Here is a 141,250-nt window from a genome sequence, read left to right as displayed (position 1 = left end):
GATGGTTAGTTTTACGTGTATAGAGCTGGTTAGTTTTACGTGTATATGGCTGGTTAGTTTTACGTGTATAGGGATGGTTAGTTTTACGTGTATAGGTCTGGTTAGTGTTATGTGTATAGGGCTGGTTAGTTTTACGTGTAAAGGGTGGGTTGGTTTGTTGTTTGGTTGGTTTTACGTGTCTAGAGCTGGTTGGTAGGTTAGTTTTACATGTATAGAGCTTGTTAGTTTTACGTGTATAGGGTGGGTTGGTTGGTTGGTTAGTTTTACGTGTATAGAGCTGGTTAGTTTTACGTGTATAGAGCTGGCTGGTTGGTCGGTTGGTTTTACGTTTATAGAGCTGGTTGGTTTTACGTGTATAGAGCTGGTTAGTTTTACGTGTATAGGGCTTGTTTGTTTTACGTGTATAGGGCTGGTTAGTTTTACGTGTATAGGGATGGTTAGTTTTACGTGTATAGGGCTGGTTAGTTTTACGTGTATAGGGTGGGTTGGTTGGTCGGTTGGTTTGTTGGTTTTACGTGTATAGAGCTGGTTGGTTGGTTGGTTAGTTTTACGTGTATAGGGCTGGTTAGTTTTACGTGTATAGGGATGGTTAGTTTTACGTGTATAGGGTGGGTTTGTTGGTTGGTTAGTTTTACGTGTAAAGAGCTGGTTGGTCGGTTGTTTGGTTAGTTTTACGTGTATAGAGCTGGTTAGTTTTCGTGTATAGAGCTGGCTGGTTGGTTGGTTGGTTTTACGTGTATAGAGCTGGTTTGTTTTACGTGTATAGAGCTGGTTGGTTGGTTGGTTAGGTTTACGTGTATAGAGCTGGCTAGTTTTACGTGTATAGGGTGGGTTGGTTGGTTGGTTGGTTGGTAAGTTTTACGTGTATAGAGCTGGTTGGTTGTTTGGTTGGGTAGTTGCTTGGTTGGTATTATGTGTATAGAGCTGGTGAGTTTAAGCGTATAGAGCTGGTTAGTTTTACGTGTATAGGGCTGGTTAGTTTTACGTGTATAGGGCTGGTTAGTTTTACCTGTACAGGGCAGGTTAGTTTTACGTGTACAGGGATGGTTAGTTTTACGTGTATAGGGATGGTTAGTGTTACGTGAATAGGGCTGGTTAGTGTTACGTGTATAGGGCTGGTTAGTTTTATGTGTCTAGAGCTGGTTGTTTGGTTAGTTTAACATGTATAAAGCTGGTTAGTTTTACGTGTAGAGGGTGGGTTGGTTGGTTGGTTAGTTAGTTTTACGTGTATAGAGCTGGCTGGTTGGTTGGTTTTACGTGTATAGAGCTGGTTGGTTTTACGTGTATAGAGCTAGATAGTTTGACGTGTATAGAGCTGGTTAGTTTTACGTGTATAAGGCTTGTTTGTTCTACGTGTATAGGGCTGGTTAGTTTTATGTGTATAGGGCTGGTTAGTTTTACGTGTATAGGGCTGGTTAGTTTTACCTGTACAGGGCTGGTTAGTTTTACGTGTAAAGGGATGGTTAGTTTTACGTATATAGTTCTAGTTAGTGTTATGTGTATAGGGCTGGTTAGTTTTACGTGTAAAGGGTGGTTTGGTTGGTTGTTTGGTTGGTTTTACGTGTCTAGAGCTGGTTGGTTGGTTAGTTTTACATGTATAGAGCTTGTTAGTTTTACGTGTATAGGGTGGGTTGGTTGGTTGGTTAGTTTTACGTGTATAGAGCTGATTAGTTTTACGTGTATAGAGCTGGCTGGTTTGTCGGTTGGTTTTATGTGTATAGAGCTGGTTGGTTTTACGTGTATAGAGCTGGTTAGTTTTACGTGTATAGGGCTGGTTAATTTTACGTGTATAGGGCTGGTTAGTTTTACGTGTAGAGGTTGGGTTGGTTGGTTGGTTGGTTTTACGTGTATAGAACTGGTTGGTTGGTTAGTTTTACGTGTATAGGGCTGGTTACTTTTAAATGTATAGGGATAGGTAATTTTACGTGTATAGAGCAGGTTTTTTTTACGTTTTTAGAGCTGGTTGGTTGGTTAGTTTTACGTGTATAGAGCTGGTTAGTTTTACGTGTATAGAGCTGGTTCGTTTTACGTGTATAGAGCTGGTTGGTTGGTTGGTTGGTTAGTTTTACGTGTATAGAGCTGGTTGGTAGGTTAGTTTTGCGTGTATAGAGCTGGTTAGTTTGTTAGTTTTACATGTATAGAGCTGGTTAGTTTTACGTGTATAGAGCTGGATAGTTTTACGTGTATAGAGCTGGTTAGTTTTAGTTGTATAGAGCTGGTTAGTTTTAGGTTTATAGAGCTGGTTTGTTTTACGTGTATAGGGCTGGTTAGTTTTATGTGTATAGGGATGGTTAATTTTACGTGTATGGGGATGGTTAATTTTACGTGTATAGGGATGCTTAGTTTTACGTGTATAGGGATGCTTAGTTTTACGTGTATAGGGCTGGTTAGTTTTACGTGCATAGGGATGGTTAGTTTTACGTGTATAGGGTGGGTTTGTTGGTTAGTTTTACGTGTATAGAGCTGGTTAGTTTTACATGTAAAGAGCTGGTTAATTGGTTGGTTGGTGTGTTAGTTTTACGTGTATAGAGCTGGTTAGTTTTACGTGTATAGAGCTGGTTGGTTGTTGGTTGGATTTACGTATATAGAGCTGGTTGGTTTTACGTGTATAGAGCTGGTTAGTTTGATGTGTATAGAGCTGGTTAGTTTTACGTGTATAGAGCTGGCTGGTTGGTCGGTTGGTTTTACGTGTATAGAGCTGGTTGGTTTTACGTGTATAGAGCTGGTTAGTTTTACGTGTATAGGGCTTGTTTGTTTTACGTGTAGAGGGCTGGTTAGTTTTACGTGTATAGGGATGGTTAGTTTTACGTGTATAGGGCTGGTTAGTTTTACGTGTATAGGGTGGGTTGGTTGGTCGGTTGGTTTGTTGGTTTTACGTGTATAGAGCTGGTTGGTTGGTTGGTTAGTTTTACGTGTATAGGGCTGGTTAGTTTTACGTGTATAGGGATGGTTAGTTTTACGTGTATAGGGTGGGTTTGTTGGTTGGTTAGCTTTACGTGCAAAGAGCTGGTTGGTTGGTTGGTTAGTTTTACGTGTATAGAGCTGGTTAGTTTTCGTGTATAGAGCTGGCTGGTTGGTTGGTTGGTTTTACGTGTATAGAGCTGGTTGGTTTTGCGTGTATGGAGCTGGTTGGTTGGTTGGTTAGGTTTACGTGTATAGAGCTGGTTAGTTTTACGTGTATAGGGTGGGTTGGTTGGTTGGTTGGTTGGTAAGTTTTACGTGTATAGAGCTGGTTGGTTGTTTGGTTGGGTAGTTGCTTGGTTGGTATTATGTGTATAGAGCTGTTGAGTTTTAGGCATATGGAGCTGGTTAGTTTCACGTGTATAGGGCTGTTTAGTTTTACGTGTATAGGGCTGGTTAGTTTTACCTGTACAGGGCTGGTTAGTTTTACGTGTACAGGGATGGTTAGTTTTACGTGTATAGGGATGGTTAGTGTTACGTGTATAGGGCTGGTTAGTTTTACGTGTCTAGAGCTGGTTGGTTGGTTAGTTTAACATGTATAGAGCTGGTTAGTTTTACGTGTATAGGGTGGGTTGGTTGGTTGGTTAGTTAGTTTTACGTGTATAGAGCTGGCTGGTTGGTTGGTTTTATGTGTATAGAGCTGGTTGGTTTTACGTGTATAGAGCTAGATAGTTTGACGTGTATAGAGCTGGTTAGTTTTACGTGTATAAGGCTTGTTTGTTTTACGTGTATAGGGCTGGTTAGTTTTATGTGTATAGGGCTGGTTAGTTTTACGTGTATAGGGCTGGTTAGTTTTACCTGTACAGGGCTGGTTAGTTTTACGTGTAAAGGGATGGTTAGTTTTACGTATATAGGTCTAGATAGTGTTATGTGTATAGGGCTGGTTAGTTTTACGTGTAAAGGGTGGGTTGGTTGGTTGTTTGGTTGGTTTTACGTGTCTAGAGCTGGTTGGTTGGTTAGTTTTACATGTATAGAGCTTGTTAGTTTTACGTGTATAGGGTGGTTAGTTTTACGTGTATAGAGCTGGCTGGTTGGTCGGTTGGTTTTACGTGTATAGAGCTGGTTGGTTTTACGTGTATAGAGCTGGTTAGTTTTACATGTATAGAGCTTGTTTGTTTTACGTGTATAGAGCTGGTTAGTTTTACGTGTATAGGGCTGGTTAGTTTTACGTGTATAGGGCTGGTTAGTTTTACGTGTATAGGGCTGGTAAGTTTTACGTGTAGAGGTTGGGTTGGTTGGTTGGTTTTACGTGTATAGAACTAGTTGGTTGGTTAGTTTTACGTGTATATGGCTGGTTACTTTTAAATGTATAGGGATGGTTAATTTTACGTGTATAGAGCAGGTTTTTTTTACGTTTATAGAGCTGGGTGGTTGGTTGGTTAGTTTTACGTGTAAAGAGCTGGTTAGTTTTACGTGTATAGAGCTGGTTCGTTTTACGTGTATAGAGCTGGTTGGTTGGGTGGTTGGTTAGTTTTACGTGTATAGAGCTGGTTGGTAGGTTAGTTTTGCGTGTATAGAGCTGGTTAGTCCGTTAGTTTTACATGTATAGAGCTGGTTAGTTTTACGTGTATAGAGCTGGTTAGTTTTATGTGTAAAGAGCTGGTTGGTTGGTTGGTTGGTTAGTTTTACGTGTATAGAGCTGGTTAGTTTTACGTGTATAGAGCTGGTTAAATTTACGTGTATAGGGCTGGTTAGTTTAACGTGTATAGGGCTGATTAGTTTTACGTGTATAGGGCTGGTTAGTTTTACGAGTATAGGGCGGGTTAGATTTACGTGTATAGAGCTGGTTAGTTTTACGTGTATAGGGTGGGTTGGTTGGTTAGTTTCACGTGTATAGAGCTGGTTGGTTGTTTGGTTGGTTGGTTGCTTGGTTGGTTTCACATGTATAGAGCTGGTTGGTTTGTTGATTTGTTAGTTTTATGTGTATAGAGCTGGCTATTTTTACGTGTATAGAGCTGGTTAGTTTTACGTGTATAGAGCTGCTTAGTTTTACGTGTTTAGGGCTGGTTAGTTTTACAAGTATAGGGCTGGTTAGTTTTACGTTTATAGGGCTGGTTAGTTTTACCTGTACAGGGCTGGTTAGTTTTACGTGTAAAGGGATGGTTAGTTTTACGTGTATAGGTCTGGTTAGTGTTATGTGTATAGAGATGGTTAGTTTTATGTGTGAAGAGCTGATTGGTTTGTTGGTTGGTTTGTTAGTTTTACGTGTATAGAGCTGGTTAGTTTTACGTGTATAGAGCTGGTTAAATTTACGTGTATAGGGCTGGTTAGTTTTACGTGTATAGGGCTGATTAGTTTTACGTGTATAGGGCTGGTTAGTTTTACGAGTATAGGGCTGGTTAGTTTTACGTGTATAGAGCTGGTTAGTTTTACGTGTATAGGGATGGTTAGTTTTACGTGTATAGAGCTGTTTAGTTTTACGTGTATATGGCTGGTTAGTTTTACGTGTATAGGGATGGTTAGTTTTACGTGTATAGGTCTGGTTAGTGTTATGTGTATAGGGCTGGTTAGTTTTACGTGTAAAGGGTGGGTTGGTTTGTTGTTTGGTTGGTTTTACGTGTCTAGAGCTGGTTGGTAGGTTAGTTTTACATGTATAGAGCTTGTTAGTTTTACGTGTATAGGGTGGGTTGATTGGTTGGTTAGTTTTACGTGTATAGAGCTGGTTAGTTTTACGTGTATAGAGCTGGCTGGTTGGTCGGTTGGTTTTACGTGTATAGAGCTGGTTGGTTTTACGTGTATAGAGCTGGTTAGTTTTACGTCTATAGGGCTTGTTTGTTTTACGTCTATAGGGCTGGTTAGTTTTACGTGTATAGGGATGGTTAGTTTTACGTGTATAGGGCTGGTTAGTTTTACGTGTATAGGGTGGGTTGGTTGGTCGGTTGGTTTGTTGGTTTTACGTGTATAGAGCTGGTTGGTTGGTTGGTTAGTTTTACGTGTATAGGGCTGGTTAGTTTTACGTGCTTAGGGATGGTTAGTTTTACGTGTATAGGGTGGGTTTGTTGGTTGGTTAGTTTTACGTGTATAGAGCTGGTTAGTTTTACGTGTAAAGAGCTGGTTGGTCGGTTGGTTGGTTAGTTTTACGTGTATAGAGCTGGTTAGTTTTCGTGTATAGAGCTGGTTAGTTTGACGTGTATAGAGCTGGTTTGTTTTACGTGTATAGAGCTGGTTGGTTGGTTGGTTAGGTTTACGTGTATAGAGCTGGTTAGTTTTACGTGTATAGGGTGGGTTGGTTGGTTGGTTGGTTGGTAAGTTTTACGTGTATAGAGCTGGTTGGTAGTTTGGTTGGGTAATTGCTTGGTTGGTATTATGTTTATAGAGCTGGTGAGTTTTTGGCGTATAGAGCTGGTTAGTTTTACGTGTATAGGGCTGGTTAGTTTTACATGTATAGGGCTGGTTAGTTTTACCTGTACAGGGCAGGTTAGTTTTACGTGTACAGGGATGGTTAGTTTTACGTGTATAGGGATGGTTAGTGTTACGTGAATAGGGCTGGTTAGTGTTACGTGTATAGGGCTGGTTAGTTTTACTTGTCTAGAGCTGGTTGGTTGGTTAGTTTAACATGTATAGAGCTGGTTAGTTTTACGTGTATAGGGTGGGTTGGTTGGTTGGTTAGTTAGTTTTACGTGTATAGAGCTGGCTGGTTGGTTGGTTTTACGTGTATAGAGCTGGTTGGTTTTACGTGTATAGAGCTAGATAGTTTGACGTGTATAGAGCTGGTTAGTTTTACGTGTATAAGGCTTGTTTGTTCTGTGTATAGGGCTGGTTAGTTTTATGTGTATAGGGCTGGTTAGTTTTACGTGTATAGGGCTGGTTAGTTTTACCTGTACAGGGCTGGTTAGTTTTACGTGTAAAGGGATGGTTAGTTTTACGTATATAGGTCTAGTTAGTGTTATGTGTATAGGGCTGGTTAGATTTACGTGTAAAGGGTGGGTTGGTTGGTTGTTTGGTTGGTTTTACGTGTCTAGAGCTGGTTGGTTGGTTAGTTTTACAAGTATAGAGCTTGTTAGTTTTACGTGTATAGGGTGGGTTGGTTGGTTGGTTAGTTTTACGTGTATAGAGCTGATTAGTTTTACGTGTATAGAGCTGGCTGGTTGGTCGGTTGGTTTTATGTGTATAGAGCTGGTTGGTTTTACGTGTATAGAGCTGGTTAGTTTGACGTGTATAGAGCTGGTTAGTTTTACGTGTATAGAGCTGGCTGGTTGGTCGGTTGGTTTTACGTGTATAGAGCTGGTTGGTTTTACGTGTATAGAGCTGGTTAGTTTTACGTGTATAGGGCTTGTTTGTTTTACGTGTATAGGGCTGGTTAGTTTTACGTGTATAGGGATGCTTAGTTTTACGTGTATAGGGCTGGTTAGTTTTACGTGCATAGGGATGGTTAGTTTTACGTGTATAGGGTGGGTTTGTTGGTTAGTATTACGTGTATAGAGCTGGTTAGTTTTACATGTAAAGAGCTGGTTAATTGGTTGGTTGGTGTGTTAGTTTTACGTGTATAGAGCTGGTTAGTTTTACGTGTATAGAGCTGGTTGGTTGTTGGTTGGATTTACGTATATAGAGCTGGTTGGTTTTACGTGTATAGAGCTGGTTAGTTTTACGTGTATAGGGCTTGTTTGTTTTACGTGTATAGGGCTGGTTAGTTTTACGTGTATAGGGATGGTTAGTTTTACGTGTATAGGGCTGGTTAGTTTTACGCGTATAGGGTTGGTTGGTTGGTTGGTTGGTTTGTTGGTTTTACGTGTATAGAGCTGGTTGGTTGGTTGGTTAGTTTTACGTGTATAGGGCTGGTTAGTTTTAGGTGTATAGGGATGGTTAGTTTTACGTGTATAGGGTGGGTTTGTTGGTTGGTTAGTTTTACGTGCATAGAGATGGTTAGTTTTACGTGTAAAGAGCTGGTTGGTTGGTTGGTTAGTTTTACGTGTATAGAGCTGTTTAGTTTTCGTGTATAGAGCTGGCTGGTTGGTTGGTTGGTTTTACGTGTATAGAGCTGGTTGGTTTTGCGTGTATAGAGCTGGTTGGTTGGTTGGTTAGGTTTACGTGTATAGAGCTGGTTAGTTTTACGTGTATAGGGTGGGTTGGTTGGTTGGTTGGTTGGTAAGTTTTACGTGTATAGAGCTGGTTGGTTGTTTGGTTGGGTAGTTGCTTGGTTGGTATTATGTGTATAGAGCTGGTGAGTTTTAGGCGTATAGAGCTGGTTAGTTTTACGTGTATAGGGCTGGTTAGTTTTACGTGTATAGGGCTGGTTAGTTTTACCTGTACAGGGCTGGTTAGTTTTACGTGTACAGGGATGGTTAATTTTACGTGTATAGGGATGGTTAGTGTTACGTGTATAGGGCTGGTTAGTGTTACGTGTATAGGGCTGGTTAGTTTTACGTGTCTAGAGCTGGTTGGTTGGTTAGTTTAACATGTATAGAGCTGGTTAGTTTTACGTGTATAGGGTGGGTTGGTTGGTTGGTTAGTTAGTTTTACGTGTATAGAGCTGGCTGGTTGGTTGGTTTTATGTGTATAGAGCTGGTTCGTTTTACGTGTATAGAGCTAGATAGTTTGACGTGTATAGAGCTGGTTAGTTTTACGTGTATAAGGCTTGTTTGTTTTACGTGTATAGGGCTGGTTAGTTTTATGTGTATAGGGCTGGTTAGTTTTACGTGTATAGGGCTGGTTAGTTTTACCTGTACAGGGCTGGTTAGTTTTACGTGTAAAGGGATGGTTAGTTTTACGTATATAGGTCTAGATAGTGTTATGTGTATAGGGCTGGTTAGTTTTACGTGTAAAGGGTGGGTTGGTTGGTTGTTTGGTTGGTTTTACGTGTCTAGAGCTGGTTGGTTGGTTAGTTTTACATGTATAGAGCTTGTTAGTTTTACGTGTATAGGGTGGTTAGTTTTACGTGTATAGAGCTGGCTGGTTGGTCGGTTGGTTTTACGTGTATAGAGCTGGTTGGTTTTACGTGTATAGAGCTGGTTAGTTTTACGTGTATAGAGCTTGTTTGTTTTACGTGTATAGAGCTGGTTAGTTTTACGTGTATAGGGCTGGTTAATTTTACGTGTATAGGGCTGGTTAGTTTTACGTGTATAGGGCTGGTTAGTTTTACGTGTAGAGGTTTGGTTGGTTCGTTGGTTTTACGTGTATAGAACTAGTTGGTTGGTTAGTTTTACGTGTATATGGCTGGTTACTTTTAAATGTATAGGGATGGTTAATTTTACGTGTATAGAGCAGGTTTTTTTTACGTTTATAGAGCTGGGTGGTTGGTTGGTTAGTTTTACGTGTAAAGAGCTGGTTAGTTTTACCTGTATAGAGCTGGTTCGTTTTACATGTATAGAGCTGGTTGGTTGGTTGGTTGGTTAGTTTTACGTGTATAGAGCTGGTAGGTAGGTTAGTTTTGCGTGTATAGAGCTGGTTAGTTTGTTAGTTTTATATGTATAGAGCTGGTTAGTTTTACGTGTATAGAGCTGGTTAGTTTTACGTGTATAGAGCTGGTTAGTTTTATGTGTAAAGAGCTGGTTGGTTGGTTGGTTGGTTAGTTTTACGTGTATAGAGCTGGTTAGTTTTACGTGTATAGAGCTGGTTAAATTTACGTGTATAGGGCTGGTTAGTTTTACGTGTATAGGGCTGATTAGTTTTACGTGTATAGGGCTGGTTAGTTTTACGAGTATAGGGCGGGTTAGATTTACGTGTATAGAGCTGGTTAGTTTTACGTGTATAGGGTGGGTTGGTTGGTTAGTTTTACGTGTATAGAGCTGGTTGGTTGTTTGGTTGGTTGGTTGCTTGGTTGGTTTCACATGTAAAGAGCTGGTTGGTTTGTTGATTTGTTAGTTTTATGTGTATAGAGCTGGCTATTTTTACGTGTATAGAGCTGGTTAGTTTTACGTGTATAGAGCTGCTTAGTTTTACGTGTTTAGGGCTGGTTAGTTTTACAAGTATAGGGCTGGTTAGTTTTACGTGTATAGGGCTGGTTAGTTTTACCTGTACAGGGCTGGTTAGTTTTACGTGTAAAGGGATGGTTAGTTTTACGTGTATAGGTCTGGTTAGTGTTATGTGTATAGAGCTGGTTAGTTTTATGTGTGAAGAGCTGGTTGGTTTGTTGGTTGGTTTGTTAGTTTTACGTGTATAGAGCTGGTTAGTTTTACATGTATAGAGCTGGTTAAATTTACGTGTATAGGGCTGGTTAGTTTTACGTGTATAGGGCTGATTAGTTTTACGTGTATAGGGCTGGTTAGTTTTACGAGTATAGGGCTGGTTAGTTTTACGTGTATAGAGCTGGTAAGTTTTACGTGTATAGGGATGGTTACTTTTACGTGTATAGAGCTGGTTAGTTTTACGTGTATATGGCTGGTTAGTTTTACGTGTATAGGGATGGTTAGTTTTACGTGTATAGGTCTGGTTAGTGTTATGTGTATAGGGCTGGTTAGTTTTACGAGTAAAGGGTGGGTTGGTTGGTTGTTTGGTTGGTTTTACGTGTCTAGAGCTGGTTGGTAGGTTAGTTTTACATGTATAGAGCTTGTTAGTTTTACGTGTATAGGGTGGGTTGGTTGGTTGGTTAGTTTTACGTGTATAGAGCTGGTTAGTTTTACGTGTATAGAGCTGGCTGGTTGGTCGGTTGGTTTTACGTGTATAGAGCTGGTTGGTTTTACGTGTATAGAGCTGGTTAGTTTTACGTGTATAGGGCTTGTTTGTTTTACATGTATAGGGCTGGTTAGTTTTACGTGTATAGGGATGGTTAGTTTTACGTGTATAGGGCTGGATAGTTTTACGTGTATAGGGTGGGTTGGTTGGTCGGTTGGTTTGTTGGTTTTACGTGTATAGAGCTGGTTGGTTGGTTGGTTAGTTTTACGTGTATAGGGCTGGTTAGTTTTACGTGTATAGGGATGGTTAGTTTTATGTGTATAGGGTGGGTTTGTTGGTTGGTTAGTTTTACGTGTATAGAGCTGGTTAGGTTTACGTGTAAAGAGCTGGTTGGTCGGTTGGTTGGTTAGTTTTACGTGTATAGAGCTGGTTAGTTTTCGTGTATAGAGCTGGCTGGTTGGTTGGTTGGTTTTACGTGTATAGAGCTGGTTTGTTTTACGTGTATAGAGCTGGTTGGTTGGTTGGTTAGGTTTACGTGTATAGAGCTGGTTAGTTTTACGTGTATAGGGTGGGTTGGTTGGTTGGTAAGTTTTACGTGTATAGAGCTGGTTGGTTGTTTGGTTGGGTAGTTGCTTGGTTGGTATTATGTGTATAGAGCTGGTGAGTTTTAGGTGTATAGAGCTGGTTAGTTTTACGTGTATAGGGCTGGTTAGTTTTACGTGTATAGGGCTGGTTAGTTTTACCTGTACAGGGCAGGTTAGTTTTACGTGTACAGGGATGGTTAGTTTTACGTGTATAGGGATGGTTAGTGTTACGTGAATAGGGCTGGTTAGTGTTACGTGTATAGGGCTGGTTAGTTTTACGTGTCTAGAGCTGGTTGGTTGGTTAGTTTAACATGTATAGAGCTGGTTAGTTTTACGTGTATAGGGTGGGTTGGTTGGTTGGTTAGTTAGTTTTACGTGTATAGAGCTGGCTGGTTGGTTGGTTTTACGTGTATAGAGCTGGTTGGTTTTACGTGTATAGAGCTAGATAGTTTGACGTGTATAGAGCTGGTTAGTTTTACGTGTATAAGGCTTGTTTGTTCTACGTGTATAGGGCTGGTTAGTTTTATGTGTATAGGGCTGGTTAAATTTACGTGTATAGGGCTGGTTAGTTTTACCTGTACAGGGCTGGTTAGTTTTACGTGTAAAGGGATGGTTAGTTTTACGTATATAGGTCTAGTTAGTGTTATGTGTATAGGGCTGGTTAGATTTACGTGTAAAGGGTGGGTTGGTTGGTTGTTTGGTTGGTTTTACGTGTCTAGAGCTGGTTGGTTGGTTAGTTTTACAAGTATAGAGCTTGTTAGTTTTACGTGTATAGGGTGGGTTGGTTGGTTGGTTAGTTTTACGTGTATAGAGCTGATTAGTTTTACGTGTATAGAGCTGGCTGGTTGGTCGGTTGGTTTTATGTGTATAGAGCTGGTTGGTTTTACGTGTATAGAGCTGGTTAGTTTGACGTGTATAGAGCTGGTTAGTTTTACGTGTATAGAGCTGGCTGGTTGGTCGGTTGGTTTTACGTGTATAGAGCTGGTTGGTTTTACGTGTATAGAGCTGGTTAGTTTTACGTGTATAGGGCTTGTTTGTTTTACGTGTATAGGGCTGGTTAGTTTTACGTGTATAGGGATGCTTAGTTTTACGTGTATAGGGCTGGTTAGTTTTACGTGCATAGGGATGGTTAGTTTTACGTGTATAGGGTGGGTTTGTTGGTTAGTTTTACGTGTATAGAGCTGGTTAGTTTTACATGTAAAGAGCTGGTTAATTGGTTGGTTGGTGTGTTAGTTTTACGTGTATAGAGCTGGTTAGTTTTACGTGTATAGAGCTGGTTGGTTGTTGGTTGGATTTACGTATATAGAGCTGGTTGGTTTTACGTGTATAGAGCTGGTTAGTTTGACGTGTATAGAGCTGGTTAGTTTTACGTGTATAGAGCTGGCTGGTTGGTCGGTTGGTTTTACATGTATAGAGCTGGTTGGTTTTACGTGTATAGAGCTGGTTAGTTTTACGTGTATAGGGCTTGTTTGTTTTACGTGTATAGGGCTGGTTAGTTTTACGTGTATAGGGATGGTTAGTTTTACGTGTATAGGGCTGGTTAGTTTTACGTGTATAGGGTGGGTTGGTTGGTTGGTTGGTTTGTTGGTTTTACGTGTATAGAGCTGGTTGGTTGGTTGGTTAGTTTTACGTGTATAGGGCTGGTTAGTTTTAGGTGTATAGGGATGGTTAGTTTTACGTGTATAGGGTGGGTTTGTTGGTTGGTTAGTTTTACGTGCATAGAGATGGTTAGTTTTACGTGTAAAGAGCTGGTTGGTTGGTTGGTTAGTTTTACGTGTATAGAGCTGTTTAGTTTTCGTGTATAGAGCTGGCTGGTTGGTTGGTTGGTTTTACGTGTATAGAGCTGGTTGGTTTTGCGTGTATAGAGCTGGTTGGTTGGTTGGTTAGGTTTACGTGTATAGAGCTGGTTAGTTTTACGTGTATAGGGTGGGTTGGTTGGTTGGTTGGTAAGTTTTACGTGTATAGAGCTGGTTGGTTGTTTGGTTGGGTAGTTGCTTGGTTGGTATTATGTGTATAGAGCTGGTGAGTTTTAGGCGTATAGAGCTGGTTAGTTTTACGTGTATAGGGCTGGTTAGTTTTACGTGTATAGGGCTGGTTAGTTTTACGTGTATAGGGATGCTTAGTTTTACGTGTATAGGGCTGGTTAGTTTTACGTGCATAGGGATGGTTAGTTTTACGTGTATAGGGTGGGTTTGTTGGTTAGTTTTACGTGTATAGAGCTGGTTAGTTTTACATGTAAAGAGCTGGTTAATTGGTTGGTTGGTGTGTTAGTTTTACGTGTATAGAGCTGGTTAGTTTTACGTGTATAGAGCTGGTTGGTTGTTGGTTGGATTTACGTATATAGAGCTGGTTGGTTTTACGTGTATAGAGCTGGTTAGTTTGACGTGTATAGAGCTGGTTAGTTTTACGTGTATAGAGCTGGCTGGTTGGTCGGTTGGTTTTACATGTATAGAGCTGGTTGGTTTTACGTGTATAGAGCTGGTTAGTTTTACGTGTATAGGGCTTGTTTGTTTTACGTGTATAGGGCTGGTTAGTTTTACGTGTATAGGGATGGTTAGTTTTACGTGTATAGGGCTGGTTAGTTTTACGTGTATAGGGTGGGTTGGTTGGTTGGTTGGTTTGTTGGTTTTACGTGTATAGAGCTGGTTGGTTGGTTGGTTAGTTTTACGTGTATAGGGCTGGTTAGTTTTAGGTGTATAGGGATGGTTAGTTTTACGTGTATAGGGTGGGTTTGTTGGTTGGTTAGTTTTACGTGTATAGAGCTGTTTAGTTTTCGTGTATAGAGCTGGCTGGTTGGTTGGTTGGTTTTACGTGTATAGAGCTGGTTGGTTTTGCGTGTATAGAGCTGGTTGGTTGGTTGGTTAGGTTTACGTGTATAGAGCTGGTTAGTTTTACGTGTATAGGGTGGGTTGGTTGGTTGGTTGGTAAGTTTTACGTGTATAGAGCTGGTTGGTTGTTTGGTTGGGTAGTTGCTTGGTTGGTATTATGTGTATAGAGCTGGTGAGTTTTAGGCGTATAGAGCTGGTTAGTTTTACGTGTATAGGGCTGGTTAGTTTTACGTGTATAGGGCTGGTTAGTTTTACCTGTACAGGGCTGGTTAGTTTTACGTGTACAGGGATGGTTAATTTTACGTGTATAGGGATGGTTAGTGTTACGTGTATAGGGCTGGTTAGTGTTACGTGTATAGGGCTGGTTATTTTTACGTGTCTAGAGCTGGTTGGTTGGTTAGTTTAACATGTATAGAGCTGGTTAGTTTTACGTGTATAGGGTGGGTTGGTTGGTTGGTTAGTTAGTTTTACGTGTATAGAGCTGGCTGGTTGGTTGGTTTTATGTGTATAGAGCTGGTTGGTTTTACGTGTATAGAGCTAGATAGTTTGACGTGTATAGAGCTGGTTAGTTTTACGTGTATAAGGCTTGTTTGTTTTACGTGTATAGGGCTGGTTAGTTTTATGTGTATAGGGCTGGTTAGTTTTACGTGTATAGGGCTGGTTAGTTTTACCTGTACAGGGCTGGTTAGTTTTACGTGTAAAGGGATGGTTAGTTTTACGTATATAGGTCTAGATAGTGTTATGTGTATAGGGCTGGTTAGTTTTACGTGTAAAGGGTGGGTTGGTTGGTTGTTTGGTTGGTTTTACGTGTCTAGAGCTGGTTGGTTGGTTAGTTTTACATGTATAGAGCTTGTTAGTTTTACGTGTATAGGGTGGTTAGTTTTACGTGTATAGAGCTGGCTGGTTGGTCGGTTGGTTTTACGTGTATAGAGCTGGTTGGTTTTACGTGTATAGAGCTGGTTAGTTTTACGTGTATAGAGCTTGTTTGTTTTACGTGTATAGAGCTGGTTAGTTTTACGTGTATAGGGCTGGTTAATTTTACGTGTATATGGCTGGTTAGTTTTACGTGTATAGGGCTGGTTAGTTTTACGTGTAGAGGTTTGGTTGGTTCGTTGGTTTTACGTGTATAGAACTAGTTGGTTGGTTAGTTTTACGTGTATATGGCTGGTTACTTTTAAATGTATAGGGATGGTTAATTTTACGTGTATAGAGCAGGTTTTTTTACGTTTATAGAGCTGGTTGGTTGCTTAGTTTTACGTGTATAGAGCTGGTTAGTTTTACGTGTATAGAGCTGGTTCGTTTTACGTGTATAGAGCTGGTTATTTTTACGTGTATAGAGCTGGTTAGTTTTCATGTACAGAGCTGGTTAGTTTTACGTGTTTAGGGCTGGTTAGTTTTACAAGTATAGGGCTGGTTAGTTTTACGTGTATAGGGCTGGTTAGTTTTACGTGTAAAGGGTGGGTTAGTAGGTTGTTTGGTTGGTTTTACGTGTCTAGAGCTGGTTGGTTGGTTAGTTTTACATGTATAGAGCTGGTTAGTTTTACGTGTATAGGGTGGGTTGGTTGTTTGGTTAGTTATTTTTACGTGTATAGAGCTGGCTGGTTGGTTGGTTTTACGTGTATAGAGCTGGTTGGTTTTACGTGTATAGAGCTAGATTGTTTGACGTGTATAGAGCTGGTTAGTTTTACGTGTATAGAGTTGTTTAGTTTTCTGTGTATAGAGCTAGTTAGTTTTACGTATATTGGGCTGGTTAGTTTTACGCGTATATGGCAGGTTAGTTTTACGCGTATATGGCTGGTTAGTTTTACATGTATAGGGCTGGTTAGTTTTACGTGTATAGGGCTGGTTAGTTTTACGTGTATAGGGATGGTTAGTTTTACATGTATAGGGCTGGTTAGTTTTACGTTTATAGGGCTGGTTAGTATTACGTGTATAGAGCTGGTTAGTATTACGTGTATAGAGCTGGTTAGTTTCACGTGTATAGAGCTGGTTGGTTGGTTGGTTGGTTTTACGTGTATAGAGCTTGTTGGTTTTATGTCTGTAGAGCTGGTTAGTTTGAAGTGTATAGAGCTGGTTAGTTTGAAGTGTATAGAGCTGGTTAGTTGGTTGGTTAGTTTTACGTGTATAGAGCTGGTTGGTTGTTTGCTTGGTTGGTTTTACGTGTATAGAGCTGGTTGGTTTGTTGGTTCGTTATTTTTACGTGTATAGAGCTGGTTAGTTTTAGGTGTATAGAGCTGGTTAGTTTTACGTGTTTAGGGGTGGTTAGTTTTACGTGTATAGGGCTGGTTAGTTTTACGTGTATAGGGTGGGTTGGTTGGTTGGTTGGTTGGTAAGTTTTACGTGTATAGAGCTGGTTGGTTGTTTGGTTGGTTGGTTGCTTGGTTGGTATTACGTGTATGGAGCTGGTGAGTTTTAGGCATATAGAACTGGTTAGTTTTACGTGTTTTGGCTGGTTAGTTTTACGTGTATAGGGCTGGTTAGTTTTACGTGTATAGGGCTGGTTAGTTTTGCCTGTACAGGGCTGGTTAGTTTTACGTGTACAGGGATGGTTAGTTTTACGTGTACAGGGCTGGTTAGTGTTACGTGTATAGGGCTGGTTAGTTTTACGTGTAAAGGGTGGGTTAGTAGGTTGTTTGGTTGGTTTTACGTGTCTAGAGCTGGTCTGTTGGTTAGTTTTACATGTATAGAGCTGGTTAGTTTTACGTGTATAGGGTGGGTTGGTTAGTTAGTTTAACGTGTATAGAGCTGGCTGGTTGGTTGGTTAGATTTACGTGTATAGGGCTGTTTAGTTTTACGTGTATAGGGCTGGTTAGTTTTACGTGTAAATGGCTGGATAGTTTTACATGTATAGGGCTGGTTAGTTTTACGTGTATAGGGCTGGTTAGTTTTACGTGTATAGGAATGGTTAGTTTTACGTGTATAGGGATGGTTAGTTTTATGTGTGTAGGGCTGGTTAGTTTTACGTGTATAGGGCTGGATAGTTTTACGTGTATATGGTGGGTTGGTTGGTTGGTTGGTTGGTTTTACGTGTATAGAGCTGATTGGTTGGTTAGTTTTACGTGTTTAGGGCTGGTTAGTTTTACATGTATAGGGTGGGTTGTTTGGTTGGTTGGTTGGTTTTACGTGTATAGAGCTGGTTTGTTGGTTGGTTAGTTTTACGTGTATAAGGCTGGGTAGTTTTACGTGTATAGGGCTGGTTAGTTTTACGTGTATAGAGCTGGTTAGTTTTACGTGTAAAGGGTGGGTTAGTAGGTTGTTTGGTTGGTTTTACGTGTCTAGAGCTGGTTGGTTGGTTAGTTTTACATGTAAAGAGCTGGTTAGCTTTACGTGTATAGAGCTGGTTAGTTTTACGTGTATAGAGCTGGTTAGTTTCACGTGTTTAGGGCTGGTTAGTTTTACAAGTAAAGGGCTGGTTAGTTTTACGTGTATAGGGCTGGTTAGTTTTACCTGTACAGGGCTGGTTAGTTTTACGTGTAAAGGGATGGTTAGTTTTACGTGTATAGGGCTGGTTAGTGTAATGTGTATAGGGCTGGTTAGTTTTACGTGTAAAGGGTGGGTTGGTTGGTTGTTTGGTTGGTTTTACGTGTCTAGAGCTGGTTGGGTGGTTAGTTTTACATGTATAGAGCTGGTTAGTTTTACGTGTATAGGGTGGGTTGGTTGGTTAGTTTTACGTGTATAGAGCTGGTTAGTTTTACGTGTATAGAGCTGGCTGGTTGGTCGGTTGGTTTTACGTGTATAGAGCTGGTTAGTTTTACGTGTATTGAGCTGGTTAGTTTTACGTGTATAGGGCTGGTTAGCTTTACGTGTATAGGGCTGGTTAGCTTTACGTGTATAGGGCTGGTTTGTTTTATGTGTATAGGGCTGGTTAGTTTTATGTGTATAGGGCTGGGTAGTTTTACGTGTATAGAGTGGGATGGTTGGTCGGTTGGTTGGTATTTTTTTTACGTGTATAGGGCTGGTTAGTTTTATGTGTATAACCCACCATATACACGTAAAACTATCCAGCTGTATACACGTAAAACTAACCAGCCCTATACACGTAAAACTGACCAGCCCTATACACGTAAAACTAACCAGATCTATACACCTAGAACTAACCAGCTCTATACACGTAAAAATAACAAACCAACAAACCAACCAGCTCTATACACGTAACACCAACCAAGCAACCAACCAACTAAACAACCATGTATATGGCTGGTTAGTTTTACGTGTATAGGGCTGGTTAGTTTTACGTGTATAGGGATGGTTAGTTTTATGTGTGTAGGGCTAGTTAGTTTTACGTGTATAGAGCTGGATAGTTGTACGTGTATATGGTGGGTTGGTTGGTTGGTTTGTTTTACGTGTATAGAGCTGGTTGGTTGGTTAGTTTTACGTGTATAGGGCTGGTTAGTTTTACGTGTATAGGGTGGGTTGGTTGGTCAGTTGGTTGGTTAGTTTTACGTGTGTAGGGCTGGTAAGTTTTAAGTGCATAGGGATGGTTAGTTTTACACGTATAGGGTGGGTTTGTTGGTTGGTTAGTTTTACGTGTATAGAGCTGGTTAGTTTTATGTGTAAAGAGCTGGTTGGTTGGTTGGTTGGTTGGTTAGTTTTACGTGTATAGAGCTGGTTAGTTTTACGTGTATAGAGCTGGTTAGTTTTACGTTAATAGGGCTGGTTAGTTTTACGTGTATAGGGCTGGTTAGTTTTACGTGTATAGGGCTGGTTAGTTTTACGTGTATAGAGTGGGTTGGTTGGTTGGTTGGTTAGTTTTACGTGTATAGAGCTGGTTGGTTGGTTGGTTGGTTTTACGTGTATAGAGCTGGTTGGTTTTATGTGTATAGAGGTGGTTAGTTTGACGTGTATAGAGCTGGTTAGTTTTACGTGTATAGAGCTGGTTGGTTGGTTGGTTAGTTTTACGTGTATAGAGCTGGTTAGTTTTACGTGTATAGGGTGGGTTGGTTGGTTGGTTGGTTAGTTTTATGTGTATAGAGCTGGTTGCTTGTTTGGTTGGTTGGTTGCTTGGTTCGTTATTTTTACATGTATAGAGCTGGTTAGTTTTAGGTGTATAGAGCTGGTTAGTTTTACCTGTTTAGGGCTGGTTAGTTTTACAAGTATAGGGCTGGTTAGTTTTACGTGTATAGGGCTGGTTAGTTTTACCTGTGCAGGGCTGGTTAGTGTTACGTGTACAGGGCTGGTTAGTTTTACGTGTAAAGGGTGGGTTATTAGGTCGTTTGGTTGGTTTTACATGTCTAGAGCTGGTTGGTTGGTTAGTTTTACAGGTATAGAGCTGGTTAGTTTTACGTGTATAGGGTGGGTTGGTTAGTTAGTTTTACGTGTATAGAGCTGGCTGGTTGGTTGGTTAGTTTTACGTGTATAGGGCTGGCTAGTTTAACGTGTACAGGGCTGGTTAGTTTTACGTGTATATGGCTGGTTAGTTTTACATGTATAGGGCTGGTTATTTTAACGTGTATAGGGCTGGTTAGTTTTACGTGTATAGGAATGGTTAGTTTTACATGTATAGGGATGGTTAGTTTTATGTGTGTAGGGCTGGTTAGTTTTATGTGTATAGGGCTGGATAATTTTACGTGTAAATGGTGGGTTGGTTGGTTGGTTGGTTTTACGTGTATAGAGCTGGTTGGTTGGTTAGTTTTACGTGTTTAGGGCTGGTTAGTTTTACATGTATAGGGTGGGTTGGTTGGTCGGTTGGTTGGTTGGTTTTACGTGTATAGAGCTGGTTTGTTGGTTGGTTAGTTTTACGTGTATAGCGCTGGGTAGTTTTACGTGTATAGGGCTGGTTAGTTTTACCTGTACAGGGCTGGTTAGCCTTATGTGTAAAGGGATGGTTAGTTTTACGTGTATAGGGCTGGTTAGTGTTACGTGTATAGGGCTGGTTAGTTTTACGTGTAAAGGGTGGGTTGGTTGTTTGTTTGTTTGGATTTACATGTCTAGAGCTGGTTGGTTGGATATATATACATGTATAGAGCTGGTTAGTTTTACGTGTATAGGGTGGGATGGTTAGTTAGTTTTACGTGTATAGAGCTGGTTAGTTTTACGTATATATGGCTGGTTAGTTTTACATGTATAGGGCTGGTTAGTTTTACGTGTATAGGGCCAACCAGCTCTATACACGTAAAACTAACCAGCCCTATACACGTAAAACTAACCAGCTCTATACACCTAAAACTAACCAGCTCTATGCACGTAAAAATAACGAACCAACAAACCAACCAGCTCTATACACGTAACACCAACCAAGCAACCAACCAACTAAACAACCAACCAGCTCTATACTAGAGCTGGTTGGTTTGTTGGTTCGTTAGTTTTATGTGTATAGAGCTGGTTATTTTTACGTGTATAGAGCTGGTTAGTTTTCATGTATAGAGCTGGTTAGTTTTACGTGTTTAGGGCTGGTTAGTTTTACAAGTATAGGGCTGGTTAGTTTTACGTGTATAGGGCTGGTTAGTTTTACGTGTAAAGGGTGGGTTAGTAGGTTGTTTGGTTGGTTTTACGTGTCTAGAGCTGGTTGGTTGGTTAGTTTTACATGTATAGAGCTGGTTAGTTTTACGTGTATAGGGTGGGTTGGTTGTTTGGTTAGTTATTTTTACGTGTATAGAGCTGGCTGGTTGGTTGGTTTTACGTGTATAGAGCTGGTTGGTTTTACGTGTATAGAGCTAGATTGTTTGACGTGTATAGAGCTGGTTAGTTTTACGTGTATAGAGTTGTTTAGTTTTCTGTGTATAGAGCTAGTTAGTTTTACGTATATTGGGCTGGTTAGTTTTACGCGTATATGGCTGGTTAGTTTTACGCGTATATGGCTGGTTAGTTTTACATGTATAGGGCTGGTTAGTTTTACGTGTATAGGGCTGGTTAGTTTTACATGTATAGGGATGGTTAGTTTTACATGTATAGGGCTGGTTAGTTTTACGTTTATAGGGCTGGTTAGTATTACGTGTATAGAGCTGGTTAGTATTACATGTATAGAGCTGGTTAGTTTCACGTGTATAGAGCTGGTTGGTTGGTTGGTTGGTTTTACGTGTATAGAGCTTGTTGGTTTTATGTCTGTAGAGCTGGTTAGTTTGAAGTGTATAGAGCTGGTTAGTTTTACGTGTATAGAGCTGGTTAGTTGGTTGGTTAGTTTTACGTGTATAGAGCTGGTTGGTTGTTTGCTTGGTTGGTTTTACGTGTATAGAGCTGGTTGGTTTGTTGGTTCGTTATTTTTACGTGTATAGAGCTGGTTAGTTTTAGGTGTATAGAGCTGGTTAGTTTTACGTGTTTAGGGGTGGTTAGTTTTACGTGTATAGGGCTGGTTAGTTTTACGTGTATAGGGTGGGTTGGTTGGTTGGTTGGTAAGTTTTACGTGTATAGAGCTGGTTGGTTGTTTGGTTGGTTGGTTGCTTGGTTGGTATTACGTGTATAGAGCTGGTGAGTTTTAGGCATATAGAACTGGTTAGTTTTACGTGTTTTGGCTGGTTAGTTTTACGTGTATATGGCTGGTTAGTTTTACGTGTATAGGGCTGGTTAGTTTTGCCTGTACAGGGCTGGTTAGTTTTACGTGTACAGGGATGGTTAGTTTTACGTGTACAGGGCTGGTTAGTTTTACGTGTAAAGGGTGGGTTAGTAGGTTGTTTGGTTGGTTTTACGTGTCTAGAGCTGGTCTGTTGGTTAGTTTTACATGTATAGAGCTGGTTAGTTTTACGTGTATAGGGTGGGTTGGTTAGTTAGTTTAACGTGTATAGAGCTGGCTGGTTGGTTGGTTAGATTTACGTGTATAGGGCTGTTTAGTTTTACGTGTATAGGGCTGGTTAGTTTTACGTGTAAATGGCTGGATAGTTTTACATGTATAGGGCTGGTTAGTTTTACGTGTATAGGGCTGGTTAGTTTTACGTGTATAGGAATGGTTAGTTTTACGTGTATAGGGATGGTTAGTTTTATGTGTGTAGGGCTGGTTAGTTTTACGTGTATAGGGCTGGATAGTTTTACGTGTATATGGTGGGTTGGTTGGTTGGTTGGTTGGTTTTACGTGTATAGAGCTGATTGGTTGGTTAGTTTTACGTGTTTAGGGCTGGTTAGTTTTACATGTATATGGTGGGTTGGTTGGTTGGTTGGTTGGTTGGTTTTACGTGTATAGAGCTGGTTTGTTGGTTGGTTAGTTTTACGTGTATAAGGCTGGGTAGTTTTACGTGTATAGGGCTGGTTAGTTTTACGTGTATAGAGCTGGTTAGTTTTAGGTGTATAGAGCTGGTTAGTTTTACGTGTTTAGGGCTGGTTAGTTTTACGTGTATAGGGCTGGTTAGTTTACGTGTATAGGGCTGGTTAGTTTTACGTGTATAGGGCTGGTTAGTTTTACCTGTACAGGGCTGGTTAGTTTTACGTGTAAAGGGATGGTTAGTTTTACGTGTATAGGGCTGGTTAGTGTTACGTGTATAGGGCTGGTTAGTTTTACGTGTAAAGAGCTGGTTGGTTGGTTGGTTGGTTGGTTAGTTTTACGTGTATAGAGCTGGTTAGTTTTACGTGTGTAGAGCTGGTTGGTTGGTTGGTTGCTTGGTTTTACGTGTATAGAGCTGGTTGGTTTTACGTGTATAGAGCTTGTTAGTGTGACGTGTTTAGAGCTGGTTAGTTTTACGTGTATAGAGCTGGTTGGTTGGTTGGGTAGGTTTACGTGTATAGAGCTGGTTGGTTGTTTGGTAAGTTTTACGTGTATAGAGCTGGTTGGTTGTTTGGTTGATTGGTTGCTTTGTTGGTTTTACGTGTATAGAGCTGGTTGGATTGTTGGTTCGTTATTTTTACGTATACAGAGCTGGTGAGTTTTAGGCGTATAGAGCTGGTTAGTTTTACGTGTTTAGGGCTGGTTAGTTTTACGTGTATAGGGCTGGTTAGTTTTACCTGTCCAGGGCTGGTTAGTTTTACGTGTACAGGGATGGTTAGTTTTACGTGTATAGGGCTGGTTAGTGTTACGTGTATAGGGCTGGTTAGTGTTACGTGTATAGGGCTGGTTAGTTTTACGTGTAAAGGGTGGGTTAGTAGGTTGTTTGGTTGGTTTTACGTGTCTAGAGCTGGTTGGTTGGTTAGTTTTACATGTAAAGAGCTGGTTAGTTTTACGTGTAAAGGGTGGGTTGGTTGGTTGGTTAGTTAGTTTTACGTGTATAGAGCTGGTTGGTTTGTTGGTTCGTTATTTTTACGTGTATAGAGCTGGTTAGTTTTAGGTGTATAGAGCTGGTTAGTTTTACGTGTTTAGGGGTGGTTAGTTTTACGTGTATAGGGCTGGTTAGTTTTACGTGTATAGGGTGGGTTGGTTGGTTGGTTGGTTGGTTCGTTGGTAAGTTTTACGTGTATAGAGCTGGTTGGTTGTTTGGTTGGTTGGTTGCTTGGTTGGTATTACGTGTATAGAGTTGGTGAGTTTTAGGCATATAGAACTGGTTAGTTTTACGTGTTTTGGCTGGTTAGTTTTACGTGTATAGGGCTGGTTAGTTTTACGTGTATAGGGCTGGTTAGTTTTGCCTGTACAGGGCTGGTTAGTTTTACGTGTACAGGGATGGTTAGTTTTACGTGTACAGGGCTGGTTAGTGTTACGTGTATAGGGCTGGTTAGTTTTACATGTAAAGGGTGGGTTAGTAGGTTGTTTGGTTGGTTTTACGTGTCTAGAGCTGGTTGGTTGGTTAGTTTTACATGTATAGAGCTGGTTAGTTTTACGTGTATAGGGTGGGTTGGTTAGTTAGTTTAACGTGTATAGAGCTGGCTGGTTGGTTGGTTAGATTTACGTGTAAAGGGCTGGTTAGTTTTACGTGTAAATGGCTGGATAGTTTTACATGTATAGGGCTGGTTAGTTTTACGTGTATAGGGCTGGTTAGTTTTACGTGTATAGGAATGGTTAGTTTTACGTGTATAGGGATGGTTAGTTTTATGTGTGTAGGGCTGGTTAGTTTTACGTGTATAGGGCTGGATAGTTTTACGTGTATATGGTGGGTTGGTTGGTTGGTTGGTTGGTTTTACGTGTATAGAGCTGATTGGTTGGTTAGTTTTACGTGTTTAGGGCTGGTTAGTTTTACATGTATAGGGTGGGTTGGTTGGTTGGTTGGTTGGTTGGTTTTACGTGTATAGAGCTGGTTTGTTGGTTGGTTAGTTTTACGTGTATAAGGCTGGGTAGTTTTACGTGTATAGGGCTGGTTAGTTTTACGTGTATAGAGCTGGTTAGTTTTAGGTGTATAGAGCTGGTTAGTTTTACGTGTTTAGGGCTGGTTAGTTTTACGTGTATAGGGCTGGTTAGTTTACGTGTATAGGGCTGGTTAGTTTTACGTGTATAGGGCTGGTTAGTTTTACCTGTACAGGGCTGGTTAGTTTTACGTGTAAAGGGATGGTTAGTTTTACGTGTATAGGGCTGGTTAGTGTTAGGTGTATAGGGCTGGTTAGTTTTACGTGTAAAGAGCTGGTTGGTTGGTTGGTTAGTTTTACGTGTATAGAGCTGGTTAGTTTTACGTGTGTAGAGCTGGTTGGTTGGTTGGTTTTACGTGTATAGAGCTGGTTGGTTTTACGTGTATAGAGCTTGTTAGTGTGACGTGTTTAGAGCTGGTTAGTTTTACGTGTATAGAGCTGGTTGGTTGGTTGGGTAGGTTTACGTGTATAGAGCTGGTTGGTTGGTTGGTAAGTTTTACGTGTATAGAGCTGGTTGGTTGTTTGGTTGATTGGTTGCTTTGTTGGTTTTACGTGTATAGAGCTGGTTGGATTGTTGGTTCGTTATTTTTACGTATACAGAGCTGGTGAGTTTTAGGCGTATAGAGCTGGTTAGTTTTACGTGTTTAGGGCTGGTTAGTTTTACGTGTATAGGGCTGGTTAGTTTTACCTGTCCAGGGCTGGTTAGTTTTACGTGTACAGGGATGGTTAGTTTTACGTGTATAGGGCTGGTTAGTGTTACGTGTATAGGGCTGGTTAGTGTTACGTGTATAGGGCTGGTTAGTTTTACGTGTAAAGGGTGGGTTAGTAGGTTGTTTGGTTGGTTTTACGTGTCTAGAGCTGGTTGGTTGGTTAGTTTTACATGTAAAGAGCTGGTTAGTTTTACGTGTAAAGGGTGGGTTGGTTGGTTGGTTAGTTAGTTTTACGTGTATAGAGCTGGTTGGTTTGTTGGTTCGTTATTTTTACGTGTATAGAGCTGGTTAGTTTTAGGTGTATAGAGCTGGTTAGTTTTACGTGTTTAGGGGTGGTTAGTTTTACGTGTATAGGGCTGGTTAGTTTTACGTGTATAGGGTGGGTTGGTTGGTTGGTTGGTTGGTTCGTTGGTAAGTTTTACGTGTATAGAGCTGGTTGGTTGTTTGGTTGGTTGGTTGCTTGGTTGGTATTACGTGTATAGAGTTGGTGAGTTTTAGGCATATAGAACTGGTTAGTTTTACGTGTTTTGGCTGGTTAGTTTTACGTGTATAGGGCTGGTTAGTTTTACGTGTATAGGGCTGGTTAGTTTTGCCTGTACAGGGCTGGTTAGTTTTACGTGTACAGGGATGGTTAGTTTTACGTGTACAGGGCTGGTTAGTGTTACGTGTATAGGGCTGGTTAGTTTTACATGTAAAGGGTGGGTTAGTAGGTTGTTTGGTTGGTTTTACGTGTCTAGAGCTGGTTGGTTGGTTAGTTTTACATGTATAGAGCTGGTTAGTTTTACGTGTATAGGGTGGGTTGGTTAGTTAGTTTAACGTGTATAGAGCTGGCTGGTTGGTTGGTTAGATTTACGTGTAAAGGGCTGGTTAGTTTTACGTGTAAATGGCTGGATAGTTTTACATGTATAGGGCTGGTTAGTTTTACGTGTATAGGGCTGGTTAGTTTTACGTGTATAGGAATGGTTAGTTTTACGTGTATAGGGATGGTTAGTTTTATGTGTGTAGGGCTGGTTAGTTTTACGTGTATAGGGCTGGATAGTTTTACGTGTATATGGTGGGTTGGTTGGTTGGTTGGTTGGTTTTACGTGTATAGAGCTGATTGGTTGGTTAGTTTTACGTGTTTAGGGCTGGTTAGTTTTACATGTATAGGGTGGGTTGGTTGGTTGGTTGGTTGGTTGGTTTTACGTGTATAGAGCTGGTTTGTTGGTTGGTTAGTTTTACGTGTATAAGGCTGGGTAGTTTTACGTGTATAGGGCTGGTTAGTTTTACGTGTATAGAGCTGGTTAGTTTTAGGTGTATAGAGCTGGTTAGTTTTACGTGTTTAGGGCTGGTTAGTTTTACGTGTATAGGGCTGGTTAGTTTACGTGTATAGGGCTGGTTAGTTTTACGTGTATAGGGCTGGTTAGTTTTACCTGTACAGGGCTGGTTAGTTTTACGTGTAAAGGGATGGTTAGTTTTACGTGTATAGGGCTGGTTAGTGTTAGGTGTATAGGGCTGGTTAGTTTTACGTGTAAAGAGCTGGTTGGTTGGTTGGTTAGTTTTACGTGTATAGAGCTGGTTAGTTTTACGTGTGTAGAGCTGGTTGGTTGGTTGGTTTTACGTGTATAGAGCTGGTTGGTTTTACGTGTATAGAGCTTGTTAGTGTGACGTGTTTAGAGCTGGTTAGTTTTACGTGTATAGAGCTGGTTGGTTGGTTGGGTAGGTTTACGTGTATAGAGCTGGTTGGTTGGTTGGTAAGTTTTACGTGTATAGAGCTGGTTGGTTGTTTAGTTGATTGGTTGCTTTGTTGGTTTTACGTGTATAGAGATGGTTGGATTGTTGGTTCGTTATTTTTACGTATACAGAGCTGGTGAGTTTTAGGCGTATAGAGCTGGTTAGTTTTATGTGTTTAGGGCTGGTTAGTTTTACGTGTATAGGGCTGGTTAGTTTTACCTGTCCAGGGCTGGTTAGTTTTACGTGTACAGGGATGGTTAGTTTTACGTGTATAGGGCTGGTTAGTGTTACGTGTATAGGGCTGGTTAGTGTTACGTGTATAGGGCTGGTTAGTTTTACGTGTAAAGGGTGGGTTAGTAGGTTGTTTGGTTGGTTTTACGTGTCTAGAGCTGGTTGGTTGGTTAGTTTTACATGTAAAGAGCTGGTTAGTTTTACGTGTAAAGGGTGGGTTGGTTGGTTGGTTAGTTAGTTTTACGTGTATAGAGCTGGCTGGTTGGTTGGTTTTACGTGTATAGAGCTGGTTGGTTTTACGTGTATAGAGCTAGATAGTTTGACGTGTATAGAGCTGGTTAGTTTTACGTGGATAGAGCTGGTTAGTTTTACGTGTATAGGGCTGGTTAGTTTTACGTGTATAGTGATGGTTAGTTTTACGTGTATAGGGCTGGGAAGTTTTACGTGTATAGGGCTGGGTAGTTTTACCTGTATAGAGCAGGTTAGTTTTATGTGTATAGAGCTGGTTGGTTGGTTGGTTAGTTTTACGTGTATAGAATTGTTTAGTTTTATGTGTATAGAGCTGGTTAGTTTTACGTGTATAGGGCTGGTTAGTTTTACCTGTACAGGGCTGGTTAGTTTTACGTCTATATGGCTGGTTAGTTTTACATGTATAGGGCTGGTTAGTTTTACGTGTATAGGGATGGTTAGTTTTACGTGTATAGGGATGGTTAGTTTTATGTGTGTAGGGCTGGTTAGTTTTACGTGTATAGGGCTGGATAGTTTTACGTGTATATGGTGGGTTGGTTGGTTGGTTAGGTTTACATGTATAGAGCTGGTATGTTGGTTGGTAAGTTTTACGTGTATAGAGCTGGTTGGATTGTTGGTTCGTTATTTTTACGTATACAGAGCTGGTGAGTTTTAGGCGTATAGAGCTGGTTAGTTTTACCTGTTTAGGGCTGGTTAGTTTTACGTGTATAGGGCTGGTTAGTTTTACCTGTACAGGGCTGGTTAGTTTTACGTGTACAGGGATGGTTAGTTTTACGTGTAAAGGGCTGGTTAGTGTTACGTGTATAGGGCTGGTTAGTGTTACGTGTATAGGGCTGGTTAGTTTTAAGTGTAAAGGGTGGGTTAGTTGGTTGCTTGGTTGGTATTATGTGTATAGAGCTGGTGAGTTTTAGGCGTATAGAGCTGGTTAGTTTTACGTGTTTTGGCTGGTGAGTTTTAAGTGTATAGGGCTGGTTAGTTTTACGTGTATAGGGCTGGTTAGTTTTACCTGTACAGGGCTGGTTAGTTTTACGTGTACAGGGATGGTTAGTTTTACGTGTATAGGGCTGGTTAGTGTTACGTGTATATGTCTGGTTAGTGTTACGTGTATAGGGCTGGTTAGTTTTACGTGTAAAGGGTGGGTTAGTAGGTTGTTTGGCTGGTTTTACGTGTCTAGAGCTGGTTGGTTGGTTAGTTTTACATGTAAAGAGCTGGCTGGTTGGTTGGTTTTACGTGTATAGAGCTGGTTGGTTTTACGTGTATAGAGCTAGATAGTTTAACGTGTATAGAGCTGGTTAGTTTTACGTGGATAGAGCTGGTTAGTTTTACGTGTATAGGGCTGGTTAGTTTTACGTGTATAGGGATGGTTAGTTTTACGTGTATAGGGGTGGGAAGTTTTACGTGTATAGGGCTGGGTAGTTTTACCTGTATAGAGCAGGTTAGTTTTATGTGAATAGAGCTGGTTGGTTGGTTGGTTAGTTTTACGTGTATAGAGTTGTTTAGTTTTATGTGTATAGAGCTGATTAGTTTTACGTGTATAGGGCTGGTTAGTTTTACCTGTACAGGGCTGGTTAGTTTTACGTGTATATGGCTGGTTAGTTTTACATGTATAAGGCTGGTTAGTTTTACGTGTATAGGGATGGTTAGTTTTACGTGTATAGGGATGGTTAGTTTTATGTGTGTAGGGCTGGTTAGTTTTACGTGTATAGGGCTGGATAGTTTTACGTGTATATGGTGGGTTGGTTTGTTTGTTTGTTTTACGTGTATAGAGCTGGTTGGTTGGTTAGTTTTACGTGTATAGGGCTGGTTAGTTTTAAGTGTATAGGGTGGGTTGGTTGGTCGGTTGGTTGGTTGGTTTTACGTGTATAGAAATGGTTAGTTTTCCGTATAAAGAGCTGGTTAGTTTTACGTGTTTAGGGCTGGTTAGTTTTACAAGTATAGGGCTGGTTAGTTTTACCTGTATAGAGCAGGTAAGTTTTATGTGTATAGAGCTGGTTGGTTGGTTGGTTATTTTTACGTGTATAGAGTTGTTTAGTTTTATGTGTATAGAGCTGGTTAGTTTTACGTGTATAGGGCTGGTTAGTTTCACGTGTATAGGGCTGGTTAGTTTTACGTGTATAGGGCTGGTTAGTTTTACAAGTATAGGGCTGGTTAGTTTAACGTGTATAGGGCTGGTTAGTTTTACCTGTACAGGGCTGGTTAGTTTTATGTGTAAAGGGATGGTTAGTTTTATGTGTATAGGGATGGTTAGTTTTACGTGTATAGGGTGGGTTGGTTGGTCAGTTTGTTGGTTGGTTTTACGTGTATAGAGCTGGTTTGTTGGTTGGTTAGTTTTACGTGTATAGGGCTGGTAAGTTTTAAGTGCATAGGGATGGTTAGTTTTACGTGTATAGGGTGAGTTTGTTGGTTGGTTAGTTTTACGTGTATAGGGCTGGTTAGTTTTACGTGTATAGAGTGGGTTGGTTGGTTGGTTGGTTAGTTTTACATGTATAGAGCTGGTTAGTTTTACGTGTATAGAGCTGGCTGGTTGGTTGGTTAGTTTTACGTGTATAGGGCTGGCTAGTTTTACGTGTACAGGGCTGGTTATTTTACGTGTATATGGCTGGTTAGTTTTACATGTATAGGGCTGGTTAGTTTTACGTGTATAGGGCTGGTTAGTTTTACGTGTATAGGAATGGTTAGTTTTACGTGTATAGGGATGGTTAGTATTATGTGTGTAGGGCTGGTTAGTTTTACGTGTATAGGGCTGGATAATTTTACGTGTAAATGGTGGGTTGGTTGGTTGGTTAGTTTTACGTGTATAGGGCTGGTTAGTTTTACGTGTATAGGAATGGTTAGTTTTACGTGTATAGGGATGGTTAGTTTTATGTGTGTAGGGCTGGTTAGTTTTACGTGTATAGGGCTGGATAATTTTACGTGTAAATGGTGGGTTGGTTGGTTGGTTAGTTTTACGTGTATAGGAATGGTTAGTTTTACGTGTATATGGCTGGTTAGTTTTACATGTATAGGGCTGGTTAGTTTTACGTGTATAGGGCTGGTTAGTTTTACGTGTATAGGAATGTTTAGTTTTACGTGTATAGGGATGGTTAGTTTTATGTGTGTAGGGCTGGTTAGTTTTACATGTATAGGGTGGGTTGGTTGGTCGGTTGGTTGGTTGGTTTTACGTGTATAGAGCTGGTTTGTTGGTTGGTTAGTTTTACGTGTATAGCGCTGGGTAGTTTTACGTGTATAGGGCTGGTTAGTTTTACCTGTACAGGGCTGGTTAGCCTTATGTGTAAAGGGATGGTTAGTTTTACGTGTATAGGGCTGGTTAGTTTTACGTGTAAAGGGTGGGTTGGTTCTTTGTTTGTTTGGTTTTACATGTCTAGAGCTGGTTGGTTGGATAGATATACATGTATAGAGCTGGTTAGTTTTACGTGTATACGGTGGGATGGTTAGTTAGTTTTACGTGTATAGAGCTGGTTAGTTTTACGTATATATGGCTGGTTAGTTTTACATGTATAGGGCTGGTTAGTTTTACGTGTATAGGGCCAACCAGCTCTATACAAGTAAAACTAACCAGCCCTATACACGTAAAACTAACCAGCTCTATACACCTAAAACTAACCAGCTCTATGCACGTAAAAATAACGAACCAACAAACCAACCAGCTCTATACACGTAACACCAACAGAGCAACCAACCAACTAAACAACCATGTATATGGCTGGTTAGTTTTACGGTATAGGGCTGGTTAGTTTAACGTGTATAGGGATGGTTAGTTTTATGTGTGTAGGTCTAGTTAGTTTTACGTGTATAGAGCTGGATAGTTTTACGTGTATATGGTGGGTTGGTTGGTTGGTTTGTTTTACGTGTATAGAGCTGGTTGGTAGGTTAGTTTTACGTGTATAGGGCTGGTTAGTTTTACGTGTATAGGGTGGGTTGGTTGGTCGGTTGGTTGGTTAGTTTTACGTGTGTAGGGCTGGTAAGTTTTAAGTGCATAGGGATGGTTAGTTTTAGGTGTATAGGGTGGGTTTGTTGGTTGGTTAGTTTTACGTGTATAGAGCTGGTTAGTTTTATGTGTAAAGAGCTGGTTGGTTGGTTGGTTGGTTGGTTAGTTTTACGTGTATAGAGCTGGTTAGTTTTACGTGTATAGAGCTGGTTAGTTTTACGTTAATAGGGCTGGTTAGTTTTACGTGTATAGGGCTGGTTAGTTTTACGTGTATAGAGTGGGTTGGTTGGTTAGTTTTACGTGTATAGAGCTGGTTGGTTGGTTGGTTGGTTTTACTTGTATAGAGCTGGTTGGTTTTATGTGTATAGAGGTGGTTAGTTTGACGTGTATAGAGCTGGTTAGTTTTACGTGTATAGAGCTGGTTGGTTGGTTGGTTAGTTTTACGTGTATAGAGCTGGTTAGTTTTACGTGTATAGGGTGGGTTGGTTGGTTGGTTGGTTGGTTAGTTTTACGTGTATAGAGCTGGTTGGTTGTTTGGTTGTTTGGTTGCTTGGTTCGTTATTTTTACATGTATAGAGCTGGTTAGTTTTAGGTGTATAGAGCTGGTTAGTTTTACCTGTTTAGGGCTGGTTAATTTTACTTGTATAGGGCTGGTTAGTTTTACGTGTATAGGGCTGGTTAGTTTTACCTGTACAGGGCTGGTTAGTTTTACGTGTGAAGGGATGGGTAGTTTTACGTGTATAGGGCTGGTTAGTGTTACGTGTATAGGGCTGGTTAGTTTTACGTGTATAGGGTGGGTTATTAGGTCGTTTGGTTGGTTTTACGTGTCTAGAGCTGGTTGGTTGGTTAGTTTTACATGTATAGAGCTGTTTAGTTTTACGTGTATAGGGTGGGTTGGTTAGTTAGTTTTACGTGTATAGAGCTGGCTGGTTGGTTGGTTAGTTTTACGTGTATAGGGCTGGTTTGTTTTATGTGTATAGGGCTGGTTAGTTTTATGTGTATAGGGCTGGGTAGTTTCACGTGTATAGAGTGGGATGGTTGGTCGGTTGGTTGGTTGTTTTTTTTTTACGTGTATAGGGCTGGTTAGTTTTATGTGTATAAAACACCATATACACGTAAAACTATCCAGCTGTATACACGTAAAACTAACCAGCCCTATACACGTAAAACTGACCAGCCCTATACACGTAAAACTAACCAGCTCTATACACCTAGAACTAACCAGCTCTATACACATAAAAATAACAAACCAACAAACCAACCAGCTCTATACACGTAACACCAACCAAGCAACCAACCACCCAAACAACCAACCAGCTTTATACTAGAGCTGGTTGGTTTGTTGGTTCGTTAGTTTTATGTGTATAGAGCTGGTTATTTTTACGTGTATAGAGCTGGTTAGTTTTACGTGTATAGAGCTGGTTAGTTTCACGTGTTTAGGGCTGGTTAGTTTTACAAGTATAGGGCTGGTTAGTTTTACGTGTATAGGGCTGGTTAGTTTTACCTGTACAGGGCTGGTTAGTTTTACGTGTAAAGGGATGGTTAGTTTTACGTGTATAGGGCTGGTTAGTGTAATGTGTATAGGGCTGGTTAGTTGTACCTGTATAGGGTGGGTTGGTTGGTTGGTTAGTTGGTTAGTTTTACGTGTATAGACCTGGTTAGTTTTACGTGTATAGAGCTGGTTGGTTGGTTGGTTAATTTTACGTGTATAGAGCTGGTTAGTTTGACGTGTATAGAGCTAGTTAGTTTTACGTGTATAGAGCTGGTTGGTTGGTTAGTTTTACGTGTATAGGGCTGGTTAGTTTTACGTGTATAGAGCTGGTTAGTTTTACGTGTATAGAGCTGGTTAAATTTACGTGTATAGGGCTGGTTAGTTTTACGTGTATAGGGCTGATTAGTTTTACGTATATAGGGCTGGTTAGTTTTACGTGTATAGGGCTGGTTAGTTTTACATGTATAGGGCTGGTTAGTTTTACGTGTATAGGGCTGGTTAGTTTTACGTGTATAGGGTGGGTTGGTTGGTTAGTTTTACGTGTATAGAGCCGGTTGGTTGTTTGGTTGGTTGGTTGCTTGTAAAACTAACCAACCCAATACACGTAAAACTAAACAGCCCTAAACACGTAAAACTAACCAGCTCTATACACCAAAAACTAACCAGCTCTATAAACGTAAAAATAACTAGCTCTATACACGTAAAAATAACGAACCAACAAACCAACCAGCTTTATACACGTAAAATCAACCAAGCAACCAACCACCCAACCAACCAACCAGCTTTATACTAGAGCTGGTTGGTTTGTTGGTTCGTTAGTTTTATGTGTATAGAGCTGGTTATTTTTACGTGTATAGAGCTGGTTAGTTTTACGTGTATAGAGCTGGTTAGTTTCACGTGTTTAGGGCTGGTTAGTTTTACAAGAATAGGGCTGGTTAGTTTTACGTGTATAGGGCTGGTTAGTTTTACCTGTACAGGGCTGGTTAGTTTTACGTGTAAAGGGATGGTTAGTTTTACGTGTATAGGGCTGGTTAGTGTAATGTGTATAGGGCTGGTTAGTTTTACATGTAAAGGGTGGGTTGGTTGGTTGTTTGGTTGGTTTTACGTGTCTAGAGCTGGTTGGGTGGTTAGTTTTACATGTATAGAGCTGGTTAGTTTTACGTGTATAGGGTGGGTTGGTTGGTTGGTTAGTTTTACGTGTATAGAGCTGGTTAGTTTTACGTGTATAGAGCTGGCTGGTTGGTCGGTTGGTTTTACGTGTATAGAGCTGTTTGGTTTTACGTGTATAGAGCTGGTTAGTTTTACGTGTATAGGGCTGGTTAGCTTTACGTGTATAGGGCTGGTTAGCTTTACGTGTATGGGGCTGGTTTGTTTTATGTGTATAGGGCTGGTTAGTTTTATGTGTATAGGGCTGGGTAGTTTCACGTGTATAGAGTGGGATGGTTGGTCGGTTGGTTGGTTGTTTTTTTTTTTTACGTGTATAGGGCTGGTTAGTTTTATGTGTATAAACCACCATATACACGTAAAACTATCCAGCTGTATACACGTAAAACTAACCAGCCCTATACACGTAAAACTGACCAGCCCTATACACGTAAAACTAACCAGATCTATACACCTAGAACTAACCAGCTCTATACACGTAAAAATAACAAACCAACAAACCAACCAGCTCTATACACGTAACACCAACCAAGCAACCAACCACCTAAACAACCATGTATATGGCTGGTTAGTTTTACGTGTATAGGGCTGGTTAGTTTTACGTGTATAGGGATGGTTAGTTTTATGTGTGTAGGGCTAGTTAGTTTTACGTGTATAGAGCTGGATAGTTTTACGTGTATATGGTGGGTTGGTTGGTTGGTTTGTTTTACGTGTATAGAGGTGGTTGGTTGGTTAGTTTTACGTGTATAGGGCTGGTTAGTTTTACGTGTATAGGGTGGGTTGGTTGGTCGGTTGGTTGGTTAGTTTTACGTGTGTAGGGCTGGTAAGTTTTAAGTGCATAGGGATGGTTAGTTTTACGTGTATAGGGTGGGTTTGTTGGTTGGTTAGTTTTACGTGTATAGAGATGGTTAGTTTTATGTGTAAAGAGCTGGTTGGTTGGTTGGTTGGTTGGTTAGTTTTACGTGTATAGAGCTGGTTAATTTTACGTGTATAGAGCTGGTTAGTTTTACGTTAATAGGGCTGGTTAGTTTTACCTGTATAGGGCTGGTTAGTTTTACGTGTATAGGGCTGGTTAGTTTTACGTGTATAGGGCTGGTTAGTTTTACGTGTATAGAGTGGGTTGGTTGGTTGGTTGGTTAGTTTTACATGTATAGAGCTTGTTAGTTTTACGTGTATAGAGCTGGTTGGTTGGTTGGTTGGTTTTACGTGTATAGAGCTGGTTGGTTTTATGTGTATAGAGGTGGTTAGTTTGACGTGTATAGAGCTGGTTGGTTGGTTGGTTAGTTTTACGTGTATAGAGCTGGTTAGTTTTACGTGTATAGGGTGGGTTGGTTGGTTGGTTGGTTAGTTTTACGTGTATAGAGCTGGTTGGTTGTTTGGTTGGTTGGTTGCTTGGTTCATTATTTTTACATGTATAGAGCTGGTTAGTTTTAGGTGTATAGAGCTGGTTAGTTTTACCTGTTTAGGGCTGGTTAGTTTTACGTGTATAGGGCTGGTTAGTTTTACGTGTATAGGGCTGGTTAGTTTTACCTGTACAGGGCTGGTTAGTTTTACGTGTAAAGGGATGGGTAGTTTTACGTGTATAGGGCTGGTTAGTGTTATGTGTATAGGGCTGGTTAGTTTTACGTGTAAAGCGTGGGCTATTAGGTCGTTTGGTTGGTTTTACGTGTCTAGAGCTGGTTGGTTAGTTAGTTTTACATGTATAGAGCTGTTTAGTTTTACGTGTATAGGGTGGGTTGGTTAGTTAGTTTTACGTGTATAGAGCTTGCTGGTTGGTTGGTTAGTTTTACGTGGATAGGGCTGGCTAGTTTTACGTGTACAGGGCTGGTTATTTTACGTGTATATGGCTGGTTAGTTTTACATGTATAGGGCTGGTTAGTTTTACGTGTATAGGGCTGGTTAGTTTTACGTGTATAGGAATGGTTAGTTTTACGTGTATAGGGATGGTTAGTTTTATGTGTGTAGGGCTGGTTAGTTTTACGTGTATAGGGCTGGATAATTTTACGTGTAAATGGTGGGTTGGTTGGTTGGTTAGTTTTACGTGTATAGGAATGGTTAGTTTTACGTGTATATGGCTGGTTAGTTTTACATGTATAGGGCTGGTTAGTTTTACGTGTATAGGGCTGGTTAGTTTTACGTGTATAGGAATGGTTAGTTTTACGTGTATAGGGATGGTTAGTTTTATGTGTGTAGGGCTGGTTAGTTTTACATGTATAGGGTGGGTTGGTTGGTCGGTTGGTTGGTTGGTTTTACGTGTATAGAGCTGGTTTGTTGGTTGCTTAGTTTTACGTGTATAGCGCTGGGTAGTTTTACGTGTATAGGGCTGGTTAGTTTTACCTGTACAGGGCTGGTTAGCCTTATGTGTAAAGGGATGGTTAGTTTTACGTGTATAGGGCTGGTTAGTTTTACGTGTAAAGGGTGGGTTGGTTCTTTGTTTGTTTGGTTTTACATGTCTAGAGCTGGTTGGTTGGATAGATATACATGTATAGAGCTGGTTAGTTTTACGTGTATACGGTGGGATGGTTAGTTAGTTTTACGTGTATAGAGCTGGTTAGTTTTACGTATATATGGCTGGTTAGTTTTACATGTATAGGGCTGGTTAGTTTTACGTGTATAGGGCCAACCAGCTCTATACACGTAAAACTAACCAGCCCTATACACGTAAAACTAACCAGCTCTATACACCTAAAACATACCAGCTCTATGCACGTAAAAATAATGAACCAACAAACCAACCAGCTCTATACACGTAACACCAACAGAGCAACCAACCAACTAAACAACCATGTATATGGCTGGTTAGTTTTACGGTATAGGGCTGGTTAGTTTTACGTGTATAGGGATGGTTAGTTTTATGTGTGTAGGGCTAGTTAGTTTTACGTGTATAGAGCTGGATAGTTTTACGTGTATATGGTGGGTTGGTTGGTTGGTTTGTTTTACGTGTATAGAGCTGGTTGGTAGGTTAGTTTTACGTGTATAGGGCTGGTTAGTTTTACGTGTATAGGGTGGGTTGGTTGGTCGGTTGGTTGGTTAGTTTTACGTGTGTAGGGCTGGTAAGTTTTAAGTGCATAGGGATGGTTAGTTTTACGTGTATAGGGTGGGTTTGTTGGTTGGTTAGTTTTACGTGTATAGAGCTGGTTAGTTTTATGTGTAAAGAGCTGGTTGGTTGGTTGGTTAGTTTTACGTGTATAGAGCTGGTTAGTTTTACGTGTATAGAGCTGGTTAGTTTTACGTTAATAGGGCTGGTTAGTTTTACGTGTATAGGGCTGGTTAGTTTTACGTGTATAAGGCTGGTTAGTTTTACGTGTATAGAGTGGGTTGGTTGGTTGGTTAGTTTTACGTGTATAGAGCTGGTTAGTTTTACGTGTATAGAGCTGGTTGGTTGGTTGGTTGGTTTTACGTGTGTAGGGCTGGTAAGTTTTAAGTGCATAGGGATGGTTAGTTTTACGTGTATAGGGTGGGTTTGTTGGTTGGTTAGTTTTACGTGTATAGAGATGGTTAGTTTTATGTGTAAAGAGCTGGTTGGTTGGTTGGTTGGTTGGTTAGTTTTACGTGTATAGAGCTGGTTAATTTTACGTGTATAGAGCTGGTTAGTTTTACGTTAATAGGGCTGGTTAGTTTTACCTGTATAGGGCTGGTTAGTTTTACGTGTATAGGGCTGGTTAGTTTTACGTGTATAGGGCTGGTTAGTTTTACGTGTATAGAGTGGGTTGGTTGGTTGGTTGGTTAGTTTTACATGTATAGAGCTTGTTAGTTTTACGTGTATAGAGCTGGTTGGTTGGTTGGTTGGTTTTACGTGTATAGAGCTGGTTGGTTTTATGTGTATAGAGGTGGTTAGTTTGACGTGTATAGAGCTGGTTAGTTTTACGTGTATAGAGCTGGTTGGTTGGTTGGTTAGTTTTACGTGTATAGAGCTGGTTAGTTTTACGTGTATAGGGTGGGTTGGTTGGTTGGTTGGTTAGTTTTACGTGTATAGAGCTGGTTGGTTGTTTGGTTGGTTGGTTGCTTGGTTCATTATTTTTACATGTATAGAGCTGGTTAGTTTTAGGTGTATAGAGCTGGTTAGTTTTACCTGTTTAGGGCTGGTTAGTTTTACGTGTATAGGGCTGGTTAGTTTTACGTGTATAGGGCTGGTTAGTTTTACCTGTACAGGGCTGGTTAGTTTTACGTGTAAAGGGATGGGTAGTTTTACGTGTATAGGGCTGGTTAGTGTTATGTGTATAGGGCTGGTTAGTTTTACGTGTAAAGCGTGGGCTATTAGGTCGTTTGGTTGGTTTTACGTGTCTAGAGCTGGTTGGTTAGTTAGTTTTACATGTATAGAGCTGTTTAGTTTTACATGTATAGGGTGGGTTGGTTAGTTAGTTTTACGTGTATAGAGCTTGCTGGTTGGTTGGTTAGTTTTACGTGGATAGGGCTGGCTAGTTTTACGTGTACAGGGCTGGTTATTTTACGTGTATATGGCTGGTTAGTTTTACATGTATAGGGCTGGTTAGTTTTACGTGTATAGGGCTGGTTAGTTTTACGTGTATAGGAATGGTTAGTTTTACGTGTATAGGGATGGTTAGTTTTATGTGTGTAGGGCTGGTTAGTTTTACGTGTATAGGGCTGGATAATTTTACGTGTAAATGGTGGGTTGGTTGGTTGGTTAGTTTTACGTGTATAGGAATGGTTAGTTTTACGTGTATATGGCTGGTTAGTTTTACATGTATAGGGCTGGTTAGTTTTACGTGTATAGGGCTGGTTAGTTTTACGTGTATAGGAATGGTTAGTTTTACGTGTATAGGGATGGTTAGTTTTATGTGTGTAGGGCTGGTTAGTTTTACATGTATAGGGTGGGTTGGTTGGTCGGTTGGTTGGTTGGTTTTACGTGTATAGAGCTGGTTTGTTGGTTGCTTAGTTTTACGTGTATAGCGCTGGGTAGTTTTACGTGTATAGGGCTGGTTAGTTTTACCTGTACAGGGCTGGTTAGCCTTATGTGTAAAGGGATGGTTAGTTTTACGTGTATAGGGCTGGTTAGTTTTACGTGTAAAGGGTGGGTTGGTTCTTTGTTTGTTTGGTTTTACATGTCTAGAGCTGGTTGGTTGGATAGATATACATGTATAGAGCTGGTTAGTTTTACGTGTATACGGTGGGATGGTTAGTTAGTTTTACGTGTATAGAGCTGGTTAGTTTTACGTATATATGGCTGGTTAGTTTTACATGTATAGGGCTGGTTAGTTTTACGTGTATAGGGCCAACCAGCTCTATACACGTAAAACTAACCAGCCCTATACACGTAAAACTAACCAGCTCTATACACCTAAAACATACCAGCTCTATGCACGTAAAAATAATGAACCAACAAACCAACCAGCTCTATACACGTAACACCAACAGAGCAACCAACCAACTAAACAACCATGTATATGGCTGGTTAGTTTTACGGTATAGGGCTGGTTAGTTTTACGTGTATAGGGATGGTTAGTTTTATGTGTGTAGGGCTAGTTAGTTTTACGTGTATAGAGCTGGATAGTTTTACGTGTATATGGTGGGTTGGTTGGTTGGTTTGTTTTACGTGTATAGAGCTGGTTGGTAGGTTAGTTTTACGTGTATAGGGCTGGTTAGTTTTACGTGTATAGGGTGGGTTGGTTGGTCGGTTGGTTGGTTAGTTTTACGTGTGTAGGGCTGGTAAGTTTTAAGTGCATAGGGATGGTTAGTTTTACGTGTATAGGGTGGGTTTGTTGGTTGGTTAGTTTTACGTGTATAGAGCTGGTTAGTTTTATGTGTAAAGAGCTGGTTGGTTGGTTGGTTAGTTTTACGTGTATAGAGCTGGTTAGTTTTACGTGTATAGAGCTGGTTAGTTTTACGTTAATAGGGCTGGTTAGTTTTACGTGTATAGGGCTGGTTAGTTTTACGTGTATAAGGCTGGTTAGTTTTACGTGTATAGAGTGGGTTGGTTGGTTGGTTAGTTTTACGTGTATAGAGCTGGTTAGTTTTACGTGTATAGAGCTGGTTGGTTGGTTGGTTGGTTTTACGTGTATAGAGCTGGTTGGTTTTATGTGTATAGAGGTGGTTAGTTTGACGTGTATAGAGCTGGTTAGTTTTACGTGTATAGAGCTGGTTGGTTGGTTGGTTAGTTTTACGTGTATAGAGCTGGTTAGTTTTACGTGTATAGGGTGGGTTGGTTGGTTGGTTGGTTAGTTTTACGTGTATAGAGCTGGTTGGTTGTTTGGTTGGTTGGTTGCTTGGTTCGTTATTTTTACATGTATAGAGCTGGTTAGTTTTAGGTGTATAGAGCTGGTTAGTTTTACCTGTTTAGGGCTGGTTAATTTTACGTGTATAGGGCTGGTTAGTTTTACGTGTATAGGGCTGGTTAGTTTTACCTGTACAGGGCTGGTTAGTTTTACGTGTAAAGGGATGGGTTATTAGGTCGTTTGGTTGGTTTTACGTGTCTAGAGCTGGTTGGTTGGTTAGTTTTACATGTATAGAGCTGTTTAGTTTTACGTGTATAGGGTGGGTTGGTTAGTTAGTTTTACGTGTATAGAGCTGGCTGGTTGGTTGGTTAGTTTTACGTGTATAGGGCTGGTTTGTTTTATGTGTATAGGGCTGGTTAGTTTTATGTGTATAGGGCTGGGTAGTTTCACGTGTATAGAGTGGGATGGTTGGTCGGTTGGTTGGTTTTTTTTTTTTTACGTGTATAGGGCTGGTTAGTTTTATGTGTATAAACCACCATATACACGTAAAACTATCCAGCTGTATACACGTAAAACTAACCAGCCCTATACACGTAAAACTGACCAGCCCTATACACGTAAAACTAACCAGCTCTATACACCTAGAACTAACCAGCTCTATACACATAAAAATAACAAACCAAGAAACCAACCAGCTCTATACACGTAACACCAACCAAGCAACCAACCACCCAAACAACCAACCAGCTTTATACTAGAGCTGGTTGGTTTGTTGGTTCGTTAGTTTTATGTGTATAGAGCTGGTTATTTTTATGTGTATAGAGCTGGTTAGTTTTACGTGTATAGAGCTGGTTAGTTTCACGTGTTTAGGGCTGGTTAGTTTTACAAGTATAGGGCTGGTTAGTTTTACGTGTATAGGGCTGGTTAGTTTTACCTGTACAGGGCTGGTTAGTTTTACGTGTAAAGGGATGGTTAGTTTTACGTGTATAGGGCTGGTTAGTGTAATGTGTATAGGGCTGGTTAGTTTTACGTGTAAAGGGTGGGTTGGTTGGTTGTTTGGTTGGTTTTACGTGTCTAGAGCTGGTTGGGTGGTTAGTTTTACATGTATAGAGCTGGTTAGTTTTACGTGTATAGGGTGGGTTGGTTGGTTGGTTAGTTTTACGTGTATAGAGCTGGTTAGTTTTACATGTATAGAGCTGGCTGGTTGGTCGGTTGGTTTTACGTGTATAGAGCTGGTTGGTTTTACGTGTATAGAGCTGGATAGTTTTACGTGTATAGGGCTGGTTAGCTTTACGTGTATAGGGCTGGTTTGTTTTATGTGTATAGGGCTGGTTAGTTTTATGTGTATAGGGCTGGGTAGTTTCACGTGTATAGAGTGGGATGGTTGGTCGGTTGGTTGGTTGGTTTTTTTTTTTTTACGTGTATAGGGCTGGTTAGTTTTATGTGTATAAACCACCATATACACGTAAAACTATCCAGCTGTATACACGTAAAACTAACCAGCCCTATACACGTAAAACTGACCAGCCCTATACACGTAAAACTAACCAGCTCTATACACCTAGAACTAACCAGCTCTATACACGTAAAAATAACAAACCAACAAACCAACCAGCTCTATACACGTAACACCAACCAAGCAACCAACCAACTAAACAACCATGTATATGGCTGGTTAGTTTTACGTGTATAGGGCTGGTTAGTTTTACGTGTATAGGGATGGTTAGTTTTATGTGTGTAGGGCTAGTTAGTTTTACGTGTATAGAGCTGGATAGTTTTACGGGTATATGGTGGGTTGGTTGGTTGGTTTGTTTTACGTGTATAGAGGTGGTTGGTTGGTTAGTTTTACGTGTATAGGGCTGGTTAGTTTTACGTGTATAGGGTGGTTTGGTTGGTCGGTTGGTTGGTTAGTTTTACGTGTGTAGGGCTGGTAAGTTTTAAGTGCATAGGGATGGTTAGTTTTACGTGTATAGGGTGGGTTTGTTGGTTGGTTAGTTTTACGTGTATAGAGATGGTTAGTTTTATGTGTAAAGAGCTGGTTGGTTGGTTGGTTGGTTGGTTAGTTTTACGTGTATAGAGCTGGTTAGTTTTACGTGTATAGAGCTGGTTAGTTTTACGTTAATAGGGCTGGTTAGTTTTACCTGTATAGGGCTGGTTAGTTTTACGTGTATAGGGCTGGTTAGTTTTACGTGTATAGGGCTGGTTAGTTTTACGTGTATAGAGTGGGTTGGTTGGTTGGTTGGTTAGTTTTACGTGTATAGAGCTGGTTAGTTTTACGTGTATAGAGCTGGTTGGTTGGTTGGTTGGTTTTACGTGTATAGAGCTGGTTGGTTTTATGTGTATAGAGGTGGTTAGTTTGACGTGTATAGAGCTGGTTAGTTTTACGTGTATAGAGCTGGTTGGTTGGTTGGTTAGTTTTACGTGTATAGAGCTGGTTAGTTTTATGTGTATAGGGTGGGTTGGTTGGTTGGTTGGTTAGTTTTACGTGTATAGAGCTGGTTGGTTGTTTGGTTGGTTGGTTGCTTGGTTCGTTATTTTTACATGTATAGAGCTGGTTAGTTTTAGGTGTATAGAGCTGGTTAGTTTTACCTGTTTAGGGCTGGTTAGTTTTACGTGTATAGGGCTGGCTAGTTTTACGTGTACAGGGCTGGTTAGTTTTACGTGTAAAGGGATGGGTAGTTTTACGTGTATAGGGCTGGTTAGTGTTACGTGTATAGGGCTGGTTAGTTTTATGTGTAAAGGGTGGGTTATTAGGTCGTTTGGTTGGTTTTACGTGTCGAGAGCTGGTTGGTTGGTTAGTTTTACATGTATAGAGCTGTTTAGTTTTACGTGTATAGGGTGGGTTGGTTAGTTAGTTTTACGTGTATAGAGCTGGCTGGTTGGTTGGTTAGTTTTACGTGTATAGGGCTGGATAGTTTTACGTGTACAGGGCTGGTTAGTTTTACGTGTATATGGCTGGTTAGTTTTACATGTATAGGGCTGGTTAGTTTTACGTGTATAGGGCTGGTTAGTTTTACGTGTATAGGAATGGTTAGTTTTACGTGTATAGGGATGGTTAGTTTTATGTGTGTAGGGCTGGTTAGTTTTACGTGTATAGGGCTGGATAATTTTACGTGTAAATGGTGGGTTGGTTGGTTGGTTGGTTTTACTTGTATAGAGCTGGTTGGTTGGTTAGTTTAACGTGTTTAGGGCTGGTTAGTTTTACATGTATAGGGTGGGTTGGTTGGTCGGTTGGTTGGTTGGTTTTACGTGTATAGAGCTGGTTTGTTGGTTGGTTAGTTTTACGTGTATAGCGCTGGGTAGTTTTACGTGTATAGGGCTGGTTAGTTTTACCTGTACAGGGCATGTTAGCCTTATGTGTAAAGGGATGGTTAGTTTTACGTGTATAGGGCTGGTTAGTGTTACGTGTATAGGGCTGGTTAGTTTTACGTGTAAAGGGTGGGTTGGTTCTTTGTTTATTTGGTTTTACATGTCTAGAGCTGGTTGGTTGGATAGATATACATGTATAGAGCTGGTTAGTTTTACGTGTATACGGTGGGATGGTTAGTTAGTTTTACGTGTATAGAGCTGGTTAGTTTTACGTATATATGGCTGGTTAGTTTTACATGCATAGGGCTGGTTAGTTTTACGTGTATAGGGCCAACCAGCTCTATACACCTAAAACTAACCAGCTCTATGCACGTAAAAATAACGAACCAACAAACCAACCAGCTCTATACACGTAACACCAACCAAGCAACCAACCAACTAAACAACCATGTATATGGCTGGTTAGTTTTACGGTATAGGGCTGGTTAGTTTTACGTGTATAGGGATGGTTAGTTTTATGTGTGTAGGGCTAGTTAGTTTTACGTGTATAGAGCTGGATAGTTTTACGTGTATATGGTGGGTTGGTTGGTTGGTTTGTTTTACGTGTATAGAGCTGGTTGGTTGGTTAGTTTTACGTGTATAGGGCTGGTTAGTTTTACGTGTATAGGGTGGGTTGGTTGGTCGGTTGGTTGGTTAGTTTTATGTGTGTAGGGCTGGTAAGTTTTAAGTGCATAGGGATGGTTAGTTTTACGTGTATAGGGTGGGTTTGTTGGTTGGTTAGTTTTACGTGTATAGAGCTGGTTAGTTTTATGTGTAAAGAGCTGGTTGGTTGGTTGGTTGGTTGGTTAGTTTTACGTGTATAGAGCTGGTTAGTTTTACGTGTATAGAGCTGGTTAGTTTTACGTTAATAGGGCTGGTTAGTTTTACGTGTATAGGGCTGGTTAGTTTTACGTGTATAGGGCTGGTTAGTTTTACGTGTATAGAGTGGGTTGGTTGGTTGGTTGGTTAGTTTTACGTGTATAGAGCTGGTTAGTTTTACGTGTATAGAGCTGGTTGGTTGGTTGGTTGGTTTTACGTGTATAGAGCTGGTTGGTTTTATGTCTATAGAGGTGGTTAGTTTGACGTGTATAGAGCTGGTTAGTTTTACGTGTATAGAGCTGGTTGGTTGGTTGGTTAGTTTTACGTGTATAGAGCTGGTTAGTTTTACGTGTATAGGATGGGTTGGTTGGTTGGTTGGTTAGTTTTACGTGTATAGAGCTGGTTGGTTGTTTGGTTGGTTGGTTGCTTGGTTCGTTATTTTTACATGTATAGAGCTGGTTACTTTTAGGTGTATAGAGCTGGTTAGTTTTACCTGTTTAGGGCTGGTTAGTTTTATGTGTATAGGGCTGGTTAGTTTTACGTGTATAGGGCTGGTTAGTTTTACCTGTACAGGGCTGGTTAGTTTTACGTGTAAAGGGATGGGTAGTTTTACGTGTATAGGGCTGCTTAGTGTTACGTGTATAGGGCTGGTTAGTTTTACGTGTAAAGGGTGGGTTATTAGGTCGTTTGGTTGGTTTTACGTGTCTAGAGCTGGTTGGTTGGTTAGTTTTACATGTATAGATCTGTTTAGTTTTACGTGTATAGGGTGGGTTGGTTAGTTAGTTTTACGTGTATAGAGCTGGCTGGTTGGTTGGTTAGTTTTAAGTGTATAGGGCTGGTTTATTTTATGTGTATAGGGCTGGGTAGTTTCACGTGTATAGAGTGGGATGGTTGATCGGTTGGCTGGTTTTTTTTTTTTTACGTGTATAGGGCTGGTTAGTTTTATGTGTATAAACCACCATATACACGTAAAAACTATCCAGCTGTATACACGTAAAACTAACCAGCCCTATACGCGTAAAACTGACCAGCCCTATACACGTAAAACTAACCAGCTCTATACACGTAGAACTAACCAGTTCTATACACGTAAAAATAACAAACCAACAAACCAACCAGCTCTATACACGTAACACCAACCAAGCAACCAACCAACTAAACAACCATGTATATGGCTGGTTAGTTTTACGTGTATAGGGCTGGTTAGTTTTACGTGTATAGGGATGGTTAGTTTTATTTGTGTAGGGCTAGTTAGTTTTACGTGTATAGAGCTGGATAGTTTTACGTGTATATGGTGGGTTGGTTGGTTGGTTTGTTTTACGTGTATAGAGGTGGTTGGTTGGTTAGTTTTACGTGTATAGGGCTGGTTAGTTTTACGTGTATAGGGTGGGTTGGTTGGTCGGTTGGTTGGTTAGTTTTACGTGTGTAGGGCTGGTAAGTTTTAAGTGCATAGGGATGGTTAGTTTTACGTGTATAGGGTGGGTTTGTTGGTTGGTTAGTTTTACGTGTATAGAGATGGTTAGTTTTATGTGTAAAGAGCTGGTTGGTTGGTTGGTTGGTTAGTTATACGTGTATAGAGCTGGTTAGTTTTACGTGTATAGAGCTGGTTAGTTTTACGTTAATAGGGCTGGTTAGTTTTACGTGTATAGGGCTGGTTAGTTTTACGTGTATAGGGCTGGTTAGTTTTACGTGTATAGGGCTGGTTAGTTTTACGTGTATAGAGTGGGTTGGTTGGTTGGTTGGTTGGTTAGTTTTACGTGTATAGAGCTGGTTAGTTTTACGTGTATAGAGCTGGTTGGTTGGTTGGTTGGTTTTACGTGTATAGAGCTGGTTGGTTTTATGTGTATAGAGGTGGTTAGTTTGACGTGTATAGAGCTGGTTAGTTTTACGTGTATAGAGCTGGTTGGTTGGTTGGTTAGTTTTACGTGTATAGAGCTGGTTAGTTTTACGTGTATAGGGTGGGTTGGTTGGTTGGTTAGTTTTACGTGTATAGAGCTGGTTGGTTGTTTGGTTGGTTGGTTGCTTGGTTCGTTATTTTTACATGTATAGAGCTGGTTAGTTTTAGGTGTATAGAGCTGGTTAGTTTTACCTGTTTAGGGCTGGTTAGTTTGACGTGTATAGGGCTGGTTAGTTTTACGTGTATAGGGCAGGTTAGTTTTACGTGTAAAGGGTGGGTTATTAGGTCGTTTGGTTGGTATTACGTGTCTAGAGCTGGTTGGTTGGTTGGTTTTACATGTATAGAGCTGTTTAGTTTTACGTGTATAGGGTGGGTTGGTTAGTTAGTTTTACGTTTATAGAGCTGGCTGGTTGGTTGGTTAGTTTTACGTGTATAGGGCTGGCTAGTTTTACGTGTACAGGGCTGGTTAGTTTTACGTGTATATGGCTGGTTAGTTTTCCATGTATAGGGCTGGTTAGTTTTACGTGTATAGGGCTGGTTAGTTTTACGTGTATAGGAATGGTTAGTTTTACGTGTATAGGGATGGTTAGTTTTATGTGTGTAGGGCTGGTTAGTTTTACGTGTATAGGGCTGGATAATTTTACGTGTAAATGGTGGGTTGGTTGGTTGGTTGGTTTTACGTGTATAGAGCTGGTTGGTTGGTTAGTTTAACGTGTTTAGGGCTGGTTAGTTTGACATGTATAGGGTGGGTTGGTTGGTCGGTTGGTTGGTTGGTTTTACATGTATAGAGCTGGTTTGTTGGTTGGTTAGTTTTACGTGTATAGCGCTGGGTAGTTTTACGTGTATAGGGCTGGTTAGTTTTACCTGTACAGGGCTGGTTAGCCTTATGTGTAAAGGGATGGTTAGTTTTACGTGTATAGGGCTGGTTAGTGTTACGTGTATAGGGCTGGTTAGTTTTACGTGTAAAGGGTGGGTTGGTTCTTTGTTTGTTTGGTTTTACATGTCTAGAGCTGGTTGGTTGGATAGATATACATGTATAGAGCTGGTTAGTTTTACGTGTATACGGTGGGATGGTTAGTTAGTTTTACATGTATAGAGCTGGTTAGTTTTACGTATATATGGCTGGTTAGTTTTACATGTATAGGGCTGGTTAGTTTTACGTGTATAGGGCCAACCAGCTCTATACACGTAAAACTAACCAGCCCTATACACGTAAAACTAACCAGCTCTATACACCTAAAACTAACCAGCTCTATGCACGTAAAAATAACGAACCAACAAACCAACCAGCTCTATACACGTAACACCAACCAAGCAACCAACCAATTAAACAACCATGTATATGGCTGGTTAGTTTTACGGTATAGGGCTGGTTAGTTTTACGTGTATAGGGATGGTTAGTTTTATGTGTGTAGGGCTAGTTTGTTTTACGTGTATAGAGCTGGATAGTTTTACGTGTATATGGTGGGTTGGTTGGTTGGTTTGTTTTACGTGTATAGAGCTGGTTGGTTGGTTAGTTTTACGTGTATAGGGCTGGTTAGTTTCACGTGTATAGGGTGGGTTGGTTGGTCGGTTGGTTGGTTAGTTTTACGTGTGTAGGGCTGGTAAGTTTTAAGTGCATAGGGATGGTTAGTTTTACGTGTATAGGGTGGGTTTGTTGGTTGGTTAGTTTTACGTGTATAGAGCTGGTTAGTTTTATGTGTAAAGAGCTGGTTGGTTGGTTGGTTGGTTGGTTAGTTTTACGTGTATAGAGCTGGTTAGTTTTACGTGTATAGAGCTGGTTAGTTTTACGTTAATAGGGCTGGTTAGTTTTACGTGTATAGGGCTGGTTAGTTTTACGTGTATAGGGCTGGTTAGTTTTACGTGTATAGAGTGGGTTGGTTGGTTGGTTGGTTAGTTTTACGTGTATAGAGCTGGTTAGTTTTACGTGTATAGAGCTGGTTGGTTGGTTGGTTGGTTTTACGTGTATAGAGCTGGTTGGTTTTATGTGTATAGAGGTGGTTAGTTTGACGTGTATAGAGCTGGTTAGTTTTACGTGTATAGAGCTGGTTGGTTGGTTGGTTAGTTTTACGTGTATAGAGCTGGTTAGTTTTACGTGTATAGGGTGGGTTGGTTGGTTGGTTGGTTAGTTTTACGTGTATAGAGCTGGTTGGTTGTTTGGTTGGTTGGTTGCTTGGTTCGTTATTTTTACATGTATAGAGCTGGTTAGTTTTAGGTGTATAGAGCTGGTTAGTTTTACCTGTTTAGGGCTGGTTAGTTTTATGTGTATAGGGCTGGTTAGTTTTACGTGTATAGGGCTGGTTAGTTTTACCTGTACAGGGCTGGTTAGTTTTACATGTAAAGGGATGGGTAGTTTTACGTGTATAGGGCTGGTTAGTGTTACGTGTAAAGGGTGGGTTATTAGGTCGTTTGGTTGGTTTTACGTGTCTAGAGCTGGTTGGTTGGTTAGTTTTACATGTACAGATCTGTTTAGTTTTACGTGTATAGGGTGGGTTGGTTAGTTAGTTTTACGTGTATAGAGCTGGCTGGTTGGTTGGTTAGTTTTAAGTGTATAGGGCTGGTTTATTTTATGTGTATAGGGCTGGTTAGTTTTATGTGTATAGGGCTGGGTAGTTTCACGTGTATAGAGTGGGATGGTTGGTCGGTTGGTTGGTTGTTTTTTTTTTTTTTACGTGTATAGGGCTGGTTAGTTTTATGTGTATAAACCACCATATACACGTAAAACTATCCAGCTGTATACACGTAAAACTAACCAGCCCTATACGCGTAAAACTGACCAGCCCTATACACGTAAAACTAACCAGCTCTATACACGTAGAACTAACCAGCTCTATACACGTAAAAATAACAAACCAACAAACCAACCAGCTCTATACACGTAACACCAACCAAGCAACCAACCAACTAAACAACCATGTATATGGCTGGTTAGTTTTACGTGTATAGGGCTGGTTAGTTTTACGTGTATAGGGATGGTTAGTTTTATTTGTGTAGGGCTAGTTAGTTTTACGTGTATAGAGCTGGATAGTTTTACGTGTATATGGTGGGTTGGTTGGTTGGTTTGTTTTACGTGTATAGAGGTGGTTGGTTGGTTAGTTTTACGTGTATAGGGCTGGTTAGTTTTACGTGTATAGGGTGGGTTGGTTGGTCGGTTGGTTGGTTAGTTTTACGTGTGTAGGGCTGGTAAGTTTTAAGTGCATAGGGATGGTTAGTTTTACGTGTATAGGGTGGGTTTGTTGGTTGGTTAGTTTTACGTGTATAGAGATGGTTAGTTTTATGTGTAAAGAGCTGGTTGGTTGGTTGGTTGGTTGGTTAGTTTTACGTGTATAAAGCTGGTTAGTTTTACGTGTATAGAGCTGGTTAGTTTTACGTTAATAGGGCTGGTTAGTTTTACGTGTATAGGGCTGGTTAGTTTTACGTGTATAGGGCTGGTTAGTTTTACGTGTATAGGGCTGGTTAGTTTTACGTGTATAGAGTGGGTTGGTTGGTTGGTTGGTTGGTTAGTTTTACGTGTATAGAGCTGGTTAGTTTTACGTGTATAGAGCTGGTTGGTTGGTTGGTTGGTTTTACGTGTATAGAGCTGGTTGGTTTTATGTGTATAGAGGTGGTTAGTTTGACGTGTATAGAGCTGGTTAGTTTTACGTGTATAGAGCTGGTTGGTAGGTTGGTTAGTTTTACGTGTATAGAGCTGGTTAGTTTTACGTGTATAGGGTGGGTTGGTTGGTTGGTTGGTTAGTTTTACGTGTATAGAGCTGGTTGGTTGTTTCGTTGGTTGGTTGCTTGGTTCGTTATTTTTACATGTATAGAGCTGGTTAGTTTTAGGTGTATAGAGCTGGTTAGTTTTACCTGTTTAGGGCTGGTTAGTTTGACGTGTATAGGGCTGGTTAGTTTTACGTGTATAGGGCTGGTTAGTTTTACCTGTACAGGGCTGGTTAGTTTTACGTGTAAAGGGATGGGTAGTTTTACGTGTATAGGGCTGGTTAGTGTTACGTGTATAGGGCTGGTTAGTTTTACGTGTAAAGGGTGGGTTATGAGGTCGTTTGGTTGGTTTTACGTGTCTAGAGCTGGTTGGTTGGTTGGTTTTACATGTATAGAGCTGTTTAGTTTTACGTGTATAGGGTGGGTTGGTTAGTTAGTTTTACGTGTATAGAGCTGGCTGGTTGGTTGGTTAGTTTTACGTGTATAGGGCTGGCTAGTTTTACGTGTACAGGGCTGGTTAGTTTTACGTGTATATGGCTGGTTAGTTTTCCATGTATAGGGCTGGTTAGTTTTACGTGTATAGGGCTGGTTAGTTTTACGTGTATAGGAATGGTTAGATTTACGTGTATAGGGATGGTTAGTTTTATGTGTGTAGGGCTGGTTAGTTTTACGTGTATAGGGCTGGATAATTTTACGTGTAAATGGTGGGTTGGTTGGTTGGTTTTACGTGTATAGAGCTGGTTGGTTGGTTAGTTTAACGTGTTTAGGGCTGGTTAGTTTTACATGTATAGGGTGGGTTGGTTGGTCGGTTGGTTGGTTGGTTTTACATGTATAGAGCTGGTTTGTTGGTTGGTTAGTTTTACGTGTATAGCGCTGGGTAGTTTTACGTGTATAGGGCTGGTTAGTTTTACCTGTACAGGGCTGGTTAGCCTTATGTGTAAAGGGATGGTTAGTTTTACGTGTATAGGGCTGGTTAGTGTTACGTGTATAGGGCTGGTTAGTTTTACGTGTAAAGGGTGGGTTGGTTCTTTGTTTGTTTGGTTTTACATGTCTAGCGCTGGTTGGTTGGATAGATATACATGTATAGAGCTGGTTAGTTTTACGTGTATACGGTGGGATGGTTAGTTAGTTTTACATGTATAGAGCTGGTTAGTTTTACGTATATATGGCTGGTTAGTTTTACATGTATAGGGCTGGTTAGTTTTACGTGTATAGGGCCAACCAGCTCTATACACGTAAAACTAACCAGCCCTATACACGTAAAACTAACCAGCTCTATACACCTAAAACTAACCAGCTCTATGCACGTAAAAATAACGAACCAACAAACCAACCAGCTCAATACACGTAACACCAACCAAGCAACCAACCAATTAAACAACCATGTATATGGCTGTTTAGTTTTACGGTATAGGGCTGGTTAGTTTTACGTGTATAGGGATGGTTAGTTTTATGTGTGTAGGGCTAGTTAGTTTTACGTGTATAGAGCTGGATAGTTTTACGTGTATATGGTGGGTTGGTTGGTTGGTTTGTTTTACGTGTATAGAGCTGGTTGGTTGTTTAGTTTTACGTGTATAGGGCTGGTTAGTTTTACGTGTATAGGGTGGGTTGGTTGGTCGGTTGGTTGGTTAGTTTTACGTGTGTAGGGCCGGTAAGTTTTAAGTGCATAGGGATGGTTAGTTTTACGTGTATAGGGTGGGTTTGTTGGTTGGTTAGTTTTACGTGTATAGAGCTGGTTAGTTTTATGTGTAAAGAGCTGGTTGGTTGGTTGGTTGGTTGGTTAGTTTTACGTGTATAGAGCTGGTTAGTTTTACGTGTATAGAGCTGGTTAGTTTTACGTTAATAGGGCTGGTTAGTTTTACGTGTATAGGGCTGGTTAGTTTTACGTGTATAGGGCTGGTTAGTTTTACGTGTATAGAGTGGGTTGGTTGGTTGGTTGGTTAGTTTTACGCGTATAGAGCTGGTTAGTTTTACGTGTATAGAGCTGGTTGGTTGGTTGGTTGGTTTTACGTGTATAGAGCTGGTTGGTTTTATGTGTATAGAGGTGGTTAGTTTGACGTGTATAGAGCTGGTTAGTTTTACGTGTATAGAGCTGGTTGGTTGGTTGGTTAGTTTTACGTGTATAGAGCTGGTTAGTTTTACATGTATAGGGTGGGTTGGTTGGTTGGTTGGTTGGTTTTACGTGTATAGAGCTGGTTGGTTGTTTGGTTGGTTGGTTGCTTGGTTCGTTATTTTTACATGTATAGAGCTGGTTAGTTTTAGGTGTATAGAGCTGGTTAGTTTTACCTGTTTAGGGCTGGTTAGTTTTACGTGTATAGGGCTGGTTAGTTTTACGTGTATAGGGCTGGTTAGTTTTACCTGTACAGGGCTGGTTAGTTTTACGTGTAAAGGGATGGGTAGTTTTACGTGTATAGGGCTGGTTAGTGTTACGTGTATAGGGCTGGTTAGTTTTACGTGTAAAGGGTGGGTTATTAGGTCGTTTGGTTGGTTTTACGTGTCTAGAGCTGGTTGGTTGGTTAGTTTTACATGTATAGAGCTGTTTAGTTTTACGTGTATAGGGTGGGTTGGTTAGTTAGTTTTACGTGTATAGAGCTGGCTGGTTGGTTCGTTAGTTTTACGTGTATAGGGCTGGCTAGTTTTACGTGTACAGGGCTGGTTAGTTTTACGTGTATATGGCTGGTTAGTTTTACATGTATAGGGCTGGTTAGTTTTACGTGTATAGGGCTGGTTAGTTTTACGTGTATAGGAATGGTTAGTTTTACGTGTATAGGGATGGTTAGTTTTATGTGTGTAGGGCTGGTTAGTTTTACGTGTATAGGGCTGGATAATTTTACGTGTAAATGGTGGGTTGGTTGGTTGGTTGGTTTTACGTGTATAGAGCTGGTTGGTTGGTTAGTTTAACGTGTTTAGGGCTGGTTAGTTTTACATGTATAGGGTGGGTTGGTTGGTCGGTCGGTTGGTTGGTTTTACGTGTATAGAGCTGGTTTGTTGGTTGGTTAGTTTTACGTGTAAAGCGCTGGGTAGTTTTACGTGTATAGGGGTGGTTAGTTTTACCTGTACAGGGATGGTTAGCCTTATTAGTAAAGGGATGGTTAGTTTTACGTGTATAGGGCTGGTTAGTGTTACGTGTATAGGGCTGGTTAGTTTTACGTGTAAAGGGTGGGTTGGTTGGTTGGTTGGTTTTACGTGTATAGAGCTGGTTGGTTTTATGTGTATAGAGGTGGTTAGTTTGACGTGTATAGAGCTGGTTAGTTTTACGTGTATAGAGCTGGTTGGTTGGTTGGTTAGTTTTACGTGTATAGAGCTGGTTAGTTTTACGTGTATAGGGTGGGTTGGTTGGTTGGTTGGTTAGTTTTACGTGTATAGAGCTGGTTGGTTGTTTGGTTGGTTGGTTGCTTGGTTCGTTATTTTTACATGTATAGAGCTGGTTAGTTTTAGGTGTATAGAGCTGGTTAGTTTTACCTGTTTAGGGCTGGTTAGTTTTACGTGTATAGGGCTGGTTAGTTTTACGTGTATAGGGCTGGTTAGTTTTACCTGTACAGGGCTGGTTAGTTTTACGTGTAAAGGGATGGGTAGTTTTACGTGTATAGGGCTGGTTAGTTTTACGTGTAAAGGGTGGGTTATTAGGTCGCTTGGTTGGTTTTACGTGTCTAGAGCTGGTTGGTTGGTTAGTTTTACATGTATAGAGCTGTTTAGTTTTACGTGTATAGGGTGGGTTGGTTAGTTAGTTTTACGTGTAAAGAGCTGGCTGGTTGGTTGGTTAGTTTTACGTGTATAGGGCTGGCTAGTTTTACGTGTACAGGGCTGGTTAGTTTTACGTGTATATGGCTGGTTAGTTTTACATGTATAGGGCTGGTTAGTTTTACGTGTATAGGGCTGGTTAGTTTTACGTGTATAGGAATGGTTAGTTTTACGTGTATAGGGATGGTTAGTTTTATGTGTGTAGGGCTGGTTAGTTTTACGTGTATAGGGCTGGATAATTTTACGTGTAAATGGTGGGTTGGTTGGTTGGTTGGTTTTACGTGTATAGAGCTGGTTGGTTGGTTAGTTTAACGTGTTTAGGGCTGGTTAGTTTTACATGGATAGGGTGGGTTGGTTGGTCGGTTGGTTGGTTGGTTTTACGTGTATAGAGCTGGTTTGTTGGTTGGTTAGTTTTACGTGTAAAGCGCTGGGTAGTTTTACGTGTATAGGGGTGGTTAGTTTTACCTGTACAGGGCTGGTTAGCCTTATGTGTAAAGGGATGGTTAGTTTTACGTGTATAGGGCTGGTTAGTGTTACGTGTATAGGGCTGGTTAGTTTTACGTGTAAAGGGTGGGTTGGTTCTTTGTTTGTTTGGTTTTACATGTCTAGAGCTGGTTGGTTGGATAGATATACATGTATAGAGCTGGTTAGTTTTACGTGTATACGGTGGGATGGTTAGTTAGTTTTACGTGTATAGAGCTGGTTAGTTTTACGTATATATGGCTGGTTAGTTGTACATGTATAGGGCTGGTTAGTTTTACGTGTATAGGGCCAACCAGCTCTATACACGTAAAACTAACCAGCCCTATACACGTAAAACTAACCAGCTCTATACACCTAAAACTAACCAGCTCTATACACATAAAATTAACGAACCAACAATATATGGCTGGTTAGTTGTACATGTATAGAGCTGGTTAGTTTTACGTATATATGGCTGGTTAGTTGTACATGTATAGAGCTGGTTAGTTTTACGTGTATACGGTGGGATGGTTAGATAGTTTTCATGTATAGAGCTGGTTAGTTTTACGTGTTTAGGGCTGGTTAGTTTTACAAGTATAGGGCTGGTTAGTTTTACGTGTATAGGGCTGGTTAGTTTTACGTGTAAAGGGTGGGTTAGTAGGTTGTTTGGTTGGTTTTACGTGTCTAGAGCTGGTTGGTTGGTTTTACATGTATAGAGCTGGTTAGTTTTACGTGTATAGGGTGGGTTGGTTGTTTGGTTAGTTATTTTTACGTGTATAGAGCTGGCTGGTTGGTTGGTTTTACGTGTATAGAGCTGGTTGGTTTTACGTGTATAGAGCTAGATAGTTTGACGTGTATAGAGCTGGTTAGTTTTACGTGTATAGAGTTGTTTAGTTTTATGTGTATAGAGCTAGTTAGTTTTACGTGTATAGGGCTGGTTAGTTTTACGTGTATATGGCTGGTTAGTTTTACGCGTATATGGCTGGTTAGTTTTACATGTATAGGGCTGGTTAGTTTTACGTGTATAGGGCTGGTTAGTTTTACGTGTATAGGGATGGTTAGTTTTACGTGTATAGGGATGGTTAGTTTTATCTGTGTAGGGATGGATAGTTTTACGTGTATAGGGCTGGATAGTTTTACGTGTATAGGGTGGGTTGGTTGGTTGGTTTGTTTTATGTGTATAGAGCTGGTTGGTTGGTTAGTTTTACGTGTATAGGGATGGTTAGTTTTACGTGTATAGGGTGGGTTGGTTGGTCAGTTGGTTGGTTGGTTTTACGTGTATAGAGCTGGTTTGTTGGTTGGTTAGTTTTACGTGTATAGGGCTGGTAAGTTTTAAGTGCATAGGGATGGTTAGTTTTACGTGTATAGGGTGGGTTTGTTGGTTGGTTAGTTTTACGTGTATAGAGCTGGTTAGTTTTATGTGTAAAGAGCTGATTGGTTGGTTGGTTGGTTGGTTAGTTTTACGTGTATAGAGCTGGTTAGTTTTACGTGTATAGAGCTGGTTAGTTTTACGTGTATAGGGCTGGTTAGTTTTACCTTTATAGGGCTGGTTAGTTTTACGTGTATAGGGCTGGTTAGTTTTACGTGTATAGGGCTGGTTAGTTTTACGTGTATAGGGCTGGTTAGTTTTACGTGTATAGAGCTGGTGGGTTGGTTGGTTGGTTTCACGTGTATAGAGCTGGTTAGTTTGACGTGTATAGAGCTGGTTAGTTTTACGTGTATAGAGCTGGTTGGTTGGTTAGTTTTAAGTGTATAGGGCTGGTTAGTTTTACGTGTATAGAGCTGGTTAGTTTTACGTGTATAGAGCTGGTTAAATTTACGTGTATAGGGCTGGTTAGTTTTACGTGTATAGGGCTGATTAGTTTTATGTATATAGGGCTGGTTAGTTTTACGTGTATAGGGCTGGTTAGTTTAATGTGTATAGGGTGGGTTGGTTGGTTAGTTTAACGTGTATAGAGCTGGTTGGATGTTTGGTTGGTTGGTTGCTTGTAAAACTAACCAACCCTATACACGTAAAACTAAACAGCCCTAAACACGTAAAACTAACCAGCTCTATACACCAAAAACTAACCAGCTCTATACACGTAAAAATAACCAGCTCTATACACGTAAAAATAACAAACCAACAAACCAACCAGCTTTATAAGCGTAAAAACTACCAAGCAACCAACCAACCAAACAACCAACCAGCTCTATACTAGAGCTGGGTGGTTTGTTGGTTCGTTAGTTTTATGTGTATAGAAATGGTTATTTTTACGTATATAGAGCTGGTTAGTTTTACGTGTATAGAGCTGGTTAGTTTCACGTGTTTAGGGCTGGTTAGTTTTACAAGTATAGGGCTGGTTTAGTTTTACGTGTATAGGGCTGGTTAGTTTTACCTGTACAGGGCTGGTTAGTTTTACGTGTAAAGGGATGGTTAGTTTTACGTGTATAGGGCTGGTTAGTGTTATGTGTATAGGGCTGGTTAGTTTTACGTGTAAAGGGTGGGTTGGTTCGTTGTTTGGTTGGTTTTACTTGTCTAGAGCTGGTTGGGTGGGTAGTTTTACATGTATAGAGCTGGTTAGTTTTACGTGTATAGGGTGTGTTGGTTGGTTGGTTAGTTTTACGTGTATAGAGCTGGTTAGTTTTACGAGTATAGAGCTGGCTGGTTGGTCGGTTGGTTTTACGTGTATAGAGCTGGTTGGTTTTACGTGTATAGAGCTGGTTAGTTTTACGTGTATAGGGCTGGTTAGCTTTACGTGTATAGGGCTGGTTTGTTTTACGTGTATAGGGCTGGTTAGTTTTATGTGTATAGGGCTGGGTAGTTTTACCTGTATAGGGTGGGATGGTTGGTCGGTTGGTTGGTTTTTTTTTTTTTACGTGTATAGGGCTGGTTAGTTTTATGTGTATAACCCACCATATACACGTAAAACTATCCAGCTCTATACACGTAAAACTAACCAGCCCTATACACATAAAACTGACCAGCCCTATTCACGTAAAACTAACCAGCTCTATACACCTAGAACTAACCAGCTCTATACACGTAAAAATAACAAACCAACAAACCAACCAGCTCTATACACGAAACACCAACCAAGCAACCAACCAACTAAACAACCATGTATATGGCTGGTTAGTTTTACGTGTATAGGGCTGGTTAGTTTTACGTGTATAGGGATGGTTAGTTTTATGTGTGTAGGGCAGGTTAGTTTTACATGTATAGAGCTGGACAGTTTTACGTGTATTTGGTGGGTTGGTTGGTTGCTTTGTTTTACGTGTATAGAGCTGGTTGGTTGGTTAGTTTTACGTGTATAGGGCTGGTTAGTTTTACGTGTATAGGGTGGGTTGGTTGGTCGGTTGGTTGGCTAGTTTTATGTGTATAGGGCTGGTAAGTTTTAAGTGCATAGGGAAGGTTAGTTTTACGTGTATAGGGGGGGTTTGTTGGTTGGTTAGTTTTACGTGTATAGAGCTGGTTAGTTTTATGTGTAAAGAGCTGGTTGGTTGGTTGGTTGGTTGGTTAGTTTTACATGTATAGAGCTGGTTAGTTTTACGTGTATAGAGCTGGTTAGTTTTACGTTAATAGGGCTGCTTAGTTTTACGTGTATAGGGCTGGTTAGTTTTACGTGTATAGGGCTGGTTAGTTTTACGTGTATAGAGTGGGTTGGTTGGTTGGTTGGTTGGTTAGTTTTACGTGTATAGAGCTGGTTAGTTTCACGGGTATAGAGCTGGTTGGTTGGTTGGTTGGTTTTTTGTGTATAGAGCTGGTTGGGTTTATGTGTTGTTTGGTTGGTTTTACGTGTCTAGAGCTGGTTGGTTGGTTAGTTTTACATGTATAGAGCTGGTTAGTTTTACGTGTATAGGGTGGGTTGGTTGTTTGGTTAGTTATTTTTACGTGTATAGAGCTGGCTGGTTGGTTGGTTTTACGTGTATAGAGCTGGTTGGTTTTACGTGTATAGAGCTAGATAGTTTGACGTGTATAGAGCTGGTTAGTTTTACGTGTATAGAGTTGTTTAGTTTTCTGTGTATAGAGCTAGTTAGTTTTACGTGTATTGGGCTGGTTAGTTTTACGCGTATATGGCTGGTTAGTTTTACGCGTATATGGCTGGTTAGTTTTACATGTATAGGGCTGGTTAGTTTTACGTGTATAGGGTGGGTTGGTTGGTCGGTTGGTTGGTTAGTTTTACGTGTGTAGGGTTGGTAAGTTTTAAGTGCATAGGGATGGTTAGTTTTACGTGTATAGGGTGGGTTTGTTGGTTGGTTAGTTTTACGTGTATAGAGATGGTTAGTTTTATGTGTAAAGAGCTGGTTGGTTGGTTGGTTGGTTGGTTAGTTTTACGTGTATAGAGCTGGTTAGTTTTACGTGTATAGAGCTGGTTAGTTTTACGTTAATAGGGCTGGTTAGTTTTACGTGTATAGGGCTGGTTAGTTTTACGTGTATAGGGCTGGTTAGTTTTACGTGTATAGGGCTGGTTAGTTTTACGTGTATAGAGTGGGTTGGTTGGTTGGTTGGTTGGTTAGTTTTACGTGTATAGAGCTGGTTAGTTTTACGTGTATAGAGCTGGTTGGTTGGTTGGTTGGTTTTACGTGTATAGAGCTGGTTGGTTTTATGTGTATAGAGGTGGTTAGTTTGACGTGTATAGAGCTGGTTAGTTTTACGTGTATAGAGCTGGTTGGTAGGTTGGTTAGTTTTACGTGTATAGAGCTGGTTAGTTTTACGTGTATAGGGTGGGTTGGTTGGTTGGTTGGTTAGTTTTACGTGTATAGAGCTGGTTGGTTGTTTCGTTGGTTGGTTGCTTGGTTCGTTATTTTTACATGTATAGAGCTGGTTAGTTTTAGGTGTATAGAGCTGGTTAGTTTTACCTGTTTAGGGCTGGTTAGTTTGACGTGTATAGGGCTGGTTAGTTTTACGTGTATAGGGCTGGTTAGTTTTACCTGTACAGGGCTGGTTAGTTTTACGTGTAAAGGGATGGGTAGTTTTACGTGTATAGGGCTGGTTAGTGTTACGTGTATAGGGCTGGTTAGTTTTACGTGTAAAGGGTGGGTTATGAGGTCGTTTGGTTGGTTTTACGTGTCTAGAGCTGGTTGGTTGGTTGGTTTTACATGTATAGAGCTGTTTAGTTTTACGTGTATAGGGTGGGTTGGTTAGTTAGTTTTACGTGTATAGAGCTGGCTGGTTGGTTGGTTAGTTTTTCGTGTATAGGGCTGGCTAGTTTTACGTGTACAGGGCTGGTTAGTTTTACGTGTATATGGCTGGTTAGTTTTCCATGTATAGGGCTGGTTAGTTTTACGTGTATAGGGCTGGTTAGTTTTACGTGTATAGGAATGGTTAGATTTACGTGTATAGGGATGGTTAGTTTTATGTGTGTAGGGCTGGTTAGTTTTACGTGTATAGGGCTGGATAATTTTACGTGTAAATGGTGGGTTGGTTGGTTGGTTTTACGTGTATAGAGCTGGTTGGTTGGTTAGTTTAACGTGTTTAGGGCTGGTTAGTTTTACATGTATAGGGTGGGTTGGTTGGTCGGTTGGTTGGTTGGTTTTACATGTATAGAGCTGGTTTGTTGGTTGGTTAGTTTTACGTGTATAGCGCTGGGTAGTTTTACGTGTATAGGGCTGGTTAGTTTTACCTGTACAGGGCTGGTTAGCCTTATGTGTAAAGGGATGGTTAGTTTTACGTGTATAGGGCTGGTTAGTGTTACGTGTATAGGGCTGGTTAGTTTTACGTGTAAAGGGTGGGTTGGTTCTTTGTTTGTTTGGTTTTACATGTCTAGCGCTGGTTGGTTGGATAGATATACATGTATAGAGCTGGTTAGTTTTACGTGTATACGGTGGGATGGTTAGTTAGTTTTACATGTATAGAGCTGGTTAGTTTTACGTATATATGGCTGGTTAGTTTTACATGTATAGGGCTGGTTAGTTTTACGTGTATAGGGCCAACCAGCTCTATACACGTAAAACTAACCAGCCCTATACACGTAAAACTAACCAGCTCTATACACCTAAAACTAACCAGCTCTATGCACGTAAAAATAACGAACCAACAAACCAACCAGCTCAATACACGTAACACCAACCAAGCAACCAACCAATTAAACAACCATGTATATGGCTGTTTAGTTTTACGGTATAGGGCTGGTTAGTTTTACGTGTATAGGGATGGTTAGTTTTATGTGTGTAGGGCTAGTTAGTTTTACGTGTATAGAGCTGGATAGTTTTACGTGTATATGGTGGGTTGGTTGGTTGGTTTGTTTTACGTGTATAGAGCTGGTTGGTTGTTTAGTTTTACATGTATAGGGCTGGTTAGTTTTACGTGTATAGGGTGGGTTGGTTGGTCGGTTGGTTGGTTAGTTTTACGTGTGTAGGGCCGGTAAGTTTTAAGTGCATAGGGATGGTTAGTTTTACGTGTATAGGGTGGGTTTGTTGGTTGGTTAGTTTTACGTGTATAGAGCTGGTTAGTTTTATGTGTAAAGAGCTGGTTGGTTGGTTGGTTGGTTGGTTAGTTTTACGTGTATAGAGCTGGTTAGTTTTACGTGTATAGAGCTGGTTAGTTTTACGTTAATAGGGCTGGTTAGTTTTACGTGTATAGGGCTGGTTAGTTTTACGTGTATAGGGCTGGTTAGTTTTACGTGTATAGAGTGGGTTGGTTGGTTGGTTGGTTAGTTTTACGCGTATAGAGCTGGTTAGTTTTACGTGTATAGAGCTGGTTGGTTGGTTGGTTGGTTTTACGTGTATAGAGCTGGTTGGTTTTATGTGTATAGAGGTGGTTAGTTTGACGTGTATAGAGCTGGTTAGTTTTACGTGTATAGAGCTGGTTGGTTGGTTGGTTAGTTTTACGTGTATAGAGCTGGTTAGTTTTACATGTATAGGGTGGGTTGGTTGGTTGGTTGGTTGGTTTTACGTGTATAGAGCTGGTTGGTTGTTTGGTTGGTTGGTTGCTTGGTTCGTTATTTTTACATGTATAGAGCTGGTTAGTTTTAGGTGTATAGAGCTGGTTAGTTTTACCTGTTTAGGGCTGGTTAGTTTTACGTGTATAGGGCTGGTTAGTTTTACGTGTATAGGGCTGGTTAGTTTTACCTGTACAGGGCTGGTTAGTTTTACGTGTAAAGGGATGGGTAGTTTTACGTGTATAGGGCTGGTTAGTGTTACGTGTATAGGGCTGGTTAGTTTTACGTGTAAAGGGTGGGTTATTAGGTCGTTTGGTTGGTTTTACGTGTCTAGAGCTGGTTGGTTGGTTAGTTTTACATGTATAGAGCTGTTTAGTTTTACGTGTATAGGGTGGGTTGGTTAGTTAGTTTTACGTGTATAGAGCTGGCTGGTTGGTTCGTTAGTTTTACGTGTATAGGGCTGGCTAGTTTTACGTGTACAGGGCTGGTTAGTTTTACGTGTATATGGCTGGTTAGTTTTACATGTATAGGGCTGGTTAGTTTTACGTGTATAGGGCTGGTTAGTTTTACGTGTATAGGAATGGTTAGTTTTACGTGTATAGGGATGGTTAGTTTTATGTGTGTAGGGCTGGTTAGTTTTACGTGTATAGGGCTGGATAATTTTACGTGTAAATGGTGGGTTGGTTGGTTGGTTGGTTTTACGTGTATAGAGCTGGTTGGTTGGTTAGTTTAACGTGTTTAGGGCTGGTTAGTTTTACATGTATAGGGTGGGTTGGTTGGTCGGTCGGTTGGTTGGTTTTACGTGTATAGAGCTGGTTGGTTGGTTGGTTAGTTTTACGTGTAAAGCGCTGGGTAGTTTTACGTGTATAGGGGTGGTTAGTTTTACCTGTACAGGGATGGTTAGCCTTATTAGTAAAGGGATGGTTAGTTTTACGTGTATAGGGCTGGTTAGTGTTACGTGTATAGGGCTGGTTAGTTTTACGTGTAAAGGGTGGGTTGGTTGGTTGGTTGGTTTTACGTGTATAGAGCTGGTTGGTTTTATGTGTATAGAGGTGGTTAGTTTGACGTGTATAGAGCTGGTTAGTTTTACGTGTATAGAGCTGGTTGGTTGGTTGGTTAGTTTTACGTGTATAGAGCTGGTTAGTTTTACGTGTATAGGGTGGGTTGGTTGGTTGGTTGGTTAGTTTTACGTGTATAGAGCTGGTTGGTTGTTTGGTTGGTTGGTTGCTTGGTTCGTTATTTTTACATGTATGGAGCTGGTTAGTTTTAGGTGTATAGAGCTGGTTAGTTTTACCTGTTTAGGGCTGGTTAGTTTTACGTGTATAGGGCTGGTTAGTTTTACGTGTATAGGGCTGGTTAGTTTTACCTGTACAGGGCTGGTTAGTTTTACGTGTAAAGGGATGGGTAGTTTTACGTGTATAGGGCTGGTTAGTTTTACGTGTAAAGGGTGGGTTATTAGGTCGCTTGGTTGGTTTTACGTGTCTAGAGCTGGTTGGTTGGTTAGTTTTACATGTATAGAGCTGTTTAGTTTTACGTGTATAGGGTGGGTTGGTTAGTTAGTTTTACGTGTAAAGAGCTGGCTGGTTGGTTGGTTAGTTTTACGTGTATAGGGCTGGCTAGTTTTACGTGTACAGGGCTGGTTAGTTTTACGTGTATATGGCTGGTTAGTTTTACATGTATAGGGCTGGTTAGTTTTACGTGTATAGGGCTGGTTAGTTTTACGTGTATAGGAATGGTTAGTTTTACGTGTATAGGGATGGTTAGTTTTATGTGTGTAGGGCTGGTTAGTTTTACGTGTATAGGGCTGGATAATTTTACGTGTAAATGGTGGGTTGGTTGGTTGGTTGGTTTTACGTGTATAGAGCTGGTTGGTTGGTTAGTTTAACGTGTTTAGGGCTGGTTAGTTTTACATGGATAGGGTGGGTTGGTTGGTCGGTTGGTTGGTTGGTTTTACGTGTATAGAGCTGGTTTGTTGGTTGGTTAGTTTTACGTGTAAAGCGCTGGGTAGTTTTACGTGTATAGGGGTGGTTAGTTTTACCTGTACAGGGCTGGTTAGCCTTATGTGTAAAGGGATGGTTAGTTTTACGTGTATAGGGCTGGTTAGTGTTACGTGTATAGGGCTGGTTAGTTTTACGTGTAAAGGGTGGGTTGGTTCTTTGTTTGTTTGGTTTTACATGTCTAGAGCTGGTTGGTTGGATAGATATACATGTATAGAGCTGGTTAGTTTTACGTGTATACGGTGGGATGGTTAGTTAGTTTTACGTGTATAGAGCTGGTTAGTTTTACGTATATATGGCTGGTTAGTTGTACATGTATAGGGCTGGTTAGTTTTACGTGTATAGAGCCAACCAGCTCTATACACGTAAAACTAACCAGCCCTATACACGTAAAACTAACCAGCTCTATACACCTAAAACTAACCAGCTCTATACACATAAAATTAACGAACCAACAATATATGGCTGGTTAGTTGTACATGTATAGAGCTGGTTAGTTTTACGTATATATGGCTGGTTAGTTGTACATGTATAGAGCTGGTTAGTTTTACGTGTATACGGTGGGATGGTTAGATAGTTTTCATGTATAGAGCTGGTTAGTTTTACGTGTTTAGGGCTGGTTAGTTTTACAAGTATAGGGCTGGTTAGTTTTACGTGTATAGGGCTGGTTAGTTTTACGTGTAAAGGGTGGGTTAGTAGGTTGTTTGGTTGGTTTTACGTGTCTAGAGCTGGTTGGTTGGTTTTACATGTATAGAGCTGGTTAGTTTTACGTGTATAGGGTGGGTTGGTTGTTTGGTTAGTTATTTTTACATGTATAGAGCTGGCTGGTTGGTTGGTTTTACGTGTATAGAGCTGGTTGGTTTTACGTGTATAGAGCTAGATAGTTTGACGTGTATAGAGCTGGTTAGTTTTACGTGTATAGAGTTGTTTAGTTTTATGTGTATAGAGCTAGTTAGTTTTACGTGTATAGGGCTGGTTAGTTTTACGTGTATATGGCTGGTTAGTTTTACGCGTATATGGCTGGTTAGTTTTACATGTATAGGGCTGGTTAGTTTTACGTGTATAGGGCTGGTTAGTTTTACGTGTATAGGGATGGTTAGTTTTACGTGTATAGGGATGGTTAGTTTTATCTGTGTAGGGATGGATAGTTTTACGTGTATAGGGCTGGATAGTTTTACGTGTATAGGGTGGGTTGGTTGGTTGGTTTGTTTTATGTGTATAGAGCTGGTTGGTTGGTTAGTTTTACGTGTATAGGGATGGTTAGTTTTACGTGTATAGGGTGGGTTGGTTGGTCAGTTGGTTGGTTGGTTTTACGTGTATAGAGCTGGTTTGTTGGTTGGTTAGTTTTACGTGTATAGGGCTGGTAAGTTTTAAGTGCATAGGGATGGTTAGTTTTACGTGTATAGGGTGGGTTTGTTGGTTGGTTAGTTTTACGTGTATAGAGCTGGTTAGTTTTATGTGTAAAGAGCTGATTGGTTGGTTGGTTGGTTGGTTAGTTTTACGTGTATAGAGCTGGTTAGTTTTACGTGTATAGAGCTGGTTAGTTTTACGTGTATAGGGCTGGTTAGTTTTACCTTTATAGGGCTGGTTAGTTTTACGTGTATAGGGCTGGTTAGTTTTACGTGTATAGGGCTGGTTAGTTTTACGTGTATAGGGCTGGTTAGTTTTACGTGTATAGAGCTGGTTGGTTGGTTGGTTGGTTTCACGTGTATAGAGCTGGTTAGTTTGACGTGTATAGAGCTGGTTAGTTTTACGTGTATAGAGCTGGTTGGTTGGTTAGTTTTAAGTGTATAGGGCTGGTTAGTTTTACGTGTATAGAGCTGGTTAGTTTTACGTGTATAGAGCTGGTTAAATTTACGTGTATAGGGCTGGTTAGTTTTACGTGTATAGGGCTGATTAGTTTTATGTATATAGGGCTGGTTAGTTTTACGTGTATAGGGCTGGTTAGTTTAATGTGTATAGGGTGGGTTGGTTGGTTAGTTTAACGTGTATAGAGCTGGTTGGATGTTTGGTTGGTTGGTTGCTTGTAAAACTAACCAACCCTATACACGTAAAACTAAACAGCCCTAAACACGTAAAACTAACCAGCTCTATACACCAAAAACTAACCAGCTCTATACACGTAAAAATAACCAGCTCTATACACGTAAAAATAACAAACCAACAAACCAACCAGCTTTATAAGCGTAAAAACTACCAAGCAACCAACCAACCAAACAACCAACCAGCTCTATACTAGAGCTGGGTGGTTTGTTGGTTCGTTAGTTTTATGTGTATAGAAATGGTTATTTTTACGTATATAGAGCTGGTTAGTTTTACGTGTATAGAGCTGGTTAGTTTCACGTGTTTAGGGCTGGTTAGTTTTACAAGTATAGGGCTGGTTTAGTTTTACGTGTATAGGGCTGGTTAGTTTTACCTGTACAGGGCTGGTTAGTTTTACGTGTAAAGGGATGGTTAGTTTTACGTGTATAGGGCTGGTTAGTTTTACGTGTAAAGGGTGGGTTGGTTCGTTGTTTGGTTGGTTTTACTTGTCTAGAGCTGGTTGGGTGGGTAGTTTTACATGTATAGAGCTGGTTAGTTTTACGTGTATAGGGTGTGTTGGTTGGTTGGTTAGTTTTACGTGTATAGAGCTGGTTAGTTTTACGAGTATAGAGCTGGCTGGTTGGTCGGTTGGTTTTACGTGTATAGAGCTGGTTGGTTTTACGTGTATAGAGCTGGTTAGTTTTACGTGTATAGGGCTGGTTAGCTTTACGTGTATAGGGCTGGTTTGTTTTACGTGTATAGGGCTGGTTAGTTTTATGTGTATAGGGCTGGGTAGTTTTACCTGTATAGGGTGGGATGGTTGGTCGGTTGGTTGGTTTTTTTTTTTTTTACGTGTATAGGGCTGGTTAGTTTTATGTGTATAACCCACCATATACACGTAAAACTATCCAGCTCTATACACGTAAAACTAACCAGCCCTATACACATAAAACTGACCAGCCCTATTCACGTAAAACTAACCAGCTCTATACACCTAGAACTAACCAGCTCTATACACGTAAAAATAACAAACCAACAAACCAACCAGCTCTATACACGAAACACCAACCAAGCAACCAACCAACTAAACAACCATGTATATGGCTGGTTAGTTTTACGTGTATAGGGCTGGTTAGTTTTACGTGTATAGGGATGGTTAGTTTTATGTGTGTAGGGCAGGTTAGTTTTACATGTATAGAGCTGGACAGTTTTACGTGTATTTGGTGGGTTGGTTGGTTGCTTTGTTTTACGTGTATAGAGCTGGTTGGTTGGTTAGTTTTACGTGTATAGGGCTGGTTAGTTTTACGTGTATAGGGTGGGTTGGTTGGTCGGTTGGTTGGCTAGTTTTATGTGTATAGGGCTGGTAAGTTTTAAGTGCATAGGGAAGGTTAGTTTTACGTGTATAGGGGGGGTTTGTTGGTTGGTTAGTTTTACGTGTATAGAGCTGGTTAGTTTTATGTGTAAAGAGCTGGTTGGTTGGTTGGTTGGTTGGTTAGTTTTACATGTATAGAGCTGGTTAGTTTTACGTGTATAGAGCTGGTTAGTTTTACGTTAATAGGGCTGGTTAGTTTTACGTGTATAGGGCTGGTTAGTTTTACGTGTATAGGGCTGGTTAGTTTTACGTGTATAGGGCTGGTTAGTTTTACGTGTATAGAGTGGGTTGGTTGGTTGGTTGGTTGGTTAGTTTTACGTGTATAGAGCTGGTTAGTTTCACGGGTATAGAGCTGGTTGGTTGGTTGGTTGGTTTTTTGTGTATAGAGCTGGTTGGGTTTATGTGTTGTTTGGTTGGTTTTACGTGTCTAGAGCTGGTTGGTTGGTTAGTTTTACATGTATAGAGCTGGTTAGTTTTACGTGTATAGGGTGGGTTGGTTGTTTGGTTAGTTATTTTTACGTGTATAGAGCTGGCTGGTTGGTTGGTTTTACGTGTATAGAGCTGGTTGGTTTTACGTGTATAGAGCTAGATAGTTTGACGTGTATAGAGCTGGTTAGTTTTACGTGTATAGAGTTGTTTAGTTTTCTGTGTATAGAGCTAGTTAGTTTTACGTGTATTGGGCTGGTTAGTTTTACGCGTATATGGCTGGTTAGTTTTACGCGTATATGGCTGGTTAGTTTTACATGTATAGGGCTGGTTAGTTTTACGTGTATAGGGCTGGTTAGTTTTACGTGTATAGGGATGGTTAGTTTTACGTGTATAGGGATGGTTAGTTTTATCTGTGTAGGGATGGATAGTTTTACGTGTATAGGGCTGGATAGTTTTACGTGTATAGGGTGGGTTGGTTGGTTGGTTTGTTTTATGTGTATAGAGCTGGTTGGTTGGTTAGTTTTACGTGTATAGGGATGGTTAGTTTTACGTGTATAGGGTGGGTTGGTTGGTCAGTTGGTTGGTTGGTTTTACGTGTATAGAGCTGGTTTGTTGGTTGGATAGTTTTACGTGTATAGGGCTGGTAAGTTTTAATTGCATAGGGATGGTTAGTTTTACGTGTAAAGGGTGGGTTTGTTGGTTGGTTAGTTTTACGTGTATAGAGCTGGTTAGTTTTATGTGTAAAGAGCTGGTTGGTTGGTTGGTTGGTTAGTTTTACGTGTATAGAGCTGGTTAGTTTTACGTGTATAGGGTTGGTTAGTTTTACGTGTATAGGGCTGGTTAGTTTTACCTTTATAGGGCTGGTTAGTTTTACGTGTATAGGGCTGGTTAGTTTTACGTGTATAGGGCTGGTTAGTTTTACGTGTATAGAGCTGGTTGGTTGGTTGGTTGGATTTTACGTGTATAGAGCTGGTTAGTTTGACGTGTAAAGAGCTGGTTAGTTTTACATGTATAGAGCTGGTTGGTTGGTTAGTTTTACGTGTATAGGGCTGGTTAGTTTTACGTGTATAGAGCTGGTTACTTTTACGTGTATAGAGCTGGTTAAATTTACGTGTATAGGGCTGGTTAGTTTTACGTGTATAGGGCTGATTAGTTTTATGTATATAGGGCTGGTTAGTTTTACATGTATAGGGCTGGTTAGTTTTACATGTATAGGGCTGGTTAGTTTTACGTGTATAGGGCTGGTTAGTTTTACGTGTATAGGGTGGGTTGGTTGGTTAGTTTAACGTGTATAGAGCTGGTTGGTTGGTTGCTTGTAAAACTAACCAACCCTATACACGTAAAACTAAACATCCCTAAACACGTAAAACTAACCAGCTCTATACACCAAAAACTAACCAGCTCTATTCACGTAAAAATAACCAGCTCTATACACGTAAAAATAACGAACCAACAAACCAACCAGCTTTATACACGTAAAACCAACCAAGCAACCAACCAACCAAACATTCAACCAGCTCTATACTAGAGCTGGTTGGTTTGTTGGTTCGTTAGTTTTATGTGTATAGAAATGGATATTTTTACGTGTATAGAGCTGGTTAGTTTTACGTGTATAGAGCTGGTTAGTTTCACGTGTTTAGGGCTGGTTAGTTTTACAAGTATAGGGCTGGTTTAATTTTACGTGTATAGGGCTGGTTAGTTTTACCTGTACAGGGCTGGTTAGTTTTACGTGTAAAGGGATGGTTAGTTTTACGTGTATAGGGCTGGTTAGTGTTATGTGTATAGGGCTGGTTAGTTTTACGTGTAAAGGGTGGGTTGGTTCGTTGTTTGGTTGGTTTTACGTGTCTAGAGCTGGTTGGGTGGTTAGTTTTACATGTATAGAGCTGGTTAGTTTTACGTGTATAGGGTGGGTTGGTTGGTTGGTTAGTTTTACGTGTATAGAGCTGGTTAGTTTTACGTGTATAGAGCTGGCTGGTTGGTCGGTTGGTTTTACGTGTATAGAGCTGGTTGGTTTTACGTGTATAGAGCTGGTTAGTTTTACGTGTATAGGGCTGGTTAGTTTTACGTGTATAGGGCTGGTTAGCTTTACGTGTATAGGGCTGGTTTGTTTTACGTGTATAGGGCTGGTTAGTTTTATGTGTATAGGGCTGGGTAGTTTTACGTGTAACGGGTGGGTTAATAGGTTGTTTGGTTGGTTTTACGTGACTAGAGCTGGTTGGTTGGTTAGTTTTACATGTATAGAGCTGGTTAGTTTCACGTGTATAGGGTGGGTTGGTTAGTTAGTTTTACGTGTATACAGCTGGTTAGTTTTACGTGTATAGAGCTGGTTAGTTTTACGTGTATAGGGCTGGTTAGTTTTACGTCTATAGGGCTGGTTAGTTTTACGTGTATAGGGCTGGTTAGTTTTACATGTATAGGGCTGGTTAGTTTTACGTTTATAGGGCTGGTTAGTTTTACGTGTATAGAGCTGGTTAGTTTTACGTGTATAGAGCTGGTTGGTTGGTTGGTTTTACGTGTATAGAGCCTGTTGGTTTTATGTGTATAGAGCTGGATAGTTTGACGTGTATAGAGCTGGTTAGTTTTACGTGTATAGAGCTGGGTGGTTGGTTGGTTAGTTTTACGTGTATAGAGCTGGTTAGTTTTACGTGTATAGGGTGGGTTGGTTGGTTGGTTAGATTTACGTGTATAGAGCTGGTTGGTTGTTTGGTTGGTTGGTTGCTTGGTTGGTTTTACGTGTATAGAGCTGGTTGGTTTGTTGGGTTGTTATTTTTACGTGTATAGAGCTGGTTAGTTTTAGGTGTATAGAGCTGGTTAGTTTTACGTGTATAGGGTGGGTTAGTGTTACGTGTATAGGGCTGGTTAGTTTTACGTGTAACGGGTGGGTTAATAGGTTGTTTGGTTGGTTTTACGTGTCTAGAGCTGGTTGGTTGGTTAGTTTTACATGTATAGAGCTGGTTAGTTTTACGTGTATAGGGTGGGTTGGTTAGTTAGTTTAACGTGTATAGAGCTGACTGGTTGGTTGGTTAGATTTACGTGTATAGGGCTGTTTAGTTTTACGTGTACAGGGCTGGTTAGTTTTACGTGTAAATGGCTGGTTAGTTTTACATGTATAGGGCTGGTTAGTTTTACGTGTATAGAGCTGGATAGTTTTACGTGTATAGAGCTGGTTAGTTTTACGTGTATAGGGCTAGTTAATTTTACATGTATAGGGCTGGTTAGTTTTACGTGTATAGGGCTGGTTAGTTTTACATGTATAGGGCTGGTTAGTTTTACGTTTATAGGGCTGGTTAGTTTTACGTGTATAGAGCTGGTTAGTTTTATGTGTATAGAGCTGGTTGGTTGGTTGGTTTTACGTGTATAGAGCTTGTTGGTTTTATGTGTATAGAGCTGGTTAGTTTGACGTGTATAGAGCTGGTTAGTTTTACGTGTATAGAGCTGGTTGGTTGGTTGGTTAGTTTTACGTGTATAGAGCTGGTTAGTTTTACGTGTATAGGGTGGGTTGGTTGGTTGGTTAGATTTACGTGTATAGAGCTGGTTGGTTGTTTGATTGGTTGGTTGCTTGGTTGGTTTTACGTCTATAGAGCTGGTTGGTTTGTTGGTTCGTTATTTTTACGTGTATAGAGCTGGTTAGTTTTAGGTGTATAGAGCTGGTTAGTTTTACGTGTTTAGGGCTGGTTAGTTTTACGTGTATAGGGCTGGTTAGTTTACGTGTATAGGGCTGGTTAGTTTTACGTGTATAGGGCTGGTTAGTTTTACCTGTACAGGGCTGGTTAGTTTTACGTGTAAAGGGATGGTTAGTTTTACGTGTATAGAGCTGGTTAGTTTTACGTGTAACGGGTGGGTTAATAGGTTGTTTGGTTGGTTTTACGTGTCTAGAGCTGGTTGGTTGGTTAGTTTTACATGTATAGAGCTGGTTAGTTTTACGTGTATAGGGTGGGTTGGTTAGTTAGTTTTACGTGTATAGAGCTGGTTAGTTTTACGTGTATAGAGCTGGTTAGTTTTACGTGTATAGGGCTGGTTAGTTTTACGTCTATAGGGCTGGTTAGTTTTACGTGTATAGGGCTGGTTAGTTTTACATGTATAGGGCTGGTTAGTTTTACGTTTATAGGGCTGGTTAGTTTTACGTGTATAGAGCTTGTTAGTTTTACGTGTATAGAGCTGGTTGGTTGGTTGGTTTTACGTGTATAGAGCCTGTTGGTTTTATGTGTATAGAGCTGGATAGTTTGACATGTATAGAGCTGGTTAGTTTTACGTGTATAGAGCTGGGTGGTTGGTTGGTTAGTTTTACGTGTATAGAGTTGGTTAGTTTTACGTGTATAGGGTGGGTTGGTTGGTTGGTTAGATTTACGTGTATAGAGCTGGTTGGTTGTTTGGTTGGTTGGTTGCTTCGTTGGTTTTACGTGTATAGAGCTGGTTGGTTTGTTGGGTTGTTATTTTTAAGTGTATAGAGCTGGTTAGTTTTAGGTGTATAGAGCTGGTTAGTTTTACGTGTTTAGGGCTGGTTAGTTTTACGTGTTTAGGGCTGGTTAGTTTTACGTGTAAAGGGATGGTTTGTTTTACGTGTATAGGGCTGGTTAGTGTTACGTGTATAGGGCTGGTTAGTTTTACGTGTAACGGGTGGGTTAATAGGTTGTTTGGTTGGTTTTACGTGTCTAGAGCTGGTTGGTTGGTTAGTTTAACATGTATAGAGCTGGTTAGTTTTACGTGTATAGGGTGGGTTGGTTAGTTAGTTTAACGTGTATAGAGCTGGCTGGTAGGTTGGTTAGATTTACGTGTATAGGGCTGTTTAATTTTACGTGTACAGGGCTGGTTAGTTTTACGTGTAAATGGCTGGTTAGTTTTACATGTATAGGGCTGGTTAGTTTTACGTGTATAGGGATGGTTAGTTTTACGTGTATAGGGATGGTTAGTTTTATGTGTGTAGGGCTGGTTAGTTTTACGTGTATAGAGCTGGATAGTTTTACGTGTATATGGTGGGTTGGTTGGTTGGTTTGTTTTACGTGTATAGAGCTGGTCGGTTGGTTAGTTTTACGTGTATAGGGCTGGTTTGTTTTACGTGTATAGGGTGGGTTGGTTGGTGGGTTGGTTGGTTTGTTTTACGTGTATAGGGCTGGTAAGTTTTAAGTGCATAGGGATGGTTAGTTTTACGTGTATAGGGTGGGTTTGTTAGTTGGTTAGTTTTACGTGTATAGAGCTGGTTAGTTTTATGTGTAAAGAGCTGGTTGGTTGGTTTATGCGTTGGTTAGTTTTACGTGTATAGAGCTGGTTAGTTTTACGTGTATAGAGCTGGTTAGTTTTACGTGTATAGGGCTGGTTAGTTTTACGTGTATAGGGCTGGTTAGTTTTACGTGTATAGGGCCGGTTAGTTTTACATGTATAGGGCTGGTTAGTTTTACGTTTATAGGGCTGGGTAGTATTACGTCTATAGAGCTGGTTAGTTTTACATGTATAGAGCTGGTTGGTTGGTTGGTTTTACATGTATAGAGCTTGTTGATTTTATGTGTATAGAGCTGTTTAGTTTGACGTGTACAGAGCTGGTTAGTTTTACGTGTATAGAGCTGGTTAGTTGGTTGGTTAGTTTTACGTGTATAGAGCTGGTTGGTTGTTTGGTTGGTTAGTTGCTTGGTTGGTTTTACGTGTATAGAGCTGGTTAGTTTTACATTTATAGGGCTGGTTAGTTTTACGTGTATAGGGCTGGTTAGTTTTACGTGTATAGGGTGGGTTGGTTGGTTGGTTGGTATTACGTGTATAGGGCTGGTTAGTTTTACGTGTATAGGGCTGGTTAGTTTTACGTGTATAGGGCTGGTTAGTTTTACATGTATAGGGCTGGTTAGTTTTACGTTTATAGGGCTGGGTAGTATTACGTCTATAGAGCAGGTTAGTTTAACATGTATAGAGCTGGTTGGTTGGTTGGTTTTACGTGTATAGAGCTTGTTGATTTTATGTGTATAGAGCTGTTTAGTTTGACGTGTACAGAGCTGGTTAGTTTTACGTGTATAGAGCTGGTTAGTTGGTTGGTTATTTTTACATGTATAGAGCTGGTTAGTTTTAGGTGTATAGAGCTGGTTAGTTTTACCTGTTTAGGGCTGGTTAGTTTTACGTGAATAGGGCTGGTTAGTTTTACGTGTATAGGGCTGGTTAGTTTTACCTGTACAGGGCTGGTTAGTTTTACGTGTAAAGGGATGGGTAGTTTTACGTGTATAGGGCTGGTTAGTGTTACGTGTAAAGGGTGGTTTATTAGGTCGTTTGGTTGGTTTTACGTGTCTAGAGCTGGTTGGTTGGTTAGTTTTACATGTATAGAGCTGGTTAGTTTTACGTGTATAGGGTGGGTTGGTTAGTTAGTTTTACGTGTATAGAGCTGGCTGGTTGGTTGGTTAGTTTTACGTGTATAGGGCTGGCTAGTTTTACGTGTACAGGGCTGGTTAGTTTTACGTGTATATGGCTGGATAGTTTTACATGTATAGGGCTGGTTAGTTTTACGTGTATAGGGCTGGTTAGTTTTACGTGTATAGGAATGGTTAGTTTTAAGTGTATAGGGATGGTTAGTTTTATGTGTGTAGGGCTGGTTAGTTTTACGTGTATAGGGCTGGATAGTTTTACGTGTATATGGTGGGTTGGTTGGTTGGTTTTACATGTATAGAGCTGATTGGTTGGTTAGTTTTACGTGTTTAGGGCTGGTTAGTTTTACATGTATAGGGTGGGTTGGTTGGTCGGTTGGTTGGTTGGTTTTACGTGTATAGAGCTGGATGTTGGTTGGTTAGTTTTACGTGTATAGGGCTGGGTAGTTTTACGTGTATAGGGCTGGTTAGTTTTACGTGTATAGAGCTGGTTAGTTTTAGGTGTATAGAGCTGGTTAGTTTTACGTGTTTAGGGCTGGTTAGTTTTACGTGTATAGGTCTGGTTAGTTTACGTGTATAGGGCTGGTTAGTTTTACGTGTATAGGGCTGGTTAGTTTTACCTGTACAGGGCTGGTTAGTTTTACGTGTAAAGGGATGGTTAGTTTTACGTGTATAGGGCTGGTTAGTGTTACGTGTATAGGGCTGGTTAGTTTTACGTGTAACGGGTGGGTTAATAGGTTGTTTGGTTGGTTTTACGTGTCTAGAGCTGGTGGGTTGGTTAGTTTTACATGTATAGAGCTGGTTAGTTTCACGTGTATAGGGTGGGTTGGTTAGTTAGTTTTACGTGTATAGAGCTGGTTAGTTTTACGTGTATAGAGCTGGTTAGTTTTACGTGTATAGGGCTGGTTAGTTTTACGTCTAAAGGGCTGGTTAGTTTTACGTGTATAGGGCTGGTTAGTTTTACATGTATAGGGCTGGTTAGTTTTACGTTTATAGGGCTGGTTAGTTTTACGTGTATAGAGCTGGTTAGTTTTACGTGTATAGAGCTGGTTGGTTGGTTGGTTTTACGTGTATAGAGCCTGTTGGTTTTATGTGTATAGAGCTGGATAGTTTGACGTGTATAGAGCTGGTTAGTTTTACGTGTATAGAGCTGGGTGGTTGGTTGGTTAGTTTTACGTGTATAGAGCTGGTTAGTTTTACGTGTATAGGGTGGGTTGGTTGGTTGGTTAGATTTACGTGTATAGAGCTGGTTGGTTGTTTGGTTGGTTGGTTGCTTGGTTGGTTTTACGTGTATAGAGCTGGTTGGTTTGTTGGGTTGTTATTTTTACGTGTATAGAGCTGGTTAGTTTTAGGTGTATAGAGCTGGTTAGTTTTACGTGTATAGGGTGGGTTAGTGTTACGTGTATAGGGCTGGTTAGTTTTACGTGTAACGGGTGGGTTAATAGGTTGTTTGGTTGGTTTTACGTGTCTAGAGCTGGTTGGTTGGTTAGTTTTACATGTATAGAGCTGGTTAGTTTTACGTGTATAGGGTGGGTTGGTTAGTTAGTTTAACGTGTATAGAGCTGACTGGTTGGTTGGTTAGATTTACGTGTATAGGGCTGTTTAGTTTTACGTGTACAGGGCTGGTTAGTTTTACGTGTAAATGGCTGGTTAGTTTTACATGTATAGGGCTGGTTAGTTTTACGTGTATAGAGCTGGTTAGTTTTACGTGTATAGAGCTGGTTAGTTTTACGTGTATAGGGCTAGTTAATTTTACATGTATAGGGCTGGTTAGTTTTACGTGTATAGGGCTGGTTAGTTTTACATGTATAGGGCTGGTTAGTTTTACGTTTATAGGGCTGGTTAGTTTTACGTGTATAGAGCTGGTTAGTTTTATGTGTATAGAGCTGGTTGGTTGGTTGGTTTTACGTGTATAGAGCTTGTTGGTTTTATGTGTATAGAGCTGGTTAGTTTGACGTGTATAGAGCTGGTTAGTTTTACGTGTATAGAGCTGGTTGGTTGGTTGGTTAGTTTTACGTGTATAGAGCTGGTTAGTTTTACGTGTATAGGGTGGGTTGGTTGGTTGGTTAGATTTACGTGTATAGAGCTGGTTGGTTGTTTGATTGGTTGGTTGCTTGGTTGGTTTTACGTCTATAGAGCTGGTTGGTTTGTTGGTTCGTTATTTTTACGTGTATAGAGCTGGTTAGTTTTAGGTGTATAGAGCTGGTTAGTTTTACGTGTTTAGGGCTGGTTAGTTTTACGTGTATAGGGCTGGTTAGTTTACGTGTATAGGGCTGGTTAGTTTTACGTGTATAGGGCTGGTTAGTTTTACCTGTACAGGGCTGGTTAGTTTTACGTGTAAAGGGATGGTTAGTTTTACGTGTATAGGGCTGGTTAGTTTTACGTGTAACGGGTGGGTTAATAGGTTGTTTGGTTGGTTTTACGTGTCAAGAGCTGGTTGGTTGGTTAGTTTTACATGTATAGAGCTGGTTAGTTTTACGTGTATAGGGTGGGTTGGTTAGTTAGTTTTACGTGTATAGAGCTGGTTAGTTTTACGTGTATAGAGCTGGTTAGTTTTACGTGTATAGGGCTGGTTAGTTTTACGTCTATAGGGCTGGTTAGTTTTACGTGTATAGGGCTGGTTAGTTTTACATGTATAGGGCTGGTTAGTTTTACGTTTATAGGGCTGGTTAGTTTTACGTGTATAGAGCTTGTTAGTTTTACGTGTATAGAGCTGGTTGGTTGGTTGGTTGGTTGGTTTTACGTGTATAGAGCCTGTTGGTTTTATGTGTATAGAGCTGGATAGTTTGACATGTATAGAGCTGGTTAGTTTTACGTGTATAGAGCTGGGTGGTTGGTTGGTTAGTTTTACGTGTATAGAGCTGGTTAGTTTTACGTGTATAGGGTGGGTTGGTTGGTTGGTTAGATTTACGTGTATAGAGCTGGTTGGTTGTTTGGTTGGTTGGTTGCTTGGTTGGTTTTACGTGTATAGAGCTGGTTGGTTTGTTGGGTTGTTATTTTTACGTGTATAGAGCTGGTTAGTTTTAGGTGTATAGAGCTGGTTAGTTTTACGTGTTTAGGGCTGGTTAGTTTTACGTGTTTAGGGCTGGTTAGTTTTACGTGTAAAGGGATGGTTTGTTTTACGTGTATAGGGCTGGTTAGTGTTACGTGTATAGGGCTGGTTAGTTTTACGTGTAATGGGTGGGTTAATAGGTTGTTTGGTTGGTTTTACGTGTCTAGAGCTGGTTGGTTGGTTAGTTTAACATGTATAGAGCTGGTTAGTTTTACGTGTATAGGGTGGGTTGGTTAGTTAGTTTAACGTGTATAGAGCTGGCTGGTAGGTTGGTTAGATTTACGTGTATAGGGCTGTTTAGTTTTACGTGTACAGGGCTGGTTAGTTTTACGTGTAAATGGCTGGTTAGTTTTACATGTATAGGGCTGGTTAGTTTTACGTGTATAGGGATGGTTAGTTTTACGTGTATAGGGATGGTTAGTTTTATGTGTGTAGGGCTGGTTAGTTTTACGTGTATAGAGCTGGAAAGTTTTACGTGTATATGGTGGGTTGGTTGGTTGGTTTGTTTTACGTGTATAGAGCTGGTCGGTTGGTTAGTTTTACGTGTATAGGGCTGGTTAGTTTTACGTGTATAGGGTGGGTTGGTTGGTGGGTTGGTTGGTTTGTTTTACGTGTATAGGGCTGGTAAGTTTTAAGTGCATAGGGATGGTTAGTTTTACGTGTATAGGGTGGGTTTGTTAGTTGGTTAGTTTTACGTGTATAGAGCTGGTTAGTTTTATGTGTAAAGAGCTGGTTGGTTGGTTTATGCGTTGGTTAGTTTTACGTGTATAGAGCTGGTTAGTTTTACGTGTATAGAGCTGGTTAGTTTTACGTGTATAGGGCTGGTTAGTTTTACGTGTATAGGGCTGGTTAGTTTTACGTGTATAGGGCTGGTTAGTTTTACATGTATAGGGCTGGTTAGTTTTACGTTTATAGGGCTGGGTAGTATTACGTCTATAGAGCTGGTTAGTTTTACATGTATAGAGCTGGTTGGTTGGTTGATTTTACGTGTATAGAGCTTGTTGATTTGATGTGTATAGAGCTGTTTAGTTTGACGTGTACAGAGCTGGTTAGTTTTACGTGTATAGAGCTGGTTAGTTGGTTGGTTAGTTTTACGTGTATAGAGCTGGTTGGTTGTTTGGTTGGTTAGTTGCTTGGTTGGTTTTACGTGTATAGAGCTGGTTAGTTTTACGTTTATAGGGCTGGTTAGTTTTACGTGTATAGGGCTGGTTAGTTTTACGTGTATAGGGTGGGTTGGTTGGTTGGTTGGTTGGTTGGTATTACGTGTATAGAGCTGGTGAGTTTTAGGCATATAGATCTGGTTAGTTTTACGTGTTTTGGCTGGTTAGTTTTACGTGTATAGGGCTGGTTAGTTTTACGTGTATAGGGCTGGTTAGTTTTGCCTGTACAGGGCTGGTTAGTTTTACGTGTACAGGGATGGTTAGTTTTACGTGTATAGGGCTGGTTAGTGTTACGTGTATAGGGCTGGTTAGTTTTACATGTAAAGGGTGGGTTAGTAGGTTGTTTGGTAGGTTTTACGTGTCTAGAGCTGCTTGGTTGGTTAGTTTTACATGTATAGAGCTGGTTAGTTTTACGTGTATAGGGTGGGTTGGTTAGTTAGTTTAACGTGTATAGAGCTGGCTGGTTGGTGTGTTAGATTTACGTGTATAGGGCTGTTTAGATTTACGTGTACAGGGCTGGTTAGTTTTACGTGTAAATGGCTGGTTAGTTTTACATGTATAGGGCTGGTTAGTTTTACGTGTATAGGAATGGTTAAATTTACGTGTATAGGGATGGTTAGTTTTATGTTTATAGGGCTGGTTAGTTTTACGTGTATAGGGCTGGTTAGTTTTACGTGTATAGGGTGGGTTGGTTGGTTGGTTGGTTGGTTGGTTGGTATTACGTGTATAGAGCTGGTGAGTTTTAGGCATATAGAGCTGGTTAGTTTTACGTGTTTTGGCTGGTTGGTTTTACGTGTATAGGGTTGGTTGGTCAGTTGGTTGGTTGGTTTTACGTGTATAGAGCTGGTTTGTTGGTTGGATAGTTTTACGTGTATAGGGCTGGTAAGTTTTAATTGCATAGGGATGGTTAGTTTTACGTGTAAAGGGTGGGTTTGTTGGTTGGTTAGTTTTACGTGTATAGAGCTGGTTAGTTTTATGTGTAAAGAGCTGGTTGGTTGGTTGGTTGGTTAGTTTTACGTGTATAGAGCTGGTTAGTTTTACGTGTATAGAGCTGGTTAGTTTTACGTGTATAGGGCTGGTTAGTTTTACCTTTATAGGGCTGGTTAGTTTTACGTGTATAGGGCTGGTTAGTTTTACGTGTATAGGGCTGGTTAGTTTTACGTGTATAGAGCTGGTTGGTTGGTTGGTTGGATTTTACGTGTATAGAGCTGGTTAGTTTGACGTGTAAAGAGCTGGTTAGTTTTACATGTATAGAGCTGGTTGGTTGGTTAGTTTTACGTGTATAGGGCTGGTTAGTTTTACGTGTATAGAGCTGGTTACTTTTACGTGTATAGAGCTGGTTAAATTTACGTGTATAGGGCTGGTTAGTTTTACGTGTATAGGGCTGATTAGTTTTATGTATATAGGGCTGGTTAGTTTTACATGTATAGGGCTGGTTAGTTTTACATGTATAGGGCTGGTTAGTTTTACGTGTATAGGGCTGGTTAGTTTTACGTGTATAGGGTGGGTTGGTTGGTTAGTTTAACGTGTATAGAGCTGGTTGGTTGGTTGCTTGTAAAACTAACCAACCCTATACACGTAAAACTAAACATCCCTAAACACGTAAAACTAACCAGCTCTATACACCAAAAACTAACCAGCTCTATTCACGTAAAAATAACCAGCTCTATACACGTAAAAATAACGAACCAACAAACCAACCAGCTTTATACACGTAAAACCAACAAAGCAACCAACCAACCAAACATTCAACCAGCTCTATACTAGAGCTGGTTGGTTTGTTGGTTCGTTAGTTTTATGTGTATAGAAATGGATATTTTTACGTGTATAGAGCTGGTTAGTTTCACGTGTATAGAGCTGGTTAGTTTCACGTGTTTAGGGCTGGTTAGTTTTACAAGTATAGGGCTGGTTTAATTTTACGTGTATAGGGCTGGTTAGTTTTACCTGTACAGGGCTGGTTAGTTTTACGTGTAAAGGGATGGTTAGTTTTACGTGTATAGGGCTGGTTAGTGTTATGTGTATAGGGCTGGTTAGTTTTACGTGTAAAGGGTGGGTTGGTTCGTTGTTTGGTTGGTTTTACGTGTCTAGAGCTGGTTGGGTGGTTAGTTTTACATGTATAGAGCTGGTTAGTTTTACGTGTATAGGGTGGGTTGGTTGGTTGGTTAGTTTTACGTGTATAGAGCTGGTTAGTTTTACGTGTATAGAGCTGGCTGGTTGGTCGGTTGGTTTTACGTGTATAGAGCTGGTTGGTTTTACGTGTATAGAGCTGGTTAGTTTTACGTGTATAGGGCTGGTTAGTTTTACGTGTATAGGGCTGGTTAGCTTTACGTGTATAGGGCTGGTTTGTTTTACGTGTATAGGGCTGGTTAGTTTTATGTGTATAGGGCTGGGTAGTTTTACGTGTAACGGGTGGGTTAATAGGTTGTTTGGTTGGTTTTACGTGTCTAGAGCTGGTTGGTTGGTTAGTTTTACATGTATAGAGCTGGTTAGTTTCACGTGTATAGGGTGGGTTGGTTAGTTAGTTTTACGTGTATACAGCTGGTTAGTTTTACGTGTATAGAGCTGGTTAGTTTTACGTGTATAGGGCTGGTTAGTTTTACGTCTATAGGGCTGGTTAGTTTTACGTGTATAGGGCTGGTTAGTTTTACATGTATAGGGCTGGTTAGTTTTACGTTTATAGGGCTGGTTAGTTTTACGTGTATAGAGCTGGTTAGTTTTACGTGTATAGAGCTGGTTGGTTGGTTGGTTTTACGTGTATAGAGCCTGTTGGTTTTATGTGTATAGAGCCTGTTGGTTTTATGTGTATAGAGCTGGTTAGTTTTACGTGTATAGAGCTGGGTGGTTGGTTGGTTAGTTTTACGTGTATAGAGCTGGTTAGTTTTACGTGTATAGGGTGGGTTGGTTGGTTGGTTAGATTTACGTGTATAGAGCTGGTTGGTTGTTTGGTTGGTTGGTTGCTTGGTTGGTTTTACGTGTATAGAGCTGGTTGGTTTGTTGGGTTGTTATTTTTACGTGTATAGAGCTGGTTAGTTTTAGGTGTATAGAGCTGGTTAGTTTTACGTGTATAGGGTGGGTTAGTGTTACGTGTATAGGGCTGGTTAGTTTTACGTGTAACGGGTGGGTTAATAGGTTGTTTGGTTGGTTTTACGTGTCTAGAGCTGGTTGGTTGGTTAGTTTTACATGTATAGAGCTGGTTAGTTTTACGTGTATAGGGTGGGTTGGTTAGTTAGTTTAACGTGTATAGAGCTGACTGGTTGGTTGGTTAGATTTACGTGTATAGGGCTGTTTAGTTTTACGTGTACAGGGCTGGTTAGTTTTACGTGTAAATGGCTGGTTAGTTTTACATGTATAGGGCTGGTTAGTTTTACGTGTATAGAGCTGGATAGTTTTACGTGTATAGAGCTGGTTAGTTTTATGTGTATAGGGCTAGTTAATTTTACATGTATAGGGCTGGTTAGTTTTACGTGTATAGGGCTGGTTAGTTTTACATGTATAGGGCTGGTTAGTTTTACGTTTATAGGGCTGGTTAGTTTTACGTGTATAGAGCTGGTTAGTTTTATGTGTATAGAGCTGGTTGGTTGGTTGGTTTTACGTGTATAGAGCTTGTTGGTTTTAAGTGTATAGAGCTGGTTAGTTTGACGTGTATAGAGCTGGTTAGTTTTACGTGTATAGAGCTGGTTGGTTGGTTGGTTAGTTTTACGTGTATAGAGCTGGTTAGTTTTACGTGTATAGGGTGGGTTGGTTGGTTGGTTAGATTTACGTGTATAGAGCTGGCTGGTTGTTTGATTGGTTGGTTGCTTGGTTGGTTTTACGTCTATAGAGCTGGTTGGTTTGTTGGTTCGTTATTTTTACGTGTATAGAGCTGGTTAGTTTTAGGTGTATAGAGCTGGTTAGTTTTACGTGTTTAGGGCTGGTTAGTTTTACGTGTATAGGGCTGGTTAGTTTACGTGTATAGGGCTGGTTAGTTTTACGTGTATAGGGCTGGTTAGTTTTACCTGTACAGGGCTGGTTAGTTTTACGTGTAAAGGGATGGTTAGTTTTACGTGTATAGGGCTGGTTAGTTTTACGTGTAACGGGTGGGTTAATAGGTTGTTTGGTTGGTTTTACGTGTCTAGAGCTGGTTGGTTGGTTAGTTTTACATGTATAGAGCTGGTTAGTTTTACGTGTATAGGGTGGGTTGGTTAGTTAGTTTTACGTGTATAGAGCTGGTTAGTTTTACGTGTATAGAGCTGGTTAGTTTTACGTGTATAGGGCTGGTTAGTTTTACGTCTATAGGGCTGGTTAGTTTTACGTGTATAGGGCTGGTTAGTTTTACATGTATAGGGCTGGTTAGTTTTACGTTTATAGGGCTGGTTAGTTTTACGTGTATAGAGCTTGTTAGTTTTACGTGTATAGAGCTGGTTGGTTGGTTGGTTTTACGTGTATAGAGCCTGTTGGTTTTATGTGTATAGAGCTGGATAGTTTGACATGTATAGAGCTGGTTAGTTTTACGTGTATAGAGCTGGGTGGTTGGTTGGTTAGTTTTACGTGTATAGAGTTGGTTAGTTTTACGTGTATAGGGTGGGTTGGTTGGTTGGTTAGATTTACGTGTATAGAGCTGGTTGGTTGTTTGGTTGGTTGGTTGCTTCGTTGGTTTTACGTGTATAGAGCTGGTTGGTTTGTTGGGTTGTTATTTTTAAGTGTATAGAGCTGGTTAGTTTTAGGTGTATAGAGCTGGTTAGTTTTACGTGTTTAGGGCTGGTTAGTTTTACGTGTTTAGGGCTGGTTAGTTTTACGTGTAAAGGGATGGTTTGTTTTACGTGTATAGGGCTGGTTAGTGTTACGTGTATAGGGCTGGTTAGTTTTACGTGTAACGGGTGGGTTAATAGGTTGTTTGGTTGGTTTTACGTGTCTAGAGCTGGTTGGTTGGTTAGTTTAACATGTATAGAGCTGGTTAGTTTTACGTGTATAGGGTGGGTTGGTTAGTTAGTTTAACGTGTATAGAGCTGGCTGGTAGGTTGGTTAGATTTACGTGTATAGGGCTGTTTAGTTTTACGTGTACAGGGCTGGTTAGTTTTACGTGTAAATGGCTGGTTAGTTTTACATGTATAGGGCTGGTTAGTTTTACGTGTATAGGGATGGTTAGTTTTACGTGTATAGGGATGGTTAGTTTTATGTGTGTAGGGCTGGTTAGTTTTACGTGTATAGAGCTGGATAGTTTTACGTGTATATGGTGGGTTGGTTGGTTGGTTTGTTTTACGTGTATAGAGCTGGTCGGTTGGTTAGTTTTACGTGTATAGGGCTGGTTTGTTTTACGTGTATAGGGTGGGTTGGTTGGTGGGTTGGTTGGTTTGTTTTACGTGTATAGGGCTGGTAAGTTTTAAGTGCATAGGGATGGTTAGTTTTACGTGTATAGGGTGGGTTTGTTAGTTGGTTAGTTTTACGTGTATAGAGCTGGTTAGTTTTATGTGTAAAGAGCTGGTTGGTTGGTTTATGCGTTGGTTAGTTTTACGTGTATAGAGCTGGTTAGTTTTACGTGTATAGAGCTGGTTAGTTTTACGTGTATAGGGCTGGTTAGTTTTACGTGTATAGGGCTGGTTAGTTTTACGTGTATAGGGCCGGTTAGTTTTACATGTATAGGGCTGGTTAGTTTTACGTTTATAGGGCTGGGTAGTATTACGTCTATAGAGCTGGTTAGTTTTACATGTATAGAGCTGGTTGGTTGGTTTTACGTGTATAGAGCTTGTTGATTTTATGTGTATAGAGCTGTTTAGTTTGACGTGTACAGAGCTGGTTAGTTTTACGTGTATAGAGCTGGTTAGTTGGTTGGTTAGTTTTACGTGTATAGAGCTGGTTGGTTGTTTGGTTGGTTAGTTGCTTGGTTGGTTTTACGTGTATAGAGCTGGTTAGTTTTACATTTATAGGGCTGGTTAGTTTTACGTGTATAGGGCTGGTTAGTTTTACGTGTATAGGGTGGGTTGGTTGGTTGGTTGGCTGGTATTACGTGTATAGGGCTGGTTAGTTTTACGTGTATAGGGCTGGTTAGTTTTACGTGTATAGGGCTGGTTAGTTTTACATGTATAGGGCTGGTTAGTTTTACGTTTATAGGGCTGGGTAGTATTACGTCTATAGAGCAGGTTAGTTTTACATGTATAGAGCTGGTTGGTTGGTTGGTTTTACGTGTATAGAGCTTGTTGATTTTATGTGTATAGAGCTGTTTAGTTTGACTTGTACAGAGCTGGTTAGTTTTACGTGTATAGAGCTGGTTAGTTGGTTGGTTATTTTTACATGTATAGAGCTGGTTAGTTTTAGGTGTATAGAGCTGGTTAGTTTTACCTGTTTAGGGCTGGTTAGTTTTACGTGAATAGGACTGGTTAGTTTTACGTGTATAGGGCTGGTTAGTTTTACCTGTACAGGGCTGGTTAGTTTTACGTGTAAAGGGATGGGTAGTTTTACGTGTATAGGGCTGGTTAGTGTTACGTGTAAAGGGTGGTTTATTAGGTCGTTTGGTTGGTTTTACGTGACTAGAGCTGGTTGGTTGGTTAGTTTTACATGTATAGAGCTGGTTAGTTTTACGTGTATAGGGTGGGTTGGTTAGTTAGTTTTACGTGTATAGAGCTGGCTGGTTGGTTGGTTAGTTTTACGTGTATAGGGCTGGCTAGTTTTACGTGTACAGGGCTGGTTAGTTTTACGTGTATATGGCTGGATAGTTTTACATGTATAGGGCTGGTTAGTTTTACGTGTATAGGGCTGGTTAGTTTTACGTGTATAGGAATGGTTAGTTTTACGTGTATAGGGATGGTTAGTTTTATGTGTGTAGGGCTGGTTAGTTTTACGTGTATAGGGCTGGATAGTTTTACGTGTATATGGTGGGTTGGTTGGTTGGTTGGTTGGTTTTACATGTATAGAGCTGATTGGTTGGTTAGTTTTACGTGTTTAGGGCTGGTTAGTTTTACATGTATAGGGTGGGTTGGTTGGTCGGTTGGTTGGTTGGTTTTACGTGTATAGAGCTGGATGTTGGTTGGTTAGTTTTACGTGTATAGGGCTGGGTAGTTTTACGTGTATAGGGCTGGTTAGTTTTACGTGTATAGAGCTGGTTAGTTTTAGGTGTATAGAGCTGGTTAGTTTTACGTGTTTAGGGCTGGTTAGTTTTACGTGTATAGGTCTGGTTAGTTTACGTGTATAGGGCTGGTTAGTTTTACGTGTATAGGGCTGGTTAGTTTTACCTGTACAGGGCTGGTTAGTTTTACGTGTAAAGGGATGGTTAGTTTTACGTGTATAGGGCTGGTTAGTGTTACGTGTATAGGGCTGGTTAGTTTTACGTGTAACGGGTGGGTTAATAGGTTGTTTGGTTGGTTTTACGTGTCTAGAGCTGGTGGGTTGGTTAGTTTTACATGTATAGAGCTGGTTAGTTTCACGTGTATAGGGTGGGTTGGTTAGTTAGTTTTACGTGTATAGAGCTGGTTAGTTTTACGTGTATAGAGCTGGTTAGTTTTACGTGTATAGGGCTGGTTAGTTTTACGTCTAAAGGGCTGGTTAGTTTTACGTGTATAGGGCTGGTTAGTTTTACATGTATAGGGCTGGTTAGTTTTACGTTTATAGGGCTGGTTAGTTTTACGTGTATAGAGCTGGTTAGTTTTACGTGTATAGAGCTGGTTGGTTGGTTGGTTTTACGTGTATAGAGCCTGTTGGTTTTATGTGTATAGAGCTGGATAGTTTGACGTGTATAGAGCTGGTTAGTTTTACGTGTATAGAGCTGGGTGGTTGGTTGGTTAGTTTTACGTGTATAGAGCTGGTTAGTTTTACGTGTATAGGGTGGGTTGGTTGGTTGGTTAGATTTACGTGTATAGAGCTGGTTGGTTGTTTGGTTGGTTGGTTGCTTGGTTGGTTTTACGTGTATAGAGCTGGTTGGTTTGTTGGGTTGTTATTTTTACGTGTATAGAGCTGGTTAGTTTTAGGTGTATAGAGCTGGTTAGTTTTACGTGTATAGGGTGGGTTAGTGTTACGTGTATAGGGCTGGTTAGTTTTACGTGTAACGGGTGGGTTAATAGGTTGTTTGGTTGGTTTTACGTGTCTAGAGCTGGTTGGTTGGTTAGTTTTACATGTATAGAGCTGGTTAGTTTTACGTGTATAGGGTGGGTTGGTTAGTTAGTTTAACGTGTATAGAGCTGACTGGTTGGTTGGTTAGATTTACGTGTATAGGGCTGTTTAGTTTTACGTGTACAGGGCTGGTTAGTTTTACGTGTAAATGGCTGGTTAGTTTTACATGTATAGGGCTGGTTAGTTTTACGTGTATAGAGCTGGTTAGTTTTACGTGTATAGAGCTGGTTAGTTTTACGTGTATAGGGCTAGTTAATTTTACATGTATAGGGCTGGTTAGTTTTACGTGTATAGGGCTGGTTAGTTTTACATGTATAGGGCTGGTTAGTTTTACGTTTATAGGGCTGGTTAGTTTTACGTGTATAGAGCTGGTTAGTTTTATGTGTATAGAGCTGGTTGGTTGGTTGGTTTTACGTGTATAGAGCTTGTTGGTTTTATGTGTATAGAGCTGGTTAGTTTGACGTGTATAGAGCTGGTTAGTTTTACGTGTATAGAGCTGGTTGGTTGGTTGGTTAGTTTTACGTGTATAGAGCTGGTTAGTTTTACGTGTATAGGGTGGGTTGGTTGGTTGGTTAGATTTACGTGTATAGAGCTGGTTGGTTGTTTGATTGGTTGGTTGCTTGGTTGGTTTTACGTCTATAGAGCTGGTTGGTTTGTTGGTTCGTTATTTTTACGTGTATAGAGCTGGTTAGTTTTAGGTGTATAGAGCTGGTTAGTTTTACGTGTTTAGGGCTGGTTAGTTTTACGTGTATAGGGCTGGTTAGTTTACGTGTATAGGGCTGGTTAGTTTTACGTGTATAGGGCTGGTTAGTTTTACCTGTACAGGGCTGGTTAGTTTTACGTGTAAAGGGATGGTTAGTTTTACGTGTATAGGGCTGGTTAGTTTTACGTGTAACGGGTGGGTTAATAGGTTGTTTGGTTGGTTTTACGTGTCTAGAGCTGGTTGGTTGGTTAGTTTTACATGTATAGAGCTGGTTAGTTTTACGTGTATAGGGTGGGTTGGTTAGTTAGTTTTACGTGTATAGAGCTGGTTAGTTTTACGTGTATAGAGCTGGTTAGTTTTACGTGTATAGGGCTGGTTAGTTTTACGTCTATAGGGCTGGTTAGTTTTACGTGTATAGGGCTGGTTAGTTTTACATGTATAGGGCTGGTTAGTTTTACGTTTATAGGGCTGGTTAGTTTTACGTGTATATAGCTTGTTAGTTTTACGTGTATAGAGCTGGTTGGTTGGTTGGTTGGTTGGTTTTACGTGTATAGAGCCTGTTGGTTTTATGTGTATAGAGCTGGATAGTTTGACATGTATAGAGCTGGTTAGTTTTACGTGTATAGAGCTGGGTGGTTGGTTGGTTAGTTTTACGTGTATAGAGCTGGTTAGTTTTACGTGTATAGGGTGGGTTGGTTGGTTGGTTAGATTTACGTGTATAGAGCTGGTTGGTTGTTTGGTTGGTTGGTTGCTTGGTTGGTTTTACGTGTATAGAGCTGGTTGGTTTGTTGGGTTGTTATTTTTACGTGTATAGAGCTGGTTAGTTTTAGGTGTATAGAGCTGGTTAGTTTTACGTGTTTAGGGCTGGTTAGTTTTACGTGTTTAGGGCTGGTTAGTTTTACGTGTAAAGGGATGGTTTGTTTTACGTGTATAGGGCTGGTTAGTGTTACGTGTATAGGGCTGGTTAGTTTTACGTGTAATGGGTGGGTTAATAGGTTGTTTGGTTGGTTTTACGTGTCTAGAGCTGGTTGGTTGGTTAGTTTAACATGTATAGAGCTGGTTAGTTTTACGTGTATAGGGTGGGTTGGTTAGTTAGTTTAACGTGTATAGAGCTGGCTGGTAGGTTGGTTAGATTTACGTGTATAGGGCTGTTTAGTTTTACGTGTACAGGGCTGGTTAGTTTTACGTGTAAATGGCTGGTTAGTTTTACATGTATAGGGCTGGTTAGTTTTACGTGTATAGGGATGGTTAGTTTTACGTGTATAGGGATGGTTAGTTTTATGTGTGTAGGGCTGGTTAGTTTTACGTGTATAGAGCTGGATAGTTTTACGTGTATATGGTGGGTTGGTTGGTTGGTTTGTTTTACGTGTATAGAGCTGGTCGGTTGGTTAGTTTTACGTGTATAGGGCTGGTTAGTTTTACGTGTATAGGGTGGGTTGGTTGGTGGGTTGGTTGGTTTGTTTTACGTGTATAGGGCTGGTAAGTTTTAAGTGCATAGGGATGGTTAGTTTTACGTGTATAGGGTGGGTTTGTTAGTTGGTTAGTTTTACGTGTATAGAGCTGGTTAGTTTTATGTGTAAAGAGCTGGTTGGTTGGTTTATGCGTTGGTTAGTTTTACGTGTATAGAGCTGGTTAGTTTTACGTGTATAGAGCTGGTTAGTTTTACGTGTATAGGGCTGGTTAGTTTTACGTGTATAGGGCTGGTTAGTTTTACGTGTATAGGGCTGGTTAGTTTTACATGTATAGGGCTGGTTAGTTTTACGTTTATAGGGCTGGGTAGTATTACGTCTATAGAGCTGGTTAGTTTTACATGTATAGAGCTGGTTGGTTGGTTGGTTTTACGTGTATAGAGCTTGTTGATTTGATGTGTATAGAGCTGTTTAGTTTGACGTGTACAGAGCTGGTTAGTTTTACGTGTATAGAGCTGGTTAGTTGGTTGGTTAGTTTTACGTGTATAGAGCTGGTTGGTTGTTTGGTTGGTTAGTTGCTTGGTTGGTTTTACGTGTATAGAGCTGGTTAGTTTTACGTTTATAGGGCTGGTTAGTTTTACGTGTATAGGGCTGGTTAGTTTTACGTGTATAGGGTGGGTTGGTTGGTTGGTTGGTTGGTTGGTATTACGTGTATAGAGCTGGTGAGTTTTAGGCATATAGAGCTGGTTAGTTTTACGTGTTTTGGCTGGTTAGTTTTACGTGTATAGGGCTGGTTAGTTTTACGTGTATAGGGCTGGTTAGTTTTGCCTGTACAGGGCTGGTTAGTTTTACGTGTACAGGGATGGTTAGTTTTACGTGTATAGGGCTGGTTAGTGTTACGTGTATAGGGCTGGTTAGTTTTACATGTAAAGGGTGGGTTAGTAGGTTGTTTGGTAGGTTTTACGTGTCTAGAGCTGCTTGGTTGGTTAGTTTTACATGTATAGAGCTGGTTAGTTTTACGTGTATAGGGTGGGTTGGTTAGTTAGTTTAACGTGTATAGAGCTGGCTGGTTGGTGTGTTAGATTTACGTGTATAGGGCTGTTTAGATTTACGTGTACAGGGCTGGTTAGTTTTACGTGTAAATGGCTGGTTAGTTTTACATGTATAGGGCTGGTTAGTTTTACGTGTATAGGAATGGTTAAATTTACGTGTATAGGGATGGTTAGTTTTATGTTTATAGGGCTGGTTAGTTTTACGTGTATAGGGCTGGTTAGTTTTACGTGTATAGGGTGGGTTGGTTGGTTGGTTGGTTGGTTGGTTGGTATTACGTGTATAGAGCTGGTGAGTTTTAGGCATATAGAGCTGGTTAGTTTTACGTGTTTTGGCTGGTTGGTTTTACGTGTATAGGGTGGGTTGATTGGTTGGTTGGTTGGTTGGTTGGTATTACGTGTATAGAGCTGGTGAGTTTTAGGCATATAGAGCTGGTTAGTTTTACGTGTTTTGGCTGGTTGGTTTTACGTGTATAGGGTGGGTTGGTTGGTTGGTTGGTTGGTATTACGTGTATAGAGCTGGTGAGTTTTAGGCATATAGAGCTGGTTAGTTTTACGTGTTTTGGCTGGTTAGTTTTACGTGTATAGGGCTGGTTAGTTTTACGTGTATAGGGCTGGTTAGTTTTGCCTGTACAGGGCTGGTTAGTTTTACGTGTACAGGGATGGTTAGTTTTACGTGTATAGGGCTGGTTAGTGTTCCGTGTATAGGGCTGGTTAGTTTTACATGTAAAGGGTGGGTTAGTAGGTTGTTTGGTAGGTTTTACGTGTCTAGAGCTGGTTGGTTGGTTAGTTTTACATGTATAGAGCTGGTTAGTTTTACGTGTATAGGGTGGGTTGGTTAGTTAGTTTAACGTGTATAGAGCTGGCTGGTTGGTGTGTTAGATTTACGTGTATAGGGCTGTTTAGTTTTACGTGTACAGGGCTGGTTAGTTTTACGTGTAAATGGCTGGTTAGTTTTACATGTATAGGGCTGGTTAGTTTTACGTGTATAGGAATGGTTAAATTTACGTGTATAGGGATGGTTAGTTTTATGTGTGTAGGGCTGGTTAGTTTTATGTGTATAGAGCTGGATAGTTTTAAGTGTATATGGTGGGTTGGTTGGTTGGTTTGTTTTACGTGTATAGAGATGGTTGGTTGGTTAGTTTTACGTGTATAGGGCTGGTTAGTTTTACGTGTATAGGGTGGGTTGGTTGGTCGGTTGGTTGGTTAGTTTTACGTGTATAGGGCTGGTAAGTTTTAAGTGCATAGGGATGGTTAGTTTTACGTGTATAGGGTGGGTTTGTTGGTTGGTTAGTTTTACGTGTATAGAGCTGGTAAGTTTTATGTGTAAAGAGCTGGTTGGTTGGTTAATGCGTTGGTTAGTTTTACGTGTATAGAGCTGGTTAGTTTTACGTGTATAGAGCTGGTTAGTTTTATGTGTATAGGGCTGGTTAGTTTTACGTCTATAGGGCTGGTTAGTTTTACGTGTATAGGGCTGGTTAGTTTTACATGTATAGGGCTGGTTAGTTTTACGTTTATAGGGCTGGTTAGTTTTACGTGTATAGAGCTGGTTAGTTCTACGTGTATAGAGCTGGTTGTTTGGTTGGTTGGTTGGTTGGTTTTACGTGTATAGAGCTTGTTGGTTTTATGTGTATAGAGCTGGTTAGTTTGACGTGTATAGGGCTGGTTAGTTTTTCCTGTACAGGGCTGGTTAGTTTTACGTGTACAGGGATGGTTAGTTTTACGTGTATAGGGCTGGTTAGTGTTACGTGTATAGGGCTGGTTAGTTTTACATGTAAAGGGTGGGTTAGTAGGTTGTTTGGTAGGTTTTACGTGTCTAGAGCTGGTTGGTTGGTTAGTTTTACATGTATAGAGCTGGTTAGTTTTACGTGTATAGGGTGGGTTGGTTAGTTAGTTTAACGTGTATAGAGATGGCTGGTTGGTGTGTTAGATTTACGTGTATAGGGCTGTTTAGTTTTACGTGTACAGGGCTGGTTAGTTTTACGTGTAAATGGCTGGTTAGTTTTACATGTATAGGGCTGGTTAGTTTTACGTGTATAGGAATGGTTAAATTTACGTGTATAGGGATGGTTAGTTTTATGTGTGTAGGGCTGGTTAGTTTTACGTGTATAGAGCTGGATAGTTTTAAGTGTATATGGTGGGTTGGTTGGTTGGTTTGTTTTACGTGTATAGAGATGGTTGGTTGGTTAGTTTTACGTGTATAGGGCTGGTTAGTTTTACGTGTATAGGGTGGGTTGGTTGGTCGGGTGGTTGGTTAGTTTTACGTGTATAGGGCTGGTAAGTTTTAAGTGCATAGGGATGGTTAGTTTTATGTGTATAGGGTGGGTTTGTTGGTTGGTTAGTTTTACGTGTATAGAGCTGGTTAGTTTTATGTGTAAAGAGCTGGTTGGTTGGTTGATGCGTTGGTTAGTTTTACGTGTATAGAGCTGGTTAGTTTTACGTGTATAGAGCTGGTTAGTTTTACGTGTATAGGGCTGGTTAGTTTTACGTCTATAGGGCTGGTTAGTTTTACGTGTATAGGGCTGGTTAGTTTTACATGTATAGGGCTGGTTAGTTTTACGTTTATAGGGCTGGTTAGTTTTACGTGTATAGAGCTGGTTAGTTTTACGTGTATAGAGCTGGTTGTTTGGTTGGTTGCTTGGTTGGTTTTACGTGTATAGAGCTGGTTGGTTTTTTGGTTCGTTATTTTTACGTGTATAGAGCTGGTTAGTTTTAGGTGTATAGAGCTGGTTAGTTTTACATGTATAAGGCTGGTTAGTTTTACGTTTATAGGGCTGGTTAGTTTTACGTGTATAGAGCTGGTTAGTTTTACGTGTATAGAGCTGGTTGTTTGGTTGGTTGGTTGGTTAGTTTTACGTGTATAGGGCTGGTTAGTTTTACGTGTATAGGGTGGGTTGGTTGGTCGGTTGGTTGGTTAGTTTTACGTGTATAGGGCTGGTAAGTTTTAAGTGCATAGGGATGGTTAGTTTTACGTGTATAGGGTGGGTTTGTTGGTTGGTTAGTTTTACGTGTATAGAGCTGGTTAGTTTTATGTGTAAAGAGCTGGTTGGTTGGTTGATGCGTTGGTTAGTTTTACGTGTATAGAGCTGGTTAGTTTTACGAGTATAGAGCTGGTTAGTTTTACGTGTATAGGGCTGGTTAGTTTTACGTCTATAGGGCTGGTTAGTTTTACGTGTATAGGGCTGGTTAGTTTTACATGTATAGGGCTGGTTAGTTTTACGTTTATAGGGCTGGTTAGTTTTACGTGTATAGAGCTGGTTAGTTTTACGTGTATAGAGCTGGTTGTTTGGTTGGTTGGTTGGTTGGTTGGTTTTACGTGTATAGAGCTTGTTGGTTTTATGTGTATAGAGCTGGTTAGTTTGACGTGTATAGGGCTGGTTAGTTTTTCCTGTACAGGGCTGGTTAGTTTTACGTGTACATGGATGGTTAGTTTTACGTGTATAGGGCTGGTTAGAAATACGTGTATAGGTCTGGTTAGTTTTACATGTAAAGGGTGGGTTAGTAGGTTGTTTGGTAGGTTTTATGTGTCTAGAGCTGGTTGGTTGGTTAGTTTTACATGTATAGAGCTGGTTAGTTTTACGTGTATAGGGTGGGTTGGTTAGTTAGTTTAACGTGTATAGAGCTGGCTGGTTGGTGTGTTAGATTTACGTGTATAGGGCTGTTTAGATTTACGTGTACAGGGCTGGTTAGTTTTACGTGTAAATGGCTGGTTAGTTTTACATGTATAGGGCTGGTTAGTTTTACGTGTATAGGAATGGTTAAATTTATGTGTATAGGGATGGTTAGTTTTATGTTTATAGGGCTGGTTAGTTTTACGTGTATAGGGCTGGTTAGTTTTACGTGTATAGGGTGGGTTGGTTGGTTGGTTGGTTGGTTGGTATTACGTGTATAGAGCTGGTGAGTTTTAGGCATATAGAGCTGGTTAGTTTTACGTGTTTTGGCTGGTTGGTTTTACGTGTATAGGGTGGGTTGGTTGGTTGGTTGGTTGGTTGGTTGGTTGGTTGGTATTACGTGTATAGAGCTGGTGAGTTTTAGGCATATAGAGCTGGTTAGTTTTACGTGTTTTGGCTGGTTGGTTTTACGTGTATAGGGTGGGTTGGTTGGTTGGTTAGTTGGTTGGTTAGTTCTACGTGTATAGAGCTGGTTGTTTGGTTGGTTGGTTGGTTGGTTGGTTGGTTTTACGTGTATAGAGCTTGTTGGTTTTATGGGTATAGAGCTGGTTAGTTTGACGTGTATAGGGCTGGTTAGTTTTTCCTGTACAGGGCTGGTTAGTTTTACGTGTACAGGGATGTTTAGTTTTACGTGTATAGGGCTGGTTAGTGTTACGTGTATAGGGCTGGTTAGTTTTACATGTAAAGGGTGGGTTAGTAGGTTGTTTGGTAGGTTTTACGTGTCTAGAGCTGGTTGGTTGGTTAGTTTTACATGTATAGAGCTGGTTAGTTTTACGTGTATAGGGTGGGTTGGTTAGTTAGTTTAACGTGTATAGAGCTGGCTGGTTGGTGTGTTAGATTTACGTGTATAGGGCTGTTTAGTTTTACGTGTACAGGGCTGGTTAGTTTTACGTGTAAATGGCTGGTTAGTTTTACATGTATAGGGCTGGTTAGTTTTACGTGTATAGGAATGGTTAAATTTACGTGTATAGGGATGGTTAGTTTTATGTGTGTAGGGCTGGTTAGTTTTACGTGTATAGGGTGGGTTGGTTGGTCGGTTGGTTGGTTAGTTTTACGTGTATAGGGCTGGTAAGTTTTAAGTGCATAGGGATGGTTAGTTTTACGTGTATAGGGTGGGTTTGTTGGTTGGTTAGTTTTACGTGTATAGAGCTGGTTAGTTTTATGTGTAAAGAGCTGGTTGGTTGGTTGATGCGTTGGTTAGTTTTACGTGTATAGAGCTGGTTAGTTTTACGTGTATAGAGCTGGTTAGTTTTACGTGTATAGGGCTGGTTAGTTTTACGTCTATAGGGCTGGTTAGTTTTACGTGTATAGGGCTGGTTAGTTTTACATGTATAGGGCTGGTTAGTTTTACGTTTATAGGGCTGGTTAGTTTTACGTGTATAGAGCTGGTTAGTTTTACGTGTATAGAGCTGGTTGTTTGGTTGGTTGGTTGGTTGGTTTTACGTGTATAGAGCTTGTTGGTTTTATGTGTATAGAGCTGGTTAGTTTGACGTGTATAGAGCTGGTTAGTTTTATGTGTATAGAGCTGGTTGGTTAGTTGGTTAGTTTTACGTGTATAGAGCTGGGCAGTTTTACGTGTATAGGGTGGGTTGGTTGGTTGGTTGGTTGGTTAGATTTACGTGTATAGAGCTGGTTGGTTGTTTGGTTGGTTGGTTGCTTGGTTGGTTTTACGTGTATAGAGCTGGTTGGTTTGTTGGTTCGTTATTTTTACGTGTATAGAGCTGGTTAGTTTTAGGTGTATAGAGCTGGTTAGTTGTACATGTATAAGGCTGGTTAGTTTTACGTTTATAGGGCTGGTTAGTTTTACGTGTATAGAGCTGGTTAGTTTTACGTGTATAGAGCTGGTTGTTTGGTTGGTTGGTTGGTTAGTTTTACGTGTATAGGGCTGGTTAGTTTTACGTGTATAGGGTGGGTTGGTTGGTCGGTTGGTTGGTTAGTTTTACGTGTATAGGGCTGGTAAGTTTTAAGTGCATAGGGATGGTTAGTTTTACGTGTATAGGGTGGGTTTGTTGGTTGGTTAGTTTTACGTGTATAGAGCTGGTTAGTTTTATGTGTAAAGAGCTGGTTGGTTGGTTGATGCGTTGGTTAGTTTTACGTGTATAGAGCTGGTTAGTTTTACGTGTATAGAGCTGGTTAGTTTTACGTGTATAGGGCTGGTTAGTTTTAAGTCTATAGGGCTGGTTAGTTTTACGTGTATAGGGCTGGTTAGTTTTACATGTATAGGGCTGGTTAGTTTTACGTTTATAGGGCTGGTTAGTTTTACGTGTATAGAGCTGGTTAGTTTTACGTGTATAGAGCTGGTTGTTTGGTTGGTTGGTTGGTTGGTTTTACGTGTATAGAGCTTGTTGGTTTTATGTGTATAGAGCTGGTTAGTTTGACGTGTATAGGGCTGGTTAGTTTTTCCTGTACAGGGCTGGTTAGTTTTACGTGTACAGGGATGGTTAGTTTTACGTGTATAGGGCTGGTTAGTGTTACGTGTATAGGGCTGGTTAGTTTTACATGTAAAGGGTGGGTTAGTAGGTTGTTTGGTAGGTTTTACGTGTCTAGAGCTGGTTGGTTGGTTAGTTTTACATGTATAGAGCTGGTTAGTTTTACGTGTATAGGGTGGGTTGGTTAGTTAGTTTAACGTGTATAGAGCTGGCTGGTTGGTGTGTTAGATTTACGTGTATAGGGCTGTTTAGTTTTACGTGTACAGGGCTGGTTAGTTTTATGTGTAAATGGCTGGTTAGTTTTACATGTATAGGGCTGGTTAGTTTTACGTGTATAGGAATGGTTAAATTTACGTGTATAGGGATGGTTAGTTTTATGTGTGTAGGGCTGGTTAGTTTTACGTGTATAGAGCTGGATAGTTTTAAGTGTATATGGTGGGTTGGTTGGTTGGTTTGTTTTACGTGTATAGAGATGGTTGGTTGGTTAGTTTTACGTGTATAGGGCTGGTTAGTTTTACGTGTATAGGGTGGGTTGGTTGGTCGGTTGGTTGGTTAGTTTTACGTGTATAGGGCTGGTAAGTTTTAAGTGCATAGGGATGGTTAGTTTTACGTGTATAGGGTGGGTTTGTTGGTTGGTTAGTTTTACGTGTATAGAGCTGGTTAGTTTTATGTGTAAAGAGCTGGTTGGTTGGTTGATGCGTTGGTTAGTTTTACGTGTATAGAGCTGGTTAGTTTTACGTGTATAGAGCTGGTTAGTTTTACGTGTATAGGGCTGATTAGTTTTACGTCTATAGGGCTGGTTAGTTTTACGTGTATAGGGCTGGTTAGTTTTACATGTATAGGGCTGGTTAGTTTTACGTTTATAGGGCTGGTTAGTTTTACGTGTATAGAGCTGGTTAGTTTTACGTGTATAGAGCTGGTTGTTTGGTTGGTTGGTTGGTTGGTTTTACGTGTATAGAGCTTGTTGGTTTTATGTGTATAGAGCTGGTTAGTTTGACGTGTATAGAGCTGGTTAGTTTTATGTGTATAGAGCTGGTTGGTTAGTTGGTTAGTTTTACGTGTATAGAGCTGGGTAGTTTTACGTGTATAGGGTGGGTTGGTTGGTTGGTTGGTTGGTTAGATTTACGTGTATAGAGCTGGTTGGTTGTTTGGTTGGTTGGTTGCTTGGTTGGTTTTACGTGTATAGAGCTGGTTGGTTTGTTGGTTCGTTATTTTTACGTGTATAGAGCTGGTTAGTTTTAGGTGTATAGAGCTGGTTAGTTTTACGTGTTTAGGGCTGGTTAGTTTTACGTGTATAGGGCTGGTTAGTTTACGTGTATAGGGCTAGTTAGTTTTACGTGTATAGGGCTGGTTAGTTTTACCTGTACAGGGCTGGTTAGTTTTACGTGTAAAGGGATGGTTAGTTTTACATGTATAGGGCTGGTTAGTGTTACGTGTACAGGGCTGGTTAGTTTTACGTGTAACGGGTGGGTTAATAGGTTGTTTGGTTGGTTTTACGTGTCTAGAGCTGGTTGGTTGGTTAGTTTTACATGTATAGAGCTGGTTAGTTTTACGTGTATAGGGTGGGTTGGTTAGTTAGTTTTACGTGTATAGAGCTGGCTGGTTGGTTGGTTAGTTTTACGTGTATAGGGCTGTTTAGTTTTACGTGTACAGGGCTGGTGAGTTTTACGTGTATATGGCTGGTTAGTTTTACATGTATAGGGTGGGTTGGTTGGTCGGTTGGTTGGTTAGTTTTACGTGTATAGGGCTGGTAAGTTTTAAGTGCATAGGGATGTTAGTTTTACGTGTATAGGGTGGGTTTGTTGGTTGGTTAGTTTTACGTGTATAGAGCTGGTTAGTTTTATGTGTAAAGAGCTGGTTGGTTGGTTGATGCGTTGGTTAGTTTTACGTGTATAGAGCTGGTTAGTTTTATGTGTATAGAGCTGGTTAGTTTTACGTGTATAGGGCTGGTTAGTTTTACGTCTATAGGGCTGGTTAGTTTTACGTGTATAGGGCTGGTTAGTTTTACATGTATAGGGCTGGTTAGTTTTACGTTTATAGGGCTGGTTAGTTTTACGTGTATAGAGCTGGTTAGTTTTACGTGTATAGAGCTGGTTGTTTGGTTGGTTGGTTGGTTGGTTTTACGTGTATAGAGCTTGTTGGTTTTATGTGTATAGAGCTGGTTAGTTTGACGTGTATAGGGCTGGTTAGTTTTTCCTGTACAGGGCTGGTTAGTTTTACGTGTACAGGGATGGTTAGTTTTACGTGTATAGGGCTGGTTAGTGTTACGTGTATAGGGCTGGTTAGTTTTACATGTAAAGGGTGGGTTAGTAGGTTGTTTGGTAGGTTTTACGTGTCTAGAGCTGGTTGGTTGGTTAGTTTTACATGTATAGAGCTGGTTAGTTTTACGTGTATAGGGTGGGTTGGTTAGTTAGTTTAACGTGTATAGAGCTGGCTGGTTGGTGTGTTAGATTTACGTGTATAGGGCTGTTTAGTTTTACGTGTACAGGGCTGGTTAGTTTTATGTGTAAATGGCTGGTTAGTTTTACATGTATAGGGCTGGTTAGTTTTACGTGCATAGGAATGGTTAAATTTACGTGTATAGGGATGGTTAGTTTTATGTGTGTAGGGCTGGTTACTTTTACGTGTATAGAGCTGGATAGTTTTAAGTGTATATGGTGGGTTGGTTGGTTGGTTTGTTTTACGTGTATAGAGATGGTTGGTTGGTTAGTTTTACGTGTATAGGGCTGGTTAGTTTTACGTGTATAGGGTGGGTTGGTTGGTCGGTTGGTTGGTTAGTTTTACGTGTATAGGGCTGGTAAGTTTTAAGTGCATAGGGATGGTTAGTTTTACGTGTATAGGGTGGGTTTGTTGGTTGGTTAGTTTTACATGTATAGAGCTGGTTAGTTTTATGTGTAAAGAGCTGGTTGGTTGGTTGATGCGTTGGTTAGTTTTACGTGTATAGAGCTGGTTAGTTTTACGTGTATAGAGCTGGTTAGTTTTACGTGTATAGGGCTGATTAGTTTTACGTCTATAGGGCTGGTTAGTTTTACGTGTATAGGGCTGGTTAGTTTTACATGTATAGGGCTGGTTAGTTTTACGTTTATAGGGCTGGTTAGTTTTACGTGTATAGAGCTGGTTAGTTTTACGTGTATAGAGCTGGTTGTTTGGTTGGTTGGTTGGTTGGTTGGTTTTACGTGTATAGAGCTTGTTGGTTTTATGTGTATAGAGCTGGTTAGTTTGACGTGTATAGAGCTGGTTAGTTTTATGTGTATAGAGCTGGTTGGTTAGTTGGTTAGTTTTACGTGTATAGAGCTGGGTAGTTTTACGTGTATAGGGTGGGTTGGTTGGTTGGTTGGTTGGTTAGATTTACGTGTATAGAGCTGGTTGGTTGTTTGGTTGGTTGGTTGCTTGGTTGGTTTTACGTGTATAGAGCTGGTTGGTTTGTTGGTTCGTTATTTTTACGTGTATAGAGCTGGTTAGTTTTAGGTGTATAGAGCTGGATAGTTTTACGTGTTTAGGGCTGGTTAGTTTTACGTGTATAGGGCTGGTTAGTTTACGTGTATAGGGCTAGTTAGTTTTACGTGTATAGGGCTGGTTAGTTTTACCTGTACAGGGCTGGTTAGTTTTACGTGTAAAGGGATGGTTAGTTTTACATGTATAGGGCTGGTTAGTGTTACGTGTACAGGGCTGGTTAGTTTTACGTGTAACGGGTGGGTTAATAGGTTGTTTGGTTGGTTTTACGTGTCTAGAGCTGGTTGGTTGGTTAGTTTTACATGTATAGAGCTGGTTAGTTTTACGTGTATAGGGTGGGTTGGTTAGTTAGTTTTACGTGTATAGAGCTGGCTGGTTGGTTGGTTAGTTTTACGTGTATAGGGCTGTTTAGTTTTACGTGTACAGGGCTGGTAAGTTTTACGTGTATATGGCTGGTTAGTTTTACATGTATAGGGCTGGTTAGTTTTACGTGTATAGGGCTGGTTAGTTTTTCGTGTATAGGGATGGTTAGTTTTACGTGTATAGGGTGGGTTGGTTAGTTAGTTTTACGTGTATAGAGCTGGCTGGTTGGTTGGTTAGTTTTACGTGTATAGGGCTGTTTAGTTTTACGTGTATAGGGCTTGTTAGTTTTACGTGTATATGGCTGGTTAGTTTTACATGTATAGGGCTGGTTAGTTTTACGTGTATAGGGCTGGTTAGTTTTACGTGTATAGGGATGGTTAGTTTTACGGGTATAGGGCTGGTTAGTTTTACGTGTATAGGGCTGGATAGTTTTACATGTATATGGTGGGTTGGTTGGTTGGTTTTACGTGTATAGAGCTGGTTGGTTGGTTAGTTTTACGTGTTTAGGGCTGGTTAGTTTTACATGTATAGGGTGGGTTGGTTGGTCGGTTGGTTGGTTGGTTTTACGTGTATAGAGCTGGTTTGTTGGTTGGTTAGTTTTACATGTATAGGGCTGGTTAGTTTTACCTGTACAGGGCTGGTTAGTTTTATGTGTAAAGGGATGGTTAGTTTTACGTGTATAGGGCCAACCAGCTCTATTCACATAAAACTAACCAGCCCTATACACCTAAAACTAACCAGCTCTATACACCTAAAACTAACCAGCTCTATACACGTAAAAATAACGAACCAACAAACCAACCAGCTCTATACACGTAACACCAACCAAGCAACCAACCAGCTCTAGTATAGAGCTGGTTGGTTGTTTGTTGGTTCGTAAGTTTTATGTGTATAGAGCTGGTTATTTTTACGTGTATAGAGCTGGTTAGTTTTACATGTAGAGAGCTGGTTAGTTTTACGTGTTTAGGGCTGGTTAGTTTTACAAGTATAGGGCTGGTTAGTTTTACGTGTATAGGAATGGTTAAATTTACGTGTATAGGGATGGTTAGTTTTATGTGTGTAGGGCTGGTTAGTTTTACGTGTATAGAGCTGGATAGTTTTAAGTGTATATGGTGGGTTGGTTGGTTGGTTTGTTTTACGTGTATAGAGATAGTTGGTTGGTTAGTTTTACGTGTATAGGGCTGGTTAGTTTTACGTGTATAGGGTGGGTTGGTTGGTCGGTTGGTTGGTTAGTTTTACGTGTATAGGGCTGGTAAGTTTTAAGTGCATAGGGATGGTTAGTTTTACATGTATAGGGTGGGTTTGTTGGTTGGTTAGTTTTACGTGTATAGAGCTGGTTAGTTTTATGTGTAAAGAGCTGGTTGGTTGGTTGATGCGTTGGTTAGTTTTACGTGTATAGAGCTGGTTAGTTTTACGTGTATAGAGCTGGTTAGTTTTACGTGTATAGGGCTGGTTAGTTTTACGTCTAGAGGGCTGGTTAGTTTTACGTGTATAGGGCTGGTTAGTTTTACATGTGTAGGGCTGGTTAGTTTTACGTTTATAGGGCTGGTTAGTTTTACGTGTATAGAGCTGGTTAGTTTTACGTGTATAGAGCTGGTTGTTTGGTTGGTTGGTTGGTTGGTTTTACGTGTATAGAGCTTGTTGGTTTTATGTGTATAGAGCTGGTTAGTTTGACGTGTATAGAGCTGGTTAGTTTTATGTGTATAGAGCTGGTTGGTTAGTTGGTTAGTTTTACGTGTATAGAGCTGGGTAGTTTTACGTGTATAGGGTGGGTTGGTTGGTTGGTTGGTTGGTTAGATTTACGTGTATAGAGCTGGTTGGTTGTTTGGTTGGTTGGTTGCTTGGTTGGTTTTACGTGTATAGAGCTGGTTGGTTTGTTGGTTCGTTATTTTTACGTGTATAGAGCTGGTTAGTTTTAGGTGTATAGAGCTGGTTAGTTTTACGTGTTTAGGGCTGGTTAGTTTTACGTGTATAGGGCAGGTTAGTTTACGTGTATAGGGCTAGTTAGTTTTACGTGTATAGGGCTGGTTAGTTTTACCTGTACAGGGCTGGTTAGTTTTACGTGTAAAGGGATGGTTAGTTTTACATGTATAGGGCTGGTTAGTGTTACGTGTACAGGGCTGGTTAGTTTTACGTGTAACGGGTGGGTTAATAGGTTGTTTGGTTGGTTTTACGTGTCTAGAGCTGGTTGGTTGGTTAGTTTTACATGTATAGAGCTGGTTAGTTTTACGTGTATAGGGTGGGTTGGTTAGTTAGTTTTACGTGTATAGAGCTGGCTGGTTGGTTGGTTAGTTTTACGTGTATAGGGCTGTTTAGTTTTACGTGTACAGGGCTTGTTAGTTTTACGTGTATATGGCTGGTTAGTTTTACATGTATAGGGCTGGTTAGTTTTACGTGTATAGGGCTGGTTAGTTTTACGTGTATAGGGATGGTTAGTTTTACGGGTATAGGGCTGGTTAGTTTTACGTGTATAGGGCTGGATAGTTTTACATGTATATGGTGGGTTGGTTGGTTGGTTTTACGTGTATAGAGCTGGTTGGTTGGTTAGTTTTACGTGTTTAGGGCTGGTTAGTTTTACATGTATAGGGTGGGTTGGTTGGTCGGTTGGTTGGTTGGTTTTACGTGTATAGAGCTGGTTTGTTGGTTGGTTAGTTTTACATGTATAGGGCTGGTTAGTTTTACCTGTACAGGGCTGGTTAGTTTTATGTGTAAAGGGATGGTTAGTTTTACGTGTATAGGGCCAACCAGCTCTATTCACATAAAACTAACCAGCCCTATACACCTAAAACTAACCAGCTCTATACACCTAAAACTAACCAGCTCTATACACGTAAAAATAACGAACCAACAAACCAACCAGCTCTATACACGTAACACCAACCAAGCAACCAACCAGCTCTAGTATAGAGCTGGTTGGTTGTTTGTTGGTTCGTAAGTTTTATGTGTATAGAGCTGGTTATTTTTACGTGTATAGAGCTGGTTAGTTTTACATGTAGAGAGCTGGTTAGTTTTACGTGTTTAGGGCTGGTTAGTTTTACAAGTATAGGGCTGGTTAGTTTTACGTGTATAGGAATGGTTAAATTTACGTGTATAGGGATGGTTAGTTTTATGTGTGTAGGGCTGGTTAGTTTTACGTGTATAGAGCTGGATAGTTTTAAGTGTATATGATGGGTTGGTTGGTTGGTTTGTTTTACGTGTATAGAGATAGTTGGTTGGTTAGTTTTACGTGTATAGGGCTGGTTAGTTTTACGTGTATAGGGTGGGTTGGTTGGTCGGTTGGTTAGTTTTACGTGTATAGGGCTGGTAAGTTTTAAGTGCATAGGGATGGTTAGTTTTACATGTATAGGGTGGGTTTGTTGGTTGGTTAGTTTTACGTGTATAGAGCTGGTTAGTTTTATGTGTAAAGAGCTGGTTGGTTGGTTGATGCGTTGGTTAGTTTTACGTGTATAGAGCTGGTTAGTTTTACGTGCATAGAGCTGGTTAGTTTTACGTGTATAGGGCTGGTTAGTTTTACGTCTAGAGGGCTGGTTAGTTTTACGTGTATAGGGCTGGTTAGTTTTACATGTATAGGGCTGGTTAGTTTTACGTTTATAGGGCTGGTTAGTTTTACGTGTATAGAGCTGGTTAGTTTTACGTGTATAGAGCTGGTTGTTTGGTTGGTTGGTTGGTTGGTTGGTTTTACGTGTATAGAGCTTGTTGGTTTTATGTGTATAGAGCTGGTTAGTTTGACGTGTATAGAGCTGGTTAGTTTTATGTGTATAGAGCTGGTTGGTTAGTTGGTTAGTTTTACGTGTATAGAGCTGGGTAGTTTTACGTGTATAGGGTGGGTTGGTTGGTTGGTTGGTTAGATTTACGTGTATAGAGCTGGTTGGTTGTTTGGTTGGTTGGTTGCTTGGTTGGTTTTACGTGTATAGAGCTGGTTGGTTTGTTGGTTCGTTATTTTTACGTGTATAGAGCTGGTTAGTTTTAGGTGTATAGAGCTGGTTAGTTTTACGTGTTTAGGGCTGGTTAGTTTTACGTGTATAGGGCTGGTTAGTTTACGTGTATAGGGCTAGTTAGTTTTACGTGTATAGGGCTGGTTAGTTTTACCTGTACAGGGCTGGTTAGTTTTACGTGTAAAGGGATGGTTAGTTTTACATGTATAGAGCTGGTTAGTGTTACGTGTACAGGGCTGGTTAGTTTTACGTGTAACGGGTGGGTTAATAGGTTGTTTGGTTGGTTTTACGTGTCTAGAGCTGGTTGGTTGGTTAGTTTTACATGTATAGAGCTGGTTAGTTTTACGTGTATAGGGTGGGTTGGTTAGTTGGTTAGTTTTACGTGTATAGGGCTGTTTAGTTTTACGTGTACAGGGCTGGTGAGTTTTACGTGTATATGGCTGGTTAGTTTTACATGTATAGGGCTGGTTAGTTTTACGTGTATAGGGCTGGTTAGTTTTTCGTGTATAGGGATGGTTAGTTTTACGTGTATAGGGTGGGTTGGTTAGTTAGTTTTACGTGTATAGAGCTGGCTGGTTGGTTGGTTAGTTTTACGTGTATAGGGCTGTTTAGTTTTACGTGTATAGGGCTTGTTAGTTTTACGTGTATATGGCTGGTTAGTTTTACATGTATAGGGCTGGTTAGTTTTACGTGTATAGGGCTGGTTAGTTTTACGTGTATAGGGATGGTTAGTTTTACGGGTATAGGGCTGGTTAGTTTTACGTGTATAGGGCTGGATAGTTTTACGTGTATATGGTGGGTTGGTTGGTTGGTTGGTTGGTTTTACGTGTATAGAGCTGGTTGGTTGGTTAGTTTTACGTGTTTAGGGCTGGTTAGTTTTACATGTATAGGGTGGGTTGGTTGGTCGGTTGGTTGGTTGGTTTTACGTGTATAGAGCTGGTTTGTTGGTTGGTTAGTTTTACATGTATAGGGCTGGTTAGTTTTACCTGTACAGGGCTGGTTAGTTTTATGTGTAAAGGGATGGTTAGTTTTACGTGTATAGGGCCAACCAGCTCTATACACATAAAACTAACCAGCCCTATACACCTAAAACTAACCAGCTCTATACACCTAAAACTAACCAGCTCTATACACGTAAAAATAACGAACCAACAAACCAACCAGCTCTATACACGTAACACCAACCAAGCAACATACCAGCTCTAGTATAGAGCTGGTTGGTTGTTTGTTGGTTCGTAAGTTTTATGTGTATAGAGCTGGTTATTTTTACGTGTATAGAGCTGGTTAGTTTTACATGTAGAGAGCTGGTTAGTTTTACGTGTTTAGGGCTGGTTAGTTTTACAAGTATAGGGCTGGTTAGTTTTACGTGTATAGGAATGGTTAAATTTACGTGTATAGGGATGGTTAGTTTTATGTGTGTAGGGCTGGTTAGTTTTACGTGTATAGAGCTGGATAGTTTTAAGTGTATATGGTGGGTTGGTTGGTTGGTTTGTTTTACGTGTATAGAGATGGTTGGTTGGTTAGTTTTACGTGTATAGGGCTGGTTAGTTTTACGTGTATAGGGTGGGTTGGTTGGTCGGTTGGTTGGTTAGTTTTACGTGTATAGGGCTGGTAAGTTTTAAGTGCATAGGGATTGTTAGTTTTACATGTATAGGGTGGGTTTGTTGGTTGGTTAGTTTTACGTGTATAGAGCTGGTTAGTTTTATGTGTAAAGAGCTGGTTGGTTGGTTGATGCGTTGGTTAGTTTTACGTGTATAGAGCTGGTTAGTTTTACGTGTATAGAGCTGGTTAGTTTTATGTGTATAGGGCTGGTTAGTTTTACGTCTAGAGGGCTGGTTAGTTTTACGTGTATAGGGCTGGTTAGTTTTACATGTATAGGGCTGGTTAGTTTTACGTTTATAGGGCTGGTTAGTTTTACGTGTATAGAGCTGGTTAGTTTTACGTGTATAGAGCTGGTTGTTTGGTTGGTTGGTTGGTTGGTTTTACGTGTATAGAGCTTGTAGGTTTTATGTGTATAGAGCTGGTTAGTTTGACGTGTATAGAGCTGGTTAGTTTTATGTGTATAGAGCTGGTTGGTTAGTTGGTTAGTTTTACGTGTATAGAGCTGGGTAGTTTTACGTGTATAGGGTGGGTTGGTTGGTTGGTTGGTTGGTTAGATTTACGTGTATAGAGCTGGTTGGTTGTTTGGTTGGTTGGTTGCTTGGTTGGTTTTACGTGTATAGAGCTGGTTGGTTTGTTGGTTCGTTATTTTTACGTGTATAGAGCTGGTTAGTTTTAGGTGTATAGAGCTGCTTAGTTTTACGTGTTTAGGGCTGGTTAGTTTTACGTGTATAGGGCTGGTTAGTTTACGTGTATAGGGCTGGTTAGTTTTACGTGTATAGGGCTGGTTAGTTTTACCTGTACAGGGCTGGTTAGTTTTACGTGTAAAGGGATGGTTAGTTTTACATGTATAGGGCTGGTTAGGGTTACGTGTACAGGGCTGGTTAGTTTTACGTGTAACGGGTGGGTTAATAGGTTGTTTGGTTGGTTTTACGTGTCTAGAGCTGGTTGGTTGGTTAGTTTTACATGTATAGAGCTGGTTAGTTTTACGTGTATAGGGTGGGTTGGTTAGTTAGTTTTACGTGTATAGAGCTGGCTGGTTGGTTGGTTAGTTTTACGTGTATAGGGCTGTTTAGTTTTACGTGTACAGGGCTGGTGAGTTTTACGTGTATATGGCTGGTTAGTTTTACATGTATAGGGCTGGTTAGTTTTACGTGTATAGGGCTGGTTAGTTTTACGTGTATAGGGATGGTTAGTTTTACGTGTATAGGGTGGGTTGGTTAGTTAGTTTTACGTGTATAGAGCTGGCTGGTTCGTTGGTTAGTTTTACGTGTATAGAGCTGGTTAGTTTTACGTGTATAGGGCTGTTTAGTTTTACGTGTACAGGGCTGGTTAGTTTTATGTGTAAATGGCTGGTTAGTTTTACATGTATAGGGCTGGTTAGTTTTACGTGTATAGGAATGGTTAAATTTACGTGTATAGGGATGGTTAGTTTTATGTGTGTAGGGCTGGTTAGTTTTACGTGTATAGAGCTGGATAGTTTTAAGTGTATATGGTGGGTTGGTTGGTTGGTTTGTTTTACGTGTATAGAGATGGTTGGTTGGTTAGTTTTACGTGTATAGGGCTGGCTAGTTTTACGTTTATAGGGTGGGTTGGTTGGTCGGTTGGTTGGTTAGTTTTACGTGTATAGGGCTGGTAAGTTTTAAGTGCATAGGGATGGTTAGTTTTACGTGTATAGGGTGGGTTTGTTGGTTGGTTAGTTTTACGTGTATAGAGCTGGTTAGTTTTATGTGTAAAGAGCTGGTTGGTTGGTTGATGCGTTGGTTAGTTTTACGTGTATAGAGCTGGTTAGTTTTACGTGTATAGAGCTGGTTAGTTTTACGTGTATAGGGCTGATTAGTTTTACGTCTATAGGGCTGGCTAGTTTTACGTGTATAGGGCTGGTTAGTTTTACATGTATAGGGCTGGTTAGTTTTACGTTTATAGGGCTGGTTAGTTTTACGTGTATAGAGCTGGTTAGTTTTACGTGTATAGAGCTGGTTGTTTGGTTGGTTGGTTGGTTGGTTTTACGTGTATAGAGCTTGTAGGTTTTATGTGTATAGAGCTGGTTAGTTTGACGTGTATAGAGCTGGTTAGTTTTATGTGTATAGAGCTGGTTGGTTAGTTGGTTAGTTTTACGTGTATAGAGCTGGGTAGTTTTACGTGTATAGGGTGGGTTGGTTGGTTGGTTGGTTGGTTAGATTTACGTGTATAGAGCTGGTTGGTTGTTTGGTTGGTTGGTTGCTTGGTTGGTTTTACGTGTATAGAGCTGGTTGGTTTGTTGGTTCGTTATTTTTACGTGTATAGAGCTGGTTAGTTTTAGGTGTATAGAGCTGCTTAGTTTTACGTGTTTAGGGCTGGTTAGTTTTACGTGTATAGGGCTGGTTAGTTTACGTGTATAGGGCTGGTTAGTTTTACGTGTATAGGGCTGGTTAGTTTTACCTGTACAGGGCTGGTTAGTTTTACGTGTAAAGGGATGGTTAGTTTTACATGTATAGGGCTGGTTAGGGTTACGTGTACAGGGCTGGTTAGTTTTACGTGTAACGGGTGGGTTAATAGGTTGTTTGGTTGGTTTTACGTGTCTAGAGCTGGTTGGTTGGTTAGTTTTACATGTATAGAGCTGGTTAGTTTTACGTGTATAGGGTGGGTTGGTTAGTTAGTTTTACGTGTATAGAGCTGGCTGGTTGGTTGGTTAGTTTTACGTGTATAGGGCTGTTTAGTTTTACGTGTACAGGGCTGGTGAGTTTTACGTGTATATGGCTGGTTAGTTTTACATGTATAGGGCTGGTTAGTTTTACGTGTATAGGGCTGGTTAGTTTTACGTGTATAGGGATGGTTAGTTTTACGTGTATAGGGTGGGTTGGTTAGTTAGTTTTACGTGTATAGAGCTGGCTGGTTCGTTGGTTAGTTTTACGTGTATAGAGCTGGTTAGTTTTACGTGTATAGGGCTGTTTAGTTTTACGTGTACAGGGCTGGTTAGTTTTATGTGTAAATGGCTGGTTAGTTTTACATGTATAGGGCTGGTTAGTTTTACGTGTATAGGAATGGTTAAATTTACGTGTATAGGGATGGTTAGTTTTATGTGTGTAGGGCTGGTTAGTTTTACGTGTATAGAGCTGGATAGTTTTAAGTGTATATGGTGGGTTGGTTGGTTGGTTTGTTTTACGTGTATAGAGATGGTTGGTTGGTTAGTTTTACGTGTATAGGGCTGGCTAGTTTTACGTTTATAGGGTGGGTTGGTTGGTCGGTTGGTTGGTTAGTTTTACGTGTATAGGGCTGGTAAGTTTTAAGTGCATAGGGATGGTTAGTTTTACGTGTATAGGGTGGGTTTGTTGGTTGGTTAGTTTTACGTGTATAGAGCTGGTTAGTTTTATGTGTAAAGAGCTGGTTGGTTGGTTGATGCGTTGGTTAGTTTTACGTGTATAGAGCTGGTTAGTTTTACGTGTATAGAGCTGGTTAGTTTTACGTGTATAGGGCTGATTAGTTTTACGTCTATAGGGCTGGCTAGTTTTACGTGTATAGGGCTGGTTAGTTTTACATGTATAGGGCTGGTTAGTTTTACGTTTATAGGGCTGGTTAGTTTTACGTGTATAGAGCTGGTTAGTTTTACGTATATAGAGCTGGTTGTTTGGTTGTTTGGTTGGTTGGTTTTACGTGTATAGAGCTTCTTGGTTTTATGTGTATAGAGTTGGTTAGTTTGACGTGTATAGAGCTGGTTAGTTTTATGTGTATAGAGCTGGTTGGTTAGTTGGTTAGTTTTACGTGTATAGAGCTGGGTAGTTTTACGTGTATAGGGTGGGTTGGTTGGTTGGTTGGTTGGTTAGATTTACGTGTATAGAGCTGGTTGGTTGTTTGGTTGGTTGCTTGGTTGGTTTTACGTGTATAGAGCTGGTTGGTTTGTTGGTTCGTTATTTTTACGTGTATAGAGCTGGTTAGTTTTAGGTGTATAGAGCTGGTTAGTTTTACGTGTTTAGGGCTGGTTAGTTTTACGTGTATAGGGCTGGTTAGTTTACGTGTATAGGGCTAGTTAGTTTTACGTGTATAGGGCTGGTTAGTTTTACCTGTACAGGGCTGGTTAGTTTTACGTGTAAAGGGATGGTTAGTTTTACATGTATAGGGCTGGTTAGTGTTACGTGTACAGGGCTGGTTAGTTTTACATGTAACGGGTGGGTTAATAGGTTGTTTGGTTGGTTTTACGTGTCTAGAGCTGGTTGGTTGGTTAGTTTTACATGTATAGAGCTGGTTAGTTTTACGTGTATAGGGTGGGTTGGTTAGTTGGTTAGTTTTACGTGTATAGGGCTGTTTAGTTTTACGTGTACAGGGCTGGTGAGTTTTACGTGTATATGGCTGGTTAGTTTTACATGTATAGGGCTGGTTAGTTTTACGTGTATAGGGCTGGTTAGTTTTTCGTGTATAGGGATGGTTAGTTTTACGTGTATAGGGTGGGTTGGTTAGTTAGTTTTACGTGTATAGAGCTGGCTGGTTGGTTGGTTAGTTTTACGTGTATAGGGCTTGTTAGTTTTACGTGTATATGGCTGGTTAGTTTTACATGTATAGGGCTGGTTAGTTTTACGTGTATAGGGCTGGTTAGTTTTACGTGTATAGGGATGGTTAGTTTTACGGGTATAGGGCTGGTTAGTTTTACGTGTATAGGGCTGGATAGTTTTACGTGTATATGGTGGGTTGGTTGGTTGGTTGGTTGGTTTTACGTGTATAGAGCTGGTTGGTTGGTTAGTTTTACGTGTTTAGGGCTGGTTAGTTTTACATGTATAGGGTGGGTTGGTTGGTCGGTTGGTTGGTTGGTTCTACGTGTATAGAGCTGGTTTGTTGGTTGGTTAGTTTTACATGTATAGGGCTGGTTAGTTTTACCTGTACAGGGCTGGTTAGTTTTATGTGTAAAGGGATGGTTAGTTTTACGTGTATAGGGCCAACCAGCTCTATACACATAAAACTAACCAGCCCTATACACCTAAAACTAACCAGCTCTATACACCTAAAACTAACCAGCTCTATACACGTAAAAATAACGAACCAACAAACCAACCAGCTCTATACACGTAACACCAACCAAGCAACATACCAGCTCTAGTATAGAGCTGGTTGGTTGTTTGTTGGTTCGTAAGTTTTATGTGTATAGAGCTGGTTATTTTTACGTGTATAGAGCTGGTTAGTTTTACGTGTATAGGGCTGGTTAGTTTTAAGTCTATAGGGCTGGTTAGTTTTACGTGTATAGGGCTGGTTAATTTTACATGTATAGGGCTGGTTAGTTTTACGTTTATAGGGCTGGTTAGTTTTACGTGTATAGAGCTGGTTAGTTTTACGTGTATAGAGCTGGTTGTTTGGTTGGTTGGTTGGTTGGTTTTACGTGTATAGAGCTTGTTGGTTTTATGTGTATAGAGCTGGTTAGTTTGACGTGTATAGGTCTGGTTAGTTTTTCCTGTACAGGGCTGGTTAGTTTTACGTGTACAGGGATGGTTAGTTTTACGTGTATAGGGCTGGTTAGTGTTACGTGTATAGGGCTGGTTAGTTTTACATGTAAAGGGTGGGTTAGTAGGTTGTTTGGTAGGTTTTACGTGTCTAGAGCTGGTTGGTTGGTTAGTTTTACATGTATAGAGCTGGTTAGTTTTACGTGTATAGGGTGGGTTGGTTAGTTAGTTTAACGTGTATAGAGCTGGCTGGTTGGTGTGTTAGATTTACGTGTATAGGGCTGTTTAGTTTTACGTGTACAGGGCTGGTTAGTTTTATGTGTAAATGGCTGGTTAGTTTTACATGTATAGGGCTTGTTAGTTTTACGTGTATAGGAATGGTTAAATTTACGTGTATAGGGATGGTTAGTTTTATGTGTGTAGGGCTGGTTAGTTTTACGTGTATAGAGCTGGATAGTTTTAAGTGTATATGGTGGGTTGGTTGGTTGGTTTGTTTTACGTGTATAGAGATGGTTGGTTGGTTAGTTTTACGTGTATCGGGCTGGTTAGTTTTACGTGTATAGGGTGGGTTGGTTGGTCGGTTGGTTGGTTAGTTTTACGTGTATAGGGCTGGTAAGTTTTAAGTGCATAGGGATGGTTAGTTTTACGTGTATAGGGTGGGTTTGTTGGTTGGTTAGTTTTACGTGTATAGAGCTGGTTAGTTTTATGTGTAAAGAGCTGGTTGGTTGGTTGATGCGTTGGTTAGTTTTACGTGTATAGAGCTGGTTAGTTTTACGTGTATAGAGCTGGTTAGTTTTACGTGTATAGGGCTGATTAGTTTTACGTCTATAGGGCTGGTTAGTTTTACGTGTATAGGGCTGGTTAGTTTTACATGTATAGGGCTGGTTAGTTTTACGTTTATAGGGCTGGTTAGTTTTACGTGTATAGAGCTGGTTAGTTTTACGTGTATAGAGCTGGTTGTTTGGTTGGTTGGTTGGTTGGTTTTACGTGTATAGAGCTTGTTGGTTTTATGTGTATAGAGCTGGTTAGTTTGACGTGTATAGAGCTGGTTAGTTTTATGTGTATAGAGCTGGTTGGTTAGTTGGTTAGTTTTACGTGTATAGAGCTGGGTAGTTTTACGTGTATAGGGTGGGTTGGTTGGTTGGTTGGTTGGTTAGATTTACGTGTATAGAGCTGGTTGGTTGTTTGGTTGGTTGGTTGCTTGGTTGGTTTTACGTGTATAGAGCTGGTTGGTTTGTTGGTTCGTTATTTTTACGTGTATAGAGCTGGTTAGTTTTAGGTGTATAGAGCTGGTTAGTTTTACGTGTTTAGGGCTGGTTAGTTTTACGTGTATAGGGCTGGTTAGTTTACGTGTATAGGGCTAGTTAGTTTTACGTGTATAGGGCTGGTTAGTTTTACCTGTACAGGGCTGGTTAGTTTTACGTGTAAAGGGATGGTTAGTTTTACATGTATAGGGCTGGTTAGTGTTACGTGTACAGGGCTGGTTAGTTTTACGTGTAACGGGTGGGTTAATAGGTTGTTTGGTTGGTTTTACGTGTCTAGAGCTGGTTGGTTGGTTAGTTTTACATGTATAGAGCTGGTTAGTTTTACGTGTATAGGGTGGGTTGGTTAGTTAGTTTTACGTGTATAGAGCTGGCTGGTTGGTTGGTTAGTTTTACGTGTATAGGGCTGTTTAGTTTTACGTGTACAGGGCTGGTGAGTTTTACGTGTATATGGCTGGTTAGTTTTACATGTATAGGGTGGGTTGGTTGGTCGGTTGGTTGGTTAGTTTTACGTGTATAGGGCTGGTAAGTTTTAAGTGCATAGGGATGTTAGTTTTACGTGTATAGGGTGGGTTTGTTGGTTGGTTAGTTTTACGTGTATAGAGCTGGTTAGTTTTATGTGTAAAGAGCTGGTTGGTTGGTTGATGCGTTGGTTAGTTTTACGTGTATAGAGCTGGTTAGTTTTATGTGTATAGAGCTGGTTAGTTTTACGTGTATAGGGCTGGTTAGTTTTACGTCTATAGGGCTGGTTAGTTTTACGTGTATAGGGCTGGTTAGTTTTACATGTATAGGGCTGGTTAGTTTTACGTTTATAGGGCTGGTTAGTTTTACGTGTATAGAGCTGGTTAGTTTTACGTGTATAGAGCTGGTTGTTTGGTTGGTTGGTTGGTTGGTTTTACGTGTATAGAGCTTGTTGGTTTTATGTGTATAGAGCTGGTTAGTTTGACGTGTATAGGGCTGGTTAGTTTTTCCTGTACAGGGCTGGTTAGTTTTACGTGTACAGGGATGGTTAGTTTTACGTGTATAGGGCTGGTTAGTGTTACGTGTATAGGGCTGGTTAGTTTTACATGTAAAGGGTGGGTTAGTAGGTTGTTTGGTAGGTTTTACGTGTCTAGAGCTGGTTGGTTGGTTAGTTTTACATGTATAGAGCTGGTTAGTTTTACGTGTATAGGGTGGGTTGGTTAGTTAGTTTAACGTGTATAGAGCTGGCTGGTTGGTGTGTTAGATTTACGTGTATAGGGCTGTTTAGTTTTACGTGTACAGGGCTGGTTAGTTTTATGTGTAAATGGCTGGTTAGTTTTACATGTATAGGGCTGGTTAGTTTTACGTGTATAGGAATGGTTAAATTTACGTGTATAGGGATGGTTAGTTTTATGTGTGTAGGGCTGGTTACTTTTACGTGTATAGAGCTGGATAGTTTTAAGTGTATATGGTGGGTTGGTTGGTTGGTTTGTTTTACGTGTATAGAGATGGTTGGTTGGTTAGTTTTACGTGTATAGGGCTGGTTAGTTTTACGTGTATAGGGTGGGTTGGTTGGTCGGTTGGTTGGTTAGTTTTACGTGTATAGGGCTGGTAAGTTTTAAGTGCATAGGGATGGTTAGTTTTACGTGTATAGGGTGGGTTTGTTGGTTGGTTAGTTTTACATGTATAGAGCTGGTTAGTTTTATGTGTAAAGAGCTGGTTGGTTGGTTGATGCGTTGGTTAGTTTTACGTGTATAGAGCTGGTTAGTTTTACGTGTATAGAGCTGGTTAGTTTTACGTGTATAGGGCTGATTAGTTTTACGTCTATAGGGCTGGTTAGTTTTACGTGTATAGGGCTGGTTAGTTTTACATGTATAGGGCTGGTTAGTTTTACGTTTATAGGGCTGGTTAGTTTTACGTGTATAGAGCTGGTTAGTTTTACGTGTATAGAGCTGGTTGTTTGGTTGGTTGGTTGGTTGGTTGGTTTTACGTGTATAGAGCTTGTTGGTTTTATGTGTATAGAGCTGGTTAGTTTGACGTGTATAGAGCTGGTTAGTTTTATGTGTATAGAGCTGGTTGGTTAGTTGGTTAGTTTTACGTGTATAGAGCTGGGTAGTTTTACGTGTATAGGGTGGGTTGGTTGGTTGGTTGGTTGGTTAGATTTACGTGTATAGAGCTGGTTGGTTGTTTGGTTGGTTGGTTGCTTGGTTGGTTTTACGTGTATAGAGCTGGTTGGTTTGTTGGTTCGTTATTTTTACGTGTATAGAGCTGGTTAGTTTTAGGTGTATAGAGCTGGATAGTTTTACGTGTTTAGGGCTGGTTAGTTTTACGTGTATAGGGCTGGTTAGTTTACGTGTATAGGGCTAGTTAGTTTTACGTGTATAGGGCTGGTTAGTTTTACCTGTACAGGGCTGGTTAGTTTTACGTGTAAAGGGATGGTTAGTTTTACATGTATAGGGCTGGTTAGTGTTACGTGTACAGGGCTGGTTAGTTTTACGTGTAACGGGTGGGTTAATAGGTTGTTTGGTTGGTTTTACGTGTCTAGAGCTGGTTGGTTGGTTAGTTTTACATGTATAGAGCTGGTTAGTTTTACGTGTATAGGGTGGGTTGGTTAGTTAGTTTTACGTGTATAGAGCTGGCTGGTTGGTTGGTTAGTTTTACGTGTATAGGGCTGTTTAGTTTTACGTGTACAGGGCTGGTAAGTTTTACGTGTATATGGCTGGTTAGTTTTACATGTATAGGGCTGGTTAGTTTTACGTGTATAGGGCTGGTTAGTTTTTCGTGTATAGGGATGGTTAGTTTTACGTGTATAGGGTGGGTTGGTTAGTTAGTTTTACGTGTATAGAGCTGGCTGGTTGGTTGGTTAGTTTTACGTGTATAGGGCTGTTTAGTTTTACGTGTATAGGGCTTGTTAGTTTTACGTGTATATGGCTGGTTAGTTTTACATGTATAGGGCTGGTTAGTTTTACGTGTATAGGGCTGGTTAGTTTTACGTGTATAGGGATGGTTAGTTTTACGGGTATAGGGCTGGTTAGTTTTACGTGTATAGGGCTGGATAGTTTTACATGTATATGGTGGGTTGGTTGGTTGGTTTTACGTGTATAGAGCTGGTTGGTTGGTTAGTTTTACGTGTTTAGGGCTGGTTAGTTTTACATGTATAGGGTGGGTTGGTTGGTCGGTTGGTTGGTTGGTTTTACGTGTATAGAGCTGGTTTGTTGGTTGGTTAGTTTTACATGTATAGGGCTGGTTAGTTTTACCTGTACAGGGCTGGTTAGTTTTATGTGTAAAGGGATGGTTAGTTTTACGTGTATAGGGCCAACCAGCTCTATTCACATAAAACTAACCAGCCCTATACACCTAAAACTAACCAGCTCTATACACCTAAAACTAACCAGCTCTATACACGTAAAAATAACGAACCAACAAACCAACCAGCTCTATACACGTAACACCAACCAAGCAACCAACCAGCTCTAGTATAGAGCTGGTTGGTTGTTTGTTGGTTCGTAAGTTTTATGTGTATAGAGCTGGTTATTTTTACGTGTATAGAGCTGGTTAGTTTTACATGTAGAGAGCTGGTTAGTTTTACGTGTTTAGGGCTGGTTAGTTTTACAAGTATAGGGCTGGTTAGTTTTACGTGTATAGGAATGGTTAAATTTACGTGTATAGGGATGGTTAGTTTTATGTGTGTAGGGCTGGTTAGTTTTACGTGTATAGAGCTGGATAGTTTTAAGTGTATATGGTGGGTTGGTTGGTTGGTTTGTTTTACGTGTATAGAGATAGTTGGTTGGTTAGTTTTACGTGTATAGGGCTGGTTAGTTTTACGTGTATAGGGTGGGTTGGTTGGTCGGTTGGTTGGTTAGTTTTACGTGTATAGGGCTGGTAAGTTTTAAGTGCATAGGGATGGTTAGTTTTACATGTATAGGGTGGGTTTGTTGGTTGGTTAGTTTTACGTGTATAGAGCTGGTTAGTTTTATGTGTAAAGAGCTGGTTGGTTGGTTGATGCGTTGGTTAGTTTTACGTGTATAGAGCTGGTTAGTTTTACGTGTATAGAGCTGGTTAGTTTTACGTGTATAGGGCTGGTTAGTTTTACGTCTAGAGGGCTGGTTAGTTTTACGTGTATTGGGCTGGTTAGTTTTACATGTATAGGGCTGGTTAGTTTTACGTTTATAGGGCTGGTTAGTTTTACGTGTATAGAGCTGGTTAGTTTTACGTGTATAGAGCTGGTTGTTTGGTTGGTTGGTTGGTTGGTTTTACGTGTATAGAGCTTGTTGGTTTTATGTGTATAGAGCTGGTTAGTTTGACGTGTATAGAGCTGGTTAGTTTTATGTGTATAGAGCTGGTTGGTTAGTTGGTTAGTTTTACGTGTATAGAGCTGGGTAGTTTTACGTGTATAGGGTGGGTTGGTTGGTTGGTTGGTTGGTTAGATTTACGTGTATAGAGCTGGTTGGTTGTTTGGTTGGTTGGTTGCTTGGTTGGTTTTACGTGTATAGAGCTGGTTGGTTTTAGGTGTATAGAGCTGGTTAGTTTTACGTGTTTAGGGCTGGTTAGTTTTACGTGTATAGGGCTGGTTAGTTTACGTGTATAGGGCTAGTTAGTTTTACGTGTATAGGGCTGGTTAGTTTTACCTGTACAGGGCTGGTTAGTTTTACGTGTAAAGGGATGGTTAGTTTTACATGTATAGGGCTGGTTAGTGTTACGTGTACAGGGCTGGTTAGTTTTACGTGTAACGGGTGGGTTAATAGGTTGTTTGGTTGGTTTTACGTGTCTAGAGCTGGTTGGTTGGTTAGTTTTACATGTATAGAGCTGGTTAGTTTTACGTGTATAGGGTGGGTTGGTTAGTTAGTTTTACGTGTATAGGGATGGTTAGTTTTACGGGTATAGGGCTGGTTAGTTTTACGTGTATAGGGCTGGATAGTTTTACATGTATATGGTGGGTTGGTTGGTTGGTTTTACGTGTATAGAGCTGGTTGGTTGGTTAGTTTTACGTGTTTAGGGCTGGTTAGTTTTACATGTATAGGGTGGGTTGGTTGGTCGGTTGGTTGGTTGGTTTTACGTGTATAGAGCTGGTTTGTTGGTTGGTTAGTTTTACATGTATAGGGCTGGTTAGTTTTACCTGTACAGGGCTGGTTAGTTTTATGTGTAAAGGGATGGTTAGTTTTACGTGTATAGGGCCAACCAGCTCTATTCACATAAAACTAACCAGCCCTATACACCTAAAACTAACCAGCTCTATACACCTAAAACTAACCAGCTCTATACACGTAAAAATAACGAACCAACAAACCAACCAGCTCTATACACGTAACACCAACCAAGCAACCAACCAGCTCTAGTATAGAGCTGGTTGGTTGTTTGTTGGTTCGTAAGTTTTATGTGTATAGAGCTGGTTATTTTTACGTGTATAGAGCTGGTTAGTTTTACATGTAGAGAGCTGGTTAGTTTTACGTGTTTAGGGCTGGTTAGTTTTACAAGTATAGGGCTGGTTAGTTTTACGTGTATAGGAATGGTTAAATTTACGTGTATAGGGATGGTTAGTTTTATGTGTGTAGGGCTGGTTAGTTTTACGTGTATAGAGCTGGATAGTTTTAAGTGTATATGATGGGTTGGTTGGTTGGTTTGTTTTACGTGTATAGAGATAGTTGGTTGGTTAGTTTTACGTGTATAGGGCTGGTTAGTTTTACGTGTATAGGGTGGGTTGGTTGGTCGGTTGGTTAGTTTTACGTGTATAGGGCTGGTAAGTTTTAAGTGCATAGGGATGGTTAGTTTTACATGTATAGGGTGGGTTTGTTGGTTGGTTAGTTTTACGTGTATAGAGCTGGTTAGTTTTATGTGTAAAGAGCTGGTTGGTTGGTTGATGCGTTGGTTAGTTTTACGTGTATAGAGCTGGTTAGTTTTACGTGCATAGAGCTGGTTAGTTTTACGTGTATAGGGCTGGTTAGTTTTACGTCTAGAGGGCTGGTTAGTTTTACGTGTATAGGGCTGGTTAGTTTTACATGTATAGGGCTGGTTAGTTTTACGTTTATAGGGCTGGTTAGTTTTACGTGTATAGAGCTGGTTAGTTTTACGTGTATAGAGCTGGTTGTTTGGTTGGTTGGTTGGTTGGTTGGTTTTACGTGTATAGAGCTTGTTGGTTTTATGTGTATATAGCTGGTTAGTTTGACGTGTATAGAGCTGGTTAGTTTTATGTGTATAGAGCTGGTTGGTTAGTTGGTTAGTTTTACGTGTATAGAGCTGGGTAGTTTTACGTGTATAGGGTGGGTTGGTTGGTTGGTTGGTTAGATTTACGTGTATAGAGCTGGTTGGTTGTTTGGTTGGTTGGTTGCTTGGTTGGTTTTACGTGTATAGAGCTGGTTGGTTTGTTGGTTCGTTATTTTTACGTGTATAGAGCTGGTTAGTTTTAGGTGTATAGAGCTGGTTAGTTTTACGTGTTTAGGGCTGGTTAGTTTTACGTGTATAGGGCTGGTTAGTTTACGTGTATAGGGCTAGTTAGTTTTACGTGTATAGGGCTGGTTAGTTTTACCTGTACAGGGCTGGTTAGTTTTACGTGTAAAGGGATGGTTAGTTTTACATGTATAGAGCTGGTTAGTGTTACGTGTACAGGGCTGGTTAGTTTTACGTGTAACGGGTGGGTTAATAGGTTGTTTGGTTGGTTTTACGTGTCTAGAGCTGGTTGGTTGGTTAGTTTTACATGTATAGAGCTGGTTAGTTTTACGTGTATAGGGTGGGTTGGTTAGTTGGTTAGTTTTACGTGTATAGGGCTGTTTAGTTTTACGTGTACAGGGCTGGTGAGTTTTACGTGTATATGGCTGGTTAGTTTTACATGTATAGGGCTGGTTAGTTTTACGTGTATAGGGCTGGTTAGTTTTTCGTGTATAGGGATGGTTAGTTTTACGTGTATAGGGTGGGTTGGTTAGTTAGTTTTACGTGTATAGAGCTGGCTGGTTGGTTGGTTAGTTTTACGTGTATAGGGCTGTTTAGTTTTACGTGTATAGGGCTTGTTAGTTTTACGTGTATATGGCTGGTTAGTTTTACATGTATAGGGCTGGTTAGTTTTACGTGTATAGGGCTGGTTAGTTTTACGTGTATAGGGATGGTTAGTTTTACGGGTATAGGGCTGGTTAGTTTTACGTGTATAGGGCTGGATAGTTTTACGTGTATATGGTGGGTTGGTTGGTTGGTTGGTTGGTTTTACGTGTATAGAGCTGGTTGGTTGGTTAGTTTTACGTGTTTAGGGCTGGTTAGTTTTACATGTATAGGGTGGGTTGGTTGGTCGGTTGGTTGGTTGGTTTTACGTGTATAGAGCTGGTTTGTTGGTTGGTTAGTTTTACATGTATAGGGCTGGTTAGTTTTACCTGTACAGGGCTGGTTAGTTTTATGTGTAAAGGGATGGTTAGTTTTACGTGTATAGGGCCAACCAGCTCTATACACATAAAACTAACCAGCCCTATACACCTAAAACTAACCAGCTCTATACACCTAAAACTAACCAGCTCTATACACGTAAAAATAACGAACCAACAAACCAACCAGCTCTATACACGTAACACCAACCAAGCAACATACCAGCTCTAGTATAGAGCTGGTTGGTTGTTTGTTGGTTCGTAAGTTTTATGTGTATAGAGCTGGTTATTTTTACGTGTATAGAACTGGTTAGTTTTACATGTAGAGAGCTGGTTAGTTTTACGTGTTTAGGGCTGGTTAGTTTTACAAGTATAGGGCTGGTTAGTTTTACGTGTATAGGAATGGTTAAATTTACGTGTATAGGGATGGTTAGTTTTATGTGTGTAGGGCTGGTTAGTTTTACGTGTATAGAGCTGGATAGTTTTAAGTGTATATGGTGGGTTGGTTGGTTGGTTTGTTTTACGTGTATAGAGATGGTTGGTTGGTTAGTTTTACGTGTATAGGGCTGGTTAGTTTTACGTGTATAGGGTGGGTTGGTTGGTCGGTTGGTTGGTTAGTTTTACGTGTATAGGGCTGGTAAGTTTTAAGTGCATAGGGATTGTTAGTTTTACATGTATAGGGTGGGTTTGTTGGTTGGTTAGTTTTACGTGTATAGAGCTGGTTAGTTTTATGTGTAAAGAGCTGGTTGGTTGGTTGATGCGTTGGTTAGTTTTACGTGTATAGAGCTGGTTAGTTTTACGTGTATAGAGCTGGTTAGTTTTATGTGTATAGGGCTGGTTAGTTTTACGTCTAGAGGGCTGGTTAGTTTTACGTGTATAGGGCTGGTTAGTTTTACATGTATAGGGCTGGTTAGTTTTACGTTTATAGGGCTGGTTAGTTTTACGTGTATAGAGCTGGTTAGTTTTACGTGTATAGAGCTCGTTGTTTGGTTGGTTGGTTGGTTGGTTTTACGTGTATAGAGCTTGTAGGTTTTATGTGTATAGAGCTGGTTAGTTTGACGTGTATAGAGCTGGTTAGTTTTATGTGTATAGAGCTGGTTGGTTAGTTGGTTAGTTTTACGTGTATAGAGCTGGGTAGTTTTACGTGTATAGGGTGGGTTGGTTGGTTGGTTGGTTGGTTAGATTTACGTGTATAGAGCTGGTTGGTTGTTTGGTTGGTTGGTTGCTTGGTTGGTTTTACGTGTATAGAGCTGGTTGGTTTGTTGGTTCGTTATTTTTACGTGTATAGAGCTGGTTAGTTTTAGGTGTATAGAGCTGCTTAGTTTTACGTGTTTAGGGCTGGTTAGTTTTACGTGTATAGGGCTGGTTAGTTTACGTGTATAGGGCTGGTTAGTTTTACGTGTATAGGGCTGGTTAGTTTTACCTGTACAGGGCTGGTTAGTTTTACGTGTAAAGGGATGGTTAGTTTTACATGTATAGGGCTGGTTAGGGTTACGTGTACAGGGCTGGTTAGTTTTACGTGTAACGGGTGGGTTAATAGGTTGTTTGGTTGGTTTTACGTGTCTAGAGCTGGTTGGTTGGTTAGTTTTACATGTATAGAGCTGGTTAGTTTTACGTGTATAGGGTGGGTTGGTTAGTTAGTTTTACGTGTATAGAGCTGGCTGGTTGGTTGGTTAGTTTTACGTGTATAGGGCTGTTTAGTTTTACGTGTACAGGGCTGGTGAGTTTTACGTGTATATGGCTGGTTAGTTTTACATGTATAGGGCTGGTTAGTTTTACGTGTATAGGGCTGGTTAGTTTTACGTGTATAGGGATGGTTAGTTTTACGTGTATAGGGTGGGTTGGTTAGTTAGTTTTACGTGTATAGAGCTGGCTGGTTCGTTGGTTAGTTTTACGTGTATAGAGCTGGTTAGTTTTACGTGTATAGGGCTGTTTAGTTTTACGTGTACAGGGCTGGTTAGTTTTATGTGTAAATGGCTGGTTAGTTTTACATGTATAGGGCTGGTTAGTTTTACGTGTATAGGAATGGTTAAATTTACGTGTATAGGGATGGTTAGTTTTATGTGTGTAGGGCTGGTTAGTTTTACGTGTATAGAGCTGGATAGTTTTAAGTGTATATGGTGGGTTGGTTGGTTGGTTTGTTTTACGTGTATAGAGATGGTTGGTTGGTTAGTTTTACGTGTATAGGGCTGGCTAGTTTTACGTTTATAGGGTGGGTTGGTTGGTCGGTTGGTTGGTTAGTTTTACGTGTATAGGGCTGGTAAGTTTTAAGTGCATAGGGATGGTTAGTTTTACGTGTATAGGGTGGGTTTGTTGGTTGGTTAGTTTTACGTGTATAGAGCTGGTTAGTTTTATGTGTAAAGAGCTGGTTGGTTGGTTGATGCGTTGGTTAGTTTTACGTGTATAGAGCTGGTTAGTTTTACGTGTATAGAGCTGGTTAGTTTTACGTGTATAGGGCTGATTAGTTTTACGTCTATAGGGCTGGCTAGTTTTACGTGTATAGGGCTGGTTAGTTTTACATGTATAGGGCTGGTTAGTTTTACGTTTATAGGGCTGGTTAGTTTTACGTGTATAGAGCTGGTTAGTTTTACGTATATAGAGCTGGTTGTTTGGTTGTTTGGTTGGTTGGTTTTACGTGTATAGAGCTTCTTGGTTTTATGTGTATAGAGTTGGTTAGTTTGACGTGTATAGAGCTGGTTAGTTTTATGTGTATAGAGCTGGTTGGTTAGTTGGTTAGTTTTACGTGTATAGAGCTGGGTAGTTTTACGTGTATAGGGTGGGTTGGTTGGTTGGTTGGTTGGTTAGATTTACGTGTATAGAGCTGGTTGGTTGTTTGGTTGGTTGGTTGCTTGGTTGGTTTTACGTGTATAGAGCTGGTTGGTTTGTTGGTTCGTTATTTTTACGTGTATAGAGCTGGTTAGTTTTAGGTGTATAGAGCTGGTTAGTTTTACGTGTTTAGGGCTGGTTAGTTTTACGTGTATAGGGCTGGTTAGTTTACGTGTATAGGGCTAGTTAGTTTTACGTGTATAGGGCTGGTTAGTTTTACCTGTACAGGGATGGTTAGTTTTACGTGTAAAGGGATGGTTAGTTTTACATGTATAGGGCTGGTTAGTGTTACGTGTACAGGGCTGGTTAGTTTTACATGTAACGGGTGGGTTAATAGGTTGTTTGGTTGGTTTTACGTGTCTAGAGCTGGTTGGTTGGTTAGTTTTACATGTATAGAGCTGGTTAGTTTTACGTGTATAGGGTGGGTTGGTTAGTTGGTTAGTTTTACGTGTATAGGGCTGTTTAGTTTTACGTGTACAGGGCTGGTGAGTTTTACGTGTATATGGCTGGTTAGTTTTACATGTATAGGGCTGGTTAGTTTTACGTGTATAGGGCTGGTTAGTTTTTCGTGTATAGGGATGGTTAGTTTTACGTGTATAGGGTGGGTTGGTTAGTTAGTTTTACGTGTATAGAGCTGGCTGGTTGGTTGGTTAGTTTTACGTGTATAGGGCTTGTTAGTTTTACGTGTATATGGCTGGTTAGTTTTACATGTATAGGGCTGGTTAGTTTTACGTGTATAGGGCTGGTTAGTTTTACGTGTATAGGGACGGTTAGTTTTACGGGTATAGGGCTGGTTAGTTTTACGTGTATAGGGCTGGATAGTTTTACGTGTATATAGTGGGTTGGTTGGTTGGTTGGTTGGTTTTACGTGTATAGAGCTGGTTGGTTGGTTAGTTTTACGTGTTTAGGGCTGGTTAGTTTTACATGTATAGGGTGGGTTGGTTGGTCGGTTGGTTGGTTGGTTTTACGTGTATAGAGCTGGTTTGTTGGTTGGTTAGTTTTACATGTATAGGGCTGGTTAGTTTTACCTGTACAGGGCTGGTTAGTTTTATGTGTAAAGGGATGGTTAGTTTTACGTGTATAGGGCCAACCAGCTCTATACACATAAAACTAACCAGCCCTATACACCTAAAACTAACCAGCTCTATACACCTAAAACTAACCAGCTCTATACACGTAAAAATAACGAACCAACAAACCAACCAGCTCTATACACGTAACACCAACCAAGCAACATACCAGCTCTAGTATAGAGCTGGTTGGTTGTTTGTTGGTTCGTAAGTTTTATGTGTATAGAGCTGGTTATTTTTACGTGTATAGAGCTGGTTAGTTTTACGTGTATAGGGCTGGTTAGTTTTAAGTCTATAGGGCTGGTTAGTTTTACGTGTATAGGGCTGGTTAGTTTTACATGTATAGGGCTGGTTAGTTTTACGTTTATAGGGCTGGTTAGTTTTACGTGTATAGAGCTGGTTAGTTTTACGTGTATAGAGCTGGTTGTTTGGTTGGTTGGTTGGTTGGTTTTACGTGTATAGAGCTTGTTGGTTTTATGTGTATAGAGCTGGTTAGTTTGACGTGTATAGGTCTGGTTAGTTTTTCCTGTACAGGGCTGGTTAGTTTTACGTGTACAGGGATGGTTAGTTTTACGTGTATAGGGCTGGTTAGTGTTACGTGTATAGGGCTGGTTAGTTTTACATGTAAAGGGTGGGTTAGTAGGTTGTTTGGTAGGTTTTACGTGTCTAGAGCTGGTTGGTTGGTTAGTTTTACATGTATAGAGCTGGTTAGTTTTACGTGTATAGGGTGGGTTGGTTAGTTAGTTTAACGTGTATAGAGCTGGCTGGTTGGTGTGTTAGATTTACGTGTATAGGGCTGTTTAGTTTTACGTGTACAGGGCTGGTTAGTTTTATGTGTAAATGGCTGGTTAGTTTTACATGTATAGGGCTTGTTAGTTTTACGTGTATAGGAATGGTTAAATTTACGTGTATAGGGATGGTTAGTTTTATGTGTGTAGGGCTGGTTAGTTTTACGTGTATAGAGCTGGATAGTTTTAAGTGTATATGGTGGGTTGGTTGGTTGGTTTGTTTTACGTGTATAGAGATGGTTGGTTGGTTAGTTTTACGTGTATCGGGCTGGTTAGTTTTACGTGTATAGGGTGGGTTGGTTGGTCGGTTGGTTGGTTAGTTTTACGTGTATAGGGCTGGTAAGTTTTAAGTGCATAGGGATGGTTAGTTTTACGTGTATCGGGTGGGTTTGTTGGTTGGTTAGTTTTACGTGTATAGAGCTGGTTAGTTTTATGTGTAAAGAGCTGGTTGGTTGGTTGATGCGTTGGTTAGTTTTACGTGTATAGAGCTGGTTAGTTTTACGTGTATAGAGCTGGTTAGTTTTACGTGTATAGGGCTGATTAGTTTTACGTCTATAGGGCTGGTTAGTTTTACGTGTATAGGGCTGGTTAGTTTTACATGTATAGGGCTGGTTAGTTTTACGTTTATAGGGCTGGTTAGTTTTACGTGTATAGAGCTGGTTAGTTTTACGTGTATAGAGCTGGTTGTTTGGTTGGTTGGTTGGTTGGTTTTACGTGTATAGAGCTTGTTGGTTTTATGTGTATAGAGCTGGTTAGTTTGACGTGTATAGAGCTGGTTAGTTTTATGTGTATAGAGCTGGTTGGTTAGTTGGTTAGTTTTACGTGTATAGAGCTGGGTAGTTTTACGTGTATAGGGTGGGTTGGTTGGTTGGTTGGTTGGTTAGATTTACGTGTATAGAGCTGGTTGGTTGTTTGGTTGGTTGGTTGCTTGGTTGGTTTTACGTGTATAGAGCTGGTTGGTTTGTTGGTTCGTTATTTTTACGTGTATAGAGCTGGTTAGTTTTAGGTGTATAGAGCTGGTTAGTTTTACGTGTTTAGGGCTGGTTAGTTTTACGTGTATAGGGCTGGTTAGTTTACGTGTATAGGGCTAGTTAGTTTTACGTGTATAGGGCTGGTTAGTTTTACCTGTACAGGGCTGGTTAGTTTTACGTGTAAAGGGATGGTTAGTTTTACATGTATAGGGCTGGTTAGTGTTACGTGTACAGGGCTGGTTAGTTTTACGTGTAACGGGTGGGTTAATAGGTTGTTTGGTTGGTTTTACGTGTCTAGAGCTGGTTGGTTGGTTAGTTTTACATGTATAGAGCTGGTTAGTTTTACGTGTATAGGGTGGGTTGGTTAGTTAGTTTTACGTGTATAGAGCTGGCTGGTTGGTTGGTTAGTTTTACGTGTATAGGGCTGTTTAGTTTTACGTGTACAGGGCTGGTGAGTTTTACGTGTATATGGCTGGTTAGTTTTACATGTATAGGGTGGGTTGGTTGGTCGGTTGGTTGGTTAGTTTTACGTGTATAGGGCTGGTAAGTTTTAAGTGCATAGGGATGTTAGTTTTACGTGTATAGGGTGGGTTTGTTGGTTGGTTAGTTTTACGTGTATAGAGCTGGTTAGTTTTATGTGTAAAGAGCTGGTTGGTTGGTTGATGCGTTGGTTAGTTTTACGTGTATAGAGCTGGTTAGTTTTATGTGTATAGAGCTGGTTAGTTTTACGTGTATAGGGCTGGTTAGTTTTACGTCTATAGGGCTGGTTAGTTTTACGTGTATAGGGCTGGTTAGTTTTACATGTATAGGGCTGGTTAGTTTTACGTTTATAGGGCTGGTTAGTTTTACGTGTATAGAGCTGGTTAGTTTTACGTGTATAGAGCTGGTTGTTTGGTTGGTTGGTTGGTTGGTTTTACGTGTATAGAGCTTGTTGGTTTTATGTGTATAGAGCTGGTTAGTTTGACGTGTATAGGGCTGGTTAGTTTTTCCTGTACAGGGCTGGTTAGTTTTACGTGTACAGGGATGGTTAGTTTTACGTGTATAGGGCTGGTTAGTGTTACGTGTATAGGGCTGGTTAGTTTTACATGTAAAGGGTGGGTTAGTAGGTTGTTTGGTAGGTTTTACGTGTCTAGAGCTGGTTGGTTGGTTAGTTTTACATGTATAGAGCTGGTTAGTTTTACGTGTATAGGGTGGGTTGGTTAGTTAGTTTAACGTGTATAGAGCTGGCTGGTTGGTGTGTTAGATTTACGTGTATAGGGCTGTTTAGTTTTACGTGTACAGGGCTGGTTAGTTTTATGTGTAAATGGCTGGTTAGTTTTACATGTATAGGGCTGGTTAGTTTTACGTGTATAGGAATGGTTAAATTTACGTGTATAGGGATGGTTAGTTTTATGTGTGTAGGGCTGGTTACTTTTACGTGTATAGAGCTGGATAGTTTTAAGTGTATATGGTGGGTTGGTTGGTTGGTTTGTTTTACGTGTATAGAGATGGTTGGTTGGTTAGTTTTACGTGTATAGGGCTGGTTAGTTTTACGTGTATAGGGTGGGTTGGTTGGTCGGTTGGTTGGTTAGTTTTACGTGTATAGGGCTGGTAAGTTTTAAGTGCATAGGGATGGTTAGTTTTACGTGTATAGGGTGGGTTTGTTGGTTGGTTAGTTTTACATGTATAGAGCTGGTTAGTTTTATGTGTAAAGAGCTGGTTGGTTGGTTGATGCGTTGGTTAGTTTTACGTGTATAGAGCTGGTTAGTTTTACGTGTATAGAGCTGGTTAGTTTTACGTGTATAGGGCTGATTAGTTTTACGTCTATAGGGCTGGTTAGTTTTACGTGTATAGGGCTGGTTAGTTTTACATGTATAGGGCTGGTTAGTTTTACGTTTATAGGGCTGGTTAGTTTTACGTGTATAGAGCTGGTTAGTTTTACGTGTATAGAGCTGGTTGTTTGGTTGGTTGGTTGGTTGGTTGGTTTTACGTGTATAGAGCTTGTTGGTTTTATGTGTATAGAGCTGGTTAGTTTGACGTGTATAGAGCTGGTTAGTTTTATGTGTATAGAGCTGGTTGGTTAGTTGGTTAGTTTTACGTGTATAGAGCTGGGTAGTTTTACGTGTATAGGGTGGGTTGGTTGGTTGGTTGGTTGGTTAGATTTACGTGTATAGAGCTGGTTGGTTGTTTGGTTGGTTGGTTGCTTGGTTGGTTTTACGTGTATAGAGCTGGTTGGTTTGTTGGTTCGTTATTTTTACGTGTATAGAGCTGGTTAGTTTTAGGTGTATAGAGCTGGATAGTTTTACGTGTTTAGGGCTGGTTAGTTTTACGTGTATAGGGCTGGTTAGTTTACGTGTATAGGGCTAGTTAGTTTTACGTGTATAGGGCTGGTTAGTTTTACCTGTACAGGGCTGGTTAGTTTTACGTGTAAAGGGATGGTTAGTTTTACATGTATAGGGCTGGTTAGTGTTACGTGTACAGGGCTGGTTAGTTTTACGTGTAACGGGTGGGTTAATAGGTTGTTTGGTTGGTTTTACGTGTCTAGAGCTGGTTGGTTGGTTAGTTTTACATGTATAGAGCTGGTTAGTTTTACGTGTATAGGGTGGGTTGGTTAGTTAGTTTTACGTGTAAAGAGCTGGCTGGTTGGTTGGTTAGTTTTACGTGTATAGGGCTGTTTAGTTTTACGTGTACAGGGCTGGTAAGTTTTACGTGTATATGGCTGGTTAGTTTTACATGTATAGGGCTGGTTAGTTTTACGTGTATAGGGCTGGTTAGTTTTTCGTGTATAGGGATGGTTAGTTTTACGTGTATAGGGTGGGTTGGTTAGTTAGTTTTACGTGTATAGAGCTGGCTGGTTGGTTGGTTAGTTTTACGTGTATAGGGCTGTTTAGTTTTACGTGTATAGGGCTTGTTAGTTTTACGTGTATATGGCTGGTTAGTTTTACATGTATAGGGCTGGTTAGTTTTACGTGTATAGGGCTGGTTAGTTTTACGTGTATAGGGATGGTTAGTTTTACGGGTATAGGGCTGGTTAGTTTTACGTGTATAGGGCTGGATAGTTTTACATGTATATGGTGGGTTGGTTGGTTGGTTTTACGTGTATAGAGCTGGTTGGTTGGTTAGTTTTACGTGTTTAGGGCTGGTTAGTTTTACATGTATAGGGTGGGTTGGTTGGTCGGTTGGTTGGTTGGTTTTACGTGTATAGAGCTGGTTTGTTGGTTGGTTAGTTTTACATGTATAGGGCTGGTTAGTTTTACCTGTACAGGGCTGGTTAGTTTTATGTGTAAAGGGATGGTTAGTTTTACGTGTATAGGGCCAACCAGCTCTATTCACATAAAACTAACCAGCCCTATACACCTAAAACTAACCAGCTCTATACACCTAAAACTAACCAGCTCTATACACGTAAAAATAACGAACCAACAAACCAACCAGCTCTATACACGTAACACCAACCAAGCAACCAACCAGCTCTAGTATAGAGCTGGTTGGTTGTTTGTTGGTTCGTAAGTTTTATGTGTATAGAGCTGGTTATTTTTACGTGTATAGAGCTGGTTAGTTTTACATGTAGAGAGCTGGTTAGTTTTACGTGTTTAGGGCTGGTTAGTTTTACAAGTATAGGGCTGGTTAGTTTTACGTGTATAGGAATGGTTAAATTTACGTGTATAGGGATGGTTAGTTTTATGTGTGTAGGGCTGGTTAGTTTTACGTGTATAGAGCTGGATAGTTTTAAGTGTATATGGTGGGTTGGTTGGTTGGTTTGTTTTACGTGTATAGAGATAGTTGGTTGGTTAGTTTTACGTGTATAGGGCTGGTTAGTTTTACGTGTATAGGGTGGGTTGGTTGGTCGGTTGGTTGGTTAGTTTTACGTGTATAGGGCTGGTAAGTTTTAAGTGCATAGGGATGGTTAGTTTTACATGTATAGGGTGGGTTTGTTGGTTGGTTAGTTTTACGTGTATAGAGCTGGTTAGTTTTATGTGTAAAGAGCTGGTTGGTTGGTTGATGCGTTGGTTAGTTTTACGTGTATAGAGCTGGTTAGTTTTACGTGTATAGAGCTGGTTAGTTTTACGTGTATAGGGCTGGTTAGTTTTACGTCTAGAGGGCTGGTTAGTTTTACGTGTATAGGGCTGGTTAGTTTTACATGTATAGGGCTGGTTAGTTTTACGTTTATAGGGCTGGTTAGTTTTACGTGTATAGAGCTGGTTAGTTTTACGTGTATAGAGCTGGTTGTTTGGTTGGTTGGTTGGTTGGTTTTACGTGTATAGAGCTTGTTGGTTTTATGTGTATAGAGCTGGTTAGTTTGACGTGTATAGAGCTGGTTAGTTTTATGTGTATAGAGCTGGTTGGTTAGTTGGTTAGTTTTACGTGTATAGAGCTGGGTAGTTTTACGTGTATAGGGTGGGTTGGTTGGTTGGTTGGTTGGTTAGATTTACGTGTATAGAGCTGGTTGGTTGTTTGGTTGGTTGGTTGCTTGGTTGGTTTTACGTCTATAGAGCTGGTTGGTTTGTTGGTTCGTTATTTTTACGTGTATAGAGCTGGTTAGTTTTAGGTGTATAGAGCTGGTTAGTTTTACGTGTTTAGGGCTGGTTAGTTTTACGTGTATAGGGCTGGTTAGTTTACGTGTATAGGGCTAGTTAGTTTTACGTGTATAGGGCTGGTTAGTTTTACCTGTACAGGGCTGGTTAGTTTTACGTGTAAAGGGATGGTTAGTTTTACATGTATAGGGCTGGTTAGTGTTACGTGTACAGGGCTGGTTAGTTTTACGTGTAACGGGTGGGTTAATAGGTTGTTTGGTTGGTTTTACGTGTCTAGAGCTGGTTGGTTGGTTAGTTTTACATGTATAGAGCTGGTTAGTTTTACGTGTATAGGGTGGGTTGGTTAGTTAGTTTTACGTGTATAGAGCTGGCTGGTTGGTTGGTTAGTTTTACGTGTATAGGGCTGTTTAGTTTTACGTGTACAGGGCTGGTAAGTTTTACGTGTATATGGCTGGTTAGTTTTACATGTATAGGGCTGGTTAGTTTTACGTGTATAGGGCTGGTTAGTTTTTCGTGTATAGGGATGGTTAGTTTTACGTGTATAGGGTGGGTTGGTTAGTTAGTTTTACGTGTATAGAGCTGGCTGGTTGGTTGGTTAGTTTTACGTGTATAGGGCTGTTTAGTTTTACGTGTATAGGGCTTGTTAGTTTTACGTGTATATGGCTGGTTAGTTTTACATGTATAGGGCTGGTTAGTTTTACGTGTATAGGGCTGGTTAGTTTTACGTGTATAGGGATGGTTAGTTTTACGGGTATAGGGCTGGTTAGTTTTACGTGTATAGGGCTGGATAGTTTTACATGTATATGGTGGGTTGGTTGGTTGGTTTTACGTGTATAGAGCTGGTTGGTTGGTTAGTTTTACGTGTTTAGGGCTGGTTAGTTTTACATGTATAGGGTGGGTTGGTTGGTCGGTTGGTTGGTTGGTTTTACGTGTATAGAGCTGGTTTGTTGGTTGGTTAGTTTTACATGTATAGGGCTGGTTAGTTTTACCTGTACAGGGCTGGTTAGTTTTATGTGTAAAGGGATGGTTAGTTTTACGTGTATAGGGCCAACCAGCTCTATTCACATAAAACTAACCAGCCCTATACACCTAAAACTAACCAGCTCTATACACCTAAAACTAACCAGCTCTATACACGTAAAAATAACGAACCAACAAACCAACCAGCTCTATACACGTAACACCAACCAAGCAACCAACCAGCTCTAGTATAGAGCTGGTTGGTTGTTTGTTGGTTCGTAAGTTTTATGTGTATAGAGCTGGTTATTTTTACGTGTATAGAGCTGGTTAGTTTTACATGTAGAGAGCTGGTTAGTTTTACGTGTTTAGGGCTGGTTAGTTTTACAAGTATAGGGCTGGTTAGTTTTACGTGTATAGGAATGGTTAAATTTACGTGTATAGGGATGGTTAGTTTTATGTGTGTAGGGCTGGTTAGTTTTACGTGTATAGAGCTGGATAGTTTTAAGTGTATATGGTGGGTTGGTTGGTTGGTTTGTTTTACGTGTATAGAGATAGTTGGTTGGTTAGTTTTACGTGTATAGGGCTGGTTAGTTTTACGTGTATAGGGTGGGTTGGTTGGTCGGTTGGTTGGTTAGTTTTACGTGTATAGGGCTGGTAAGTTTTAAGTGCATAGGGATGGTTAGTTTTACATGTATAGGGTAGGTTTGTTGGTTGGTTAGTTTAACGTGTATAGAGCTGGTTAGTTTTATGTGTAAAGAGCTGGTTGGTTGGTTGATGCGTTGGTTAGTTTTACGTGTATAGAGCTGGTTAGTTTTACGTGCATAGAGCTGGTTAGTTTTACGTGTATAGGGCTGGTTAGTTTTACGTCTAGAGGGCTGGTTAGTTTTACGTGTATAGGGCTGGTTAGTTTTACATGTATAGGGCTGGTTAGTTTTACGTTTATAGGGCTGGTTAGTTTTACGTGTATAGAGCTGGTTAGTTTTACGTGTATAGAGCTGGTTGTTTGGTTGGTTGGTTGGTTGGTTGGTTTTACGTGTATAGAGCTTGTTGGTTTTATGTGTATAGAGCTGGTTAGTTTGACGTGTATAGAGCTGGTTAGTTTTATGTGTATAGAGCTGGTTGGTTAGTTGGTTAGTTTTACGTGTATAGAGCTGGGTAGTTTTACGTGTATAGGGTGGGTTGGTTGGTTGGTTGGTTGGTTAGATTTACGTGTATAGAGCTGGTTGGTTGTTTGGTTGGTTGGTTGCTTGGTTGGTTTTACGTGTATAGAGCTGGTTGGTTTGTTGGTTCGTTATTTTTACGTGTATAGAGCTGGTTAGTTTTAGGTGTATAGAGCTGGTTAGTTTTACGTGTTTAGGGCTGGTTAGTTTTACGTGTATAGGGCTGGTTAGTTTACGTGTATAGGGCTAGTTAGTTTTACGTGTATAGGGCTGGTTAGTTTTACCTGTACAGGGCTGGTTAGTTTTACGTGTAAAGGGATGGTTAGTTTTACATGTATAGGGCTGGTTAGTGTTACGTGTACAGGGCTGGTTAGTTTTACGTGTAACGGGTGGGTTAATAGGTTGTTTGGTTGGTTTTACGTGTCTAGAGCTGGTTGGTTGGTTAGTTTTACATGTATAGAGCTGGTTAGTTTTACGTGTATAGGGTGGGTTGGTTAGTTGGTTAGTTTTACGTGTATAGGGCTGTTTAGTTTTACGTGTACAGGGCTGGTGAGTTTTACGTGTATATGGCTGGTTAGTTTTACATGTATAGGGCTGGTTAGTTTTACGTGTATAGGGCTGGTTAGTTTTTCGTGTATAGGGATTGTTAGTTTTACGTGTATAGGGTGGGTTGGTTAGTTAGTTTTACGTGTATAGAGCTGGCTGGTTGGTTGGTTAGTTTTACTTGTATAGGGCTGTTTAGTTTTACGTGTATAGGGCTTGTTAGTTTTACGTGTATATGGCTGGTTAGTTTTACATGTATAGGGCTGGTTAGTTTTACGTGTATAGGGCTGGTTAGTTTTACGTGTATAGGGATGGTTAGTTTTACGGGTATAGGGCTGGTTAGTTTTACGTGTATAGGGCTGGATAGTTTTACGTGTATATGGTGGGTTGGTTGGTTGGTTGGTTGGTTTTACGTGTATAGAGCTGGTTGGTTGGTTAGTTTTACGTGTTTAGGGCTGGTTAGTTTTACATGTATAGGGTGGGTTGGTTGGTCGGTTGGTTGGTTGGTTTTACGTGTATAGAGCTGGTTTGTTGGTTGGTTAGTTTTACATGTATAGGGCTGGTTAGTTTTACCTGTACAGGGCTGGTTAGTTTTATGTGTAAAGGGATGGTTAGTTTTACGTGTATAGGGCCAACCAGCTCTATACACATAAAACTAACCAGCCCTATACACCTAAAACTAACCAGCTCTATACACCTAAAACTAACCAGCTCTATACACGTAAAAATAACGAACCAACAAACCAACCAGCTCTATACACGTAACACCAACCAAGCAACATACCAGCTCTAGTATAGAGCTGGTTGGTTGTTTGTTGGTTCGTAAGTTTTATGTGTATAGAGCTGGTTATTTTTACGTGTATAGAGCTGGTTAGTTTTACATGTAGAGAGCTGGTTAGTTTTACGTGTTTAGGGCTGGTTAGTTTTACAAGTATAGGGCTGGTTAGTTTTACGTGTATAGGAATGGTTAAATTTACGTGTATAGGGATGGTTAGTTTTATGTGTGTAGGGCTGGTTAGTTTTACGTGTATAGAGCTGGATAGTTTTAAGTGTATATGGTGGGTTGGTTGGTTGGTTTGTTTTACGTGTATAGAGATGGTTGGTTGGTTAGTTTTACGTGTATAGGGCTGGTTAGTTTTACGTGTATAGGGTGGGTTGGTTGGTCGGTTGGTTGGTTAGTTTTACGTGTATAGGGCTGGTAAGTTTTAAGTGCATAGGGATTGTTAGTTTTACATGTATAGGGTGGGTTTGTTGGTTGGTTAGTTTTACGTGTATAGAGCTGGTTAGTTTTATGTGTAAAGAGCTGGTTGGTTGGTTGATGCGTTGGTTAGTTTTACGTGTATAGAGCTGGTTAGTTTTACGTGTATAGAGCTGGTTAGTTTTATGTGTATAGGGCTGGTTAGTTTTACGTCTAGAGGGCTGGTTAGTTTTACGTGTATAGGGCTGGTTAGTTTTACATGTATAGGGCTGGTTAGTTTTACGTTTATAGGGCTGGTTAGTTTTACGTGTATAGAGCTGGTTAGTTTTACGTGTATAGAGCTGGTTGTTTGGTTGGTTGGTTGGTTGGTTTTACGTGTATAGAGCTTGTAGGTTTTATGTGTATAGAGCTGGTTAGTTTGACGTGTATAGAGCTGGTTAGTTTTATGTGTATAGAGCTGGTTGGTTAGTTGGTTAGTTTTACGTGTATAGAGCTGGGTAGTTTTACGTGTATAGGGTGGGTTGGTTGGTTGGTTGGTTGGTTAGATTTACGTGTATAGAGCTGGTTGGTTGTTTGGTTGGTTGGTTGCTTGGTTGGTTTTACGTGTATAGAGCTGGTTGGTTTGTTGGTTCGTTATTTTTACGTGTATAGAGCTGGTTAGTTTTAGGTGTATAGAGCTGCTTAGTTTTACGTGTTTAGGGCTGGTTAGTTTTACGTGTATAGGGCTGGTTAGTTTACGTGTATAGGGCTGGTTAGTTTTACGTGTATAGGGCTGGTTAGTTTTACCTGTACAGGGCTGGTTAGTTTTACGTGTAAAGGGATGGTTAGTTTTACATGTATAGGGCTGGTTAGGGTTACGTGTACAGGGCTGGTTAGTTTTACGTGTAACGGGTGGGTTAATAGGTTGTTTGGTTGGTTTTACGTGTCTAGAGCTGGTTGGTTGGTTAGTTTTACATGTATAGAGCTGGTTAGTTTTACGTGTATAGGGTGGGTTGGTTAGTTAGTTTTACGTGTATAGAGCTGGCTGGTTGGTTGGTTAGTTTTACGTGTATAGGGCTGTTTAGTTTTACGTGTACAGGGCTGGTGAGTTTTACGTGTATATGGCTGGTTAGTTTTACATGTATAGGGCTGGTTAGTTTTACGTGTATAGGGCTGGTTAGTTTTACGTGTATAGGGATGGTTAGTTTTACGTGTATAGGGTGGGTTGGTTAGTTAGTTTTACGTGTATAGAGCTGGCTGGTTCGTTGGTTAGTTTTACGTGTATAGAGCTGGTTAGTTTTACGTGTATAGGGCTGTTTAGTTTTACGTGTACAGGGCTGGTTAGTTTTATGTGTAAATGGCTGGTTAGTTTTACATGTATAGGGCTGGTTAGTTTTACGTGTATAGGAATGGTTAAATTTACGTGTATAGGGATGGTTAGTTTTATGTGTGTAGGGCTGGTTAGTTTTACGTGTATAGAGCTGGATAGTTTTAAGTGTATATGGTGGGTTGGTTGGTTGGTTTGTTTTACGTGTATAGAGATGGTTGGTTGGTTAGTTTTACGTGTATAGGGCTGGCTAGTTTTACGTTTATAGGGTGGGTTGGTTGGTCGGTTGGTTGGTTAGTTTTACGTGTATAGGGCTGGTAAGTTTTAAGTGCATAGGGATGGTTAGTTTTACGTGTATAGGGTGGGTTTGTTGGTTGGTTAGTTTTACGTGTATAGAGCTGGTTAGTTTTATGTGTAAAGAGCTGGTTGGTTGGTTGATGCGTTGGTTAGTTTTACGTGTATAGAGCTGGTTAGTTTTACGTGTATAGAGCTGGTTAGTTTTACGTGTATAGGGCTGATTAGTTTTACGTCTATAGGGCTGGCTAGTTTTACGTGTATAGGGCTGGTTAGTTTTACATGTATAGGGCTGGTTAGTTTTACGTTTATAGGGCTGGTTAGTTTTACGTGTATAGAGCTGGTTAGTTTTACGTATATAGAGCTGGTTGTTTGGTTGTTTGGTTGGTTGGTTTTACGTGTATAGAGCTTGTTGGTTTTATGTGTATAGAGTTGGTTAGTTTGACGTGTATAGAGCTGGTTAGTTTTATGTGTATAGAGCTGGTTGGTTAGTTGGTTAGTTTTACGTGTATAGAGCTGGGTAGTTTTACGTGTATAGGGTGGGTTGGTTGGTTGGTTGGTTGGTTAGATTTACGTGTATAGAGCTGGTTGGTTGTTTGGTTGGTTGGTTGCTTGGTTGGTTTTACGTGTATAGAGCTGGTTGGTTTGTTGGTTCGTTATTTTTACGTGTATAGAGCTGGTTAGTTTTAGGTGTATAGAGCTGGTTAGTTTTACGTGTTTAGGGCTGGTTAGTTTTACGTGTATAGGGCTGGTTAGTTTACGTGTATAGGGCTAGTTAGTTTTACGTGTATAGGGCTGGTTAGTTTTACCTGTACAGGGCTGGTTAGTTTTACGTGTAAAGGGATGGTTAGTTTTACATGTATAGGGCTGGTTAGTGTTACGTGTACAGGGCTGGTTAGTTTTACATGTAACGGGTGGGTTAATAGGTTGTTTGGTTGGTTTTACGTGTCTAGAGCTGGTTGGTTGGTTATTTTTACATGTATAGAGCTGGTTAGTTTTACGTGTATAGGGTGGGTTGGTTAGTTGGTTAGTTTTACGTGTATAGGGCTGTTTAGTTTTACGTGTACAGGGCTGGTGAGTTTTACGTGTATATGGCTGGTTAGTTTTACATGTATAGGGCTGGTTAGTTTTACGTGTATAGGGCTGGTTAGTTTTTCGTGTATAGGGATGGTTAGTTTTACGTGTATAGGGTGGGTTGGTTAGTTAGTTTTACGTGTATAGAGCTGGCTGGTTGGTTGGTTAGTTTTACGTGTATAGGGCTTGTTAGTTTTACGTGTATATGGCTGGTTAGTTTTACATGTATAGGGCTGGTTAGTTTTACGTGTATAGGGCTGGTTAGTTTTACGTGTATAGGGATGGTTAGTTTTACGGGTATAGGGCTGGTTAGTTTTACGTGTATAGGGCTGGATAGTTTTACGTGTATATGGTGGGTTGGTTGGTTGGTTGGTTTTACGTGTATAGAGCTGGTTGGTTGGTTAGTTTTACGTGTTTAGGGCTGGTTAGTTTTACATGTATAGGGTGGGTTGGTTGGTCGGTTGGTTGGTTGGTTTTACGTGTATAGAGCTGGTTTGTTGGTTGGTTAGTTTTACATGTATAGGGCTGGTTAGTTTTACCTGTACAGGGCTGGTTAGTTTTATGTGTAAAGGGATGGTTAGTTTTACGTGTATAGGGCCAACCAGCTCTATACACATAAAACTAACCAGCCCTATACACCTAAAACTAACCAGCTCTATACACCTAAAACTAACCAGCTCTATACACGTAAAAATAACGAACCAACAAACCAACCAGCTCTATACACGTAACACCAACCAAGCAACATACCAGCTCTAGTATAGAGCTGGTTGGTTGTTTGTTGGTTCGTAAGTTTTATGTGTATAGAGCTGGTTATTTTTACGTGTATAGAGCTGGTTAGTTTTACATGTAGAGAGCTGGTTAGTTTTACGTGTTTAGGGCTGGTTAGTTTTACAAGTATAGGGCTGGTTAGTTTTACGTGTATAGGAATGGTTAAATTTACGTGTATAGGGATGGTTAGTTTTATGTGTGTAGGGCTGGTTAGTTTTACGTGTATAGAGCTGGATAGTTTTAAGTGTATATGGTGGGTTGGTTGGTTGGTTTGTTTTACGTGTATAGAGATGGTTGGTTGGTTAGTTTTACGTGTATAGGGCTGGTTAGTTTTACGTGTATAGGGTGGGTTGGTTGGTCGGTTGGTTGGTTAGTTTTACGTGTATAGGGCTGGTAAGTTTTAAGTGCATAGGGATGGTTAGTTTTACATGTATAGGGTGGGTTTGTTGGTTGGTTAGTTTTACGTGTATAGAGCTGGTTAGTTTTATGTGTAAAGAGCTGGTTGGTTGGTTGATGCGTTGGTTAGTTTTACGTGTATAGAGCTGGTTAGTTTTACGTGTATAGAGCTGGTTAGTTTTACGTGTATAGGGCTGGTTAGTTTTACGTCTAGAGGGCTGGTTAGTTTTACGTGTATAGGGCTGGTTAGTTTTACATGTATAGGGCTGGTTAGTTTTACGTTTATAGGGCTGGTTAGTTTTACGTGTATAGAGCTGGTTAGTTTTACGTGTATAGAGCTGGTTGTTTGGTTGGTTGGTTGGTTGGTTTTACGTGTATAGAGCTTGTAGGTTTTATGTGTATAGAGCTGGTTAGTTTGACGTGTATAGAGCTGGTTAGTTTTATGTGTATAGAGCTGGTTGGTTAGTTGGTTAGTTTTACGTGTATAGAGCTGGGTAGTTTTACGTGTATAGGGTGGGTTGGTTGGTTGGTTGGTTGGTTAGATTTACGTGTATAGAGCTGGTTGGTTGTTTGGTTGGTTGGTTGCTTGGTTGGTTTTACGTGTATAGAGCTGGTTGGTTTGTTGGTTCGTTATTTTTACGTGTATAGAGCTGGTTAGTTTTAGGTGTATAGAGCTGCTTAGTTTTACGTGTTTAGGGCTGGCTAGTTTTACGTGTATAGGGCTGGTTAGTTTACGTGTATAGGGCTGGTTAGTTTTACGTGTATAGGGCTGGTTAGTTTTACCTGTACAGGGCTGGTTAGTTTTACGTGTAAAGGGATGGTTAGTTTTACATGTATAGGGCTGGTTAGGGTTACGTGTACAGGGCTGGTTAGTTTTACGTGTAACGGGTGGGTTAATAGGTTGTTTGGTTGGTTTTACGTGTCTAGAGCTGGTTGGTTGGTTAGTTTTACATGTATAGAGCTGGTTAGTTTTACGTGTATAGGGTGGGTTGGTTAGTTAGTTTTACGTGTAAAGAGCTGGCTGGTTGGTTGGTTAGTTTTACGTGTATAGGGCTGTTTAGTTTTACGTGTACAGGGCTGGTGAGTTTTACGTGTATATGGCTGGTTAGTTTTACATGTATAGGGCTGGTTAGTTTTACGTGTATAGGGCTGGTTAGTTTTACGTGTATAGGGATGGTTAGTTTTACGTGTATAGGGTGGGTTGGTTAGTTAGTTTTACGTGTATAGAGCTGGCTGGTTGGTTGGTTAGTTTTACGTGTATAGGGCTGTTTAGTTTTACGTGTATAGGTCTTGTTAGTTTTACGTGTATATGGCTGGTTAGTTTTACATGTATAGGGCTGGTTAGTTTTACGTGTATAGGGCTGGTTAGTTTTACGTGTATAGGGCTGGATAGTTTTACATGTATATGGTGGGTTGGTTGGTTGGTTGGTTGGTTGGTTGGTTTTACGTGTATAGAGCTGGTTGGTTGGTTAGTTTTACGTGTTTAGGGCTGGTTACTTTTACATGTATAGGGTGGGTTGGTTGGTTGGTTTTACGTGTATAGAGCTGGTTTGTTGGTTGGTTAGTTTTACATGTATAGGGCTGGGTAGTTTTACGTGTAGAGGGCTGGTTAGTTTTACCTGTACATGGCTGGTTAGTTTTATGTGTAAAGGGATGGTTAGTTTTACGTGTATTGGGCCAACCAGCTCTATATACATAAAACTAACCAGCCCTTTACACCTAAAACTAACCAGCTCTATACACCTAAAACTAACCAGCTCTATACACGTAAAAATAACGAACCAACAAACCAACCAGCTCTATACACGTAACACCAACCAAGCAACCACCCAACTAAACAACCAACCAGCTCTAGTATAGAGCTGGTTGGTTGTTTGTTGGTTCGTAAGTTTTATGTGTATAGAGCTGGTTATTTTTACGTGTATAGAGCTGGTTAGTTTTACATGTAGAGAGCTTGTTAGTTTTACGTGTTTAGGGCTGGTTAGTTTTACAAGTATAGGGCTGGTTAGTTTTACGTGTATTCAGCTGGATAGTTTTACGTGTATATGGTGGGTTGGTTGGTTGGTTGGTTTTACGTGTATAGAGCTGGTTGGTTGGTTAGTTTTACATGTATAGGGCTGGTTAGTTTTACGTGTATAGGGTGGGTTGGTTGGTCGGTTGGTTGGTTAGTTTTACGTGTATAGGGCTGGTAAGTTTTAAGTGCATAGGGATTTTTAGTTTTACGTGTATAGGGTGGGTTTGTTGGTTGGTTAGTTTTACGTGTATAGAGCTGGTTAGTTTTATGTGTAAAGAGCTGGTTGGTTGGTTGGTTGGTTGGTTAGTTTTACGTGTATAGAGCTGGTTAGTTTTACGTGTATAGAGCTGGTTAGTTTTACGTTAATAGGGCTGGTTAGTTTTACGTGTATAGGGCTGGTTAGTTTTACGTGTATAGGGCTGGTTAGTTTTACGTGTATAGGGCTGGTTAGTTTTACGTGTATAGAGTGGGTTGGTTGGTTGGTTGGTTAGTTTTACGTGTATAGAGCTGGTTGGTTGGTTGGTTGGTTTTACGTGTATAGAGCTGGTTGGTTTTATGTGTATAGAGGTGGTTAGTTTGACGTTAGCTCTATACACGTAAAAATAACAAACCAACAAACCAACCAGCTCTATACACGTAACACCAACCAAGCAACCAACCAACTAAACAACCATGTATATGGCTGGTTAGTTTTACGTGTATAGGGCTGGTTAGTTTTACGTGTATAGGGATGGTTAGTTTTATGTGTGTAGGGCTGGTTAGTTTTACGTGTATAGAGCTGGATAGTTTTACGTGTATATGGTGGGTTGGTTGGTTGGTTTGTTTTACGTGTATAGAGCTGGTTGGTTGGTTAGTTTTACGTGTATAGGGCTGGTTAGTTTTACGTGTATAGGGTGGGTTGGTTGGTCGGTTGGTGGGTTAGTTTTACGTGTATAGGGCTGGTAAGTTTTAAGTGCATAGGGATGGTTAGTTTTACGTGTATAGGGTGGGTTTATTGGTTGGTTAGTTTTACGTGTATAGAGCTGGTTAGTTTTATGTGTAAAGAGCTGGTTTGTTGGTTGGTTGGTTAGTTTTACGTGTATAGAGCTGGTTAGTTTTACGTGTATAGAGCTGGTTAGTTTTACGTTAATAGGGCTGGTTAGTTTTACGTGTATAGGGCTGGTTAGTTTTACGTGTATAGGGCTGGTTAGTTTTACGTGTATAGGGCTGGTTAGTTTTACGTGTATAGAGTGGGTTGGTTGGTTGGTTGGTTGGTTGGTTGGTTGGTTAGTTTTACGTGTATAGAGCTGGCTAGTTTTACGTGTACAGGGCTGGTTAGTTTTACGTATATATGGCTGGATAGTTTTACGCTCTATACTAGAGCTGGTTGGTTTGTTGGTTCGTTAGTTTTATGTGTATAGAGCTGGTTATTTTTAAGTGTATAGAGCTGGTTAGTTTTCATGTATAGAGCTGGTTAGTTTTACGTGTTTAGGGCTGGTTAGTTTTACAAGTATAGGGCTGGTTAGTTTTACGTGTATAGGGCTGGTTAGTTTTACGTGTAAAGGGTGGGTTAGTAGGTTGTTTGGTTGGTTTTACGTGTCTAGAGCTGGTTGGTTGGTTAGTTTTACATGTATAGAGCTGGTTAGTTTTACGTGTATAGGGTGGGTTGGTTGGTTGGTTAGTTAGTTTTACGTGTATAGAGCTGGCTGGTTGGTTGGTTTTACGTGTATAGAGCTGGTTGGTTTTACGTGTATAGAGTTGTTTAGTTTTATGTGTATAGAGATAGTTAGTTTTACGTGTATAGGGCTGGTTAGTTTTACGTGTATAGGGCTGGTTAGTTTTACGTGTATATGGCTGGTTAGTTTTACATGTATAGGGCTGGTTAGTTTTACGTGTACAGGGCTGGTTAGTTTTACGTGTATAGGGATGGTTAGTTATACGTGTATAGGGATGGTTAGTTTTATGTGTGTAGGGTTGGTTAGTTTTACATGTATAGGGCTGGATAGTTTTATGTGTATATGGTGGGTTGGTTGGTTGGTTGGTTGGTTTTACGTGTATAGAGCTGGTTAGTTTTACGTGTATAGAGCTGGTTGGTTGGTTAGTTTTACGTGTATAGGGATGGTTAGTTTTACGTGTACAGGGTGGGTTGGTTGGTCAGTTGGTTGGTTGGTTTCACGTGTATAGAGCTGGTTAGTTTTACGTGTATAGAGCTGGTTAGTTTTACGTGTTTAGGGCTGGTTAGATTTACGTGTATAGGGCTGGTTAGTGTTACATGTATAGGGCTGGTTAGTTTTACGTGTATAGAGCTGGTTAGTTTTACATGTATAGAGCTGGTTAGTTTTACGTGTTTAGGGCTGGTTAGTTTTATGTGTATAGAGCTGGTTAGTTTTACGTGTATAGGGCTGGTTAGTTTTACGTGTATAGGGCTGGTTAGTTTTACGTGTATAGGGCTGGTTAGTTTTACGTGTATAGGGCTGGTTAGTTTTACGTGTATAGGGCTGGTTAGCTTTACGTGTATAGTGCTGGTTTGTTTTACGTGTATAGGGCTGGTTAGTTTTATGTGTATAGGGCTGGGTAGTTTTACGTGTACAGGGCTTGTTTGTTTTACGTGTATAGGGCTGGTTAGTGTTACGTGTATAGGGCTGGTTAGTTTTACGTGTATAGAGCTGGTTAGTTTTACATGTATAGAGCTGGTTAGTTTCACGTGTTTAGGGCTGGTTAGTTTTAACAGGTATAGGGCTGGTTAGTTTTACGTGTATAGGGCTGGTTAGTTTTACCTGTACAGGGCAGGTTAGTTTTATGTGTATAAGGTGGGTTGGTTGGTCGGTTGGTTGGTTGGTTTTACGTGTATAGAGCTGGTTGGTTGGTTGGTTAGTTTTACGTGTATAGGGCTGGTAGGTTTTACGTGTATAGGGATGGTTAGTTTTACCTGTATCGGGTGGGTTTGTGGGTTGGTTGGTTTTACGTGTATAGAGCTGGTTAGTTTTACGTGTAAAGAGCTGGTTGGTTGGTTGATTAGTTTTACGTGTATAGAGCTGGTTGATTGGTTGGTTTTACGTGTGTAGAGCTGGTTGGTTTTATGTGTAAAGAGCTGGTTAGTTTTACGTGTTTAGGGCTGGTTAGTTTTACGTGTATAGGGCTGGTTAGTTTTACGTTTATAGGCTGGGTTTGTTGGTTGGTTAGTTTTACGTGTATAGAGCTGGTTAGTTTTACGTGTATAGGGTGGGTTGGTTGGTTGGTTGGTTAGTTTTACGTGTATAGAGCTGGTTGGTTGTTTGGTTGGTTGGTTGCTTGGTTGGTTTTACGTGTATAGAGCTGGTTGGTTTGTTGGTTCGTTATTTTTACGTGTATAGAGCTGGTTAGTTTTAGGTGTATAGAGCTGGTTAGTTTTACGTGTTTAGGGCTGGTTAGTTTTACATGTATAGAGCTGGTTAGTTTTACGTGTTTAGGGCTGGTTAGTTTTATGTGTATAGGGCTGGTTAGTTTTACGTGTATAGGGCTGGTTAGTTTTACGTGTAAAGGGTGGGTTAGTAGGTTTTTTGGTTGGTTTTACGTGTCTAGAGGTGGGTGATTTGTTAGTTTTACATGTATAGAGCTGGTTAGTTTTACGTGTATAGGGTGGGTTAGTTTTACGTGTATATGGCTGGTTAGTTTTACATGTATAGGGCTGGTTAGTTTTACGTGTATAGAGCTGGCTGGTTGGTTGGTTAGTTTTACGTGTAAAGGGCTGGTTAGTTTTACGTGTATATGGCTGGTTATTTTTACATGCATAGGGCTGGTTAGTTTTACGTGTATAGGGCTGGTTAGTTTT

The sequence above is a fragment of the Nothobranchius furzeri genome, chromosome 9 (genome assembly GCF_043380555.1).
Source record: "Nothobranchius furzeri strain GRZ-AD chromosome 9, NfurGRZ-RIMD1, whole genome shotgun sequence".
Classification (NCBI taxonomy): Eukaryota; Metazoa; Chordata; class Actinopteri; order Cyprinodontiformes; family Nothobranchiidae; genus Nothobranchius; species Nothobranchius furzeri.
This window is presented reverse-complemented; position numbering follows the sequence as displayed.